Here is a 144179-nt window from a genome sequence, read left to right as displayed (position 1 = left end):
CTCATGGGCCACAGGACCTTCTCTGGTCAGTGAAATGTGAGTGGAAGTGGCCTGGAGGCGATGGGCGTCTGACCTCCCATGGTCATCTAACAGGAGTGAGGAAAGAAACTGTTGTTATTAGAAAGATCCCAGATCATTACAATTAGACTAACCTGAGAAGCCAGGTCCTCTAGGAGATTTCAAGAAATTGTGGGGATGTTCTGTGCCCTCAGGTGGCTTACAGTCTAATTGAGGAGATTATTGTCTCTGTCCAGTGCCAGGTACGTGGTAAAAACAGCAAAAGCTACATACAAACTTCCAAGAAGGAAGGACGGAGTATGAGCTGAGGGAGGATTCAGGGAAAGCTTTAGGGAAAAATAGGGTTTTATTCCCATCTGGCCAGTGGCTTCGGGATTAAATCATACTGGACAAAGCTCAGAAGCATCATCTACCTGGTGAAGGACAGGCCTGATGTGAACTCAGTCCACACACGGAGGAATTAGGAACTTGGGGCATTCCTCTTCTGGGGTGATCAAATGAGAGTTCATTCCCGCCAGCCAGTGTCATGCCAGGCCCTGGATGGCTTCTGTACAGATGACTTGCTAATGATGAAATTAATGACATCAATGATAAAGATACGTGGGGAAGGATGTGTCCTCTTCAGTATCTCTTGAATCAAACTGGGGGAGTGACCATCTATGGCACAGTGTAAAACCAGTGTGGATTGGGGTCTGGTCCCCCACAGGTAGCCAGAGAGGTCCTCAACAGTTTAAGCCTCTGCTGCCCCTTCCTCTCCGTTCACCTCCTTGGCGGTATTGAGTTCAATCAATTCTCTCAACAGCTTCATAAAGGAGGTGCTGTTATCCCCATTTCACAGATCTAATCACTAAGTCTTAGAAAGATTAAATATCTTGCCCAGGGTCATGCAGTCAGGAAGTGGCCAAGCCAGGACTGGAACCCTGTCCCGTGTGAACCCAAGGCTTTGCCGTCACCATCCTCTGCTGCCTGGAATCATGCAGGCTCTGCACCATTGCCCCCTGAGAAAGCCCATGCAGACAGTCGGGGAGGGGATCGGCTGGGGAGCCAGTGGGCAAGGTCTGCAGCTTGGCTACAAGGCTGACTCCCAATGGAGCTGCAGAATGGGGCAGAGGTTAAGGATTTCTATAGGAATTATAAAGAATAAAAAAGAGCAAGGATGGGAAGGAGGAGGAAAGGAAAGGAGATGGAGAGAGGAAGGGGAGGGTTAGGCTAGGAGGACAGGCAGCCTGCAAGGTGCCTGCGGTCCCTTGAATACTTGCCCTGTGCCTCTAATTTCTCACGTGGTGTCTGGGTGCATACTGTTACAGTTCAAGTGTGTCAGCGGTTTCATTAGAACCCAGGTTTTGATTTATAACCCTCCCTGTCAAAATGTGCTCCTGGCTGAAAGCTGGCGTTGAGGTCTTGGGCCAAGAGAGCCATTTCTGTAGAAGACTCACAAGGCACGGTCCAGGAGGGAGGGCTCTTTCTTAAGTCTGGCTTTCCAGCCTGCAAAAAAGAGAAGGGCTAGGGGACTTGTTTTGCATCTTAAGGAATCCGCTTAAATTCCAGAAGGAGTGCTCCAAGGGTCAATTTCTTCATCATGGGCACATGTAGATTTGGGGGAAAGTCTTTAAAAACTGTTCACAGACACAGTGCTTCAGAGTAGTTCCATCTAGCAAATGGCATTATGAATAATAATTAATAATGACGAAAATAATAATCGTGATGCTAATATTCCCTTGTGCGATGAGGCTTTAATCTCCTCACACAGCTCCCACATACGTGGCCTCACTGAACTGGCAGCCCTGAGAGTCAGAAGAAATGATCCCCGTTTTGTAAATGACAAAACTGAGACCCCAAAGGCGGAATGCTACCCCGAGAGGCGCCAAACTCAGTCCAGCGTGGCTCCCACGTCAGCTGAACCAGGGCTTCAATGAACAAAAAAGCCAAGTTGGTCTGTGTGCCAGCTGTGCATTTTGATTTTTTTTTCCAGTTTTATTTCAGAAGAAAACACATCAGTGGAAACAGGTCCCATTTTAAGTCACATGAGGCTTGAGAAAAATAAATGTGAAAATAAAAGTGCTATTTAATACAAGCATCGTTATTACTATTATTATTGCAAACAGCCTATTTGGAACTGCCTAAAACCCTAAAAACTGATTAATATTTTTAGAGCATCAGAAGGTACGTTTTTATTCAAATATAAATTCCTGTCTCCCAAATGGCGGAATAATCATCATCATTACCGTCATCATCATCATCCCTTTGTTAATTTATTGCTTAGTACATCATTTCCCACGAATTAGCACATTTGCTGCGCAAATATCCCCATTTAACAGATGAAGAGATGGAGGCTTGAGAACATATTACAAAGTAAAAGAAGATTTGAGATTGAAACGTAGATGTTTATCACTCCCGCCCTTACACCACCCTGCCTCTCATGGCAAATGCTTTGCAACCCAAGATTGCACTGGATCAGAAATGAGGAAATATTTCATCAGGGATGGAGTGAATGCAGCAAAGCCAGTCGCTGTCGGGACAGATGTTTCAGTGACAGGTCCCTCCCTGTCTCACCAGCACATCCACTGCGCATGGCTTCGGAGGCCCTCCTGCTGGAGGCCTGTCCCATAAAGACCTGCCCCAGGGGCTGGGGGGCAGGCGGAGCTGCATCCCTCCCACTGAGCAAGACTTGGACTGTCATTGTGCTGTTATTTATGAGTCCCCCTTGCCCAATGAGTGGCCTTGAAGGGGCCCAGCCTGGGCCTGCTGTCTGGACACACTTGTCACACGTCATTAGATGTTTGGTTGCCGCTGACCCCTCTGCCATCTGGCTGAGTGGCCTCGGGGTGAGGGGAGGCAGGCAGTAGCTTCTTATGCAGCCCCCAGTCTCTGTGGTGTTCAGGAAATGGAAGGGTTTCGGAGCTGTGTGCTACGCCGCCGAGAGCCGGGAAACAATCTCTCAGGGACAGGGGGCCTCTTTAGGGCTTTCCCAACTTTGGCACTATTGTCATTTGGGGCCACGTCATTCTTTGTTGTGGGGACTGTCCCTTTGTAGGCTGCTCGGTAGCATCCCTGGCCTCTACTCTCCAGACACCAGTGACACACCGCTTAACCCACACCGATTCCAGACAATACTAAATGATCTCCCGTCTGCATGTGTCGGGTGGCGGGGGAAGGAGAGCAACATCACTCCCTTTGAGAGCTGCCGGCTAGCTCTAATTGTGAGAATAATTGGGCAGTGGGTAACTTAAGCGATGACGACAGCCGACCTGCAAGTCCCCCAAACAATAACCATTTATTGAGCAGCATAGATAGATGGCAGCTGTTTCATGAGGAACGTTTTGCTCACTCCTCAAGATGATCCATTGTGTGGTTGGAATTCCTGACCCCACTTTGCAGATAAGGAGACTGTAGTTCAGAGGGAGGAAGTGATTTGCTTGAGGTCTCTCAGCTGGGAAGTGACAGAGCTGAGTTTGAAATCCGTTTGTCTGATGTCCGGCTTGGGGTCCTGCGGCAGCTATATGGCCTGTTTCTGAGGAAGGGCTGGGCAAATCTAGCATGTTGGCCCCTGCATGTTTTAGGATTGCACACCTGGATTGGGGCAAAGGATGCTTATCCATGTCCTCCCACTGTTTCCACTGCCCCACGCATGGTTCCTCATCCACGTAGCCCACCTTCCCAGGGCTCCCTCTCCACTCTGACACACAGGCCCCACATGGGGTGGGAGGGCCTCAGTACCCCTCCTAGGGAAGTTGATGTTGTACAAAGATCCCTACAGAGGGAACCCCCCAACAATGCCACTCTGAATGTGACATTTCAGCCATTTACCAGGTTGGCATAGAACTCTCGGGCAGGGTATTTTAGAGCCCCTTAAATCACAGTATACAACCTACAGGATTCAGTCTCAGTAAAAAGTGAAAATTTTATATTAATAAAAAGAAACTTGGTTAAGTGGTTGCCATTTTAATAATTTGTATGTAAAGTCTTTAATTATAAGTCACCTCAATTATAAGTCCCCCTGTACTGCAGAATCACACAGGCCACAGCCGTCACGGAAGCACAGGTAGAGCCAGAAAGAGACAGACATTTGCGCTGGTGTGATGCAAAGAAATGCTGGAAGCTGGAAGCTCCACAGCTTTCCCCAAGCCACACTATTCAAGGAAGGCTTCTTTTTTTTTAAATTCAGAGTTGACGCGAAAATTATTCACATTATGTTCAGGAGTAGGGCCAAATGCACTTTCCAAAGCCAAATAGAAAGGACTATCGAGTTATTCCCAGGATTGTGGGGGCTGGGGAAGCAGGGCAGGATGCCAGGAGGAGTGGGGGGCGGGGTGAGGTGTGCTTACAAAGGTGGAGGGGAGAATAGGTGTGTTCGGGGTGGGGGTGGCCACAGGTACTAATGGGGAGTAGAAGAGCAGGGCAGTTCTTATGGCATCTGGCTGGTAGATTTGAGTCCTGCTCACGGTGAGGCACTGTGAACTCTGTATTCCTGACAGGAAAGGCAAAAGCCAAAGCTTTGGAGAACCAGAAAGTTCCTTCAGCCCCTCCCCTTCCCGTGCCTCTGTTTACCAGAAGAACTCCAGATGTGACAACAAACTGAGGGGCTTCCTGAGTCATCAGATAAACATGTGACATAACCAAGAAGCGTTCCATGATACCAAATTGTAATACTTTTAAAGCACGGATACTAGTAACACCGTCTTCTTGTATGTGTTTATACAATTCAACACATGTCCATCGATTCATTTATTTGGAGCACAGCCTTGTGAACTGGGAAGGGATGTATGAGTGTGTGGATGGGGCAGGGAGCGGGGGTGGGCTGGGTACCTGAGGTCCAGAGAGGTGACACCACCTACCTAAGACCACAAGGAGTGTCACTTGTGGGTCTCTGGGACCTGCAGTAGTTGTCTGTTACCAGAATGCTGAGCGTAGGAGGAGAGCCCCAGGCTTTGCTGGGAAGAAGAATCCCGGAAGTTTCAGGCCCTGGAAACCGCCGCCATCTGCACCCTTCAGTCTAGCTTTCCTGCAAAACAGAAAGCTGGGGGCACCCATAGCACTCCGGCTCTGGCATGGGGCCGGGGGCAGGAACAGGCGGTGGCTGCTCAGGGCTGAAACCCCATCAGCAGGAGCGGGCTATAAAAGGGAGCCAGGGCTGCCAATTTCCATTTTCATTGGAGTGGATGGTGCTTAGTAATCCAAAAGCTTTATTTAAGGGCTGACCTCCGACTGGGCCTGTCACTCCAATGGCGGGTGCCTGATAACCACTGGAAATCAATAGCCGGCATGAAGGTCACTTCCTAGAAAAACTGGGGCTATCAACGTGTCAGTTCAAATGAAAGATTATAACCAACCAGCAGAGAAGTTTATCTGTGGCTGAGAGCTCATCTTAGCCGGGCTTGTTGTGGGCTGTGTGTGTGCATGTGTGACTTATGTATGTGTGAGAGGGCATGTGTGTGTACATGTGTGCATTTGTAAAACACAGCATGCGGTGCATGAGAAAATGTGTGTATATGTGCTTTTGTGTGTCTATAAATGGGCACATGGGTGCATATGAGTGCATGTGTGTGTGCACTGGTGTGCAAGTGTGTGTAAGAGCACGTGACAGTGTTGTCGGGGATTGTGTAGCTGTGCCTTTGTGTACATATGCATGTTCATGTCTGTTTATGTGTGTATACATAGCGTGTGGCTGTGTTAAGCTCATGTATGCATGGGTGAGTGTGTGAATACCCACATGTTCAGGTATATGAGTAACGGTGTATTTGATTACCATGCACGCATCTTACCTGGCCTGGAAGGCCGGAAATAACCTGGACCCTGTCTACCCCTCCAATCCCAACTTCAGTCCCTCCTCTCCCCTCCCTACTCCACCCTGGACCCTCACTAGCCTCCTTGCACGTCCGTGAGGCTGCCGACCAGTTTCTTCCTCAAGGTGCTGGCACGTGCTGTTCCCGGAGGAGTTTCCTCATCTCACCCTTCCCACATCTGGCTCTTTCCCACCATTTGGTTCTCAATTTAAACACTAGCTCCTTAGAGATATAGCCCCGGCCACCCTACAGGTGTGCTTCCTTGGGATTCCTCCATGGCAGCTATAACAACAGGTGAGGGTTTCCGCTCTCTGTTTGCCGTCTGCCTCCTCCCAGACCCCCTCTGCAGCTCTGAGTGGCTGAGGCCTCTCTGAGGTCTCCAGGGTACCCAGTAAATGTCTCTGTTCAGAGAAGGAGAATTCCACCTGCTGAGGAATTCCACCCTGGCCCTGTGACCATCACCTTCTGGTCCTCAGTTTCCCCAGCCGTAAAATGGCAATATTCATCCTATCTACTCTGAAGGATCACATGAAATAAATATGGTAAAAACCTCTTGAAAAGCACAAGCTGCCAGGAATATGTAACATATTTTTGTTTGATTCGGGGCTCTTCTTACTCAGAAAGAGATCTACAGAATAGGGGCAGCAAAGATAAGCCAAGGAATTCCAAACCGAGATTCTAGAATGCTTTTCCCCAAGTCATTAATCAATTTTCGATACACTCTTAAATCCAGAGGCCTCCCAGGCCTCCGTCAGCCAGGGTCTGTCTCCATTGCTTGCCTGGATACCTGTTTTCTGGAAGGTGTCCTAGTCTCTTCCTTTCATAAATGAATCCATTTGAGGAGAGTAAGAGTGTATGCCAATACATTTCCCCTTAAAGATAAAAAAAGCAATATATAGAATGAGTTCAATGCCACCCAAAGAGGATGGTTTGTTCCACATGGTTGCCATGGAAACCTGGAGTGGGTACCAGGCTTGCTTGTGCTCCACTATTGTTACGCAGCCCTGGACTCTGATTTGGGAGCTGGAATCTTATCTCCACCCATCGCTGCTGAGCTGTGGACATTATACCATCATCACCACACTCCTGGGTCTCAATTTCCTCAAAAATGTAACATTAAGGAATCTAAAACATGATAGGGGACTGCTGGTCACCTCCTGCTTTGCATATGTAAAATTCTAAGTCACATCGCTTCTCTGGGCCTCAGTTTTTCTATCTGTTAAGTGGGAATTGCCTCCTCTAAATGGTTGAAGAGATGGAGTGGGAAGTGAGAGCCCAGGTTAGATGTCAGTCCCAATCTCAGAACGGTATCTCTTTGTTCTTAAGACAGAGCCTTATGATATCAATTCTAATAGGTGCAAAGTTCATTCTCTTGTTCATTCATTCAACGAACCTGCAATCAGTAACCATAGCCTCACAGTGCCAGGCATGATGGAAGGAGCTGAAGGTTTGGAGGTGACAAAAACAGTCTCTGCTTTCAAAAACTTTGCAGTCTCCTACAGGAAACAGACAGGGAGGGAGCTGATTTCAGACCAGGGATGAATTGGCTGTAACGGAGGTCAGTACTGTGTGAGTGACAGCGTCTTTGAGTCTCTCCTTCAGGGCCATCTCAGTGCAGGATGAAGAGGCGACCTGCCCTTCTGCCCCCAGTGCCATCCTATTTGTGTCTGATTCTTTATAAGGGCCTTGTGAAGACCCTTACCTTTGAGATGAGCTTAATACTAGTGCTAACTTATGGAATCAGAGAGTTAACGCTGGAGGAACCTGCAGATTTCCAGAGTGGGAAAAAGACCTGCCCAAAGTTGCTTAGCCCAGAGCTCCTGGCCAATGAGCCATCGCTGATTTGACTCACACTGGATTTTGAGGCTGGATTCCAAACTAATTCCCCATTCCCAGTTCCACTGGATGAGGAGCCAACACTCCTGGTTGTCTCTGTGACCTGAAACCATAGGCTGAAGTCCGCTCATAGTCATAAAGAGAAGTTAGTGGAAGTGTGCTTTGTTAAAAGTCAGAATTCTCTCCATCCTCTGGGTTCAGGCCTCTGAATGCCCTCAGGACCCTCAACACAGCCTGCCTTCCTCACGTGATTGTCCCCGAGTCCAAAATTAGTCCTTCTATCATTTATCCCCACCCCCATTAACCAAAATCCCTTCTCCAGGTGCCTGGGTCCTGGGCAGCTGTCAGGGAGGAAATCCTTCATATTAAGTCACAGTGAGACAGGAATGAGCAACAACCAGCTCTCCAATTGGACTTGTCTTGTCAAAGAGTGTGCCCAGAGGTAGGAAACACACATAATTCCTTTGATTCGTTTGACAATTGTATTTTACTGTAGTTTTAGACGTTTGGCTCAAATCTGGGTTTAGACACTTAGGAGCTTAGACCTTATCAAAGGTATTTGACCTTTCCGAACCTTAGTTACGTGACTGGGAAAGTAAGGATCATAAGTAGACCCCAAAATATCAAGTGAGAATTAACTGAGCCTGCAGTATAGCCTCTGACTGACTATAGGTGCTGAAAAATAAATGTTAGTCCCTTCCGAAAGATGGGAATTGCCACCCATGCAGATTTCAGAACTTGCACAAGAGCACTGCCTGGTGGGAGTCAGGCCGGAGGCAGGAGCAGAGCAGCCGCTTCTGGCAGAGCTGCAAAGTCCCTCTTTACAGGACAGTGGCCTAGACCTCATCCAGTGCCACATGCCTGGGGCGGGCAGTTGGGTCCTGGGACTACAGGCCATGGGAGGAGGGTGGTTATGGCCACAAGGTCCTGGTCACAGAAAATCACTGCTCTGGGGTCTTCCAGAAGTAATAGCCTCTCCTCACTGTGGCCAGGTTGGGAAATTAGGGGGTCAGTGCAGTGGGTGGGGAGGGTTGTGACCTTGTCGATGAGCCATGTCAGCTTCTACAGGGTTTCTTGCTATTGACCCCTCCTGGGGGAGGTGAGGGCCAGGCTTTCTGGGGAATGAGCTGGACCATCCATCACTCGTTTGTGCAGTCAGGTTCAGATCACTGGGCTCTTGTCGTGAGGGCAGCCAAGGGCCCCAGTCCCCGCTGCCAGGCTCCAAACCTAGGGGGTTGGAGGGGAAAGCTGGCTCACTCTTGGGGAGGAAGCACCTCCTTCTAAGCCAAGGAAGGGGTACTGACTTCCTTGCATCAGCTACAAGGATCTCTTTTCTCTGTCATGTCTTTAAGAGGGCTGGCCCTTCAAAGCAGCACTGCTGGGAATTCTGCCGCAAAGCAGAGACTCCTTTCATTGACTCAAAGTTTACCTTTGCTTTTATCTACTAGGTCTGCTGAAAAGGGGATGCATTGTTTTTCTTATGGAAACCCTGGCTGAGGACTCATAGCAGGAAAAAAAAAGAATTTTTCTTCCTCAAGAAAGTAAAACATGTCCATTTCAAAGGACACAGAAAATATGGGAAAGGAGAAATGTTAAAATCATTAACTGTGTCATCGTCTCCAAACCCTGCTAACATTGTATGTATTTCCTTCTACCATTTTTTCTATATCCATTTTTGCAGGTGTAATTTTAGATTGGTTGATAAATTTTTTCCCCTGCATGCATAAACATTCCCCATATTATTATAATCTGTTTATACGTTTTCTTCATCTGTTATTTTTCCCTATTTTATTATGAAAAATTTCAAACATACAGCAAAGATGAACAAATTTTATAGGCAACACCATATAGACTCGGCCATCTAGACTCGCTCATTATCACCTCTTCTCTCTATCGATATTTATCAAGGGCTCCTTGTTAAACATAGGGATTCAGGGATGGATAAAATAGACTCCCTGCCATTGGTAATCATAGTACCGTGTTTCCCCAAATATAAGACCTAGCCGGACAATCAGCTCTAATGCGTCTTTTGGAGCAAAAATTAATATAAGACCTGGTATTATGTTATTACATTGCATTATATTATATATTATATTATATCACATTATATTATATTGACCTGGTCTTATATTATAGTAAAATAAGACCACATCTTATACTAATGTTTTTCCAAAAGATGCATCAGAGCTGATTGTCCGGCTCTTATTTTCAGGGAAACACGGTATCTAATGGAGAGGCAGACAGATAGCCCATGTACTCTTTATTGAGGTAGAACAATACACAGAGTGGGTGTGGCCTGGGAGAAGGGCCCTTTCAGGTGTTCACGGTGAGGCATGGACACCTTTTGGCTGGCAGGTAAGTTTTCTCTCTCCCTCTATTAAAATGACACTGTAAATAGCATCTTCATGATACATGGTCTTGATTCTGCATTATTTCTTTAATTTAGAGTCCCGAAATTCTGTTAAAACTCTTAAAAGCCATGACCCATACTGTTTGCCAGCCTAATTTCCAAAACATGATTGGGCTGAAACTGGTCTTTTAGCTGAAGGGTGATTGAAGGAGTTCCATACCTCTCTTTAGGATTCCTGCAACCAGGGGCTCTGTGCTGGGGCCGGATTGCCTGGGCTGGAATCTGAGTTCTCCTGCCTGTCACTTGGGCAATGTTAAGCAATAATCTTCAAGGCCAAAAGTTCTTCTGAAGAAAAGGTTTTACTGAGCTACATGCTAGCCAGAAAAAGGACCGGGTCCTGGCATTTTCTACTCTCCTCCTCCTCCGCTGGTCACAACCAGTAAATTGAGTTTACAACCTGCAGTTTGACAGAGAGAACAGGTGCAGCCAGGAAGGAATGGCGTACTCTGCAATGCATTGTGTGAGCTGCAGAGAGCTCAGAGAAAAGAGCGACTGGAGAGAGCTGAAGCAAGCCAGGAAGGCTTCCCACCAAAGAAGCAACTAGAGCTAGGCCTGGAACGGTGAATGGTTCTGTTCAGTTGAATAAACTTTTCTAGATCTACTGTGTGCCAGGCTCTGCACTTGGCCCTGAGGTACCCCCAGGAGAGGGAGGAAATGGACATCCAAACCTGGGTGCACGAGTAAAGGTGTAGAGACGGGGATGTTGTGACATCTGGAGGGCAGATAGGGGCACTCATCATGGAGAAGGCAGTCACTAAGGCTCCTTTCAAGTAATAATCACACCTGTTGTTTGCACTGACCCACAGCATTTTAGGCACACGCACATAATAACACCATTTCATTTGCCACTCACAGCAGAATGGTGAGGGTATGAGGTTTATTGTTATCTCTACTGCATAGGAAGCAAGGTGTGGCCTAGGGACCTGGTGACTTGGCCCAAGGTACCCCACTGAGAAGCGGCAGAGCAGGCTGGCAGGTTACAACTGGCTCCGCGCTCTGTGTTCTTCCCAGCCTGAGATTTAGACTACCTGGATTGAATCCTCCCTGCCCCTTGACAAGTTATTTAACTTCCCTGGGCCTCCAGTTCCTCATTTGTAAAATAGGTGTAATAATAGGACTCGTCAGATAAAGTCCAAGTGAGGTTTCATGAGCAAAACATGTAAATCACATAGAATATTGCCTGTCATGTAGGCAGTACTATTTAAACATGAGTTCTTGTTATTGAACGAGTATTTATTGAGGGCCAAATACAGACAGATTGGGGGTGGAAGTAGGGAAAGAGAGACATTGAACACATAATTACACAAGTAATTTAATTAGAAGTGTGGTAAGTCATAAAGAGCATAATATGAAATAGCATAACAAGAGGCCCTAACGTAATCTCGGCGATCCGAGAAGGCTTCCTGGAAGAAGTGACATTTAAGCTGATGTCTAAAGGATGAGTAGGAGTGAGCCAGACCCAAAAGAAGGGCACAAGCTTTCTGAGCAGTGGGACCAGCATATTCAGAAACCTGTTTCAGGAGATTTGCAGCCATCAGAGAACAGTTTACCTCCTTTCTGCTAGAGCAGCCGAATCAAAATGCCAGAAAATCTTGTCTTCTTACCCTCATGTCTCTATTACCTAGCTGGTGCTCAGACAGTGTTTGCTGAATCCATCACTTTCCAGACATGGGTACAGATTCCCTGTGGCTCACATATATCCGTGGGACACCCAGCAACAGGGCATGTTTGTAAAGACAGGGGTGGATAAAGCTGGTGAGATGTCTAAGTATTGTCATCAGAAGAGCCGGGTCTGAAGGTGTGCCACTAGCACAGCGCTCCTCCATTGTCACTTACCTGGGGGGGGGGGGGGGGAAGGGTGACCGTGCCATCTAGTTTGCTCCAGGCAGTCCCAGTTCACTCCTGTAGCCCCAGCGTGATTCTTCATGTGCTTCCTTTCACTTCCCAAAATGTCCCAGTTTGATGATAAGTTGTATGTCCATCTTCACTCCAGGGCACATAGAAATATCCCGGTAGCGTGACAGATGGATCTAAAGGTGCCTATTTGTAAATTGATATTCTATTTAAAGAGTTCCCAGTTCCTTGGGGTTTGCAGCTTCTCAGTCATTGCCATCAAGGCCCCTCCTTTTCCAGAGTTATTCTTGTGTCTTTAAGGGCAACACACATTTATTTCCACCTTGGGACACCTCAGCCTAGCCACAGCCACAGGGCATTATTTCCCAGTGCCCCCCTTGGGTAGCAAGGTAGGGTGGGAAGAGAACCAAAGGGTGCCGTGGTGAGCTGAGTAACGGTTAGCCCTAGTTCCACCATAACTGGCTCATTTACTGTAGGCACCTCCCTTCAAATGTCTAAACTTGGGACTTCCCTTTGTTGAATGGGGACAATAAACACTTCACCTCTTCCTCTAGGTTATGAGGGTGGAGTGCAGCATACAAGGAAGAAACACTGGATGCCCCAGAGTGGGACCCCTGGCTATTATTTGGAGATAATGGTAATGGGATAGGTAACTTACTAATCAGGAGAATAGTAATAATGTTTTGAAACACCAAGACTGCCCCCTTGGTGGCTATTCTCTGAGCAGGAGCCTGCACCTTGCTGCCATCCTGATGGTGACTTCCACAGCCAGCATTAAGTGAACTGTCAGCAAAGAAGGAGGAGGATAAACATCTGTGTGTAGATGGGACGGGGACTGTGTGGGCAGGGGCCGTAGAGCGTGACTCTAGCCACTGCAGAAAGCAGCAAGGGCCCAGACTCCTGGTTGCCTCTGACACTTTTTTTTTCTTTTTGGAAGCTAGAGATCCTGTACCAGGCCCTCAAAGCAGCCGCGACTTTCCGTGCAATAAAGCAGCAGTGAGAAAGGCTCAGAGTAATTAAGTGGCTGACGCACAGAAGAAACCGTTACAAAGAATTGACTAAATTGCCCATTCATTAGCAGCTCGGCATGGAAGGAGAATTACAAATAGACGGCGGAGCCCGCAGTAATTCAATCTAACCTTGTACTTACAGAAAACAATGAGATAATGAACAGAAAAATTACCAGGCACATATTGTATTTTGTTAAAGGGGCCGGGGGAGGTGGGGGGGCGGGGGAGCACAGGGACGGACTGGCACATGCAATGCTAATGGCCTCGCTCAAGCTGAGCAAACGTTTCTCCAACACAATCATAGTTCTCAGTCTAAGGGCCTCTGGGGAGCTGAGATGAGGCAAGATCGCGAACAAAAAAATGTAATTTATAAGGCGTCTGTGGACTGGAATTTATCATCGGATCCGCTCGCCACCGCTCAATTGATATGTAGTTGATTTCAAACAACACCCCCCGGGCGCCCAGAGGGAACATTTTTTAGATTTTACGCTTGGATATATCTGTTTAACTCGCCATTTACCAAAACAACGGCTGATGACAGCACAAACCAGTCACTCTGGAGAAAACACGCACACGCTCTCATACACACGCGCCCGCGCGCACACACACACACACACACACACACACACACACACACACAAGCATCCAAGAGCAGCGGCAGCCATAATAACAGCAGACAAACCTGCTCAGCCCAAAGAAGACTGCTGTGAATCTAGAAAGGGAGAAAGGAGAAAGAAAACAAAAATCCAAAAGATCTAGCTTTTCTCTGTGGCTTAGCAGGACTAAGTGCTTATAGTTGATGTTTATAGCTCACGTGTTGGTTTTCACGCCTAACACTTCCCACCCTTCTTGGTTGACCAACTTAGAAAGGCTCGACGCCATAGAACTCATCTCTTCCAGATCTCAGGCACTTCCAGTCCACGTCTGGCACCAGATTTGGCTTTACCGGGGACCTACAAGACGCTGGACCTCAGTAGCTGGGAAAGAGTGTGGTCTTCACAGCGGGGTGTGGGGAGGGGCTAAATGGGTTGCAGACTGAAGCACTGAAGGCCTCTCCCTGGGGCTGTGGGACCTCTAGATGTGATGTCAGCAAAGGGCAGTTTTAGAAGAACGGGGATAAACTACCCATCACTCCGAGGGATGAGAGTTCATAGGCTGGGGCAACAAGCCATCCAGTTTTGAGGACACCAACGTACCTATCTGTTGGTGCCCAGGTTGGGTACAGAGGGAACATCAAGTGCATTGCTGGTATTAAAAAAAATAATAATAATTCACTACACACTTGTCAGACACGGCAAGACAAATTTTATTTAAGACTATTGCAATAAAGGAGAGAGAGTAAACTTAACTATGGGCCCAACAGAGACAAGTTGAAATTCTACAGCCAGGGGGCAGGGTGAAGAAGCAAAGCGAAAATGGCTAAAGAGGAACTTGGTTAGATACCAAGGATAAAGGAAGAGGAGCTTGATCTGCTCTCAAGGGTGGGGCATTCTAGATAAATGGGTTTAACAGGAATCTGCTAAAACTGGGTTCTGCAGGCCAAGGGCAAGGGTTAGTGGAGAAGAGGGCTCAGAGGAGCTTGACTGAAGTTTGGCCAAGGGAATGCTTGTCACTGGGTCCGTGGAAGCCATGTGGGTGAGAAGCCAGCAGCAGACTGCGGACTTTGCCTCCCTGCACAGTGCCTGCGCCTTAATCAAAGCACCTACTTTCATTCTTATGACAGAAGAGGGATGGATGGGACAGTTCACACCTGCAGAATCTGATGAACACGGTGGCCGCAAAAGTGGGAACTCATTCCTTGACTACATACCTTCCATCAAAACAGATACCTCACAGCACCAACTGCCAGAAGATGCTTGCAACACTGAACTAGGAGGGCAGCCTTGCAACTTGTCACCAGCCTGAGCTCTGGGGGCTAGTGGCCATGACTAACGGGACAGTAGGGGGCAGTCCAGCCCAATGTGAAGAACCTGAAATGGATGTCCAGAAAAATTATTCCCATTAGGTTACTGACTCACTGTGAGGCCCTCAGCACGTTATCACCTCCAGTCTCTGGGCCTTATTCTGTGCAATTTAAAAATATTCCTAATATAGCCTGAGCTTATGTCCATCTCACAGAGGCACTATGAAATATCTGGGACATAATCCAGCGAGGAAAAGGCTACATAAATACTAAGTGCATCAAAGAATTAGACCAGTCGTTCTAGACCCGTAGCTCTCAAAGTAGAGTCTGGGACCAGCAGCAGCATCACTTGGGAACCTAGAAGTGCAACTTCTCAGGACACACCCCAGACCTACCGAATCAGAGACTCTGAGGAGACACCAGCGACCTGTCTGAAGCTCTCCAGATTCTGATGCACGCTCAAGTTTGAGAACCACTGACCTAGCGAATACAGACTTTGTAACTTGCTGAGAGTACACAGGGCAACTGAAAAATAATCTGGGGGACTGGTAAATCTTTTGTAGTTAATCAAGAACCTACTCCAAAGATTGAGACTCATGCAATTAATAATATATTAATGTTTGCATTTAAATAGTGTGTACTTTTCAAAGCACTTTCAAATATCCAATTGCAATTGATTCTTGACTTCATTTCTGTGAGGCACACAGCATTGTCCCCAGAAGCATAATGATTAAACAAGTGACTGGTAACAATTGGGGACATCGCGATGACGAGGCGAAAGAAGTAGGACTTCGCGACATCCCACACTGCCTTTTAATCACAGCGCCATAGATCTTTAAATCTAGAAGGAATCTTACAATTGATAGATACATCTTCATATAGGAAATGTTCTCATTTTCCTCCTTTCTTAAGCATGCCCCCATTTATTGCCATATTTCAGCTCACTGTCAGGTATCTCTGTGATTCCTTGACTCATACGGGACTCCAGAGAGCTGGGGAAAGCAAGCGGACTTTGTCCTTAACATCAAGAGGACCGTGAACCCAGCAATCTAGAAAACACTAACGGTACCACTGCTCTGTCCATTTTAAAGAGAAGCAAGCCAAGAATCAGGTGGGGAAGAGATGTGTTTAAGGGTGACATGGCTACTTAGAGATAGAACTGGGACCAGAAGCCAGGAATCCAGACGCTTGGGTGAAACTACCTATAGGGAGGTGGAAAGCAGGCTGGAAATTGATGCTTTCAAAAGTCAATTATTAAATAACAGCCACATGTGGGACGAGGTGGCCGAGTGGCTAAGGCGATGGATTGCTAAATAACAGCCACCAAAGGTCCAGAGGTCTTTGGGTATAGACTCAATCCTTAGCTATCCACTTTTCTCCCTCTCAGATACATGCCCATATGCATGCTTGTGGTTTACTGCAGTTATAGTCTTAGAGATCATGCAGCTCATGGAAAATCTTCCTGGTGGGTCATCCCATCTCTTCTTAAATATCTGCTGCGATGGGGATCTCGTTGCAGCACGAGGCACTGGGGAGGTGCTGTACCAAGTCATCGTGTGTCCCTCAGAAAAAGCTTTGGGGGACCTCTGCCAATTACTCCCATCCCTCTCTTCTGCTCTGATGGTTTCCTTCCTCCAGCAGCTCATGTGAGTTTGCAGAGTCTTTGGGAAGTGCCAACTTATGTCATCCTTGATTGAATACCTGCCCACACTTCATGAGAGAACCCCATGTCTGGAATTAGTAAATGGGCAGCAGGAGCCCTCTGTGGACAGACTCTTGGTCAGAGTCACTGGAACCTTCCCAGGACTTTCAGCTCACACATCCCAAGTCAACAGCTCTCTGCACACCTCTGCTGGAACTCCTGCTCCCGTCTCTGTGGCTGTCAATGAGGACAATGGTTTCGGGAACCTTAGAGAGTCAGTGATGGGTGAATCACTTGATAGCGTGGAGGGCACAGGTGCCCATCCTGAATAAGTGCTTTCATTGTCTTAGTCTTTCAGTCACCTTTATAACCTCTATTTGCCAGCCTTCGCAATGGGAGCACACACAGACTCCATATAACAACTCACCCTGGGCAAGGGGCCAACAATTAATGGGACGGTCAGTGAGTAACCATTCCTAAGATCACCTTGCCCGTGAAAAGCGCAAATCAGCCCAGTTCTGACTCAGAAAAGCATACACTCAGAATTAATTGGATTTTATTTTTAATGAAGCTCTCATCCCATGCAAGGATTAATGAGTTACCCTTGATACAGAGCTAAAGACACTTTTTATTAAGAGAGGATAAATGATCTCCCTCTGACCCCTCACCAGGCGCTTCCTTGCACTTCTTCCATTTCCCACCACAGGTCCCCTTAGGCTGCAGAGGCCAGGGGACAAAGAGGAAGTGAGTTTCTGAGCCACGTACCTTGTGTGGTCTGAGCCCCTGATAGGCACGCTTGGGTCACAGAGAGACAACGTTGGGACAGCTGTATATACCAGCCAGCATCATTTTCCAGACTGAAGGTCCCTGCAGAGCACCTGTTCCTTAAACAAAGGGGACCATCACCAAAACCACCACGAGGACCATCACGACTCACCACCACAATCCCACAATCCCAGGACTGGATGTGAATTAGAGTTCAGTCATTTATTAGCTCTCTGACCTTCTGAAATTGATTTAAAGTAGCTGAGTCTCAGTGTCCTAATAATAATAGCTCTTAGAGCTGTGTAGGTTAGAAGCAATATACGTGCAATAGCATAGGATAGCTACCACATGTAAGGTCGCTACTATTAGGAGGGTGCATTTGTCAAGAGAAGACTAAATTAATCGCTCAACAGTTAATCATTGTGTGGAAAAAAGGAAAATTCTCACCCCAGAGTTTTGGGGCTCTTGGCCAGCTTGAGAAAAGAATGGAAAGTCAATGTCCGGTGGGGTCTGGATTTTGGCCCTGCCCTGTCCTGCCAGAGTGTGACAACTGTTTTCTTTTCTCTCTCAGTTCTGTTTCCTCCAGCCCTAGAGACACACTGTTAGGGAAATGGTGAATTTGCTGGAGGAGATGCATCTATTCTTCTTGCGTCACTTGCAGTAACAAATATTCACTCGATGACAGCCAGATCTACCCTGCCAAATTCCGGGAGCCCTGGGCCTTTTGAAGAGAGAGATGCCAGACGTTAGAGTCCCGACCAGCTTCCTCTAACTTTGCACCATCTCGGGAACTTGCTAATTGATACTGACCTGGGAGTGACCAGGTCAGTCAAACACTACTGCTGGGTAGCATTCTGCCTGTGTTTCCTCCCTTTTCCCCTCTTTCCCTTTCTCCTTCTTTCCTTCCTTCCTTCCTTCCTTCCTTCCTTCCTTCCTTCCTTCCTTCCTTCCTCCCTCCCTCCCTCCCTCCCTCCCTCCCTCACATTCCTTGTCATTAGTCCACAAACCACTGCTGTGTCCTCAATGGCCCTGTACCTGAGGGTGCCCTCCCTACCCACATGCTCCTTCTCACTCTGAGGCCTGGATCGTGGCCCCTCTGCCCCTCTGCCCTCTGGGAGGGCACAGCTCTTGGCAGACGATCAGTTGTGACCTGCCAGAGGCACCACTCTGCATGTATGCCAAACACCATCTCCTCTCCCTCCCGGCATGCCAGGCTCCTCTGACAAGGAAGGGTAAAGACCCTCCAGGGTTCTCAAGAACATCAATATGTTTTGTATTTAATGTGCTGGCTCTGGTACAGCAAATTAAAGCGAGGGGGCTTGGTAGAAGGGAACACAGCCCGCCATTCGTTCCTCCGTCCCTTGTCGAGCAGAAGGCTCTGGAAACGACACTCCAGTGTGGGGAAGGAGTACACATTACACCCCCCTGCAGGAACAGAGCAGACATTAGACAAAGCCCGAGTCTTAATGGGACGCATCCGGCAAACATCTGAGCTTGGGCCTTCAATCACAAACGCTGCAGGATTTAAAAATGAATAAACTTCACATTGTGTTTCTCTTATTTATCCTTTATGCAAATTGTCCCTGGGAGGACCCATTACGGCGCCCGGCATGGGGACAGCGGAGGCTGGCTTGAGGCTTGGAGGACCACTTGCAAGCTATTCCTGGAATGCCAGGCCCGTCCTGGTGCTTTACAGAGGGAGAGAAAGTGATCATAAAAGGGAAATAAACAGATTCTGAGTGGTTGGCTCATGCAGAAAGCACAGGCGCGTGCGCACGCACACACACACACACACACACGCCATCCACGAACCACATATGGACCACATTCAAGCAGCCACTGCTGACACGAACAAGGGCCTCTGGGTGGACAGTGTATGCTATTCCCCCAGTTATTCTCTCCCACAGCTAATAGGATGAAGAGGGGCCACTTGTGAGACCCAGTGAAGAGATGGACAGGATGGTGAGGTGCATTCACCGTGGGCTTCCTGCTTAGGAAGCATGAGCTAGGCGTCTTCTAGTGATGCTCACAGCCCCCGCCATGGCCCTGCTCTTGGTTCACTGGGAGCTTCTTGGCTGAGGTGGAGCCAGGGAGCAGTGGGTCCGGGAGTTGGCCCCGTGAGCCCATATGGAGGCAGCCAAGAGTAACTGAAGTCGGGCCAGGCAGCCCTGGCCTGCAAAGTGGGTGGCCAAGTCCAGGGAGCCCTGTGGGGCTCTAAGAGCAGGGCAGAACCATGGGAAACGAAGCAAATGAAGAACACTGAGAGCAAAGTGGATGATGCCTGCCCCTCCCTGTTCTAACAGATGCTGCTGTCCCCTGCTCAGTGCAGGACCCACTTTCAGGCACCTTTAAATACAAAGAGCTCGCCTGCTGCCAGCTCCCGATGAAGGAACGACAGAAGCCCGTGCCTGCCCCAGGGGCAGCCCTGTGGCCTGTGGGTCTAGATGGCCTGGCAGCAAGGCCTTTGCCCCAGTACAGTCCTGGGCATGTGCTAGGTGTATGATAGATGCTCGTTGATTGAATGAACATTAGGTGAGCACCGGGGTCTGTAATGGCTTAAGCCAGCTGAGGAAGCTGGCTTTGGAAACAGTCTCTGGCCTGGCATAGCAAGAGACTCAGTGTGCTCACGGCACACAGTTCTGAAAACAGAAAGAGACAACACCAACTGAACTTGGTCGTCTGCTGCATTGGGACCTGACTAGCTGCTCTTTACATCCTCTGGGAGCGTGTGACTCTCAGGCTGTTTCTGTTCTTTCTTCCCTCCTCCTCCATCTGTTTATAGGCTGGCTGGGCATTTTCTCATCTTTAAAGAACATCGTGTGTAGATGGGCAGAACTCCCTCTGTTCCTCACCCTCACTCTCATCTCCAGGCTGTTACCATCCACTCTGCCATAGGGTCAGAGGAGCCACCACACATCCAGGCTCTGAGACGGGAAAGCCCAAAGGGCTCCAGGGGCTCAGACTTCACCTCCGCCATCCTCACCTCCATTGCCACTGCCAGCCCCACACTGCCCACTTGGTCTGTGCACAGCCTGGCCCTGGTGTCCCCCTCGGCTCAGCTCACGCCCAGCAGAACTCCCTCCGTGAGGCAATGTTTCATCACACGTCCTTCCCCTCAGAGTGCACCTCGGCCCCTGGGCTTAGCACGTCCAGACAGAGCCTCTGCCTGATTCTTGAGGGTCTTCATAATCCCCTCTCACAGTTTACTTAGACCAGACCTAATATTAACCACCTACTTAATAAATCAAATTCCTTTCTTCAATCATTCACTCAGTAAACAATTATTGAGCACCTACTATGTGCCAAGCCCTGTGCTTATCTGAAGAGGGGCATAGATGAAGACAGCATACTCTGTCTTCAAGACAAGCGCAGTCTTTGAGGGACACAGACTGGAAAACCAACTATTAAGACATAACGCGATCTTTTAACCTCTCAAGATTGGCTGTGTGACCGTTGCAAAATGACATAACAACCTCTCTGTCCTTCCATTCCCTCATCTGTTACATGGGAATAACAATTGTTCTTAAGTCTTAGGGTTGTTGTGAGGGTCACATGAGTTATAAGTCACACACACAGAATAGTGCCAGGTTCACACCAGGTGTTATTACTGTTCTAAGTGCTGCAGATGTCTGAGTTTATTTAATCCTCACAGCAACATTTTCAGGTAGATATATTATATACCCATTCCACAAATGGGGAAACTGAGGGAAAGAGAGGTTAATTAGTCTTTCCAAGGTCACACAATTGATAAAAAGGAGGAACGATGCAGAACCCAGGCAGTCTCCCTTCAAAAGCCACTTGTAAGTTCCCATCTAGGCAGGGGACAGCTGTAGAAGTACCAAAGGTGGTGCCCAGGACATGGGCACCACCAAGCTAAGAAGCCCCCTGGCTTAATCTTTGTCATATAAAGGCTTTCTTTAAAAACAATAAAAATGAAATTAAAATAGAGGTATTTATTGAAAGAGTTTTGGAAGTGCTTCTACAAAGGATTTGGAAATGACTGATCTCAGTTTATCTCACATTTCGGGAATGAAGAAATAGAGGCTGAGTGACGGGGAGGAATCCACTCCAGACTCAGTGCATGAGAATGGTCCCGGTCTCCTGCAGTCACCTCTGGCCTTTCCTCAGAGACTTCTCTACCCCTGATGGCTTCAGCACTCAGACAGATTAAAAATCTCCCTGAGGTCCAGGATGTCCAGTAGCACCTCTACTAGAGGTGGACGGTGGCTCAGTTGGTTAGAGCGTGAGTTCTGAGCAATGGGCTGCCAGTTCCATTCCCACATGGGCCAGTGAGCTGCACCCTCCGCAACTAGATTGAAGTCAATAAGCTGCCGCTGAGGCCAGATGGCTCAGCTGGTTGGAGCGCATCCTCTCAACCACAAGGTTGCCGGTTCGACTCCCACAAGGGATGGTGGGCTGTGCCCCCTGCAACTAACAACGGTGATTGGACCTGGAGCTGAGCTGCACCCTCCACAACTAAGATTGAAAGGACAACTTGACTTGGATGGAGCTGATGGGTCCTGGGAAATACACACTGTTACCCCAATAAAGTCCTGTTCCCATTCCCCAATAATAATAAAAAAACAACAGCAACAGAAAAACACAGGTGCTGCTTGTGGGAACCAGGCCTCCCCCGGGGGAGTGAAGAAGGCCAATGGACCTGGGATGGAAGCAGGGCTGCAGAGGTGCCACAGTGGCTGGGCCTCCACCTGCTTGTCGATGCAAATTCAGGGGAGCAATTTGCATAGGGAAAATGTAATTACCCACACTGGAACAGGGCCAGGACCTCCAGGCCTGGACTGAGCAAGTGCTGAGGGATTCTTCAGAATATAAAAGCAGCCTCCTTTTTCTTTTCCCACCCCCAACCCTCCCTGGGCCAGGTCACAGCAACCTCTGAAATGAAAACATTCCTACTGAGACCCCTGCCAAAAGTGATCCTCGCTGCCCCTTCTGATAGCCACAGGGCTGGGAGGGCAGGAGCCCAGGCGTCACGCCTGCACAGTGAGCGGAGCTTGGAGTCCTATGTCCTCACATTCCTGCCTGGGTTATTTGACACTGACAGTACTTGAGCTCTCAAGTGTTTGTTTTGTTTTATACAAGGTCTGACAATTAAGTTCAAGAACTCGTTCTAGAAAAAGTGCTGCACACCTCATTGCTGAATATCACTATGGTCACCTTCGAAGTACTCCCCTTGGGAAGCTATGCACCAATGCCAGCACCTAGTCCACCTTTCAAAGCAATTTTGGAACTCTTTCTGAAATGGCCATCAGAGCTGTCATTGTATTACCTTTGATGTTCTGAATGTCATTAAAATGTCTTCCTTTCAATATTTCCTTCATCTTCGGGTAAAGAAAGAAGTCATTGGGGGCCAGATCAGGTGAGTAGGGAGGGTGTTACAATATAGTTATTTATTTACTGGCTAAAAACTCCCTCACAGACAGTGCCGTGTGAGCTGGTGCATTGTCGTGATGCAAGAGCCATGAATTGTTGGTGAAAAGTTCAGGTTGTCTAACTTTTTCATGCAGCCTTTTCAGCACTTCCAAATAGTAAGCTTGGTTAACTGTTTTGTCCAGTTGATACAAATTCATAATGAATAATCCCTCTGATATCAAAAAAGGTTAGCAGCATCACTGCAACAAGTTCACAAACTTAATTGTCAGACCTCCTAAGTTGACATTAAACCTCTGACTGTCTGCTGCCCTCATTGGGAAGAACTTCAGCAGAGGTTATACATTAACAAACCCCAGTCCTGGAAGGCAGGCAGCCTTACCAGTGAAAGGAATCTCTGGGAGAGGAATCGCAAACCACCTTGGACACGTCCCTTCACCTTGATGTTTCCATTCACAAACTAAGGGAGTTGAAAGATCCCCACGCTCCAGCCCTGCTCTAACATTCCGCTCTTCCACGACCTCCTAAGCATCCCATGGGACTCAGAAACAGATGACCTCCACAACCAGCCATAGGGCACCTGGTGAAGACTATGTCAGCCACCACTCCCCCAGCAGAAGATGAACTGGACATTCCAAGGAGCCTGTACTATTCCGATCACTCAGTGGCAACAGACAGGCGTTAATGCATCTCTCTGTCCATCTGTCCACTCAGTCTTCCATTCATCCCATCCCTCAAGTAGGAAAGTCAGTGAGCATACATTTGACTCAGTGGGGACTTGGTGGGGAGGTATTGGACAGGAGCTACGAATACAAAGGTAATTAAGAACCACCTCTCCCTGGGCGTTCCCCTTGAGTGGGGCCAAGGGGGTTTCCTACAGCTGCCATTAGCATAACATTCCTTCAGGTGTAGTGCTGGGGTAACCCAGCCCATCGGTATCCCTTTGCCTGTGTGGGATTGTTTTGTTTAAGGGCTCCTATTTGATTTCCAAAGGCAGCACAGGCTCTTATGGGAAACAGTGGGGAACTGTGGCTCGCATGGAGAAGTGCCTTTGCTCAGGGCAAAATCTGCTGTTTGGTGAACTGCTCTGCCTTCCCTTTGTGTCAGTATGATTTGAGGGAACCATTAAGCTTTAACAATGCAGAAAATAAATCCCCATTAAAATATACGCACCTTAAGAGAGCCAAGTTCCAACCCTACCTGCCCTCCCTATCCCTGCGTGCCTTTAACCTGAGTGTACTTCAAAGCCATGTCAGGAGACTTCTTATTCCAAGAAGCCTCCCCCATGCTTCCCAGCTGGGCGTGATCTCTCAACCGCCCACAGCCATTTATTGATCAAACCCCTCAGGTAGAATTTCACTTGGCTCATAACCAGATGAATGACAATGTGAGCTCCACAAGAATGGCTCTCCAATGGCCTTCAGCTTTGTATTCCCATTTTATGTTCTCCCACCCCATTCATAGACTGAGTAGGGGCTCCTTAAATGTTTGTTGAATGAATGAATGAATGAATGAATGCACTTGGCTTCAGAATCAGACACCCCCTCTCCCAGCCCCACTAACTGAAATCCACAGCATTCAAGACCTCTAGTGATGGCAGCCCCCACTGAGCCCCAAGGAAAACGTGGCTGTGCTCAGCTCCAGCCCACCCTACTCGTCGAAGGTCCCAGCCCTCGTAAGTCCCTCTCTGGACTCTGATCACAGGTGGCTGGGACTCCCATTTGACCCCTGCCTCTGTCTTTTTGACCTCTGATGTCATTTACCTCCTTCTCTGCCACACGAGTTTCATCTGGTTATAATCTGTCTCTCTAGCTGGGACACGAAGTCACTAAAGGCCAGGACTTGATCTCACTCTCCTCTTTAGAGACTAGAAGTACTTGATACATATTGCCAATGGATGCACCTTCCCAGGCTCATAATTTCGTCTAAACATTTAAACAACACATAGGAAAAAACTAATATTTTGGAGCTGAGACATTATTCACTTCCCACAGAGAAGGGGTCTGGGACCAGGAAGGCTTTGGGGAGAAATGCAGAGAGACCTGGCCACAAAGCTCTTTGCTGTATAGAGGATCCCTTTCTCCGGGTCAGCCTGTCATGGCAAAGCCTGGTCATGGCTCTGGTCCCAGCCACCTTTAACAAGCCATGGCTCCTTGGGCAAGTTCTTACCTCACATGCCCTATTTTCTCATCTGTCATCCGTTTTTTCCCATTAAGTGCCACGCCAGGTCCTTTTGTTTCTTAGGGAAACAGAAATAAATCAGAGACAATCCCAGCCCTAGTGAATAAATTTCTAGTTAATGGGAGAGAAAGGTATGAAATCCGATAAATTGTAGTGCAGTTTGGTGCTGCAAAGAGATATGCAAAAAAACGATACAATATGAAAACCCCTGGGGACTATGGACTCCTTCTGCCTGTAGGAATTTAAGAAATTTTCCAGAAGAGATGACATTAAATTGGACAAAGCAATTGAGGAAAAGGCCTTCCAGGCAGAGAGTACGGTGAGCATGTTAGTTTTCTATTACTGTCGTAACAAATTATTACACATTTAGTGGCCGATAACAACAGCACATTTATTATCGTTTAGTTCTATAGGTCAGAAGTCTGACATGGGTCTCATTGGGCTAAAACCAAGGCATTGGGAGGGCTGCATTCCTTTCTGGAGGCTGCAGAGGAGGATTTCTAGAAGCTGCCAGAATTCCTTGGCTCGTGGCCCCTACCCCCGTCTGCAAAGCCAGCAGCAGCTGATTGAGTCCTTCTAATATTGCATCACTCTGACCTCCACCTCTGCCTCCCTCTACCAATTTAAAGGACACTTGTGATAACATCGGGCCCACACAGATAACCCCAAATGATTTCCTTATTGTGTGGTCAGCTGATTGGCAACCTTACTTCTCCTTTGCCAAGTAAAGCGACATACTCACAGGTTCCAGGGATTAGAACGTAACCATCACTGGGGGACCATTACCCTGCCTGCCACGGCAACGGCAAAGGCCCAGAGACGTGGGAGGGCCTGTTCTGTCTGGGAGCAGAGAATGGTTCAGAGCTCAGTGAGGAATGGCTGACCGGAAAAGAACCAGGTTATAAAGGTCCTTATATACCAAGCACAGTATTCATTTATTCGTTTTATCCACTGTGACTTTTAAGCAGGGAGTGACCTTGTCTCTCTCCTATTTTCTGAACAATCATTTTAACAACAGGGAGGAAAGGCGCTAGAGAGAAGGAAGGCAGGGGCCTGGTTAGAAACCACGAGAGCGGTCCACACAGGAGGAAACTAAACTAAAGCAGGTGCATGAGGATGGACAGACGCGTGTGGGTTTGAAGCTTCTCTGGAGGAGTGATTCCCCGGATTTGAAGCTTGCAAGGATGTGGCCTGTAGGGAAGGGGTTAGGGATTGCTCAGGTTTCTAGCTCAGGTGCCTGAGTGAATGGTGGTTCAGTGAAGTGAAATGGAGTTTATGAAAAAGGACACACTGGGCATTGGTGATAATGTAGTGTTAGCTAATGTAGAGTGTCGAATGGAGATCCTGTAGGCAGGTCCTGAGCTTGGGGGATAGGGAACTTCCCCACCCACTTCACAAGGTCATTGTACAGACTGACTAAGGAACCCTTCCCACCAATGCAAGAATACAGGTAAGCGTATTGTCACTCATCAGTTCGTCACATGCAAGGACACATATGGTCTCCTCCTCTGAAGATACCATTTGCAATTAATTCACAAACGTTTTACTGGCCCCTTCTCTGTGTGCATCAGCCTAGGTTCTACAGGGAACCAGGTGCTCCAGCCCTTGAGAGGTGGCGAGTATCACTGGCAAGCCAGGACACATAAGTCCAGAGAAATGTAATAGCAAGTGCTCACAGGGAGGCCAGTTTGGGCCCAAGCCCAAAACCTGAATGTGTTGTAGATGTCTCCTCACTCATAACCTTCATATCCAAAGATCATCACGCCCTTTTGATTTTACCTTCTAAACACTTCTCGAGTCTGCGTCCCCTCCTGCTTTAAGGTAAAAGCCTTTTATATTCCTAATTTGAATTAGTATAAAAAGCCTCCGAACTGGGCCTCTTGCCTTTTGTCTTGTTCCCCTCCCAGCTGTTCTTTAAATGACAGCCAGAGAATAATTTTCCTAATTTTAATCCAATATTAACACTACTCAACTTGAAATAATTCAATACAATATAGTGCAAAAAACTTAAATATAAGAATGGGAAAAGCCTTCCTAAACAGGACGTAAAATGGGCAATCCATAAAAGAAAAGAATGATAAATATGAATACACAAAATTAAAATTTTCTGCTTGCAAAAAAAAAATGCCATAAACAAAGTCAAAAGACAAACAAATTAAGAGAAAAGAAATATTTGCAATAGAAATGGCAAGGCACTGATAGCCTACTATATAAATGGTGTCTACGAATCAAAAAGAGGAAAACCTAACATTCTAATACAAAAATTGGCAAGGGAACGTGAACAGAAAATGAAATAGAGATGGCCTTTCAACATATGATAAAAAGCTTACAATCACAGTAAGAAAAATGCCAGTTTCTCTAAAATTGACACCATCAAGTTGGCCACATCCAAAAGTTTGATATTACACTACATTGATAAGTTTGAGGGAGCAGCCACTCTCAAATACTATTGGTGGGAAAGTATTAGCATTTGAAAAACTGTAAAATATCTATCAATTCTTAAAATGTATATATTCTTTGTGATTATACATCTATACAATTATTCTGCTCAGATATAGTTATATGTTATAGTTATATACATAGTTACACATATAACTACATATATATAGTTACATATATATAGTTTTATACACACACGCACGCACACACACACACACACACACACCAGGTTATGTATAAGAATATTCACTAAGAATACCCTACATGTCTCCAACAAGGGATTGTTTCAATACACCATGATGTGTGCATAAGATAGAATGCTACACAGCTATGAGAAGAATGAGGGGGAGAACAAAGCAGGGCTACATCGTTCGTACAGCCCTGTGAATCTATTGAGAGCTCTCAGCTACTCGGCCTCTTGGTCACCACTTTTGAGTTCCGGTCTTCTCTGTTCTCCCAAATCTTGGCCTTGGATTCCTCAGGACGTTGAAAACACTCTTCAAAGAGGTTTTTTTTTGTTGTTGTTGTCGTCCTTTTTTTTTTTAATATTTTATTTGGCTTTTCTAGTTATTCTCAGAGGAGGGTTAGTTGTAAACAACTCTATCTACCTGATACATTTTTAAGTGGAATAAAAAAGAAACCATAGGTGGGATCCAATCAGGAAAAGGTCCCAGACCAAACAGCTTAGTAGAGAAAATTTAATATAGGAACGTCGTTTTGAATGTATTGGATGAGCTGAAAGAGCACATGAGGGACGATGAGGTGGTGTGGAGATGGAGAACGTAAGAGCCGGAGGAAGAGAGGAAGAAATAAATGACCAGAACTCAGGAGCCAGGACCACCCGTCCAGAGCTGGGACAGTGGCCTGCCCCGCAGAAGCTGGTACCACAGAGTCACAGAGTGCTGGACGCTGCTCAACGTGAAGGAGGGAGAAGAGAATCACAGTTCCTGATTCTCTGCTCTTTCTGTCCTCCCATAGCTTCCAGTACCTCCTAGTCACCAAACTTCACAAAACGCAGTGGCCAAAGCAGCCAGGAAAAGCAGAGCAAAGTAGGGAGTATATCTGAGATCAAGTAGGCAAATGACTGGACACCAAGCACACTTGAAAAGACGCCTCAGAGACGAGTAACAGCGGTTGATTTTAGGATGGGAGGAGGATGGAGGATTGGTGAGCAGGAGGGCTGGAGTTGAAAGAGACCACGTGCATGTGTTATACTCATATATTAGCAATAAACACCTACCAACACAAGGGCAAATTATACCCTTCAGTGGCTCTCATCTGCCACAGCAGCATTTCTCAAACTTCAAGGTGCATTAAAATCACCCATCATATTGGAGAAAATGCAGAGCCTGTGAGTCAGTGTTTCTGGGGTGTGTCTCAGGGACCTGCTTTTTAACAACTGTTTCATATGATTCTGGCGTGGTTGGTCCACACGGAACACATTTAAGAAATGGCAGACAGCAGGGCGGAAGTCAAGCTCCTTCGGAGTGACCACAAGTCCTTTTGCGACGCGCATGCCCAATTCCTGCCTCCCTGTCACTAAGGGCAGAGGTTGGTGCTCGCTCCTCTCCTGCCTCTGCTCCTTCTCCACAATGTCATCCGAATTCTCGTCACATTTGGTTCTAATAATTGTTTGTGTGTCAGCTTTCCTCATTAGCACCTGAGGGCAGAGGACTTTTCTTGTTCCTATTAAATCCCAGAAATGCCTAGCATCGTACTTAGGAGGTGCCCAATAAATGCTGGTTAAATGGACTGACTGGTGGTTTTCAGAGAAAGGAGGAACCAGAGTCCGCCAAGGTGCCTAGGAAGGACTTCCCAAAAGAGAAGTTGCCTTAGACAAACAGAGTGGAAGGGAAATGCATTCCAGACGGGGGAGAGGGAATACACTGCGGTTCCAAAGGCAGGCAGGCTCATTTCTATTAGTGAGCAGCCCTGGCAATGAATATAAAGTGCTTTGGTGTTTTATTTTTTTTTTTAAGACAAATTCCCTAAAACCACACTCGGTAGGTCGCGTACCCCCCTATCTGGAGCCATAACTCCCCCAGATGTTAATGAGTACTTCCAGCATTGATCAAGGGGAGGGAGACCCCTACGGGTTTATAAAACATGCAGATGACTGGTTCTTAACGAATGCAAAATGTCAAACAAAAGCAGCATCACAGCCCAGTTACTCATGCAGAGTAAAGTTCCCAGGGAAAAAGGAGCAAATAAATAGGGAAAAAATACCTTGGCTGGAACCGTTCCTAATAGGCAATGGACAATTGGGAACAGCAGGGGTGTGTGGGGACACGGGAGCAAATAGCAAATACATTTGGAAGATATCAGTGAAAATGCGATCAAGGCAGTACACAAATGCCCTTCCAGCTTTTGTTTCTACGAGGGTATGGCGCCTGTGTGAAGCCCTCCCTGATGTAAATGTACAGGGAAAAACGTCTGTGTGCTTGTTAGGTGAGTGGCTGGGTGGGAGGAGATGATGAAAGAGGACGAGTCGGACATATATGTATAGTAAGAAGGAGGCAATGCCAGAAACAGTGGCGTGTAAATGGGACTTTCATGTGTCCTATTTTCAACTGGAAGCAACTGGCTTGGCCTTCGTTGTATACGGGTGGGACTTGACTTGACCCAGACCTTGTATTCTCACACAGACTAAATTTAGGCTTTTCACAATATTTCCAAATGTGGCCATATGGATATGAAGTCACAGTATTTGTATAAGGAAGTGAGTGTATTAAAGGGAATAATTTACTGCATGTTAACATGTTTGTTACTTTTCGTATGCCTTCACCTTTTAATATGCCCAGAACTTCAAACCCTGAATGTAGCCCGGGCCTTGTCTGCTGGACCAGCTTTCTGCTTGGGTGGTGCTGATGGCGTGATCTCAGAAGCACTAGGATCGCCCCACAATCCTCACACACCTGCTTAATGATGCTTAGAATCCCTTTGTCGGGGAGCACTGTCTCTCTTTCCATACTGGGAAATGAGCCTTAAGTTGCAAACTCTCCAGGGAGAGGAGCTCCAAGGCCTCAGCTTTGCGTGGCGGTGTCAGTGGGTCTCCGAGTCCTTTTGGGGAGGTTTCCTTAGGGCACAGCTCCTTACATGTTTCACCAAGTGCCACTCGTGTCAGCGACTGGGAAGGGTGAACCTGTTCAGCGGGATCTACAGGCTTCTGTAGAGAGGATATAATACGTGGGAAATGTCTGTGGAATCTCGTGTTTTATCTTAACATTTCCTACAAACATTGGACTCTACCTCATCATACATCCATGTTTGTTTTAATATGAAATGGGGTTTGTGGTGAACACTTTGATGCTTCCCCCAGATTCTCTTGACAGGGCACACATTCATTGGCCAGCTGTCAGGAATAGCAGCTGCGGACAGCTCACAGTGTGTCTCACTGGGTGACGTGATATCCACCATTGCACTGATGCCTCCCTCACACTTAGGGTCTCAGGAGAGTGTTCCTTGAGACCAGCTGATAGAAGAGGAAAAAAGGCAGCTCCTGCTTTCCAGGAGGCCCTGAAAGACAGTGGTGGGGGCAACCCTCCCAATGGGTGGAGCTTCAGGAGGTGCACATGGTCAGCACTTTGTGTGGAAAAGAGGTGAACTAAGGTTAAAAAAAGTATGCATTGCCACTCAGCTTCAAGTTGTTGTCCTTTCAGTCTTAGTTGTGGAGGGCACAGCTCAGCTCCAGGTCCAGTTGCCATTGCTGGTTGCAGGGGGCACAGCCCACCATCCCTTGCGGGAGTCGAACCTTGTGGTTGAGAGGACGCGCTCCAACCAACTGAGCCATCCGGGAGCTCAGCGGCAGCTCAGCTCAAGATGCTGTGTTCAATTTTAGTTGCAGGGGGCGGAGCCCACCATCCCTTGCGGGACTCGAGGAATCGAACTGGCAACCTTGTGGTTGAGAGCCCACTGGCCCATGTGGGAATCAAACCAGCAGCCTTCGGAGTTAGGAGCACGGAGTTCCAACCACCTGAGCCACCGGGCCGGCCCCCAGGGAGGAAGATTTTCATACCCCATGTTAATGCCCATCAGAGAACATTCCCCATGCAAGAGGCTTTGAACAGCCAAGTACACAGAATTATTCTGCCAATTGACAACAGCCAGTCTCTGTCATCAGCTACCTCAGGGCTTACCCCAGTACATCATGAACTCATGAATGGAATAACTATGGTGGCAGGGAAGAAAGGCTAGGCGTGGAGCCAGCACTATGGGTTCCCACTCAACCAGGCTAATCTAGCTACTGCCACTGTTCAATGTTCCAGCAAGAGATTACACAGGACATTCCTGATACTGAATCATCTATTGAGACCAACCAGTCACGTGGTGGAAAGTTATTATCTTGGGTCGCTTTCACTCTGGAAGGACAAGGATTCACCTTGACTGTGACTGACACATTTCCCGCCTACAAGTCCTTGGCCAGGCTTGATCCACAAACCCAAGGTCCCACGTTACCCAGCCTCGAACCCAAAGACCCATTTTACAGCACAGGAAGTGTACCTATGGGCACATGCCTATCGCACAAGCATCTACTGACACAAACATCAACCAAAGCCAGTGGTCTGATGGAGGGATGGAGTGGCCTCTTAGAGATAAACATCTGGCACCAACTTGGAGGTGATAGCCTGCAAGGATGGGGTGCCATCCCCAGGAGGAATATATATCCTAAATCATATGATTCTATGTCCCCAGAAGGCAGAGTACATGAATCCAGGAATTAAGAGGTAGAAACAGGAGTGGCTCTGCTTACCATCACTACCAGAGATCCACTTGGGGAATTCATGCATCCTGTCCCTAACTTTGGGCTCTGTGAACCTGGACATGCTGGTTCTTAGAAGAGGCTACTTCTACCAGAGAATTGAATTGAATTGAATTTTAAGCTACAGCTGACACCTGGTCACTTTTGATACCAATGGACCAGAAAGGAAACGAAGGATTCATGATCCTGAAATGAGTAATTTTTTGTAACCATCAAGAGGAGGAAGGACTGCCATTGCACAGTAGAGGTAGGGAAAAATGCATATCGCACCCATATGACCCAATGGAGCATCTCTTAATATTCTTCTGCCCAACTTTGATGGTGAATGGACAGGTGCATCAAGCCATGGCCTGAGAAACAGAACCAACTCAGCACTGACCACTGCTCAGGACTCAGATCTGGATGAAGGGCTGGATCACCTCACCAGGTAAGATGCCTAGATTAGCAGAGGTGCTAGACAAGGGTCAGGAGACACTAGAATGGACAGTGAAGGAGAGAGATGATGAACACCAGTTGTAACTTTGAGACGGCCTTCAGTTTGCCCCACTTTGTCCTGTTTGTCTTCCCTTCTAAGTTTCCCCAGGAAACAAGGCGAGGTGGGATAAACTTACTATAAGAAACAAGTGTACCTGTATGTACCTGCATGTAATAGATGTTGGTGCTTCATTCCGATCTCTTCTTCAGGACCTTCACACCTATTCCCCAGCTGCTGGGTGTATCAGTTTCTGAGGACTCACAGCCGTGTACCTCACTGGGCATTGCTCTTGGCTAGTGCAGGAAATTACATTGTCAAGGTTACATCCCCTCCCAGAGCTCAGCCTGTGTTACAAATGCCCAGCCGCCTTGCCTTAATGTGAAACAACTTTATAGGGCCATCCAAACTCCACGACTCCCCCATGTCATCAGCTGAGAGCTCATTTGCAGCCATATAGCAGATCATCTCCCCAATCCTGCCTTCCCTACTATCCTTACAGGGACACTTCCTGAGAGCCTTCTCGCCCCACCCCCAAACCTCTCTTTGTCTGTGTTGATTCTCAGGGAACCAATAGAAGACAGTGTTCAGATCACTTACTTAAATATTTTACATCTTCCCCCTCCGTATAGCTTGCCATTGTCTCAGTCAGGATCCTGCAGTAAGCAGAGGAGTCATTCAGCTGGGATTCTGAGGATAATTTAGTGAAGAGGCGATTCACATATGGCAAGGGTTAAAGCAACCACCAAGGCATGGCAAGGCAACGAGAGACTAGCAATATCGGGAAACCATGATCACCTTTAGGTCTTCAGGGGCACGGGGTAGAACTGGTTTCACTGGAGCCCAGTGAGGTGGGGACTGCTGTGAAGAAGGGCATTTCCACGGGCTGTAGTCATAGAGGCCTGAAGCCACTGACAAAATATGACCTTGGGGTACATAAGGAGCAGAGGGGTGATGCCTCCCATCGTCCAAACCCAACTGGAAACTGGGCAATGCTCTGTGTCAAGGACAGCCCAGCAGGACACAGAAGAGCAGAAAGTGGATGGAGACTTTGAGGGGAGGAGACACAAGGAAAATGTTAATACCAACTCCAAGGAGACACACCATGTTTATCAGTGACCTCACATACCCTCGGGTCCGTACCCTAAAGCATACCCCAATGAGCTGATAAGGAGAAGGACACTGAGCATCTTGAGGCCACATGTGTGTGAGTCAGGGGGCAGCCATGAAGCTTAGGCCGTGCTTACCAAGGAAGGGGGTGACGGGGTTACAGGAAAGGCTTGGATGGGTTGGCTTGGACCCTAGTTGCGAAGGTAACATTCTCCTGAGTAGAGAAATTGCTGCTGCACCTATGCGTCCATAGTTTCTCTTCCTTCTTTTGTTAGGCCAAGAGAGAAACAGAGGCCAGAAGGGCTGAGGCAGACAAGCTACCTGGGAAGAAAGCAGTGTCTATCCAGCATGAGGATGTTTGTTCTGGAGCAGCTGGATTAACAGGAGGAGACCAAGTGAGGTCAGCGGTCAGGTAATTAGAGAAGGCAAGGTGTTAAAGGGTTTTGAAGCCAAAAGCGGGGTGAGGCAAGCACACCAAAGGAGCATTTTTCACTCAGAATTGTTATAAGCTGGTCCAGGCGTATAGAGCCATTTCTGGGTTGGGCCTGACCGTGTAGCTATTATAAGCTCTGGGTTCCTGACGTTGATCGGTCCATTGATGTTTATTAAGCACTGTACTCCACGCACTAAGCACTTTATTGCCCTTGCGTAGGTCCCTGCCTCCTAGAGGGCTCTGCTTTGTTTTGCAAGGGAGGCCATCCTTCCCTTGGACATTCCTTCCATGTCAGGGAGTTGAAGACAGGAGGGAAATAGGCCAAGCATCTAGTACCTGCAGCTGGTCTGGTCTTGCCGGAGGCTGGGGTCTGCCCCGGGTCGGCTAACCAGGTCACATCCCACTCTGCTGCTTCAAGGTGTCTGTTCCCAGTCTCCGTCAGTCACCTCATTCATTTCTTAGCAGCATAAAAGCTCCAGATGCGATTGGCAGACAGCAGCTGAGCAGTGTGAGTGAGGAAGCAGAGGAAAGTGGGGCCAGGCCCTGGCTGTCACCAATGTCCATATTCTCCTTGTCATCCTGGGCCGAGACCATGTTTTCTAGTCTCCAGTAGAGTTGGGGGGTGGCCATGAGCTGGTCCTGACTAATGGAATGTGGCAGAGGCATAAGTTCCACTCCTAGGATGGGCCCCAGTAGTCACCCTCACACGACTCACACTCTATTTCCTCTTCAGGAGGCTGAAGAGAGGTGACAGATGACTTGGAAGAGTAAAGAGTCACAAGGTAGAGGGAGCAGTCCCAGAGGGCTGTGCAGGGCCGGCAAATGTCCCCTTCCCAACACCACCACCTGTTGACCCCACGACGCAAACAAAAAATCTTTTACTGTCTTAAGCCACTAACTTTGGTGCTTATAAGAGCAGTGAGTTTATCCCAATAAGTTATAAAGCTAGAGATGGAAGGAGGTGAGGCCAGTGTGTCTAAGAGGCTGAAATAAATGATTAAGGACTTTGGTATTTTCCTATAAGAAAAATGGGCGTTCGAGGCTTTCAAGCCAAAGAGGGGCCTATGTCCCAACAAAAGCACATCCTGGGCAGAGGGGATTTAAAGGAGCAAGGCTGGAGGCAAGAGGGGCTGGTGTTGGCAGAAGCTGCTATAGTCACGTAGAAGGAGGCATGAACCGTATCAGGGATACACCAGGAGACGTGGGCTTGGAAGGCAGGATAGCAAAGAGGGAGAGCGGGGAGGAGCCACAGAACACAGCATCTGACAGGGTCAGCAGAGGAGCAGGACAAGCACGGGGGGCCATGGAGAGAACTGGGGGTCTTGGAGGGGAAGCCAGTTTGGGAGAAAGAGGATTACTTCATGTTTGAACATATGAGCTAGAGCCGGTCAGAATTACGGGAAGGAGATGTCCAGCTACGCCTGAGAATGTCACCATGGAGCTGCAGAGAGGGTCAGAGTTAGAAGTGATGCTATCTAGAACAGAGGCCTCTCCAAGACCCCTCAGGAGGAGATGCACCCCAAATACTCTGATCCCAGGTCCTCGCCCACATTCCAGTGTAAATTCCATTTCATCTTAGTTCAACAAACACCATCAGCGATAGAAATGGGCGAAAAGACAGAGTTGGTTTTCCTGGGAAGATATTTGATGAGGACTGAGGAGGCGGCTCTCATCCAACATTGAACCAAACCTGGTCTCCACGTTCACACCTTTGACAAGAAGGACGGGCTGAAGAAGACACACATTCCAGCACGGGCTGGCGCAGGGTGGAGAGCAGCAATTCAACAACAAAGACAGGAAGAAGATCTTACCCCTGAGGAGAAGAGTGGTGGATAGTCCTCCACTCTGGGTGAAGAAAGAAACGAAAGAGAAACCATGTATACATGTCATGAGTGCTTTCAAGTGATTAAAAAAAAAAAAAGAAGAAGAACTTTTAAAATAAATGAGGTGCTACTAAATAAATGAATCATTTGAAAATGTTCATGGGGGATAGCTGAGATAAATTAAAAAACAGATTAAAGTAACATCTGTATATTAACAGCATTATAAAATGGAATGGTAATGGGGGGAGCGTGCAAGGTATCATAAAACAATAATCAGAAACATTATGTCAATTATTGAAAACGACATCACTGATTGAGATGTTTCTGCAGCACGTTTTCCCCGCCAACTGGTTCTATAGGAAGGGCCTATTCAATTCCTGATAAACACCCTTAAATTATATCACCATACAATCCATCTCATGTACACCATGTGTTTACTTGATTCTTATTGTCACCAGTAATAACAGATCACATGACCTGAGAGCTGAATCCTTTCTCCCTGCCACAGAATGGTTAAATGCTGATGTTCAATATGGCCACAACCGCGAGGAGATAACATTTGATGCCTTATAGTATTAATAACAAAACAGCAGTCACCAACTTTTAACCCATTTCCGCATCTGTTCATCATGGGACACCTGTGAAGCTGTGTCCCCATTTGAAGGATGAGGAGACTCAGCCCAGAGGGTCACATCACTTGCCCAAAGTCACCCAGCAAGATTTTGGGAGGTTCTGCACAAGAACCTAGGTCTCCCCCCCCTCACTGCACAACTCCCCACCCCTGGCACTTCTTTCCCTTCTCCCTTCCCAGCCCCTCCCAGCCCAGCCTCTGCTCTGCCTCACGGATTGCCCCAGGCCTCACGGATTGCCCCAGGCCTCAACCGTCAACTTCACGCACTTCACAGATTCCATGCACTGGCCTCAGCTCTTCCCTCAGGGCTAGTCAGCACCTTCTTTTTAAGCGATCCACTTAGATACCCATCCCAGGCCCATTTTCCCCTGGGCACCAATTCAGCCCCTGCTCCCCATCCTCTCTAGAATATCCGCTTCACTAAGTAAGGGAAGACATAAGCCATCAGAGAGGAGGACTCTCAGACCTTCACCTCAGGTCTTCTCAGGGTCATTTTCCCATCCTCCCCACCTTCCCTCCAGTCTCGGACGAGCGCATCCCAGCCCCTCGCAAGCCCTCTGTTTACACAGATCCAGATCAATGCCCTCCTTTCACTGCATTTCTCTCTGCCCCTTGATGGCTCCTTCTTCCACTCCCATATGTCTTCCTTTTCCTGCAAAACCACTTATTTCAGCCTTATTTGTGTCCTTCCTCGGGTTGCTGCCCCCTCCTTCTACAGCTGCTCAGGAGAAAACGTCTCTAAAGAGAAGGCAATGCCAGTGGTTACAGCTGAATCACAGGGGGAGCTTGTTAAGAAACACAGATTCCTAGTTCCCACTTAAGAATCAGAACTTCCTTTTCTACAAGAAAGCACTTGAAATAAAACACCATAAATAGGTTAAAGACAAAAGTATGCAGAAATCTGCACCATGTAAATACTAATCAAAAGAAAGATGAACTCTTTCCTTGTATATTAGCATCACACAATGAAGACTTCAGAATAAGTAAAATTACTGGGAATAAAGAGGAACATTACAGAATTAAGAAAGGGCCATGTCAAGAAGAAATAACAGTCCTAAATGTATACATACCTACCAGCAGAAATTCAAACTACGTGAAGCAAAGATTGACAGAACTGAAAAACAAGTAGACAAACCCACAAGTATACCTGGAGACTTTAATATTCCTCTCACAGTAATCCATAGAACAAATCCATAGAAAATCACCAAGGATATAGAACTAAAGAACTCTGTCAACCAACTTGGCCTAATTGATATAAATGGAACAGTCCATCGAAAAACAAAACAATGCACATTCTTTTCAAATGCACATGGAACAGTCACCAAGATGGATCATACCCTGAATAATGAACGAAGCTTTAATACACGTAAAATAATTGAAATCATACAAAGTATGTTTTTTGACCATAACGGAATTAAACTAGAAATCAGTCACAGAAAAATATCTGGAAAATCCCTACATATTTAAAAATTAAACAGCACATTTTGCAATAACTCATGGGTTGAAGAGGAAGGGTCAAGGGAAATTAGAAAATACACATCATACAATTTGTGGAATGCAGTTAAACAGTGCTTAGAGGAAAATTTATAACATTAAATGCTTAGAAAAAAAGAAAGATTTCAAATCAATATTCTAAGCCAGAGTTGGGCCGATATTCTAAGGCAGTATAGTCTGTGGGCCCCATCTGACTTGCCATCTCTTTTTACAAATAAAGTTTTCTTAGAACACAGCCATATCCATTTGTTTACATATAGTCTATGGCTGCTTTCCTCTTAAGAGGCCAGCATTATCCTAACACCAAAACCAGACAAAGACATTATAAGATAAGAAAACTGCAGACCAATATCTCTCATGAACACAGAGATACCAAAATTCTGAACACAAATTTATCAAATCAAATCCAGCAATATATTAAAAGAGTAACACATCATGAATAAGTGGTGTTTATCCCTGGCACGCAAAGCTGAGTCAAACTTTGAAATCAATGATTGTAATTCACCATATTAACTGAGGAAAGAAGAAAAAGCACATGATCATCTTAATAGGTACAGAAAAAACATCTGGCAAAATTCAACATCCACTCATGATAAAAACAAAAAACTCTCAGCAAACTAGGGACAGAAGGAAACTACCGTAACCTGTTAAAGGGCTTCTACACAAGCTGGCATACCGATTAGTATGGCTGAAATCAAGCAAATGTACAATAACTACGTGCTTGTGAGGTTGTGGACCACTTGGAACTCCCAAACATTACTAGTGGGAATGCAAAATGATACATCCACTTTGATAAACAGTTCAGTGATGTTTCAAAAAACAGTTAACCACACACTTACCATATGACCCAAGAATCCCACCTTAGTTATTTAGCCAAGAGAAATGAGAACTCTGGTTCACAGAAAGACCTTTATATGAATGTGTATAGTTGATAATATCCAAACCTGGAAACAAACCATCAGATGTCCTTTAGGGAATGGATAAGCAAACTGTGAAACATCTATATAATGGAATACTACTCAGCAATAAAAAGGATAAATTATTGATATGGGACTCAACATGGATGAATAATGCCAAGTAAGGGAAGAAAGATTCAAAAATCTACATATTCTATGATTCCATTTATAGACATTCTAGAGAAAACAAACTATAGAGACAGAGAAGATCAGTGGTCTCCAGCTGGGGGTGGAGAGGGAGGGGTGGGCTCTAAAAGGAATTTAGGGAGCTGTCATGCCCATGTTCTGTATCTTAATCGGTAAGGTTACCTAACTCGAGGCGTCTGTAAAAACTCATAGAACTATACAACAAAAAAACTGAATTTCACTTTACGTAAAGAAAAAATAAATACAAATTAAAATAATACATGCAACTAGAATAACATCTAACATTATGAAAATGTACCAAATTAAAAAGCAAAAAACAACCCAAAATATCAACCACGTGGAAAGTCAGTGTTCAAATGTAAACGGTCACTTGGAAAAGTTATATTTTAACTTGTTGGTAGCCATTAACTCATGACTAGTTCATCATATTATTAGAAAGAAGAGGAGGTCTTTAAGGAAAGGGGACATTGTATAGATAAGATTCGTTGGGGGCAGAGTAAAGGTAAGGCAGTCTGGAATAGGATGCACTTCTAGTTAGCGTAGACCCTGAATATTTTCAAGGCTCCTGAAGATCTAGTATTTCATCTATTATTCCCCTCTAGACCCTAGGTTCACTCTTTTTCTTTTAAAGGATTTGTTAAAAGCAAAAAACCCTGTCATGCAGGGTCTCTGGTCCTGCTCCCCGCATAAGAACACAGGACATGGTAAGGCCAAAAAGGAACACCCACGGAGCCATAGATAGGGGAGTCATACCACTATATTCTTGATGGTGGCTGGTCCAGACACAAAAGCAAACATCCGCCAGTACCCCAACATGGGGTCTCTCTGCACCCCCGTTTCGCTGGCGGCGGGTCGAGACACAGGAAGTCGGATCAACATGACCCGCAATCCACAATCCACTTGCTAGCCGCAATCCGCCATCTGCTTCTCTGCCAACCAACCAACCAACCAACCTTGCTAGCTACAATCCGTGCTTCTCTTCTCTCCCAACAACCAACCCCACTTGCTAGCTGCAATCCGCACTTGCTAGCTTAGCCACGGCAGTTATATCAGTGGCTAATGGCTAACTGGTAACAGCTGATGGCCAACTAGTCACAGCTGATGGCCATCTACTACCCGAGCCAGCACCTTTCCACGTAAGGCCAAGAGCCTGGAAACTGCTCTTTGGGACTCTGTCCCCACAAACCGCAATTCACATTTGTCGTTGATTCAAATAACATTCCCACAATGCAGGTATTATTCTTCCCACTTCACAGATGGGAAAACTGAGTCCAGAAAGACTAAGTGACATATTCAAGCCCTCAGAGCGAGTAAGGGCTAACCTTTGATAAGAACTTAGTCTGCTAATGTCAAAGTCTACGCAGCTGGAACAGTTAGGAGCAATTCCAACAGTCAGGAAGAGTTCTTTCGTTTGCTTGCTTGCTTGTTGATCAGGAGAGCTGCATGAGCAGATTTGAACTGCTGGATTCAGCAGGGAGCTGGCTATAGACTGTAGGAGGAGGAACTGGAGACAGAGAGACCATTTTGGCTTTCCCAGAGTTGTAGAGAATCATTCAGCCTTGGGCACGCAGAGGGGAGATGTGAAGGACTGATGAAACACAGGGACAATTCACTCTCACCATCGTATTGTGCCTGTTCCCCCTTCCCAGTGCCCTTTCTTCCTACGAAGATGCACAGGAGGGTTAATGAAAATGGCAAAATTTTCATCTCTGCGATTGATGAGCAGAGATATCATATGACATCTCTAAAACAAACCATAGCAGTTAGAAGCATCCAGAACACAGGTAAACAGTCTCTGAAGGCCCCAAGTGGGTTGCACCTGACACGCCTCTCAGACCCCCTCATTCACTCACTCATTTATTTACTCAGTCAATGTTTCAATTGATCTACTAGCAAATGTATTAAGTGCCCACTATGTGCCGGACTCAGCCCAGTGGACCACAAAAACCAGGCTTCGTGATTACTGTGGGAGGGGATCCACCAGCGGTGACTCTGGGCAGGAAAAGCCAGTAACTCAACGGTTTATCACCGACCTCCTCGGTTATTAATAAACTGAGTATTTCTTGAGAAGGAATTCTAATTCTTACCTACCTCACAGAGATGCCAGAAGGATCAACTAGCAGCTGTTTATCTAAGATAGAACAAAGACAAAAATGGAAAACGCAAAGCTCTGTAAATGAGCCTTTCCTGTTATTATTATTATTGTTGTTCTCACCATCCTCCTCCTCCTCCTCATCATCATCATCATTTCTACTGAGTTACTGCTTCAGCAAACGATTCCTCCATTTTCAATCACGGGAGAATAAGCCTGAATGGAGCCTGGAGATTAAGGAATTCGAAGAGACACACAGCTACGTGTAGGAGAGAGCTTTTCTCGGTGAACCATCTAATCTCCCCTTACACTTTACTGCCGGTGAGTTTGCTTTACACTGAGGGAGGCCTAGCAGGAAAGTGATATTTGAGATAAAGGATCCTCCTTTCTTGTAGTCCAGTCCCCACTTCACTCCCAAATTGCCAAACACCTACACTCATGCATGCTGTCTGTTCTCTCGTGATTTTATATTCCCTCTATTGCAGTCATTCATGGGATTTGCCATCGAAGGACCATCTACAGAGGCTGCAGCTGAAATGGTCAAGGATTAAGTGAGAGAACCTGTGGCACTCTGCCTTGTTGCCACAACAGGTGGCAGAGGGCACCGAAGGCCTGGCCCAGGAAGACGCTGAGGGAGAGAGGCGACCCAGGGTGCAGGGATGGCAATGCGGGTTCCCTGAGAGTTGGGAGAGCTGTCCGAGGTACAGGGGTCCAACTGGGAAAGTGTGCTGCGTGGTGAAGCTGGGAAGGCTGTGAAAGGATGGCCCTCAGGAGGGAGGACACTGCACAGAAAGTTTGCCTCCTTCCTCCTTTTGCCTGGACTAGTGGCATCCCATGACATTCACAGTCACAATGTGTCATGATAGGCCCTTAGTGAGCACAAACGCCAATCCTGGTGTTAGAAGGTTAAGTGAAGAGGTTGGGTGAATGATTGCCCAAGGACACACAGGCCAGGACGCGGACAGTGCTCCCAAACCTCTCCTCTTCCCAAACCCCCCACGGCCTGATTTCTCTTCTTCACATCTGTAATCACTTATTCAGAGACTATCTTCCCCTCAATTCAGTAAGCTTCATGAGGGCAGGTTTGATGTCTATTGCTTTAGCATACATCCCAAGTACCTAAGGTAGGGGGTGATTCTGCGTGTACGTGCATGTGTGTGGAAGCTTGTGTGTGTGAATGGGTGTGAACTGGTGCATGTACGTCATCTACTGTCACATGTCCAGGCCTTGTGGCACCTCTTAGAAAACACAGAGCCTGTCTTCTACCTCTTTCCCCCACTCTCCTCAGCAGAGTATTGTGTTCAGAGCGAGCCTTTGCTCTACATTTGATGACAATTTGTTGATTCCAAAAGAACTTGCTACAAAGCATTGATAATTATACCTGCATTGGTCTGGCTCTATTTACTTTTAAATGCCTTTGCATGAGTGAAAATTAATTGTTCATTTTTAGCACATTGAACATTTCAAAGCTCTTTTCAATGCACATTAGTTAGTACACAAATTAAGTTGGTAGGCATTTTTGTCTCTTGTAGGGGATTGGGAGATGATGCACTCAGTAGAGAGGGGCTTTTTTTTTGGTCAGGTTCAACTTAAAGAGGTCCATGCCTCCTCCTTCTGATGGGGTACAAGAGAAAGACACAGCAAAGATGTGCTTCAAACACTGTCACCCACTGACTGGCTCCCTGAACAAGTTTTATAAATTCTCTCTGTCTCAAATTCCTCCTCTATAAAAGCAGCATGATAAGACCTCGTTCTCAGGGCTGGTCATGAGAATCAGGGAGATAGTTGGGATTGTACCCAGCACATAGAAGGTGTTCAGTAAATATCAATTCTCTTCTCCTCGTTTCTCAGTTGGGGAAAGCTTCCTGGAAAAGCCAAGATTTAAAACTCTTCCCAGTGATGAGAGAGGACCAGACATTGGCTAGTGCTCATTCCCCTGATTTCCAGCATCCCTGTCTCCTACCTTCTACCTGTGAGAGAATTAAAAACCACCTAAGCCACCTTCCTATAGTCTTTCTCTGATACAGTCTTATTTCCCCTCCCTCCCCCCGCCCCATTTCTCCCATTTGAAAGTCTTGAAAGAGAATCACTCCACCTGTCTCTACGTATGTTAGTTTTTTCAAAACACCTCTTGTGAAATGCAAAATTTTAATACCAGGGAAAGGATCACGTGGTGGATTACAGAGCAGGAAAAGCGAGGTGGGAAGCTGTACAGACACCAACGTACCAGGACCACTTGATGTTTACAGTGAGGAAATGAAATACTTAATAAGCCAAAAAAAAAATTGCAGGAAACGTGAATCAGGTTTCCCTCTCCCTTCCTTCTCCGGCAGAAATTAAACAACTTTTACACACCACATCGTCTTCAGTAGAGGATGCTAATGGCGTCCCCGATGCCCTCTTCATCTGATCACACTTTATTGTCTGTCAGGATGCCAATTAAGGCAAGACTCTCCTATCGCACAAACTTCCCAAGCCACTGTAAAGGTTAATTGAATCATGTACAGGCGACGGTCTGGTGGCCAGGAGGCTTTAGAATTCCTTTCAGACAGTGGGTTGGTTGGGAGGACAAATTAAAAAATCGTGTGATTGTTGTGCTGTCAAAGTGGTGGCTCCTGGTAGAGGAGAAGTGACCAGAGCCCAGCTTTCCTGCCTCAGCTCATTCTGCCCCTTGTGTTCAGCTTTTTTGTGCCACTTTCAAGTTCTTGCCAGCCTCCTCCATTTCTGCTCCACTCTATGCAACACTGTTTGCTGAGAAAGACAGATGTTGCCTGAGGCAGACCTTGGGGGCTGGGACTGACCCAGAGAGCCAGCCGTAGCCTGGCCCCCAAAGCAAGCCTTTCACCAAAGACCTGCTGCTTCTAAAGCACTTCTTTAGACAACATCATACTGTTCAGAGGGTCCTCTCCAAGAGAACACAGGTATATGATTCTGGGCCTCCTTCAGGCTACAGATTATGACCCAGACCCAGAATAAACTGCAGTTTTCAGGATTTGCTGAATGAATAACTAGATCATAGACTCGTGAACTGTTGGAGCTGAGAAACTCCCCAGAGAGCCTTTCACTAGGTCCTCTTAGACGGTAGGTGAGGACCTGGGGTCAGAGAGGAAGCGTGATTTTCCTAACGGCACAGGGACACGGAGTAGAAGAAACTGGTATAGAGTCCTGGTCTCCTGAGTGAGGGAAATCCCACAGGCAGCACTGGAGTTGTCTAGGCCTGTTATGAATATGCTCTGTGCTCAACCACCTCGGGGACCTCGATCTGTGTACAAGCACTGAATGTACTACAACAGACTTTATGAATTAATTAAATCAGATCCCTGGGGGTCTCCACTCAATGGCATCCTTAGAACTAGTATGTCTTTAAAATCTACTTGTTTTTCTGGACTTTGTTTAGACTGTTGTTTCCCACAATTCATTCAAGTGGATAAAGCCCTGGTTTAACAGAACTAATTTCTTTTAATTTAGATGAGCCTTAGATTATAGCTTCTTTCAAGAAGACAGCCCGCACTAGACTTTTCTGGAGGGTGTGCTGAGGATTGTGATAGGGTGTCCTGATGTGGAGGCCACTTTATAGGCTCAGATCAGACCTTATAGGATCTCAGGGATGGATGGTCCTTAAATGCCACCTTACCCGACGAACAGTTAGCACTGTTCCTGGTCCTCGATAAATAACTGGTAAATGCATGCAAACAAGAATGGATGGAAGGAGGGATGGAGGGATGGGTGAATGGAGGGATGGATGGATGGTCCTTACCGCACTAACAGCCAGCACAGTCCCTGGTCCTCAATAAATAACTGGCGAATACATGCAAACGAGAATGGATGGAGGGAGGGATGGGTGGATAGATGGGTAGATGGACGGATGGCAGGATGGAGGGATAGAGGGATAGTTGGATGGGTGGATGGGTGGATGGGTGGATGGGTGGATGGATGGATGGATGAGTTTCCCAACCGCACACTCCAGGGATCAAAATGTGATCCTTTATACCTTCAAGGTGGTGAGAACACCACCTGGTGAGCTGGCCTGGACCACTTCAGTCAGCTCTGATTGTTAGGATGCAAACGTTTAACCTCCCCCGCCCAACCTGCACCCAATTGTCTTTTCTACAGAAGTCAGATCCTAAAAGAGATTATCATTGATACCTGCCTGATCTATTTTGAAAAGCAGAGATGTATAACTTGGGTGAGCTTAGCTGGAGGGCAGGCTGGGACCCTAGCAATGGGTGGTGGGCTTCATCAAAGCATCACTGCAACACCGCGTGTCTGACAGTAGAGATTCTTAAAGCCGATTCTGTTTCTGTTACCATTGGCCCACATGCCTTCAGGGTGGTTGGGGAAGGGAAGTGGTTTGGGTATTTGTCATAGGCATAGGTTTGTGGCCTGTAGCAGCCTTCAAAATAACATGGTAACTAAGACATAGCCTTCAATGTCAGGCTGCTAAAATCGACTTCTGCCTCTAAAACTTACTGCCTATGTGACTTGGACCTAATTGCTCTGTGCCTCACTTTCTTCATCTGTCAAATGGGAATAAAAATAGAGTGTGTGAAGATTAACTAAGATCATTTGAAGCCTTCCGTGTCTGGCTTCTTTCACTCAGCACAATGTTTTTGAGACACATCCACGTTATCGTACATGACAGTCATTCATTCCTTTTTATTGCTGAGTAGTACTCCCATGTACGATTATATCACAAATTGTTTACCTTACCTCCTGTTGATAGACATTTGGATTATTTCTAATTTGGGCCTATTATTTATAAAACTACTATAAACTTTCACATGTAGGCCTTGTGTGGACATAAGCTTTCCTTTCTCTGTGTCGTATAGTAAGTGTATGTTTAATTACATGAGAAATTGCCAAACTGTTTTCCAAAGAGGCTGGGTCATTTTTCTTTTCCACCAGCAATGTATGAGAGTTCTAGTTACTCCATATTCTTACCAACACCGGATATTATCAGTCTTTTTAATTTAGCCATCGATTGGGTTTGTTGTGGTAACTCATTATAGTTTTCATTTTCATTTCTACATGACTGCTAACTCTTTTGGAAAAATTATCCACCTTAAAAGATAAGAAAACAACAGGTATTTGATGACCTGTGCCCAAATTCTGATGGGAATTCCCAAAGAAGATTCCAGTTATGCTCAATAACGCCCACATAGTGGGAACATACACATAGCCTTCCAACGAGCCGCACTGAAGAACTATGTCCATTTAAACCGTCATATTTTGGATTGATTTTTAAAAAAAAAAACAGTCCTGTTACCTCATAGCGGACTCCTTGGCAGTAGGGCATGGTAACTAATAGCAGACTCTGGGGTCGGTCGGCTTCGGTTCATGCCACTCTTGGACCTCATTTTCCTCCCCTGTAAAGATTAAAGGAGTTAATCCATGTAAAACAGAAAATGCTTGGCACACAGTCAATGATTAAGAAAAGTTAGTTTTCATTGTATTTCTTTGGCATTTTTTTCTCTTTGCCATGAATACTCTGTGTGCCATTTTGCTCTTAGCAATTCTAAACTTCCCAGCCTATTCTGACCCTAGTGCTTCATGGAATTTGAGCAGTGATTTTGCAGCAATTCAATCTAATGGGTCAGGTACTCTGGTCCTGTCACAGAATGGAGGGATGTCTGAACCTTCCACTGAACAGAGATAGGGTAAGAAGGATATTGAGAGAGAGGGGAGGGGCAATTGCTTCCTATTTCTAAGGACCTGAAACCAAAAAGGGGACTAACATGAAGAGAGTACATTGAGTACTTACAACATGTAGGGAGACACTACCATTTATCCTCCAAATCAGAACACCTTTGAAATTGAAACAGGCCCTATTAAGACAGCAGGTGTAAATCAAGATTGTCCCAGATAAACCAGAATGGGTAATCTCCCTAAAAATGTGCCAGGCATTGTGCTAGGTTCTTAAAATATTTTAATTACTGAACTGACCACATGGACGTAAGAGTAAATATCATTAATTCTTATTTTGCACCTGAGAAAATTAGGTGCGTGAGAGGTTAATTAACTTGCCCCTCAAATCACACCACAGTTGGTGAGCAGGGGAGCTGGGATTCAAACGCAGAGCTCTTATTCTGAGGCTCTCCCAGTCGCCTCTGACCTTTCTGCTGTCAAGCCCTCAGGACTTCTCCCCGGGTGAATCTCCTTCGTGCCTCTGCTTCTCTTTCCTTTAAAAAAATTAATAAAAAATTCCAGGCATACAAAGTGTTATAGAGATCATGAAGGCCCATCTATCACCACCCTGCTTGAGAAATCAAACACGATAAATCCACTGGCAGTTCTCTGTGTATCCCTTTCCAGTCCCATTTGCCTCCTTTCCCCAGAGAACCAGGAACTGTCCTTAACTTGGCTTCATAATTTCTATAAAAAGCTCGATACTATTAAGGCATGTGTGGATGTGCCCACAGAGGGCACAGAGTCCGGTTTTGCAGGCTTTTAAACGCGTATCAATGGTGATACGCTGCGCCTCGTCTCCTGCGACTCTCTTCCCTCATTCAACAGCATGAAGCGCCAAGCTTGCCCATGGTTGGTGCTGTGTAGTGTTCTGTCGCGTGAATGAATTACACAACATTGCATTAATTTGTTCCCGCCCATTAGAACTGCTAGAATAGTTCTGATCATTCACGGTTACAAGCAGTGCTTCTGTGAAGCTTCTTGTACGTTTGCCCTCACGCACAATCGGCAATAGGGTCTGTAGAATTTAGACCCAGAGTGAGGTTGTTGGGTGTAAGTATCTGCGTAGCTTCAGCTTTCCTCAGTATTGCCAGATTGCGCTCCAGTGTGGCTTTGGCTATTTACCCTCTCAGTCGTGGAGTGCATGAGTCAGGATGGCTTCACATCCTCCCCAAACATTAGTGTGATCACACGTCTTTCTTTTTGTAATAATACCATGAATAAATGTCAAATAATATTATACTGTGGTTCTGCTTTGCATTTCCAGCATTTCTGAGTGGTCTGATGACTAGAGAAACTGGCCTTCTTTTCATAGGTTTCCTGGCTGTTTGGGTTTCCTTCTCTATGTAGGAGCCGTACTTTCCTTTCTTCTCACTCCTCCTCGGTCCCCCAGTCTTGAGAAGGCAGCCTTTGCAAGAGAACGTCGTTTTTCTTTCTCACCGTCCTGCTGCAAGAGTCAAGTCTCCTGTGGCTTAAGGGTTGTGCTGCCAATTGCTCTGGAGAAAGTGCCAAGAGACAATATAAATAACAGAGGGATGTTATGAATGTCCCACAATCTGACAGAATTTTTACTTTCAAAATCTGCACTTCTAGAGAAGGGTTCTCATCCTGAGGTCTTTGGACCAGGACCGTGGATTTATTCTTATGAGGTTCTGAAGTTTTCAGGAGAAAAATTTTAATTCACGTTTTCCTTTTGGTCAAGTTAAAGGGGAAGAAGCCAGGTGGGGCAGTGAGAGTGCTCACCAGAAGGAAAAGGGGAAGCGCTTCCCTTAGCCTTTTCTTTATACTCAAACTGGTCACGAGGCCGCTCCTCACTGGCAAGAAAGCTAGAAAAGCAAATAGCTGGCATCTTTAACCTCTGTGGAGGAAGGCAAGTTCTGCCAGCTTGAAAGAAAGAGAATGGCTTCTGGGTAAGTCAATTATGCATTTGTGCTGAGTTCAAGTTACGTGCTATCAACACATACTGTAAAACTGATAGTGTCATAGTGTAATAAGTAGAGAAAACTGAAAGACATCCAGCCATCATCTGGACATGTTGTCACCAGCAAGCCCAACTCAAAACATTGGGCATACGTTCGATGAAGCAGCATCGCTTTTTTCTCTGTCCTCTCCACCCCCAAACACCCACAGACCCACCCTTTGTAGCATAGGAGACCCTGGTATGCTTATGTGGTCCAAGTCTGTGCCTCAGTTACTTTAAAGAAACACACTGTTTCTGCTTCCTTCCTCCTGTCTTTCCTGAGTATCCTCAACTTAATTGCCGGGCCTCTCTGTCTGGGTTCAAACCTGGCTCTTACCTGGCTTTCAGTTGCTGTTAAGGTATTTCTTCCTGAGGATTTCACATATGACCTGTCCCAGAGAGAATGAATTTCATTACAAGATAGGATTGCACAGGAGAAAGAGCATAAACTTTAGAGTCAGGCAAAATGTGTTAAAATCCTGGCTCCAATATTATAGACATCAATACAATAATAAAATGTTAAGAGTAGCTTAATGGCAATAAATTCAACAACTTAGATGAAATGGGCAAATTGTTTGAAAGACACACGTGACAAATATTGACCAAGAATAAATAGAACATCTAAAAAGTCTTATATTTATTAAAGAGATTGGATTGGTAATAATAATAACAGTAATAATAAGTTTCTCACAAAAAATATTAGGAGGAAATAATACCAATCCTCCAAAAACTCATTCAGATAATAAGGAGAAAAAATTGCTTCCCAAATCATTTTATGAGGACAGCATTACCTTGACACCAAAACCAGACATTACAAGAGAACTGTAGGCTATCCCGCATAAATATAGTCATAAAAATCCTTAACAAATTATTAATAAATTGGATGCAACAACTTAAAGAAAGGGTAATACACTATGGCCAGTGGGATTTATACTAGAAATGTAAGGCTGGTTTAACATTCGAAAATCAGTTAGTATAGTTTATCATATTAACAGCATAAAAAAAGAAATGTCATATGCTTATCTAAACAGATACAGAAAATACTTTTGACGAAATTCAATACCAATTCATGATAAAAAACGACCAACTCCCCACAAACTAGAAATAAAAAATTCCTTAATCTGCTAAAGAGTACCTATGAAAAATTTATAGTTAACATCATCATTAATAGTGAAATATTGAATACTTTTCTCCTATTAATAATAATATTGGAAATATTACAAGTACATCCATTTTCATCACCTCTATTTAACATTGTATTGGGGTTCTTAGCTAGTGGAATAAAGTAAGAAAAAGAAGTAAAAGGTTTATAGATTACAAAAAAAATAAGTAAAAGTATCTTTATTTGCAGAGAACATAGCCAGGTACTTAGAAAATCCTAAGAAAACTATGAAAAAAACTACATATTTCCACCTGAAAACCTGTATACAGTGTTCAAAATAGCTATTTTCATAATTGCCCTAAATTGGGAAAAATGTAAATGTCCACCAACAGGATGGATAAACAAATATTCAACAATAAAAAGAACGACCAAGTGATACATGCAAAAACATGAATAAAATTTTTAAAACATGCTGATTGAAAAAAGCCAGATACAAAAGGGTATATAGAGAATGGTTTCACTTTTGCAAAATGATAAGAAAAATCTAACTAATGGTGAAAAATGCAGATTAGTGTTTGCCTGGAAATGGAGTGGGAATTGATTGGAAGGTAACCTTATAGAGTCATGGAAATGTTCCGTATCTTGATTATGATAGTATTTATGTGGCTCTACACATTGGTCAAAACTCATCACACAGACACTTAAAATGTGTGCATTTTATTGTTTCCAAATTATACCTCAGTAAAGTTCATTTCTGAAAATATTCTACCCTCATAATTTACAGAGTGGTTTAGGCCAGCTTATTTCTCTCTTGGAGCCTCCATTTCATTTCATAAAATGGCAATGATATTTACTTTGCAGATTTGCTTTGCAGATGACCATGTAAGTATTATGGTCATCTAATACGGTACTTGGGACAGAGTGAGTGAACATGAATAAAAACTAACTTAATGTTCATGTTATACCTGAAGACTCAAAGAGATGAATCTGTAATGGCAGAATTTCAGATACGATAAAAAGTGTGGACGATACTTTAAGGCAGATACTCTTAATGCTCCTCAAAATGACCATCTCTCCTTATTCCGCCAAGCTAACCCTAGGTCTGGAATTTAAATTATATGATTTTATATTTTAAAGCAACTTTATTTCACTTGACTCACAAAGCCATTTTGGAAGTAGATAGATCATGAACCACATGACTCTTTAGCGTGAAGAGAAGTAAAGGGACGTGCCCAAGGTCACACAGCTCAACCAAGCCTAAAACCCCATGACTGAGAGGAGCCTAATACATTGTTCAGAGAAGGTCAGGAGGATAACAGGGAGAGGACTTCCCATTGTTGCAGAACATCAGAGCAATCATGCCATTTGAAACACTTTACTTTGGAGATGAAATGTCATGCCCAAGGTCAGAGAGAAAATGAGTGGCAGAATGAGACATCTCCTGAATCTCAGCCTGGGATGCTCTTCCTGCATTCCCTGCCTCCCGCTCTTCCTTGGAATGGTAATGGACCTGGTATTTGCTTTTGACGGCGGCCAACAGGGCTTCACAGCGCACAATGCCCTCCTTTTGTGTCTTTTTCCCTTGTCTTTTCTGGCAGTGTGATCCTCTGTCTCCCCTGCGTACTCCTGCAGGATAAACAGCTAGGGATGATGAAGGTCAGTGGCCTGTCGCCCAGCTGTTCTGGCCAGGGAGGATGCCCCACGCCTGGCTGGCAGGGAGCGGGAGGGGAGGAGTAATTAATTTCTATGCATCTCATTGCCAGGATCACTTACTGATCCAAGGAGGCAGATTAGAGATGTCACCCTATAAATTGAGTCAGAGCCTTCACCTCGGTGCTCGGCTGGCAATTTTACGCAGTGCCTGACACAGTAACAAACACAGGGTACAAAAAGGCAGCCACTCCCCTGGGTGATGGACGGGGGGAATTGGCCCAATAAATTGTTCCCTGTAAAAAGCCATGTTTCCCTCATTAAAAGGCAGTGAATTCTCTATTGCTTTTCATTAGCTCTGGCCTTGCTAGACATGAGGTGTAATTGACAGTGTGGTTACGGGAGGTGGCCCCCGAGGTGAGAAAGACAAAGAAGCTGAAAAGAGATTCTTATTTATTAAGGTGGAGGTGACAGGCGGATGCTGAGTAAGTTTTGGACGTGGGGGCTGAGAGGTGGGAGAGTTGTGGATCCCCTGAGGGTTGCTCCAAGGGCATTACAGCCAGGAGAGTAAAGAGCAGGACTGACTCAGGGGAGAAGACAGAGCACTGGGCGGGTGGAGGTCACTCGTGGTTGTCACCTCCACCCAGCCTGGGGCAGTCATGAGTGCTGGACTGACATCAAAAGATGTGGCGTCTGGTCCTGGATTTATCACTGACTAGATCACTGAACAATCTTAGAAACATTGTGACATCTTTCTGGGTTTCAGTTTCTCCATCTGAAAAATGAGGATGGGATCAAGTGAGAGTTCTCCTCTATGAAAACACTTGGGAGAGGTTTACAACGTTACAGACACACTGCCACTTCCTATAACCCGTTTTCTTTTCGTAGTATAAGCATGGACCTAAGAATTCTTTTTTAATTCCATGGGTTATAATTCATTCCTTTCACGATTCATTGCCATGTTCACATTGGCCCAGATTTGGCCACTAGGGAGCTTTCAAGCCGGCTCCTGTGTTTTCTCACCTGTCTCCTTCATTCTGAGAGCCTTCCTTACCTTCCAACACAACCAGATGCTCCAGGCTGATCTTACACTTCTTACTCTTTCCATACCCTGGCCCAGGTTCCCTTTAGCGGGCGGAAAAGCAAACCAAATAGGAATTATTCCCCCACATTGAAAAGTGAGGTGCAGACCACCTATGCTGTACTTGGCCCCACACACTTCAAGGATGTTTCAGGGATGAAGTCAAAGTGATGAGGGACTTTTTTTTTTTTTTTTTTTTTGCAGAGAGCGAGATGTGGGTGCTCTGAGTCCCCCATCTCATGGGAGAGGCAGGAGACGGCCACCACTTCACCTCAAGTCTAATAAGAGGGTTTTCAAGGGGGATACCTGGAGAATGCACTGTTTCCACTGGGGCCAGGGTAGGGGGCAGGGGGAGACACAGAAGGAGCTGACTATAACTCACTGACTTCCAGCCCCCACCCATCCAGGCTGCCAGAGCAACCTGGGCTATGGGAGGGAAAGAGATGTGGAGTACTGGAACATTCTTTTACTGGACATTTTAATTACTAATATGAGATTATTCTTCTGACAGGACAGGAACTGAAGACCACGTATTATTATCTGAGAGCCAGCAGATCAGCTCTGGGCCCCCAAGAGTTCACACAGTAGAGTCTCGAATCCCAAGGAGCAGGTTTATACCTGTAATGGGGTGAAGGTGGAGTAGAGAATATAATTAGTTCCTAATGGTACCCTAGTGAATTAGTTTGCTGGGCAGCTGTAACAAGTACCACAGACTGCGTGGCTTACAACAACAGAAAGGTATTATCTCACAGTTCTGGAGGCTACAAGTCCAAAATCAAGGTGTAGGCAGGGCCTGCTGCCTCTGAAGACACTAGGGAGGGACGTGTTTCAGGCCTCCCTCCTGCCTTCCGGTAGCCACAGGAATTCCTTGGCTTGTAAATGGCCATCCTCTTCCTGTATCTCTTCCCACTGTCTTCCCACTGCGTGTGTCTGTTTCTGTGTCCAAATTTGTCCTTTTCATAAGGATACCAATCATTTTGGATTAGGGGCCACCCTAAGGACCTCATTTTAATTTAATCATCTGCAAAGACCCTATTTCCAAGTGAGGTCACATTCACTAGCTAGGACTTCAACATCTTTTTAGGGGATACAATTCAACTCAACAATTCGTATTCCTGCTTGTTTGGCAAATCCTTCCTTCCCGAGTACCTACTATGTGTCAGATACTGTGCTGGGCACTGGGAATCCTAGTGTGTGACCTGGAAAGACCCATGGTTGTGAGGAGCCCAGGTGAGCAGTGACGGCACTGGCACAGCAGACGTCTCCTGCACCTGGGAGGGGATATCTCTTTGGAGGAAGTGACTCTTGAGTTGAATCTTGACTTTCAAGCTGGCAGTAGCTTGTCAGAGACTTGGGGTGGGTAGGCCAAGCTGGGGGAGGGTTAGGGTAACCGACTGTCCTGCTTTGCCCAGGACCAAAAGGGACCCTGGGATATGGGACTTTCAGTGCTACAATTGGGAAAGTCCCCGGCAAACCAGGGAGAGTTGGTCACCCTAGACAGGGAAGACATGTGACTTCAATACGCAGAGGCCGTTGATCAGACAGAGTAAAACCAAAGATGAGATACAGTAAAGATCTTGCGAAGACTCTGCACGGTTATAGAGTAGAGAGAACCCTGTTGGCTGGAGTGTCTTGGGGAGACTTCCAGGGGGCGGTGGAGCTTAAGTTGGGCCTCTGAGGATGGGAGGACTGGACATGGGGGAGAGCACTCTTCAAGGAGAAGGCACAGAAGGAGCCATATGCACAGCAGAGTCACACATCTGTAGGGGCTTCAGATGAAAAAGGAGGTGCAGTTCCCCGGAGTTTAGAACTTTGTGGAAGAAAGACAGACTCATGCCCATGTGCAGAGACGCTCTTAGGAAGGCAGCTCATTAAGCAGGCCAGCCAGCAGGGTCCCCAGGAAGCCAGTCATCCCCAGGAAGCCAGTCATCCACAGGAAAATGCTGCAAATAGCACATCACTGGGGAGAATGGTCCAAACTCTCCCAGACTCCCCCTGGGGAAAGCTCTGCTCGGCTCCTGTAGAATCCCAGGAGCCAGGTTCCCGGATTCTGATGTGGCTGGGCTCCCAAGGGCTGAGAATCCCTCGGCGGCTGAAGAAGGCCGGTTTCTTCCCTTCCTCCCCATTGCCTTCGTTCAGCCTTCCTTCCTTCCATCCATCCAATAGTTACTAAGCGCCCATTTCATTCCAGGCCGGGTACTGGCGGCCAGGAGCACAACAGTGAGTCCAAAGAGAAAAGGCCTCGACACCCATGGAAGGCACAGTTCAGAGGAAGGAGACAGATATTACATTAACTATTGACATCACAACTAGGAGCAGTGCCATGAAAACGTGAGCCAAGGGCCTCAGGAGAGTGTAATGACTGGGCTAAGGTTTGATCTGGGAAGCCTGAAGCAGGGCCTGGTCTGCCTGTTCACCAGGACGCCCCAGCATGGCACAGAGGACGCGCTCAGTCAACGGAAAGGACTGAAGGATGAAACTGGTGAGGAGTTAGGAGAAGGTGCCGGGTCGTAAAATTCCCAGTTTTGCCTATTCAGGAAAATAAAAATTTTATCAGGCACAACCTGAGGACTTTTGAAACAGGATACCCCATAATTCACCAGATTTTTTCCTAATAAATTTGACCTGCCCCCCTGTGGCTACCCAGATAATTGGAGGAACCTAAGAAATGGGATCAAAGGCCGTTTCCCCATAGAAAAGAGCACGGTTCTCTCCACCAACATTCCTCCCTGAGATGTTCCTTCTCCTCCTCTCCCTCCTCTCCCTCCTCCTCGGGGAAGCTCAAGGAGGACCCGCTGAGATGCTGGCACTCCATGCCTTGTTGTCCTCAGAAGAAATACTGGCAAAATGGGAGCCCTAAAATTAAATAGCATGGAGTGTCCAATAATGAATTTGATTTTACACCCATTGTTTATTTAATACAACTTTAAAACTACATTAAGAAGGCAGAACTGCGCAGCGTAGCATGAAAATGAGCTGGAAGCTTTCCAAGTGGAGGCCAGGAATTAGCAAATTGGTCAGATGTGCAGGATGGTGCCAAGTAAGATGCAATCAAGAAGCCACACTTCTGATGCTACATCCGCAAGGATACTACCCCGAAGCATTCGGTTTCCTGATGCTTGGACTACAGAACAGTCTGGGGCCACCTAACCAGCCAGAGTGCAGTGCACTCAGCTATAGATCTCCACGGAGGCGGCTGGGCATCCCCACGCCACAGGCAGGGGGTAGCATCTGTGCTGCTCCCTCCATGATGGTTATATGACGTGTCAACTTGACTGGGCCACGGGTGCCCAGATGCCTGGTTAAACATTGTTGTGGGTGTGTCTGTCAGAGAGCTTCCAGTAGAGATTAGCATTTGAATCAGAACTGAGTGAAGTGGACTGCCCTCCCTGATATGGGTGAGCCTCATCCACTCCCTCCCTCGGTCCCTCAAGGGCCCGAACAAAAATGTAGAGGAAGGATGGATTCAGTCTGGCTCTGTCTGAGAGGCTCAGTCAGACTCAGACTGGAGTCTACACCTCCAGCTGTCTGGCTTTCAAGCCTTTGAACTTAACCACTGGCTTTCCTGGGTCTCCAGTTTGCAGAAGGCGGATGGTGGGACCATAATTGCATGAGACAATTCCTTATAATAAATCTTTCTATTAGTTCTGTTTCTCTGGAGAAGTCTGACAAACACCCCCCCGTCCAGATGCCATTTGCTCCAGATTACTTGCTGCTATCTGGAAGGAGGACCTTAAAAGTCCCTCTGGGCCTGGTTTTTGTTCCTCCAAAGGTAAATTGGGAGCTCTGGGCATGAGGCAGAGATGCCTCAGTTAGCAAGGGCTTGGTGCCTGTGTCCAAGCGCCTGCACCCTCATGCCTATACCCAGCCTATTGTCTGTCGCTTGCCCACCCATTTGGTTTCTGTGGCTTCCCTGGGTTTGACCATCCTCTGAGTTTCCTGACCACCTTCTCACCTGAACCTTAACACAGCGCTTGCTTCCAGGACTTCCTAAGAACCTAACCATAGACCCAGCTCTTCATTCTGTCTTATCCAGTCCCCTTCTGATGGCCAATCACCATCTATGACCCTTCAACACTTGATGCCTCCTGGCCCCTTGGACATGTAGGTTTAGTACCTGGTGTGGTGCCTGGAATCTGAGGCACTGCCCACTCACCTGGGTCAAAGCTCTTAGCACCACCCTGGCCACCAGCATCAGCTTCTCCTAGGCCCCACCTCACCCCCATCTTGACTTCATATTCCGAGCTTTTGGCCTTCCCCTATCTCATTCTTTCCTGGCTTCTCATCTGCTTTCACAACCTGCTGCCCCTTTGCTCAGGGTCTTCCCGAGCAAGCACGTCCCTTTGATCCTTTAGCTGGGCCACTTGACGACACTCCTCCCTTCACTGCTTAAGCCCTCGGTCCTCAGTCAGAAATGCATTAACTAAGGAGTCTCTGGCCCAGATTGGCCTGACTCTGGGTCCCCTATGACCCTGTGGTTGAACCACACCTTCTTCCGGAGGTTGTGTCCCACTCAGTGCCCCATTTCTGGTAACTGGGCCCCTTCTTGTTCTTCCCAGTCTCTGTCCTGATAACTAGCCAGAACCTTAGCTTTTCTAGTCCTTGGGCCCTGCCTTACTCCTATCAGCCCCACTCTGGGGCTAAGCATTCAAAGTCCTGCCACGGGCCAACAGAGCTTCCAGCCAATGCCTGCTGCAGCATCTCCTATTGCTCAACTCCCAGGAAGCCAGATCCAACATACCAACCCCTCCCGGGGGCAGCCCTGGTGCAGGCTGGCTTTCAGTATGTGCTCTCAACATTGCCTTCTTCCCATTGGCTGCAACAGATGTCAATCCCTGACCCCAGTCCCTCCTCAGAGGGGTGTATGCTTCAATGTCCCCAGGCTCCACCCAGTCTAGACTATCATGTGGACAGTAATAGTCAAAGTCTTTTCTAATGACTAATTTTTACACTATAAATTAATAAGGCCATAGTTTTGAACTAAACTGGTAGAAAATGTCAGAGCAAATACTTGGTTAATTGATTTTTCCACCTGTATTACAATTAGAGAACATTAGAAGGCCACACGTTATCAAAGGCCAGTTGATATGTTAAGGACTCTAATTGCAAAAGAGTTAGGAGAAGGAAGGGAGGAGTCAGTGAGGGCTTTGAATCAGACAGAGGTGGTTTCAGAGCTCCTTCAGGGTTTCACTTGTACTTGCTGTGCAATCAGAGACAGGGCGCTTAGTCTATATGTTTTCACACCTAAACTAGGACTAACATCATTGACCCCTACAAGGAGGTAAAACTAAAAGAATTTTCACACAAATTTATTTATTAATTCATCAATCATTTAAACATGTATTGAGTACTTTCTATGTCTCGGGCAAGGTATTAGGTACTAGAGATATAAAGATGAATAAGACACAGTTGCTGAAAAAACTCACAATTTAGAGGGGGCAATAGACACTTAAATAGAGAGTTATTTGTGTCCACTGTGATGATAAAGATATGCAAACGGTACTACAGGAGCAATAGGAGTGGGAGAACGGGAGAGTGGGGAACAGAGATGAGACAGGAAGGCTTTCCAGAGATGAGGGTCATGAGCCAAAAGAATAACTGTGGCTTAGTTCAGACAAATGGGGGTAGAAGAGCTTTCCAGCGAGAAGGAGCAGCATGAAGCAAGTCACATGGTAGAGGAACCATGTGGGGAGTGTGTGTGTGTGTGTGTGTGTGCGCGCGTGTTCAGGGACATAGGAGAATTAGAAACCGATTAGGGTTCTTAGAGCACAAGGTTCAAGGTAGAAAATAAGGCGAGATGAGCCCAGAGATCTGTAGAAGCCTAAACACCATATTAAGAAGCTAGGGATTTACTTACCCACTGGAAATGGGAAATCACTCGATATTTTCAGCAGAGAAATGATATGGTCCGCTTTGGTGTTAGAAAGCTCACGAGGCCCAGAGGGTAGAGGACGAGGTTAAAAAGAGCAAGGCTAGAAGCAGGAAGATTCATGAAGTGAAGAGGGAAGAAGAGCACGAGGGTTTAGTTCACAGGGATCCAAATGAGGGGTCATGAGTTCTTGAAGTAGGTAATAAGGTTCTGAGGGCCTGGTTTTAGGTCAGACGATAAAATGGAAACGCAAAAGGATGGAAGAGACAGAGAAGAACACAGGAGCCACTTGGGACTCAGTGACAAAATTAACTTCACTGGAACGAGAGTACCAGAGCAGAGAATAATCTCCAACACAGCAAGAGAACAAAGGGAACTATTACCATCAAAGAGCAAGAGTAAAACTTAACAGCTGACTCAGAGCCAACTTCGCGACAGAAATCACAGAAGCCAGAATGATATATTCAAAGTCCTAAAGAAAACAACTGCCAACATAAAATTCCTACCATGACTATCCTTCAAATATGGAAAGGTTTTCTGCTTCCTGGTGGGATGCAGTAGCTAGAGGCAGACCAGCATTCCTGCCAGGAACAAGTAGATTGGCCAGATAGATAGAGAAATCATTCATTCGAAGGCATTGGAGATCTGCTGAGAAAACAAGAATTGGGGGGGCTAAGCTTCTGGATAGGAAGGAATTTTAGAGCGGTGAGCTGACTTCTGCAGCCAGCAGAGTCTGAGAATGGGGCTTTGCACCAATGAAAGGCTGCTGGTAGGGACCAGAGATACCAGCGGAGCTTTGGGCGGAAATTTGGGGGCTCCTGATCTCATCACCTGTCTTTCTCTCAGGTCAACACCCCTAACCAAAGCTCCCTGTTACAATGGTGCTGCAAGACAGATGGGGTGTGGCCTTGGCTCCCTCACTCTTGTCCTGCACCCTGTCAGACACTGCAGCCCAGGTAAGATGGGGCTGGACCCTGTCCTGTGGCTTTCCATGGAGCTCAGGTGGGTGGCATTAGTCTTGAAAAGCCTTAGACGTAACAGAGCTCTTCTGGGTGAATGAGACAGTGAAAGTCAGTGTCAGGGTTGGGAGCACAGGAGAAGAGTTGAGTGCAGAAATAGGCCATGCCTTGGCCAGGTCTTGGAGTCCATGAAGGGAAATCCAGAGATCTGAAACCCTGTCTCATGCCCAGAGCACAACTCATGGCTTCTCTCATAGGCATGAGAGTTTCCACTCTGCTTTTTTGCTTGTGATTCTGCCCTTTCTGCCTGGGATATCCTTCCAGAACACTCTACTCACCTCTAGCTACCCATCATTTCTCTTACAGGCCCTATCACAGGGCCACCTACATCCCCCAGAGAGTCTTCTCTCCTCAGCACCACTTAACAATGGTCATAAGCTCCCTGGTATAGCTAGCTGGTACTCAAACCCTCCATGGACAGCTCCCAACTACTCTACTAGACTGTAAGCTCCTGGAGGGCAAGGGCCAGCCCAACTTAAGTCTCTGCACAGAACACATGACACATGATGCTTTGAGTGGCAAGAGCAATAGTAACCAGAGTATACTTCAGATGCAAAGTATCTCGGCCCCCAAGGTCAGAGCAAACCTAGATCCTTAGTTCTTGAAGGCACAGGCCTTGTCTTCTCTTTCATCTCCCTGCTTCCGACTTCCTCACTCCCGAGAGCCTGCTAACAGAAAGTAAATGCTGAATGAACGAATGAATGAAGGAAGGTACATTTTCCAGGTATCTTTATAACTGACCTGTTTAGGGCTTTTTGTTTCTCCTGCTTTTTCTTTCTTTCTTTTTTTTTAACACCAGCCTCAGAGAGGATCTGGACTTGATCTTTTGGGTTGTGGATTGCTTTCAGAATCTCATGAACTGTATAAACCCTCGCTTTGAAAACAGACCTCCCGATATACCAAAACGCTTGCACACAATTTGTGAAGGTTTATAGACTACTCCATTCCCCAAATTATATCACCCATGCAGTGACTCTTAATAATTTATGTCTTATGCAGTGGTGTGGGGATTATCACCAAGGATTGGCTCCTATCCATGAGGGCACCTGAGCCCACAGACACTCCCCTCCAAGGAGCATTCAGAGGGATATGATCATTTCCAGCCCATTCAGGTGATTTAAGAATTGACCATACATTTATCATTTTGGACGAGTCACTGGAACTCAGGTTGCAAATTGCAAAATTGAAAAATAATTCGACAGTCAAGAAATTTCCACTTGATTCTATGATGATTAATTCAAGTCACTAAGATCAATGCCATATCTTTTGTCCCCATAGAGAAATCCCAACATTGGGCTCATCCCCTCTCCAGCCTTAGGATCTCTGTGGCCCAGGACCTGGCAGAGCCACCTCCTTCTTGTGAGGGTGGCTGAATAATGGCCCCCAAGACATCCAGGTCCTAAACCCTGGAGCCTATGAATGTTACCTGACTTGGCAAAATGGACTTTGCAGAAGTGGTTGAGGGTGATTACCTTACGGGTGATTGAGATGTGATTACCACAAACCTAATATATATCAAACAGCACAAATAGATTTCCTTACAGTTCTATAGGTCACAAGTTCAATACGAGTCTTCCTGGGTAAGATAAAGGTATTGGCAGGGCTGAATTCCTTCTGAAGGCTCATCTTTCCCAGCTTCCAAACGCCACCTGCTCTCCTTGGCTCATGGCTCCACCTGTCAAAGTCAGCAATATTGGGCTGAGTCTTTCTCATGCTGCCGTCTTTCTGAGTCTCCCTTCCAGACGCCTCTTCCACGTTCAAGGACCCTTGTGATTACACGGGGCCCGAAGTGATAACGCAGATAATCTGCCTATTTTAAGATCAGCTGCTCAGCGCCCTCATTCCCCTTTGCCGCATAACCCAACACAGTCACAGGTCCTGGGAGTAGGACGCAGACACCTTTGTAGGGGAGGACCTCATTCTGCCTACCACAGAAGGAGGACGTAGTAACGTCTCAGGTCTGATGAGAACGTATAAGCCAATGCCTGAAAAAGAAACGTATGATGTAGGCGGGGGTGAGGGACAGTGAGGGGATTCATAAGCAAAGAAAGGAGACTTGTTTGGAGCCAGAGGGTGGGCAAACACCTTCAAATGCCAAAACGGTGAAGAGTTTTGCTGTATAAACAAGAGGGAAGCACCGGGTGCCTGGATGGGAGCGTGGTTTGTGACTTGGTTGTCGTGAAAGGCGGGACCACAAACAGCCTTTGGCATTCATTCCTTTGCCCTTATTTCCATCATGGCCCTGGGAAGTGAAAGGGTGATCCTGGGCATAACATGGGCATCGGTGGTATAAATGTAGACCAAAACAGCAGGACTCTGAAAACGAAAAGAAGGTGGGAAAAGAGGAGGCAGAGAGAGGGTGTTGAACAGGGCAGAGTTTAACCCATTCATAACCTGCTCCCTCCTTTTAATTCCCATTGAATAGGCCTGATTCCGTTTTGATAGAAAACATGCCCCGCACATGGTTCAGAAGGCTATAGAATTGAGAGCTATTAAATACTAAAAAGACAAGGTGAGAAACAATTTGCAAAATCTCCTCTTTTTATAGACTGCAGCGATTGAGAAAAATTGAGTAAATTCCCCAGCTGCCTCAACTGCAGTCTGTTTCAAGATTCCATCAATTTTTTACGGTACAATCAATATTTATGAATCCCCAAAGAAATGTAGCAGAGAGAAACCCAGCACAACATTTTCTCAGTGGTTTGCAGAGATGTAACAGGGGGACCTAAATAACTTTTAAAATAATCTCAATGACAATCAAAGACTCTTCCATAGCCAATATGGTTTAATGTCAGTGTTTATATTAGCACTGTTCTGCCCGTGGTGGGGGTGGGGAAGGGAAAATGCTTGGAGTTTAATCTGTCCAAAAGATGACACTTGGCTATAATAAGTAGGCTGTAATATGGTACTTAAAAATTCAAAGGAAGTGCTATATTAAAAAGTCCCTGGATTTTTTTTTAATTCATTAAAATATCCTCCATTGGTTAAGCAATGGATTTTTTCAGTCAGCTGGAAAAAAAAGATTTCTGGGGGAAAAAAACAGACAAACAAATCCACATTGCTTTAATGGCTACTTTAGGTTTAATATCTAAACTTATTTAAATAACTCTGAGCCCTCCTGCTGAGAAATATTGAAACTAATGGATTCCTTTGTGCGTAATCTCCATTTAAATGTAGAGTTTAATTTCCCTTTCGGCTAAACCTGTGTGAAACTAGTCTTGAAATGTCCCTCTTAAAAAAAAGAAAACCCCATATAGAATATTTAGGGGGATTCCTTTATTTTATTTAAAATTGGTTTTGGGCATTAAAACTAAATAGCCAGCCAACAGTGAGCCCACAGACCCCCTTAGTTTATACCTGGAGCCCGAAGTAGGGGCTGGGGATGTCTGCAGGTACCCACAGGTGCAGACACCCAGGTGTGTGATGGGAGCGCCTAGGCCTTGATCGGGCACCACCGTGGGGTGTGCTTCCCAAGGCACCTGGCAGAGCTCGCTGTCTACGTCCAACACTATCCCCATCTTCCCCATAATGAGAACACTGGAAATTCTACTGCTGGAGCTTCATCTCTGAGGCTTCTGCCTCTGATTTCTGTTCCATGCAAATCGCCTCAGGCAGGGTCATACTTCCCGTGTGGCTGAGGACCATTTTGTGTGCATGAATATGCATAGAGTCCTATGATATCAGAATGGGAACCAAGACCTAGCAATTGATGGATGCTGCCCTTTTATCTGGCAGGTAATGAAACCAAGGCCCAGAGAGGGCTGTCACTGGTCAGTGGCAAAGGTGGGACGAGCGCTTAGGTGTCCTGGTTCTCAGGCCACGATGCTCCCTTTCCCAGGCTATGCATATTCTACACCGACAGACTCCTAGTGCCTCTGTCGTTTACATCCAGGGGTTAAGTCATGTGCGTTTTCATTCTTGCCATGTAACCCAGAAGTTAAACCGCACATGAGAATATACCTACAACTGAGTGTACGGGTTCAAGTACAATGTGTTTCTTATAACCACCCGGACTCTACAGGCGTGAGAACAGCAGGGACGTCACCAAAGGATTCTTTAGCTGCCTTCTTTCAGTTGTGCGGCTACAATTCAGGTTATAAAGATGCGATTTGTGTATAGCTCTTTTCGTGACACCCCACTGCATAAAACCTGGCTGTGCCTGCCTGATGATAAGTGCCTACGCTGGCCAGGGTAATGCATGGGCAATGGTGCATAATGAGGGTTAAAGCTGAGAGTGAGAGTGAGAGAAGGGCTTTCACACAATGTCTCTGTGACAGACAAGAGCCCTGTGATACAGGTGGGAGTTCTGGGTTCTGGTCCCAGTTCCTTCTCTTAACAGCTGTGATCACGGGGCAAGTCCTGCATTCTCCTCTGAGCGTCACTTGTCCCATCTTAAAAATGGAGATGATGCTAATAATAACTTAGTGGATCAAAGGCAGGCCCCCCGGATGGATCATTTGGGAGTTTCTTCTTCAGGCTATTGGATTTGATTGTACTACATTATAATAGGATGGCAAGCTGAAGACAAAGATAGAATACTTGAGGTCCAGGTTTAGCATGAGTGCACACACACACACACACACACACACACACACACACACACCAGCTCTGAAATCAAGATCCATTTCGGTCTTGCCTATCGGTGACTTAGAAAACATGAGGTTCAAACATGAATCACAGCCCAACGTGATCCTGCTGTTACAAAGCTGTGTGCTTGTCTTGTCTCTCAGCCTCTCCAAGACTACCTGTAGAACAGCCTCCTATGCCAAGTGGCTGCACAATGTGATTTGAGAGACACCGTGAACTCCATGCTCGAAAAATGTTATCCCCAGCAGCCCGTCTCGGGGATCACCATGTCCAGTTACTCCCATGGATGAGAACATTGGAAACTTCCGTTCAAGTGCAGAATTCATGCCAGGGGAGTCACTGCCGCTATTAGCCATTAACACTTTAGCTAGAATCAATGCTTCTATCATCAAACAGGGCCTTGAAAATCGCAGAAAGCCACACTAGAAGAGGGAGAGGCATAGAACAGATCTCAGTTGCCATCTAGGAAAGGAAGGGTTGGTCTGGATGACACCTGGGGTCAGTGGAAGCCTGCGCAGTGGGGAGGTTTCTCAAGAGGACAGAGGAGCAGCCTGAAAACAAGCTGCTTACTTCACAAGGTTCTGAGGGCTAGCACGAGCACTGCCATTGCCCAGGGGCCATGCCCAGCTGCTGTGCTGTGCTCCGGGCTGTGAAGGCTTCTGAGAAACAGAAAAAATGCTTCCTGCTTTCAAAGAGCTCCTAGTCGTTAGGGAGACCAGAGAGTACTGAATGCAATACTAAACTAGAAAGGCGTAGATACTCAGAGCAGCATGGAGGCTTAAAGGAGTCACCAGGATGATTGGTCAGGTGGAAAAGGCTTCAGAGGGAAGGGGCCAGATGGAAAAGCCCATCAAAGACTGGTCATACAAAGGTGGGCAGAGGGAAAAGCAAGGGGAACAGGGAGAGGACACAGAGCTCATAGGCACCGTTCCAGAATGTCACACTAGTCACAGGGCCTCATTTTGAGACGCTAACATCTCATTGGCCAAAACTATGTGGCTGAGCCCAGTGTTGAGTGATGGGGCAATTCACTTGTCCATGATGAGAGAGCACTACAAATTATAGAGGAAACAGTGTGGCTACAGGGAACCGGGAGCATTGGGAACTTCATTGCAATCTACCACTCTTGGCTTATTTCCCTCCAATACATTATGTGTTGCTCAAGGACCGGTGCTGTATCTCATTCATCTCTGGACCCTGACACAGTGCCTGGCACAGAGGAAGAGTGTTGCGGGATTGCGTAATGTGTGTGCTCAACATAAATGACCCAACCCCACTGTGTAGGCAGAGCAAGACTGAGTTTCTATGTGTTTCAGCCTTCTCGTGGAGCCAACTTACTATGGGCAATGAGTAATCAAAGGCAGTGGCCCTCGAGGGGGGGGTGGAATTAACTTAAATAAATTTAGATAAGTTTAACTATGGCATCTTCCCATGCTGTGCCCCTCTAGCCTTCTGGTGGTGCTGTTTGATCTTCTCATGCAGGATATTCCCGTCGTACCTTATCTAGGAAAATTCCCCCCACTGCAATGTCCTGCTGTAGCCCATTCCTAGCCAGACCTCTTGGATCCAAACTGACCCATTTCCTTACTCCAGAACTGCCAATCTCTCAGTGCTAGATGTTAGGAAAGCAATCTGATTAAACAGCATTTATACATGACCTCAAAATCAATTTTGTCTTGGCAACTGTATGTCGGCCCTCTCACCACTCTCCCTACCCGACCACACACACACATCCGTGCATACTCAGGCACAGCATGTATCTTCCTGCTTCGTTCCCCTGCACCAGCCATTCCTGACCCCTTGTAGGTAGACTTTCCTATTCCTGCTTAGCTGGTAAAAGAGAAAGGTTACATCTTAGACTCCCAACGACTTGCCTTTCCCAGGGGAGGGGGCTGGACATTGTCCAGGATGGGCTAAAGGAGGGGCTTTTGCCCACTACATACGAAGTTACCTTCAAGGAAGGCGTCCCTCCAGCCAGTTCTTTCTCAAAAAACAGGGTGCTAGAAGAACTCCTGCAGCACACTTTGGTGGTTAAATCACCCTGGCTACCATCGCCATAGCAAATCTGATCCAGGTCCAGCGTACGACCTGACGCAACCACCAATGGCCCAGGCATCAGCGTCTCCCTCAGGGAGTCTGGCTTTCGTCCTGTCAGGCAGAGGCACTTCCCACGCAATGCTGCACACTGGCCCACTCAAATCCCCTTTAGGAAGACTGAATATTGGCTGAACAAAGAGAAGACAGATCATAAAAGTTGTTTTCCTTAGTGATACTGAACCCTTTTTTCATTTCTATATAAAATTGATGCCCATCTTAGTCTTAGAAGACCTGTGTCTTGGGAGAAATTAATGGCTAATGAGGACATATCTTTTTTTGAAATTAAATGCATTGAGGTGACAACGGTTAATAAAATGACATAGGTTTCAACTGTACAATTCTGTATTACATCATCTACATATCGCATTGTGTGCTCACCACCCAGAGTCAGTTTTCCTTCCATCACCATATATTTGACCCCCTTTACCTTCTTCTACCAGCAACTCCACATTTCAGTGTGTCCTTCCACATACCTGCAACACCAAAAGCACACACCTCTTCCCTAGTAGGACTCTGGAACCTGATGGTAAAGAGATGGGAGGGTCACATAATGTTTCCAGCCTAGACTTATGCCCACCCACAGGTGATTCCATAAATGCTTGTTTTGACTATGCTTTTTTAAAAAATAATTTATTATATTGATGTCACTGACTAGCTTACCATTGGTTCTCAATTACTTGCTGTTCAATAAAAGTATCATCAGTTAACTTAGATTGTGTTTTATGTAATTACAACACCAGACTCCTCTCTTTCATTTCCAGTCTATTGGCCACAGGGCCTTGTCACCACCCATAACCCCATACATGCAGAGGGCACTTAGGATGAGGGCGAGTGGCTCATTATCCTCGTCCACCTGGCCCAGAGTTAGAATCCCTGCTGGTGATATTACTTTCCAATATATGGGGCCTGTGTGCACGCGGTTGCCATGTCTCTTAATTAAGAATCTTTTTTTGTCTTATGCATAAATTAATCAAGGTAATTATTGTAGCATTATTATTATTACATTGTACTTATACAGCACTTACCTCCGAGGTGCTCAAAGTAGTTTATAGATTTTTTAAAAATCTAATGAACTCTAGTAGCCTCTAGGCAAGATGAAGAGCAGAGCAGGGATTATTAGAGCCACGTCATAGTTGGAGAAAATGGGTCAGGCCAGACGCAGGGGTGGCTGCGGTGGCTGCAAAATAGCTCACTCAGACTGGCTTATATACTCGTCCGCGTGCTCTCTGCTGTCCGTGGAGGGCTGAGGGCAGGAGAAGGGCTGCCCTTGGGTGTGGTGAGATGTGTTCCTGCTCCGTCTCCGAAAGCTATATTGACATAGCACCTTTGGAGCCCAAAGAACCCCTCTGGTAGGGTTTGGAGTTAGAAAATATACCAGAAATATCAGTGTCTCCTCCCTTTCTTCCCATTTTCTCCACCTGCCCTTACATCTAACCAAGTGCCTGAGCCAGCTGCTACCTTGTGGAACCGGAAACAAAGGGTGTAAAGAGAGAGAAGAAAACTGCCTCAGCATTTGGCATCAGCACCCCTCAGTTTACTCTGACCCTGACTCACGCTGTCATGATTTCCTACGTCTCCTTCCGATGCTCTAAATTCCTCAGGAGCAGCAGAGCACAGGGGCGGGCACAGAGCAGGCTCCACAGTGGTCTAGGGCAAGGCCAAGTGCTGGCAGAGACGGGGAGGGGAGTTTCCAGCCTGCTCTAAGTAGATCGGGGGCAACGGGAGGCAGCATGTGAGAACCTGGAGCTCGAGGTCCCTGTATTTCGTCCTGATAATAAGAGTAAACGATTTCGAGGTGACAATCATAAAGGTTTCTTTCCAGGTACAGATAATAGGCTTTCTCTCTGACAAGATTGCTGGTCTCTGTTTGGCTATCAGCATCCCCATTGCGATAATTCAGCAGACTCTAGTGGTCACTCCCCAGCATATGAGCAAATCATGGTGCTTGCAGGGCCAACAAGTGGTAACTGGCTGTGAGAGGAGAAAATACACTGCGTAATGGTGGGGTCTCTGCCTCCAGGAGACACGTATCCATTTCATTAAGCAAATCCAATTCATAGCAATCCACGTGTTCCCTCCATGTGGAAAATCTCCTCCCTCCCCTCTCCCTCTCTGCCTAGCTTAGTCTGATAGGTTGGTGCAAAAGTAATTGTGGTTTTTGCAATTATTTTTAACCTATAAAACCGTAATGATTTTTGCACCAACCTAATAACTCGTCCTGTAAGACACAGCTCAGACATCATTCATTCATTTCACAATGATTTTTTACAATAATGCCTGCACCTGAAGGCACAGGGGTAGAGCACTAACAAATCAGGTTTTTAAAAAAATCTTTGCCCTCACAGGGTGGGGAAGAGGCGAGGACAGATAATAAAGAAATAGCAAATTGTCCAGTAATTTAGAAAGCTGCAAGTGCCGTGGATAAACATTAAAGCACGGAAAGGGTGACAGGGCACTCTGAGAGGAGAGGTGCAATTTTAATAGTGTTCTTAGTGAAGGCTTTTGACTGAGGCCTTAAAACAGATGGGAGAACAAATCCTGCAGATCGGTAGGAGAAGAATATTCCAAGTAAAGGGAACGGAAAGTGCAAGGTACCAAAACCAGTAGTTGGTGGAGCCCTTTAAGGAAAAACAAGAAGCACAGTAATTGTCAAAACACAAAACATTAAGTATTGGCAAGCACATGGAGAAACTGGAACTCTTGTGCCCTGTTGGTGGGAATGTCATGTGGTGCAGCTGTTTGCTAGAAAAAACAGTTGGGCAATTCCTCCAAAAGTTAAACCTAAAATGACTATAGGACCTAGCCATTCTACTCCTAGGATGTACGCAAAGGAATTGAAAGCAGGGACTCAAACAAATACCTGTAAGACAATGTTTAGAGCAGCATTCCTCGCAATAACCAAATACCCATCAATAGATGAATGTACAAACCAAATGTGGTCCGTCCATACAATGGGATATTACTTAGCAGACCACCGTAATGACTGGGGCTTGGACTCTGGGATGGGTGTCATGGGTGGAAGGGAATGGAGCTGGGGAGTGACATGATCTGGCCGTCTTTTAATAGGCTTCCACGTTAAGAGCCACTAAAACGAGGTCAAGGATGGAAGCAGAGAGACCATTGAAGAAGAGGCTATTGCAATATTATTGGCAAGACATGACAATGGCCTGGTGGTGTCACTAGAGGTGATAACGAGAGATCATGTTTAGATGTAATTTTCAGGTAAAGATAAGCGTAGTTGCTGAATGTAGGGTATGAGAGAAAGAGAAGCATTAAGGATAATTAAAAACTTTTTGACCTGAGCAACTAGACGCTGTTAGTTACCATTCACTGAATAAACAGGGAGATGGCAGGTTTGGGGATTAGGAGATGAATACCTTGTATGTGACACTGAATGTCTGACATGCTTATTAAACATCCAAGTAGGGATGTTCTAGAAGGTAGCTGAATATATGACTCTTGAATGGGGAGAGCAGTTTAGACTAGAGTTAAAATTTTTTGAGTCCTCAGCATATAGTTGAAACTGGATGAGCCCGCCGAAGGAGTGAGTATAGATTGAGGAGAGATCATGAATGTAGCCCTGGAGGGCCAACGTCGAGAGGCCAAATTGACCAGAAGGCTGAGAAGCAGCAGCCAATATAAGAGAAACAGGAGTGTGGGTGCCCTGAGGCCAAGCGAAGAAAGTATGTTTAGGAGACAGAATGATGAACTGTGCTCAGTGCTTCTGAAAGTTTGAATAAACGAGGACTGAGAACTGGCTATTTCTACATCTAGAGACATGGTGATTTGACAAGAACAGTCTCCATGGAGAAGAGAGGGCAAAAGCCTAAACAAGGTAAGTTCAGGGGAAAATGGAAGGAGAGAAATTGGAGAGAAACCTTCTGAAGAGTTTTGCTAAAAAGAGGAACAAAGAGATGGGTAGATGGAGGGGGAAGTGGAAGGGGTTGGAGGCTAAGAAAGCTCCTTTATCTCTTCTGGTTAGATGCCCCTCCTCTCGGGTCACACGCCTACCTCTGTGTGTCTACCTCCCCAAATAGGCTGGGGGCTCCTTGAAGGCAGGACGTGTATCTCAGCATCTCTGAGTCAGGGTTCCAGCAGTGTGTCTCATCCATAATAGCTCTCAGCCAATGTTTGCCAAACTGAACTGAGTGTAGACGTGAGCGTAGTCAAACTGATTTACAGAGGAGTGAAAATTCATGGCGGGAGGAGGAAGGAGTATTCAGCAAGTTGTCTGATTGGAATTCAAAGTAAGCCCTGAACTCTGGGACCTGCTTTGGATCTCGGAGGGGAGACCTCATGCCTGTAGCAAACAAAATGTAGCTGTCAAGTTCATTTCCCTTCAGGTAAAACTCGTCTCTCTGCCATGGTCAAGTGTAGACCAGGATAGCCTGTAAAACCAGTGCTACTAGCAGGAATACACCACGTGTTAACATAATACAGCTCTGGAGACCATGTATGATGTCATCAAAGGCTCAATTCATTTACAAAATTCAGTTGTCTTGAATTTGAATTTGAATTCAAATCAATGACAGAGGGCTGCTGGTTCTACTTGTTTCTTGACTTTCTGTCACTTGTATGGAGCTCTTTAGACCGTGGATATTTTGGATTGAGATCAATTTGCACTTCCTTTTTCCCTTGTAGTGAAAAGGGTACCATATTCTGCATAGAAAAATGAAAGCTGTAACTACTCTCCTCACAGTTAAGTGGCAGCTTGACTGCTAACACTTAACTCTGTGTCAAGCACTATATTACAGCCTTTTACTTGTATTAAGTCATTTAACCCTCTCAATGCCATTATGAAATCAATTCTATTACTGGCCCCATTTTCCAGATGAGAAAATTAAAGCACATAACAGATAGATTCATTGTAAGGAAATGTAGTTTATGAGGGGCCGTCTGGCTCCAGTGTCCATGCTTTGAACCCCATATTGATGCTGCCTCCTCCTTCTCTGAAAGAGTCTTAGACTCTTAGGAAAAGGCAGCAAAACTTGCTTTTACTTCCACCTGGTGTGTTGGTGTTCCCTCTGTAAGGGCCCAGTTAGTTGGAAGGAAAGAACCAGAGTTTGGTGATGCCTCATTTCCTGCCTCTCCGGGAAGGTGCTTCTCCATCAGGTGTCATCCCAAATGAGTGCCAACACCTGCTTGGTTCTACTTATCAAATGGAAATATTCCTAAAGCACTTTAGGCTTCCCTGCCTTCTTTATAGACGAAACTGAATATGAGTTTGGCTTTTTATTTAGGGGCACCTGGCAATAGACTCAGGGAATATAGAATGCCCAGCATGAGCTTTCCATGTGAATGCTCAATAAATATTTGCACAACAATAGAGACAGAAACCCCTAGATTTTACCCAACATAGTGCCCATTTTCCTCTCTGTTGGCACCTGTTTGGCACTTAAATGTTCTTTGAAGGAAAGAACGAATAAATGAATTGGTACTGAACTGTAATACACGAATTCCCTCAAAAGCTAAGAAAGTATGTAGGGCTGTTTGCCCCTCTCTTCATAACCCCGAGGACCATACATCTCTGAGTTCATGTCTATTGTCTAAGGGTTCTGTCCCTTCCCCCCTTTGGGGCCTCCCCTGGCATGTTTGACTTTGGTCGGTGCCTACCTGTGGCAACAACTTCTTTTTTCACTTTACCAATTCAAATCTATGGAGCATCCAGAAATCAGAAAACCCATCTTCCTTCAGTACAAAAAGTAAAGGTACCCAGGCTCTAAGACAGGGCCAAAGGGGCTCTTGTGTTGATAAAGGGCTTGCATTTATGTGTATCCACCGGCACAACCTACTTTGGCTGGGACTTACCATTGACTCATTCATTAATTCCATATATACTTGGTGCCAAACATTGGGGACCACTAGGTCACTGGGTTTCCAGGAAAAGTGAAATGTCACTCTAAAAGTAAAATAGGAGCTAGACTAATCCATGAAAACCAGTTCTACCTGACATACTTGGTATGATATAAATGGATTTTAAAGGGCCCTCCCGATACAGGTGTTGGTCATTTTGTCATCTCTAAAACCCAAATGCAGAGAGGGGGCAAAAAGGATGCACATTTTTCAGCCCCCAAACTGTATTTTATTAAAGTTTTTGTTTAGTCCTTGTGGTTTCTTAATGCCAATTGCTTCTGAGGAACAAATTGAACCTGCTTTTGAATTTTACTCACTTGGTGCGTCAGGGCAGGACGGAGGCTTAATTAACATTTGTTAGTATTGACACGTCTGATGTAGGCACACCACATTACTCAGCGTGCATTCTCCGTAGAAGAGTTGCTAACAAGGCCTTGGTTCGAGGCATTTCTTCCGAGGGTCTTCCAGCATAGCCTACTGATGGCATGTGTATGTCCCTAAGTACTGAAGAAGCTGAAGAAGACAGTCGCATTACTTTAGAGTCAGCTGTCCTCTGCTTCAGTGCCTACTGGTCCACTGCGACTGCTGTAGCGTCACACTCTGATGTCTAAATATATAAATGTGCAAAGACAGTTAACTAGGACTTATTTGTGCCTTGGGAATTAAAAAAAAAGTAATTAACTGGTATTTTTAACGCATTTTCTCTTTACAGGGTGATCTAGTTAAATGGTTCAGTTATAAGATCAGGGAATTTGGTACCTTTTGAAATAGCCCATCTTAAGTGGTTCCAAAGTTATCCTAATGGGCTGGTAGCTTGTGCTTTGTCACCTGGAGAAGCTGAAGGAGAGGGCAGAGTTGATGTGAGGAGCAGGTAGAGAAAGACCCCAGTCCACAGGGCACAAAAGGGTCACAGTCAGCATGCACCGTGATCAAGCCAGAAGTAAGCGATTCACTCCCTGGGCTCAAGAACGTATTTAAAATATTATTTCACATTTGGAAGATTTATTTTTTCTTCCAACCACCAAAGCAATTAAAATACCAACTATGCAATATTTAAGAAATGCAAATATCTCTCATTTCTTTAGACATCAAGCTCCAGATTCTACATTTGGAACAACTGGTCAGTACACACTGTTAGCTCAGGGGCCAGAAAATTTGAGTTCTTGGTAAGGTGTGCTGCCTACTAGTATTTGCTATGTATAAAATATGCACAATAACACCACCCTGGCTAAAAAGATAAAACACATGTGGTAGCCAGTCTCCAAGATGGTCCCAATGACCCCACCTCCCGGTAGTCACAGCCTTGGGGAGTCCCTCCTATATTATACTGGGGTTGGTCTATGTGACCAATAGAATATGGCAGAAGTGATGGAATGGCATCTCTCTCTCTCGCTCGCTCTCTCTCATCGCTTGCTCTAGGGGAGGTCCCATGTGGTGAGGAACTAAAGCCCCTGCCTACAGCCATGTGAACAACCTTAGAGGTGGACCTTCCAGCCCAGTCAGGCCTTCACATGATGGCAGCCCTGGCCGACATCCTGACTGTAACCATATGACAGACTGAACTAGAACCACCCAACTGAGCTGCTGCTATATTCCTGACCCTCAGAAACTGTGTGCTATCAGAAATGCTTGTTATTTGTAAGCCACTATGTTTTGGGGTGTTGCCTTACACAGTAATGTGTCGTTCAGAATATGAAAATATGTCAATTCTGAATTAGAACACAAACGTGTAGACGTGTGATTCGGTACCATTGGATGGTCACCGTGGGTCATTTCTGCCCTCTCAGATCCCAGGGTGATAACACCCTCAGACCTCTACTTCCCTCATCTCCCTGAATATTCTGCTCAGGACATGGGCTTCCAGGACACTTGTCAAAGCTAGTTCTTTGCTTTTCGGTAGCTTTATATTTGAGGGCCCAAACTTTTTGGCAGCTTTGGGCTTGGTGCTTTAGGATATCAGCTCTCTGGACAAAAGAGACTCTCTTTTGGGCTCTCTCACTTCCTAGCACATGGTGGCTGCTGGGCCTTCCATTGTGTGTGTGCACACCTCCGAGGAATTTTAACTGGTTGGGCCAACATGAGACAGAAGCCCTATACTAAAGAAGCAGTTGTAACCAAGTTCCCAACCCCACGCCCTGCCATCTCCTGCTGCTATTTCAAGTTCAATATGGTGGTTCTGACATGTGCCAGCTGTTAAGGTCAAAGAGTGAAGCAACAACACCCCCATGGGTGGGGAGGGGGGGGTAGTCCTCTGAAAAGGACAAGCATTTCCTGGAGTAGATACCGGAAGACAAATGAGAGACCTCAGCTAGGAAAGCAGGCTTTAACCAAGTAAACCAGAGTATCAGCCAGAGTTCATGCAGGAAACAAAAATGACTCTATTTATATTAAGCAGAAAATGATTTCACGTAAGAAATTAGTGCTTATAGAATTGGTGGAAGGGCCGAAGTGTGCTGCAGCCTGGCTCTCCAGGAATGACACCCTAAGCCTCCAAACTGAAGGGTGGGAGCTCCTGGGAATCATGAGCCCCCAGTGGACCTACTGAAGTCAGGGCAAAGCATAAAAAGGGAAACAGGATGGTGGCAGCAGTGATTCTAGTGAAAGTTTCTCGAAGGGCAGTGAACCTCGCTGCAAGAGTCACGCGCATTCTCTGTAGAGACCTTTCCTCTATCCTGGTGGGGCTCCTGGCAGCGGGAGTCAGACTCCACGCCTCACCCCCATTCAGGTGTACAAAATTAAGCAAATCTCTTAACATGTCTGGGCCCTAGCTGCCTTATACCCAAAGGTCGTGGGCTGGACAAGAGTTGCTCTCAGGTTCCTCCCACCTCTGAGATCCATGAGTCCAGGCTTTAGGCTTATGTTAGTGGGATAACCAGTAAGGGGCAGAGGGCACAGATGCCTCTGTCACACCCCTTGGGGCTGTTGAAGGGCCAGGGACAAGACTAGGGCGAGATGAGGAAGGCACCTAGCATACAAATCTAAGGAGGAACTCACTCGCAGGGTCCTGCAAATGCCATCCTTGCACTTTCTTATATTGTGCACCCTACGTGCCTCACACACCTCACCCTAGTCCCAACCTGTGAATATATAATAGGACACACAGGGCTGCTACCTGAATAAATAAAACAAGATACTAGAAAACAGGGTATGAGACAGGCCCTCCTGTCCAAGCACCTCTCCCCCTACCCCCCAAACTCTGGCAGGGAAGCTGGTCACCACTTAAGTTTGATTTGTTTGGCTAATACAAGCTTTTGAATCTTTAGCTCCCTGTGAAAATGTGGACCCCCTTCGGACTGGCCTTTGGCAGCCACCAGTTGGCACTTCATGGAGAGCAATCAATTGAGGGCTTTGAGTAGCAGGGTACAGTCTTGGGCTCCTAAGCGGGGTCCCGTGGCGTAAGGGAAATTCTGAAAGGGAGAGGTATTGTAAAGCCCCAATCATGGACCAGTTTTGGGGTCCATGTCAATGGTCACCTCCCCTCAACACAGCTTTCCCAAAGGAAATGTGTGATCTAGGAAGAGACCACTGAAGAAGACAGATCTTCTGGGAGGAAATAGTCACTGGGAGAACTCCTATCCCAACACCACACGCCGAGGCCAGTGGCCCCCAGAACAGCCATTTTTCAGGATTGAGTTCACCCTGCCAAACCCAGGGGAGGGTGAGCTCTCCAGGGGCAGGCAGTCACTTTACTCCTTCCGAGCGACGACCCCATGGACTAACTCAGTCCTCTGCACTCAGGACATTAGCGAGCAAACCCCAGATTCCTTCTCTGCAAACACATCAAGTTAAGATGGGGAAGGGAGAAGGGGAGAAAAGTTAATTTCAGGGGAAAATTATCTCTGTTCTCTGCTAATGGAACCTGTAAATTAGGGCATTTAATTACCAAAGACAATTTGTTCATTTTGGATGCTAATATTTACATTAGCAACTGCTTTGAAAGCATGAAATCTGATGAATTGGCAAAACACTTTTACTCCTTTTCCCCAAATTAATCAAACGAGCTGTGATCAGGCTATTTATAAGTCTAGTTAAGTATATCTCCCTAGTGAGGGATTTTTTTTCTCCCATCTCCTTCACATTTTGTGAGCTCTCACAGATATTCAGCTTTTCACCTAGATATCTTGGTACCAGAGAATCTCAGTGGGAAGGTGTTTGATCTATTTCTATATTTAATGACACATTTCATCATAGCAGAAAAGAGCATTGTGCCATCTTTGTTGAAATTATATTTCAGTGATAATCCCTTCCATTTGTACAACCCCTGGTGACTTCCAAGGGGCTCTTATGGAGATGAGCTCACCTCCAAAGCCCACCGGCTGGTGGAAGCCCCAGCTTCAGACTCTGCTGCAGACGGCTGACAGGTTTTGTGGGCCCTCTCCATAGAAGATCGGCAAGAAAGCATTATCCTGGGAGGGGAAGGGGCCAATGGATAGACCCAGTCTGCCTGGGACCATCTTCAGAGCCAGGACTCTCTAGAACCCATGACCTACTCTGATGCTGTCCATTCTGGTTTCAGATAAGCCTCTTGCCCTGGGTCTTGACCTTGATGCTAACCTCCCCTCTTACGGCTTTTGACCTTGATGCTAATTTCCTTATTCTGACTGCTATTCTTGCTCACGTGATCCGGAGATCTCTCCTCCTCAGCTCAGTGACATCAAAGGAGGTGGCAGAGATTATCAGCCCCCCGCCCTCACCCCCACTAGTTATCCCACTACTATGAGCACCGAGCCTGGACGCATGGACCTTAGAACTGGGAGGAGCCGAGAATGATCACGTGGCCCGGCCCACGACATTTGATGATGAGGCAGCCAGGGCCCAAGGCATTAAGGCTGGGTGAGGACCTAGATGGGGTGTCATGGAGGGATGTTAAGACACTTAAGGATGGCTTGGTGGTTGGGCTCTTTGGCCTGTCATTTCTCTTCCCCCAGCCCTGAGAAGACCCACTGAGAGGCAAGTCTGCTCACTGTTCTCCCCAGGCCCCAGCTCCTTTAAAGGACAAGGAGCATCAATGGTGCCTTGCGAAGAGACTGGATATTAAGGTGGGTGAGGAGGGGTTGAAACAGGGTCACCAGAGCCCTGGCCTGGCCACATGGGGTCTCCATAAAATGTCCTAATTGATTTAAAAAAGAAAAATCCAGGATCAACAGACTCAACAGGTATTCATGTACTGTGAGCCTGTCATGTGCCTAGACTTTCCTAGGCGCGGGTAAGGGGGTGGGGAGAGCAGACAAGTCTAAGACATGTGGCTTGCCCTCAACTCACTGACAGTCCTGTGAAGGAGAAAGAGAGAAGTGTGGCCAGGGAGCTCACTGTGTCGGGCCGCACACGCCAGGAGGTACATAGTAAGTTCTGGGCAAGAGGGTTGGGGACAGGGAGAGATTCTTTGGGGGCACGTGAGCAGGTGTGCCAGTCAGCACAGGCTACATTACGCTGGGGTAACAAATGACCCCGAACTATTCATGGCTCACAACAACAGTAGTTTATACCTGATTTATTTCTGACTTGCTTTACGTGGGCCAGCGGCACTCTGCTCCACGTGGTCTTCACTCTGGAACCCAGGCAGATACAGAGGTCTCTATCTAGGACACTTCTGTTTGTCCTGGTAGCCAGAAAAGAGAGCCAGCTGGTCAAATGCCTGCCTGGCTGTGACGCTTGTCATTTCCAATCACATGTCATTGAGTGAGTTCCACGAGGAGTGTCATTCCACTCATGCTATGCCCAAAGCCAGCCACATGACCAAGCCCACTGTCAAATGGAACAGGGAAATATAATCCTCCCTGAGGAAGGATAGAAAATATTTGTGAATAATAACAATCTCCTACAGCAGGGAAAGTTTCCCAGGGAAGAAATGATGTGATGTGGGCCTTGAAAGACAAATACAATGTAAGGAGGAAAGAAAAGAAATTAATGCAGAGAGGAAGCACATTCTAAAAGTTAGAAGAGCAGGCTCTGGAGGCGGACTGCCCTGGATGAAGCTGTCTGTACCCCAGCTTCTGCATCTGTTGTATGGAACCCTAATAAAACATACCAGATAGAGTTGCTGTGAAGCTACAAGAGTTCATACAAATAATTTTTTTTTTGGAATGGTGCCTGAAACATAGTAAATAAATACCAGCTCTTATGTTTTCAGATTTTGTGTAAGCCCAAAGGAATAAAGATTCAAGGTGCGTTTGGAGGCCAATGCAGTAGGAAACATTTTTATAGAAGTCAAGGAGTTACGATACACGAGACTAGCAGACAAGCCTAAAAAATGGGTGGAATTGAGCCTGATTATGGAGAACCCTGGACGCCAAGCTGGGCGACTCAGACTTGATTCCAACCCATGAATGTAGGGATGAAAGGACCCCTTCTCAGTCGTCACTTAGAGGGTGACTGATGGTTCCCATTAAGGTCCGACCAACCCTTCTCTCGCCATAGGGAAATGGCAGTCCCAAGTCACAGTGGCACAGTGCAATGCTGTGTTCTAGGTCTTTCTCAACCAGTCTGGGTGACCCTGAACAGGTTCCTTCACCTCTCTGCGTCCTGAATCTCCTCACCTGTGAAAGGAGAGGAGGACTTGTAGGTCTGTGGGACCCTTCCCGCTCCGTCACCCCTCCGTTCTTTCTTCTAATCCACATTGAGCCTGGAGTTTTTAAAAGCTCCCTGACACCCCACCCTACCAACCTCAACTACTCCCGCCCACCCCCCTCCCCAACAACTCATACTTCTTGTTTCCCAGGAAACCCTATTTTGCCAATGGCTCCCAGAGCACAAAAATGCAACCCAAGCAGTCCAAGCGAGCCGTGGCTTCCCTCCCACCCAGTGGAGCACAGAGCAGGCCGGTATTTAATTAGTTTGCAATGTTACATATCTTTGAAATCTTTTAATCCTTTTAATAAAAAGAAAGTTAAAAGACATACACACAACTAACCAACTAACAATGGCCCCAATTTGTGTTTTGTCTGACGGGGAGTAATATTCATGTCTACATGAGGATGGCATGTAATTAACATGTCATAATCAAAATGACTAAGTTTGACACATTATAATCACTGCATGGAGATTATAGCATAGCCAGGGGCGATCCACACAGCCTATCTTAATATCATTTGCATAATGAAAGCATGGTGGCAGTAATAGCTTTTTTCTCTTGTTATCATAATTTCACCCAGGGCTGCAAGGGGCTCCCGCACTGTCAGATGTTGCCTGTTAAAAGTCATTGTGACTTGGAGAAGGCAGCAAAAGTGACCCAGAGCCTACCCCTTGGAACAATAGCACAATGGCTGGCCCCTGATGACTAGAGTGGGGCAATACAGGGCATGAGCCCCAGAAAAATCGCCTACGAACACATACCCAGCAGACATTTGGTCACTGCTGTCCCCAGGCCACTTATTTGTAGCGGAGGTAAGATTACCTTCTGATCCATCGTAAGTGCTGACTTTCTTAGACCCCACACAAAAACTCGGCCAGATAAGGCCCAAAAGCAGACCGCTTTCCGCTTGACAGTTGCCTGAATAGGGCACCTGGTCATCTAGGACCCTGATACCAACCACGAGGTCAAAGTCAAGGGTCTCAGAGCCACACTGGCCAACCAGCCTCCCTCTTTCATGGCCACAGACTGTGTCCGTAACCAGTGTGAGTGCCTGATACAACCAACCAGGCAGGAGAGTGTAGGAAAACACCCATTTACATAACGTCCTCTCTTTCCCTGATTCGCCACAGGTCCCATTTAAACCCGCCCTTCTTACAGTTCCCTGCTTAGCCTCCAGCCCAGCCAGGCACACTTGCTCTATACCAACCACTCCCCCTGCCCTCCGAGTTCTTCTCCCCACCTCCTGCTGCCCTAGCTGCGCCTGAACTTCCTGAAACCTCAGGCTATTTCTATTCAGCCTGCTGCCACCACCTAAGACCCATCCCATAACAAAGCACTTTGTACAATGATTACATTTCAACCACAGAGAACCACGTTCCTTAGGACAGGAGAAAACGTTTAGCTTAGGATCTGGATTTACAAATCATATCCTCGAACACATTTAAAGCACAAAAAATACTCGCACTCACCTCTAACAAATGAGATGGGGAAAATAGTAACAATACAATGGAGAAACCTGGCAAACGTCACCCTAACCAAGGGCTGAAGGTTGACGTCACCAGTGATACCCCACACTGCTATCATGTATCCCACTTCACATCTATGGTATTCTCCCCCAAATCCAAAACCCCAGCTTAACCATGAGAAAACATCAGACAAGTCCAAATGGAGGGACCAAAACATGTGACCAGAACTATTCCAAAGTGTCAAGGTCAAGGAGGGAAAAGAAGGACAGACAGGAACTGTCACAGACCAGAGGACACTAGGGGACAGGGTGACAACACGTACTGTGGTATCCTGGTTGGATCCTAGAACTGAGAAAGATCATTTGTGGAAAAGTGAGCGGAATCCAAACAAAGCGTGTAGTTTAGTTACCGGTATTACACACATGTTAATGTCTTAGTTTTGATAAATGTGCCATAGTGAGGTCAGATGTAGATGTCAGGTGACATTGGGGGAAGGTATAAGGGACTCTCTGTGTACTCGCTTTGCAACATTTTCGATTACTTAGACTTTATTACACTAAAAAGGTTTAAGGAGGCATTTTCAAAATTTCACAAAGAAATTCCTGAAACTGCAGAAATCTCACAAGCTTTTAGCAAACTGTCAGAAGCCAGTCTGAGTAGAAGTTTTCCTTCTCAAGTACAGTGGCTGATGGTTTGGCAAATTCTGCCCACCTGGCTGAGAAGACACCTGAGACTCCAGGCTCGGAGTACAGGTTGGTTGTGGATGACAGGGTGGGAAGGCGAGTCTGGATCTACGCCCACAAACCACCCCAAAAAGTGGAGGTGTCTCAGTCCATGGAAGCCTGTCAACCAAACAGCAAAGGGTCTTGTTTCCCACCTCTTCTGTGCTGTCTCAAAGACACAGAGGAAGATGAATCAACAGTGTTTAAAATGCATCAGAAGAAAGAGTCTCCAACAAGGTATCACAGTGGAGCTGGGAGAGACCTTCGCGCTCCTGGGGCTGACTGACCCTCCATTTTTCTTTGAGGACCCCGAGGCTTGGAGAGCACAGGCATTTCCCTGGCATCTCACAGCAGGTCCGCACGGAGCTGGGACTGGGCCTCAGCTCTTCAAGTTCCCAGCCCAGGGATCAGAGCAAAACCACAGTTGCTCATGTCCAGAGGGAGCTTCGGGGGAGGGGGGCATCCCGGCCATCCACCTGCCTTCTGAGAGACAGGTCACTGGCAATCCAAGCCAGGAAGCCGTCTGGACACCTCTCCTTGTCCCTCTTCCTCGTGCCCTATGTGAGCCCCTCTCTGCACTGAGGACATTTCCCACTGGCTCGACTTTCTTTGGAACCTGTAAACAGTTCACTTGTACCACCCCCGCCCCAAGATGCCCTTGCTGGATGCTTTATGGATGCCCTTGCTGGATGCAGCTACATGCGACTCACGCGGCTCCCAGAGCTGAGAGCTTTGTTGCCAAGCCAGGGCTGTTTTCTCCCCTGTCAATCCCCCTCCCTTATTTTAGGAGCTTTCCATTCAGAGCTGCCTGCCAGTCATTGTCGTCTGGATACTGGGAAGGAAATGAGCACGAGGAACTCAGGCACAGAGCCCCCCACTGCGAGGGAAATGTTGGCTCACAGCCAATGCATTTTAACACAGGAAAACTCCGGGGAAAGCCAGAGGGCTCTGCCCGGGGTCCTGGGAGCACTGCTTTCCATTCTTCTGCAGGCCTGGAATTAATGCCATCATTCCCTCCTGGGTCGGGAAACCGCAGGAACTTCACCACCACCGAGGGCAGCCCTCCTGCCAACCAAGGGACCATTGCTCCACTGCTCAAATTTCACAAGCATCTCCTGACTCAGGAACGACCTTAACGTTGGCAATATTATTTGAAAAGCAATAAATAGGGCCCCTCCTCTCAAAAATACCCCTTTCCTACTGCCTGGAATACCTCCATTTTATGTGGATTCTTTTGAGTTCAGAAGAGTTTTTGTTTTTTCATCTTCTCTCTAGGGTTGGTTGCAAGGGACAGAATCCTTTCAAACACCCCCAAGCAAAATGGTGTGACAGAAATCTCTGGAGCAGGGGACCGTAAGAGCTGCCTGTCCCCTAAGGACCACCACTTCCTCTGTAAGCTTTGCCAACCCGAAGCCTAAGTTGGGGCCTCCTTTATTCTCTCCAAGCTCTATTAACTTTCCTGCACAACCCTTAGCACAGATAATTCTACACTGATTCTTTTCTCTCTTCCCAGGAGAATGTGGGGGGTCGGGGGCTGTGTGTGCTTTTTCCCATCCTCATACCCCTGGTACGGTGCCCGACACAGGGAAGCCCAATGGCTATTACAGAAAGAAGGAATGAACGAACAAGGGGTCGGCCTGGCTCTAACAGAGACAGCAGCCCAGGAAGGAGGCAGTGGATGTGGCCAGGACTTCCCCACACACACACACACCCCATCTCCTCCCAGGACACAAACAGCTAACATGACACCAGGCCACACCACCCAGTATGGCCATCTGCCCTGTTCTCTAGGATCAGCTCCAAAAGGTCACTCCATTCCTAGCCTGTGAGATTAAAAAAAAAAAGAAAAAAGAAAAAAAATCAACGTACCTGAAAAGCAAATTGAATTCTTCCATATTAGAATTCTGTTTTCAGCTTGAATCATCACAGAGCTCAACTTCCCCACAATGAAATCCTTCCTGCAATTAACGTTTGCCGTTTGCAAAGGCAAATTGAACAGCAGATAAGCACATAGAGCTCCCCCCCCCCCCCGCCCCATTCCAAGAGCCCAGGTGCCCTGAGCAGCTATGGAAGCAGTCAAATGGAATCTAAGTTTTGATGGTATGGAGTAATTTAAGGGGTTCTATTTTTGTGCTGTCTTTCCCTAAGACCTCTAACGCCACCCATGAAAGCAAAAACCATGGGCTTCAGTCCACCCTCCAGTAACTTAATACCTGTTTAATATGGCTTAAATTCCCTGCATTTATCTCACAAGTCGCGAAGAGCAACTGCCTAACTATACCATGCGTGACAACTGCAATGGATACTGTTTAAAAACTCCTCTTTACAACAAAATTATTTTCAGCAATACATTTCAAATTGGCATATCTTATTACATATTTTTTTAATGAACGTCATATTTGGCACAGAAGTTAATTCAGAGCAATTTCAGCAAGTTCCTCACAGTCAGAATCATCTTGTTTTGCCTCGAGCGCCATCCGTGCCCCCAAGCCTCGTACATATCCCTGGGTTTAAACAGTAGATGCAAAACACACAATGACAGCCCAATGATTGTGAAAGGAGAGGATCTGAACTTGAGTTCCTTCAATTCTGTCATCCTATGGGACCACTCAGAGTTTCTAATAGTGTGTTTAAAATCTGAAGAATGAAACAGAATGGCTGGAGTAATCATTTAAAAACCATGCCTGGGTTAGCTCAGTTGGTTAGAGCATGGAGCGCGTAACAACAAAGTTGCTGGTTCGATCCCCACATGGGCCACTGTAAGCTGCGCCCTCCACAACTAGATTGAAACAACTAATTGACTTGGCGCTGATGGGTCCTGGAAAAACACACTTAAAATAAATAAAAGTTTTAAAAAAAATGCCTAAATGAATCTGAATCTAGGGGAAACCTTTCTCGTTTACTCTTGAAACAAATTAATGTAATTCAGTCCATATGTGCTTGTAGGTGACCAACTGTAACCTACATCCATGTTATTAAAACTCCACAGCAACCAGAGCAATTGTTCAGAAGTTAGACTAAAATAGATTTATTTGGGGCAGGAATATTTTATCGCAGGCATGGTTTAGCACTGCTGGCACAAAAAACAGTCTGACTTTCCATTGATTTTATCATTGTTTTAAATTATCTGCAGGCAATGCAGCCCCTTCTTGCCTGCATGCTGTCCGGATGCCTTCCACCCTTGGGAAGCCACAAGTCAGGAGAATTTGGTCCAGGGCTCAGCAATGGAGTCAGAGACCGCAGGTCTGTCCACATTTTCTCTCCATCAGCCTTGGCCACTGGTTTGTATCCTCAGCTTCTCCTCTCGGTCACTAAGTGACAGCTGCACCTCCAACCATTACGTCTACGTTCCAGCCAGGACAAGAGGGAATGGCAAAGGGACACAGGCAAAGGACAGTAATAGCCAAATCAGTCCCTTTTGGTAATTTACTTGTTTTTACTTGCAAAGAGAAAAATGCACTTTTATTATTGGTGATGTACAGTTTTGCGAGTTTTGACAAATGCATAGTATTGTGCAACCATCGCCACAATCAGGGTACAGACTAGTTCATGCACCCCAAAATTCCCCTGTGCTGCCCCTGGGTAGTCAAACCTTCCCCCAGCCGTAAGCCCTGGCAGCTACAGATTTGTTCTCCTTCCCTGTAGTCTTCCCCTTTCCTGAGCGTCATGTAAGTGGACTGACAGTGGGTACCCTTCCGAGTCTGGCTCCCGTCACTGAGCACAATGCCTCTGAGATTCATTCAAGTGGTTGCACATATTAGTGCACCAGTTCTGTTCATGCCCAAGGGTAATATTCCATCGTATGACGGTGCCACAGCTTGTTCATTCATGCACCTGTTGAAGGACATTCAGGTTGTTTCCAGTTTGGGGCAACCATGAATAACTCTGCTGTAAACACTCACACACAGATTTTCATGTGAACCAAATGTTCATTTCTCTAGGATGGAATTGCTAGGTCGTAGGATTAGAGGATGTCTAACTTAATAAGCAAATGCCACACTGTTTTCTCGTAAGTCCTTCTGCTTCTACGTGGCCTTGTCCATGACCTTGTGCAGCCTTGAATGGCAGTGAGCAAAGAGCTTGGGGCTTTAGCTCATGAGACCCAGGGAGCCCGCAATCCTCTGCTCTACTCCATCCCTAGCCCAGGGCCAGCGAGCAAGTTTGCCGTCAGCTACACGAGTAGTGGCCGATATTGGAGCCCATTTCTGACACACCTCCAGTTGTAGAGTTGTAGGTGTGTGCGTCTTTTAAACTGTTGGTGTGCTGTTTAATTTAATTGAGAGGACAGGAGCAGAGTGTGTGTATGTGTGAGTGGAGAGAGAGAGAGACAGAGAGACAGAGGGGGAGAGAAAGAGATGATGCTGATTAAAGGTTTACGAGAAGCAAGAAAATCTGATAGGATTTGGGCAGAATCCGACCAGTTTTAAGTTTTCCACCCCTAAGCCGCTAAGTCTTCACAAGCCGTTATTCCTCTCATGGACGTAGAAGGGAAACTAAGTTGGGAATGTAAATGGCAAGGCCCAGAGTTTCTGAGACGATTATCAGATTTGTGTAAGATTGACTCTGCTCTTTAAAAAAGACCACTCGTGCACACACACACACATGCATACACCAGTTCTCTGCAAGCCCAGCACACAGACTGCACCAGCAAATTCGACTTGTGAATGAGAATCGTGAGCAGCGGTGCCGGTAGAACCCCACCCTTGGGCAGATGAACCCAGTGCTCAGAGAACAAGCTTCCAGGAGCTTCCCAGACCTCATGGGCAGCCCACCCTTAGGAAGCTCAACGGGTCCATCCTCCAAAGAAAATTCTTCCAGTTCTCCTGAAGTTTTAACACTAGGGATTCATTCCTTTGTGTCTGGGGTCTCTAAAGCTCCCTGAAAGGCAACCCCCCATGCGGGGTATATTTCTAAGGACTAGGAGAGGGCCCGAAAGCCAGGTGGCAATAGTAGCTGCTACACTTTTGCACTTAGTTTGGGCCAGCTGCCAAACGCTCTCTTCTGCCATTCAGCCCCTCTCGCTATACAGCCCCAGGGTGGTCAGTTCCCTTTCCCAGCAAACTCGCAGACGCGTTGGCTTGTGGTCACGACCACCACCCGCTCACCTCACAATCTCTCCACATTCCACTCCACTATGGCATCAGTTCCACATCACCAAAACCAAAACTTGTGTCACCCAAAGCGTCAAGGGTCATTTTTCTCTTTTGGGCTTAACCTGCCTCCTAGAAGCATTAGGCTCTCTGGGCTTCCATGGTAACCCGTCCAGGATCTCCTCCTACTGGCCATTCCTGCCCACAAGCCCATGCACTCCCCTGTCCCCTCAACTGCACTGTTAAGTGGGGGTGTAGCCCACAGCTCAGACTTGGGCCTCAGTGTTTTCTACATCTATGAGTCTTCTGAGATCAAGTTATACAGTCCCATGGTTTCCATACCACCCATTTCTTGATGCCCTCACTTATTTCTCCTATCCTAGCTCCTCCCAGGAGCTCCATCCAGTTTCATGCATCCAGCTACCTGCCTGGCCTCCCCCCTTGGGCATATTGCAGACCTCGGTGACTGCCCCAGGTCACATAGCTAGAAAATGGACAAGGCAGGACATGAACTTGAGTAGATCTGATCTCAGGGCCTGCATTCTTAAACGCTCCTGGACCAGAATCCAAGCAGGTGGCTATAAACTCTCCGAAGGAAGGGCACGTCCATTTCAAAGATGTACACACACAATTGGTACTTCACATGGTTGTCCATATATAAGTAACATGAAATAAAAATAATTTAAGTAACTTTGAGAGGGGGACGATTAGGAATTATTTTTTCTCTTTAAAGGTTTATCTATGATTTAAGTTTGAGAATGACCGGGCTACAAGCTGAAATTTCTACGCCGTGACATGAACACCGGCTTCCATCACCTGGGCCCTGCTTGACTATCTGTCTACACTCTTCCCTGGCTCCCTCCTACATACCAACTCGACGCACCCACGCTTCTGCAGTTCCCCAAACACAACAGGTCTTCCCATTCAGACTTGGGAGTTGGGGGAGGCAAGTGAGGCACTCACGTCAGGCACAAACTGTAAGGGAGCACCAAAAAGCCTAGTAATCAAGATAAGTAATATTTTAATGCAATATTTTTAAAACTCAAAATTAATTTAAAAATAAATCCATTGATGAAGCAAATATCAAAATATTAAACAAAGATAGGCTCAGGACCTCTGCGTTGAGTTTTGTGCATAATCTTGCCACTTAGAATTCTCTCTCCCACCTTATGAGCCTGATAAAATACCCGATTTTATTATTTACTGCAAGTGGTCTTAGGAAAGACACTTTACTTCTTTGATTCTTATTTTCCCCATCTGTAGATGAGGATAAGAATCTCAGATATGGTTCTGAGGATGAAATGAGATAATGAGTGTAAAATGGTTAACACAGGCCACACAGTGGGACAGCCATTGGCAGAACGGTTACTGTTTTGATTCTCTCAGCACTGCTTTTCTTATGACCTCATTCCTAAGAGCCCTGACTTTCCCAGGAAATTTTAAGAGAGCTTTTTCCCAATGTTCCCATTGTATATTGCATACATCTCAATCATAGAAAAAAATTGTATTGTATTATATCATTTATTATAATTGCTTCCATATTTTTTACCCACTAGACTACAAACAATTTAAAGTATATTTTCATTTTTGTTGACTTCTCACATAGAGTACATGTAGAATACATATTTATTGAATAAAGGAATGAATAAAACGAGATCTAGTCCAAGAAGGAACGAACCTACCAAACAGCATCTTGTGCAAGGACAAACCCGTATCTACTGAGAGATTTGACAAATACTTGTTAAGCACCAACAACAATCCAAGGATCCTGTTAGGAGCTGGAGCTACAACAGTGAATAAAATAAATGCAGCCCTATCCCCATGGCATTACAGGTTCCCCGAGGAGATGGACAATTAAAAGCAATTACAAGACAGTGTTAAAGCGTGTTCGGGGAGCTGGAAGAAGCTCCATCTAGTTGGAACATCAAGTGCGAGGCAGACAGCAGTGAGGGATGATGCTGGAAAGAAAAATGAAGCCAGATGACAGAGGACCTCGTAAGCCTTGCTAAGGAATCTGGACTTTATCCCAGTGGCAATGGATGATCACCGGATGTGTATCAATAACAAATGGGGAAAATCCCAACCCCATTGGCTTAAGCAAAAAGAGAATTTTGGGCACCTGCAATTGAAGCCACAGGGGTTGAGCTGGTTTTATGAAGAGCCAGCATCAGGGGCTCAGACCAGCCATGAGCACCTGGCTTTGCCATCTCTCAGCTCAGCTCTGCTCTCCTGCACCCACAGTTGGTTTCTGCCTTGGCCTCTACGTGGAGACCACAGCTGCTCCGGCCTCACATCCTCCCTGGTTCAGGACCAGCAAATCCTGTTCCAGGTGATTCAAGCTAAAGCCCTGGCCTGGTTTGGCTTAAGTGACCCATCCCTGGATAACCACTGTGACCAAGGGAGTGAAATGGGATGATCTGTTTATAGTGAGATGAAATGCGTCCACTCACCCCTCAGATGTGGGCCGAGATGGAGGCTGGTGGGGGTGAGGGGGGAAACACTCCCTAAAGGAAAATCAGAGGTGTGTTGTTATTAGAATGATAAATAGATAGATACTAGGTGGCAAAAAATCAAAACAGAAATCCATGACAGAAAGATTTTTGGCAAGGAGTGACTTTGTTATGAGATTTATAGTTAACGACAAACCATGAAACAACCGCACACTGTGGTGGCAATGTGGAGAATGGGTGGGTGGGGCGATACTGCCAGCAAACCCAGGCTTTCCATTGGTAAGCACAATGTATTAAAGCTTCAGACACTGCTTCTCCATCATTTCTATCATACAAGTTTCCAAAGCAACTGGAAGGAGAGCACACTTAGCCCTCCTCGAGTCCACATTCAGCCTTGAGTTTATTATGCCATCGAACACCAGCCTACGTGGGTTATGCTATGTGAGGAGCAGGATTCTGACATTTGATACTCCTGGATTTGAACCCTAGCTCTACTACTTACTGGCTGAGTTATCTTGGGCAAGTTATTTAATCTCTCTGAGCCTCAGCTCTTCCATCTGTAAAAGGATGATATTAATAGTACCTACCTGATAAGGTCGTTGAGAGAATAAACTGAGATAGAGCAGGAAATTATTAGTACAGTGTTTAGGACACAGTAGTATTCAATAAACAGAAGCTGTCATTGTTACCAGAGGTGTCTTGGTCAGAGGTGTCTGATCCAGGTATAGTTATTTTTTAATCCACGGTGTTTTGTTCATGCCTTGTATGCACAAAGCGTTGGCCAGGAAATATTGAATATCAGGGAATCTGTACATTCACATGCTCTGAGATGTCTGGCATCCCTACCTCCCCAAATTCCTGCTCAGGTAGAAGAGTAAATCCTTCCTCCACAGGCTGGGGAATGGAGACCCCTTCAAAGAACCCAGAGCTAGAAACTGTCAACTTGGGTTCTAGACCAGGCACTGGCCAACTATGGCCCAGGAGCCAAATCCCTCTAACCACCCAGTTCTGTAAATAAAGTTCCATTGGAACACGGCCACACTCATTCACTTACAAAGACTTGTCTATGGGTGCTTTCAGGGTACAAGGGCAGAGCTGAATAGTTGCTACAGAGACTGTATGGCCACAGAGCCTAAACCATTTACTATCTGGCCCTTCACAGAAAAAGTTTGTCAACTCCTGCTCTAGACCCTCCTTCTGAGCCATCGTTTCACATTTCTTGTGGCAGGCCCCTGCCTATGGTCTTCTGGTACAGAAGGGCTGAGACGGGTTGTTGCCTTCTATTTAAAGATGTAATGTAGTGGTGACAATACAGATTTATTTGTTTCTCCACCATCTGCTCCATTTCTTGAATAGACTAGTTAGACTTATATGACTGACCAGCGAAGGTGACCTCTTAGCTGACCTTCTCAATGGCTGTCTTGGACCTCCTTCATTAGAATCACCTGGGAAGCTTATTATAAATGCAGACTCCTGGACCCATCCCAGACTTTCAGAATCTGAACCCCTGAAAGGGGGCCCAGGAAACTCCATTAAATAAAAACAATGATAATACTCTCCCAGGTGGATCTTAAATCCATTAAGGTTTGCAAATCTTTGTTCTTGAATTCTAGGTCGTATCTTATTTGGAGATTTACTTTCCGCCAACCAACATCATCCACCACGTACCGTTTGTTAAACTGAATGTTGTTAGTTTCACATTTTGTTTGTATTTTGTTGGTAAATGTGTTAAGTTTACACTAGCACACAATTGGTACTTCACATGGTTGTCCATATACAAGTAACATGAAATAAAAATAATTTAAGTAACTTTGAGAGGGGGACGATTAGGAATTATTTTTTCTTTTTAAAGGTTTATCCACGATTTAAGTTTGAGAATGACCGGGCTACAAGCTGAAATTTCTACGCCGTGACATGAACACCGGCTTCCATCACCTGGGCCCTGCTTGACTATCTGTCTACACTCTTCCCTGGCTCCCTCCTACATACCAACTCGACGCACCCACGCTTCTGCAGTTCCCCAAACACAACAGGTCTTCCCATTCAGACTTGGGATTTGGGGGAGGCAAGTGAGGCACTCACGTCAGGCACAAACTGTAAGGGAGCACCAAAAAGCCCAGTAATCAAGATAAGTAATATTTTAATGCAATATTTTTAAAACTCAAAATTAATTTAAAAAAAATCCATGATGAACCAAATATCAAAATATTAAACAAAGATAGGCTCAGGACCTCTGCGTTGAGTTTTGTGCATAATCTTGCCACTTAGAATTCTCTCTCCCACCTTATCAGCCTGATAAAATACCCGATTTTATTATTTACTGCAAGTGGTCTTAGGAAAGACACTTTACTTCTTTGATTCTTATTTTCCCCATCTGTAGATGAGGATAAGAATCTCAGATATGGTTCTGAGGATGAAATGAGATAATGAGTGTAAAATAGTTAACACAGGCCACACAGTAGGACAGCCATTGGCAGAACGGTTACTGTTTTGATTCTCTCAGCACTGCTTTTCTTATGACCTCATTCCTAAGAGCCCTGACTTTCCCAGGAAATTTTAAGAGAACTTTTTCCCATGTTCCCATTGTATATTTATTGCACACATCTCAATCATAGAAAAAAAATTGTATTGTATTATATTATTTATTATAATTGCTTCCGTATTTTTTACCCACTAGACTACAAACAATTTAAAGTATATTTTTCATTTTTGTTGACTTCTCACATAGAGTAGATGAAGACTAAATATTTATTGAATAAAGGAATGAATAAAATGAGATCTAGTCCAAGAACGAACGAACCTACCAAACAATATCTTGTGCAAGGACAAACTTGTATCTACTGAGAGATTTGACAAATACTTGTTAAGCACCAACAACAATCCAAGGATCCTGGTAGGAGCTGGAGCTACAACAGTGAATAAAATAAATGCAGCCCTATCCCCATGGCATTACAGGTTCCCCGAGGAGATGGACAATTAAAAGCAATTACAAGACAGTGTTAAAGTGTGTTCGGGGAGCTGGAAGAAGCTCCATCTAGTTGGAACATCAAGTGCGAGGCAGACAGCAGTGAGGGATGATGCTGGAAAGAAAATGAAGCCAGATGACAGAGGACCTCGTAAGCCTTGCTAAGGAATCTGGACTTTATCCCAGTGGCAATGGATGATCACCGAATGTGTATCAATAACAAATGGGGAAAATCCCAACCCCATTGGCTTAAGCAAAAAGAGAATTTTGGGCACCTGCAATTGAAACCACAGGGGTTGAGCTGGTTTTATGAAGAGCCAGCATCAGGGGCTCAGACCAGCCATGAGCACCTGGCTTTGCCATCTCTCAGCTCAGCTCTGCTCTCCTGCACCCACAGTTGGTTTCTGCCTTGGCCTCTACGTGGAGACCACAGCTGCTCCAGCCTCACATCCTCCCTGGTTCAGGACCAGCAAATCCTATTCCAGGTGATTCAAGCTAAAGCCCTGGCCTGGTTTGGCTTAAGAGACCCATCCCTGGATAACCACTGTGACCAAGGGAGTGAAATGGGATGATCTGTTTATAGTGAGATGAAATGCGTCCACTCACCCCTCAGATGTGGGCCGAGATGGAGGCTGGTGGGGGTGAGGGGGGAAACACTCCCTAAAGGAAAATCAGAGGTGTGTTGTTATTAGAATGATAAATAGATAGATACTAGGTGGCAAAAAATCAAAACAGAAATCCATGACAGAAAGATTTTTGGCAAGGAGTGACTTTGTTATGAGATTTATAGTTAACGACAAACCATGAAACAACCGCACACTGTGGTGGCAATGTGGAGAATGGGTGGGTGGGGCGATACTGCCAGCAAGAAGGAAAGCGAGAGGCCACTGCAATGAACCAGATGAGAAACGATGGCTGCCAGAGGAGGGTAGGGACCGTAGGATAGAGAGAAGTGATACTTGGAGGTAGAACTAATAGAGCACAGACACAAATGAGGAAGCTTACAGGAGCAGCGCCAGTCTAGGGGAGGAGAGAAGAGTTTGCTTTGGATAATGTGGAATTTCAGAAGCTCAAGAAATCTGCTTACGGAAAGATCCAAAAATTGGTTGTCTAAATGAGTCTGGAGCTCAGGAGAGGGCCATGAGCTAAAGATACAGATTTGGGCGTCACCAGGACAAAAAAGGCAACTAAAGCCACAGGTGTGCATGGGATCTCCAAGGTAGAGGATGTGGAGAACAGAGGAAAGGGCTGACTCAGAACCATGGTGAGGACCATCGGCTAAGGAGGGAGCCGAGGAAGAGGAGACAACGCGAAAGAGAGGCCTGCGCGATAGGAAACCAAGAGAAAATGAAGTCATGGAAGCCAAGGGATGGGAGAGCTGCAGGAAGGGGGTGAGGACAGCAAGACCAGGTGCTCCCAGGAGGTGAAGTAAGACGTACTGAAAATGGGCCCATCGGACCTATCCACAAGGAGGTCACCATATGCTTGGGAAGAGCAGTTCCGGTGAGGTGGTAGGTAAGTTGACGAGTGAGTGGGAAGTGGGAGTGCTTTTTTGGGAAGTTGGGTTCTGAAGAGAAGAGAAACAAGACAGACTGGTAAGGCAAGTCGGTGGCATGGTGTTTAAGGTGGGAGCCCGGGCGTTGACGAGGGACGCATTTCTCCTTTGCACAACTGAGAAGCACCGGAGGCTTCTGAGCCACACCCCAGACTTATATTCAACATCATCTCCTTCTTCTCCCTTTACTCTTATGGAAGGAAAAGAAGAGCAAAGCAGAAAAAAAATATAAACTGTTTAGAGGTCATTCTAATCCAATGCTTTGCTTCTACAGATAAGAAAACCGGGTCCAGAATGATTAAAGAACTTGTACAGGGTTTTATAACAAATGAGTTGTAGAGCCCAGGACTTCTGACTTCGAGGCCAGAGCTTGCCCATTCTCTCCCCTTCCCTGTGCGCCCACGACCCCCGGATCAGGACTCCCCAACACCCACCTGCCCAGCGGGGCCTCTGGCTTGGACAATCCTGCTCTAGTTGGAGCCCTCGAGACTGTCGTTCTACATCTTGCTCCTTCAATTCCCTCCTCGCTACAAAATGAGTGCCTGCCAGTAGATCCCAGTCTGTCTGCATCCTAACGGCACCTCCAGCAGTTTAACCAGTAAACTGAGGAAGTCCTCGAAGGGTGGGCACTCCAGCCATGGGTGAAGCCGACATTTGGGGAAAAGTCAGGCACTTCAGTGCTTCTTGAATCCTGTTGGGAGGGGTGTGTGTGTGTGTGTGTGTGTGTGTGTGTGTGTGTGTGTGTGTGTGTGCTGGAAAGAACAGGGTGTGCAAAGCCATGTCTCAAACTGGAGTGTGGCTTTCCTCCTTCGGAGGGCTTCCTACCTCCTGTGGAATGCTCAAGCACTTACCACACCAGCTTTCCAAGCAGATGGGTATTTACTGCGCACAAATGTTACGCTGACTTTGGAATGTTCTCACATGTGCTCTTGTGGATTAATGAGCTCCTAATATTGTGATAATAATCATTTTCCATAAATACGCGTAGTCAGCTTTTAAAAGTGTCACATGGGGTAATTATTAGCTGTCTGGGTGCTAATCGCTTGGGGAAAATATTTACTTGCATGTGAAATGGAACCTGTGTTTGTTTTGTTAAATGCACGGCCTTGCAGCAAGCCCAGAGCAATTACCAGTCTGGTTTAAAGAAACTTGGATACCAGGGAACCAGGACTGAGCGATGGGTTTCTGCCTGTTTTCTGGGGCCTTATCCAGTTTCAAAACCTCACTCCCAGGGTCTTGTGAAATGTTTGGTGGGATTTGGTTTAATAAAAGTATTCTGAGAACCTGTTATGTGTAAGGTGTTCTGGAAAGATCAACATCTTTGAAACTAGATGGAGGAAGATTAGATCCTGGTACTGTCTGACTTTAGGTAAGTTACTGAACTTCTCTGTACCTCAGTTTTCTCCTCTGGAGAATGGGATGATATCCACAACCTAAGATTGTTAGAAGGATTAAATAATATACATAAAACATCTAGCACTGAGCCTGACATATGTTAGGACTTCAGCACATATTAGGTCCTCTTCTCATAGGCATACTGTGGGGGATACATGAATAATGAACACATAGCCCCCACTTTCCTGGATACTGAATCCAAGGAAAGCCTGATGAAAGATGGTCTACTAATTGGAGGACGATGCAGAGGTAGAAATGATACCACCTACTTAGGGGGATAATTGGGTTCAAACCCGCAAAGGGACCTGGCCTTACCCACGGACAGAGGGCATGACCTGGTTCGCGGAGGCACCTACATTGGCATTTTCGCCCTCACTGGTGCCTGAAGTTTTCTCATCAACTCATTTATGTGACACATTATACTTCCCTTGCATACCCCCCAGGGTGGTGAGACAATAAACCCCTAATACTTCAGGGTGAATAAATGTTTCCCAGTTATAGGGAAACAGAATAAAGGGGAGGAGGATTGAAGAAAGGGGAATTTGAAAAGGTATTAAAAGGGAAGATGAGGGGAAGGACGGCCATCTTTTTACCTTAGGCTGCCTTTACTTTTCGTTTCCCTTCTTTCCTGGACTAAAGTGGGAAGTCTCTGTCCTACAGACTACAGCAAACTTGTGGCCTCTTCCTGTCTTGCTAACCTGGAGGCTGAACAAATAGGCTAACATAACACATGTCCACACCCACCCCTTGGAAATCTGTGATTGACAGTTAGTGATCAGATACCCTAAGCTCAACCATACTCAGGAAATGGTACAAGTCAGGATTGTGTGCAATAGGTTTAAATTGACCCCCTAAAAATGAAGTACTTCAAACACATTGAAAGTCTTCATTTACCTGCAAATAATGCATAGTCATTCCAAATTATTCTGTTTTTTAGAAGTTTACATGATAGAAAATATCTGAACACTTTTAGTTTAGTTGAACTAATGTGTACTTGAAAATAGTCCTACTGCATTTTCTTCAAACTTATTTTCTAATTCAAATTTTCCCTTATCCAGACCATGTCTTCCACTTGCCATGAACCCCAACCCCAAGAGATCAGGATTTCAGATAGAAAGTAGAGGTGTGACCTCAATACTTTAACCCCTTGGGCTTGTTTTCTCATCATTGTAAAGCAAGGGCTTTGGTGCATTACTTAGGCTCTTTTGATTGCAAGAAATAAACCCACTCATTACCTCACATTAAAAAAAAAATACATTTTACTTCTGATTCAAGATGGCAGCCTGAGCACATATATTCATTTCTTTGCCCTCTTGGAATCTCACTAAAATTAAAGTGTAAAAAAATAAAAAGAAATAAACCTATAAGAGTCAAGAAACTGATAGTGGGGTAAGGGCAGAGTGACAAATAAATGAGAAAGTTTGATAGATTTCTAGAAGGCAGAGTGGATATTGCTGGACAAAAGAAGCCAAGAAAACTACAGGCCACAATGCACCGCAGAGAGTCTGCAGAAGAAGATTCCAATTCACCTGGGAAAATATCTTCTTTGCCTCTCCGTGTCCCTCTGACTGATGGTGACAGCAAGAGCAAGAATTGAGATTAAAAACAAGGGGATTAATGAAAGGCCTCAATCTAGAACAACATACCATTTGGTACCCCAGCTCCCCATATTTTCTACCCACCTCCACCTCACTTCATGTGTGTGGGTGCCCAGCAAGTATCTCTGTGCTAAAATAACGTAGTGGTTCTTCCCTATAGTCATTGAATGAACTGACTAAGGTTTCAGGTATGCCTGTGGGTGAGACCATTCTGCCATTATGTGCATGTATTGGGGATGGGATGGTTTGATTGATGTGTTCCAGTGCATTTTATATTAAAATATGCCAGCCGAGCAGACACACCAAGAAGCTCCAAGTCACATGTTGCACTTAAGGGAGACAGTTGGGGGATGAGGAGAGAAGACCTACTCTCCGCAGAGGAAAATTCATACCATCCTTCCTTGTATATGAACAGAGTGCCCAGGGGCACCAGGCCCTGAGGACAACCAGCAGTGCGGAGGAGGAAAACACGCAGAAACACTGATTCCCTGAGAAAATCAAGATGATTCTGACAACTTTTAACTTTTTAAAATTGAAAACTCATCAGAGATTGGACAGCACATTTTATCCATTTAACAAGAACAGACTGCTATGAAAAAGGAAGGACAGTTTTACGTCACAAAGGAGCTCTTAGAAATGTAAATACCATCATTTCTGTTTTTTAAAAAATAGAAAGACACACAAAAAATTATGTTGAGGAAATTACTCAGAATGTAGACCCTCCACCCTCAAACAAGTTAGAGATTCAAAATTTTTAAAATGACTGAAATGATAAGAGACTTAGAGGACTAATCCAGGAGGTACAATATTTGACTGGTAGGTGTCCCAGAAAGAAAGCACAGTGAATATGGAGGAGAGGAAATTATCAGAGAAATAATACAAAGGCAATTTCCCAGCGCTGAAGCGGGACCCCAGTGTTCAGACCACAGGCTCTGAACAATGAATGAAGAGACTCCCAACTAGACACGCCCTTGTAGAATTCCAGAAGACCAAAACCAGAAAAAGACCCTGAAAGCTTACAGAAAAGAACAAAGGAAGAAGGCTCAGACACCATTGTGACAACAGAGACAATGCGGCAAAGTTCTGAAGGAAAATTCATCAGAATCTAGTTTTACACCCAAACAACAATCAATCCACAGTGAGGGTAGAACAAAGACATTTTCAGATAAGGACTCAGAAAGCCTGCTTCTCCAATACTTTTTCTAAAGAGGTTACTTGAAATCTGGAAAGTAGGCATGGGGTGAGAACAGATTGCAATAGATTGTGAAATTAAGAATATTTTTGAAAAGTTGAGGATATGATAAAGCTATATTTTGCAAGAAAAATTAGATAGTAATTAGAAACTTCAGGGGGTCAGAGGGAAGCTGTACAAGAAAGCAATGCTCCAAATGAGAAGCTAAGTTAATATGAAGTACAATCTTTATGCACTGATGGAGAATTCATGGGACCGCAAAGCCAGCCAGGAGAAATGCAATCCTGGTCCTTCTCTGGCCCTGGTCCTTCTCAGTACAGTACATGGTCATAACGACGTAAATGCTGTTTTCTACATAAGTGCCAGTTTTCAGTCACATGAATGGCTTGGTTGGGTCTACAGCGCAGGACGAAAACGTTAAGACCCCTGATGTTGTGTGTTAGTCAGGATAGCGTAACCATTTTATTAAACAAGGCCGGCCTGGTAGCTCACTGCTCTCCCATCTGTCTCCACGTGACCAGGTGAGCTCCCCCACCTGATCTTGACACGAAAAGGTCTTTGACATGAAAGACTTAAGGAGATGAAAGTTGACTTCTTCTCTGGCATTCAACAGCCAGCATTGCTAACTTCTAGAAAATAGAGGAGCCCCAGGGAAATCTAATAACAGCCCTACTTAAGAGCACACGACAATTATTACCTCCAACTGTGAGGGAGGCTGAGTAATTAAAAAGGGTTCTTTATTTTGATTAAAAAGATTCCTTTTAGTGTTTCTGAGTCTTTAGTGAAAGCCCAGAACTCTATTTTTAGACACAAAACAAGATACGTGGCCAGGGGCAGGGGTGTAATTTAACACATGGAATGAGCATTTGTAACCTGAAAAATGAGCACACGCCCCCAGTGGCCCCCAGATCAGGCCCGTCCCCACCCATGGCTTTCAGAAGGCACGGCAGCATGGCAGCCCCAACCCTGCTGCCTGGATTAATAGGAGGCCCAAATTAATTGGTTTTAATCACTATAAATTTCCTTCCCAATAAAATTTCAAGAATTTCCAATCATGCTGATTTATATGTGTAATTAGAAATCCATTCACAGATGTCACACTGCTAGGTGGTGGGTAGTATAAGCCCTGGCTTAACTCCAGTGTGAGGCCTGAGCAATGAAAAAATGACAAAGGGGGACTTGGCAGGAAGCTGGGACCGGGAGCATGCCCCCACCCTAGGAAACTCAACACCCAAGGTCACGTGGGGCTACTGACCACCACACACAGATTTTGCCCTCTGCATATCCCACCCTTTCCCTGCCCAAACACCCCCAGCCCAGATAGGCGCAGACTGAGGGGCTTTGCTGGGATCGCCTCACTGAGATAACTACGCTGGCTGAAACTGCACTGAGGCCTCCAGGCCTCCCTGTGTCCAGAGTAGCAAGGAGCATAATAACCGTGGAAGGACAGAAGGAAGTCAGCCTCCCAGCTCCCCATCCCCACCACGCAGGTTAGTGCCTTTGCAAACTGTCCACATTTCAGATTGTCCCAACGCACGCTTGTCTACACAAGAGGCCAACGTGCTGGCTGGACGTCCAACTCCTGCTCACTGTCTTTCCTCCTCTGTTCCTATACTCCCTCTAGCAAGGGCCCACTGTCTCAGTGTGAAGTGGGGGCAGAAAAAAAAAGGACAACAAAGGTTGAATTTCAGCCCCTAAAAAGATTGCAAATCAGCAACAGAAGGAATCACCCTTTCGCTGCAGTGACAAACAACAGGCAAGTCTATAGAGGAAGAAGCTGCACCAAGAGTTTTACAGCAGGACGTTAACCGTATCAGGATTGGGCAAGTGGGAAGAAGAAAGGAAAGGAGATGGAGGCCCAGCGGACTGGCAGGCGGCACCAGGTGTGTGGCCCTCAGGTCTCCAGAACCTGCAGAAAGAAGCAGGCAGAGTCAGGTCTCAGTGGAAAGGATTCATTCCAACAGGCTGGGCAGCAAGAATGAGAGAGCGCTCTAGGCTGAGTGGCAACGCGGTGAAGAAACCAGAGTCAGGAGGCCCAGCCAAGGAGTGTGGGCATCCAGCCGAAAGAAAATGTGGAGCTTGGCGCTCTCGGGGCCGGGCCACCCATGGGTCCTTTCTGGGACCTCCTAGCTAGCGACAGGATTGGAACCAAAGGTGAAAGAATACAATGTGACCAAGGTATCGGAGGTTGAACCCCAGTTCCAGCCCCATTGGCCCTGTGGCCTTGGATGAGTCACCCGGCCTCACCTGTGTATCACAGCTCACGGGGATTCTGCCCTTCCATCTTCACATCCATCACCTTTAGTGTGAACTTCACTTTATCTCATTAATGCCAATTTACAGTGATGGAAACTGAGGCACAGAGTGGCTATGTCACTTTTTAAGGTCACTCAGCAAAGAGAGATGAAGGGAAGGAAATGGATGTCTACTAAGCCCCCACGGGCTTTCTGTGGATTATCTTCACTATAATACAAAAAGGACCAAAAAAAAAATCGAGGCTCAGATAAGTTAAATATTAAATCCCTCGCTCCTGGCCACACAGCAGGTTGGAGGTAGAACCATGGATACTCACCCAGAACAGGCCCAGCTCCTGCCTCCCTTCCCCCCAGCTGCAGGAAAGTCAGTGGAGGTGGGCAGGACACTGAAAGAGAGTTTGTAAATGTGGAGGCAACGTAAGTTACTGTTCAGGTTGCAGAAGTCTGGCTCTCCGGGTCTGCATCTTGTGCTGCCCTTCTCCCTGTCCCTTGCCCAGGACAGGCCTGAACCTGGAGTCACTTTGTCAGCTGAACTCCAAGCTTAGGGTCCAGGGAAGGGGTGACAAAGGGCTGGGGTTTGTGGGTATGAAAATATTTGTGGCATTAGAAAGTGCTCAGTGGATACGACGCAAAGACCACTCTGTGGGGAGCTAGAGGGTGTTAGACCCTAAGAAGATATATTAGGGTCAGGGAATCAGTAAGAAACACCTTCTTCTTCTGCTCAATTTCTGCATCAACTGAGAAATAAGCTAAGAGTCAGAGGGAGCCAAAATAATAGCATTCTGGGTAAAACTGGTTTGTAAATATGACTTGAGCCACCAGCTCCCTGATACTTGACTGCTGAATTAGACATGTATCCTCTCATTCCAGGTACAGCAGCGGGTGTCCCCCCAGACCAAGCTGGAGCTGCCTGTATAAACTGAGCACAGAGAGGAGATGAGACTACGCCCATCAGGGGGGTGGCAGAGCCGAAGAGAGCACGGACCCACACCTTCCATCAGTAGAAACCACTCTCTCTCTCTAGTACTTCCAAATGGAGGGTGCGCCTATTCTATGCGCCCAGGCGGGACCTCTGGAATGGCTCCCCCTACGAGGTGGACAGCACGTGGACAAAAGGGAAGAAGGCATTGGTGGCACCGAGTTCAAACCTCACCTCCTGCCCGTACCTAACTCTGTCTGCTCCCCAGGAAGACCTCCCAGCCTCTCTGTAGGCTGCAGAAGCAGCGACCTGGACATCAGAACACTAGCTTGATAATACCCTCCACCCCCAACTCCACTCCACACACACAGGCACACTCAGAATTATTTTCCATCAAGCTCTGTCCTCCAAAGTGATGGGTTGGTGGCCCTCTCAGCCCACCTCCCCGGGAAGAGAGAAGATCGTCTTTGCTTCGGCCTGATCCTTTAATGCGCCTGAAAGCTGTTGCTCTGTTCTAAAGCAGACCCCAGGCCCCGAGCTGGGACTAGGTGGAGAGGTCTTAATGGGGAGATTAGTGTCTGCCTGGGCCATGCCAGAGCGGGGTCCTAAGAGGAGATTTTAGAGGTTGGGCAATTTTTAAGGGCTTAAATGTTTGATAATGCAGGCTCAGTTATGTTTATGTATGTTGGGGCCTCAGCGGCAATGTACCGTCCAGGGCATAATGGATGTTGTAAGATTTGATTTTAGTAGCTTAAAAATATCCAAGTAGTCTGCAGGCTAATGGCCATTGGACAGACTCATTAGTATATCGATAATCATTCGGCATTCTGGAATCCTTTTAATGCTCTGGAACAGCAAGGAGTGGGGCTAAAGGAGGGGAAGAGGTCAGATGTGAGCTTGTGGGGTCAGTTAAACCAGTGAAGACAACGAATGGCCTGGGTTTGTTCTCTGCCACCACCTGCAGCCCGGTTTAAACAGTGTGTCTGGTGGGGCCTGATCAGGGAAGGGAGATTTCAGAAAAAGCTTAAACAAAGCCTCAGGCAGCCCCTTATAGACCAGCAACTGAAATAGATTTTGCTAAATTTTGGCCTAGCCAACCCATTCTCCACAGCGTCATGGCTTATACATTCTCTCCTCCTCACCTTGGCTCACGACCTTACCTGGTGGAGTCATTGCCTCCAAATAGCCAACTTCCTATCATTCAAGTTCCCACCTATGCCCAAGCCTTTCCCTACTCCCCACATCTAAGAGGCATCACTCCCACAGAACGGTGAGTTCCTGGTGAGTCATCATACCTGCCTTATGGTAGGCGCTCTACGAGGCTTCAGACAACAGCTCTCAAGCTCCCTGTTGTTGCTTTGGCCACTGAAAGCCTGTGAATATTGGGCAAAGCTCTGGACCACCACCCAGGTGCACAGAAGCCCACAGATAATATCGCACACAGGTTCAGGGACACATCCATCCTTGGTCCCTTCCCAGATGCCTAGGGATCAAGCTCTGGAAGAAGGAAGAAGCCTTTGCAGCCTGGGTGGTTAATTGTACGGTTCTGCCACTTAAAGAGGAGACAGCGGCGATTTCCTGCAGCTAATAAGCCACACCCCTGAGGAGTAGTACATGCAAACAGTTTCTGATTTTGCACCTTAAATGTCTAAGGAATGGCCTTAGGAAGGAAGGAGCTTTGGATAGCCTTGCAAACGGAGTATTCAACTGTCAAAGATGCTCTTAAATTCCTTTTGGAGCAATGTCCCCTCTCCATGGAGCACAAAGGGGTATGGACCACCAAGGTCTAGGCCATGGCTAGAGAAATCTGCCTCCACCCTCTCCATCCTACTTATTGACACCCAGCGTGGCAGCCTAGTTGGGATCGTGGCTCTCAGAGGACCTGGGTGGGACATGGAGGAGAGGAGATCCCGGGGTGAGCAGAGGCTGCCCTAGAAAGATTCCCACCCACCTACAGAAGCCTCTGAGCACTACTGTGTTTCCCCGAAAATAAGATCTAGCCGGACCATCAGCTCCAATGCGTCTTTCGGAGCAAAAATTAATATAAGACCCAGTCTTATTTTACTATAAGACCAGGTATAATATAATATAATATAATATAATATAATATAATATAATATAATATGACATAATACAATGTAATATAATATAATATAATATAATATAATATAATATAATATAATATACGACCAGGTCTTATATTAATTTTTGCTCCAAAAGATGCAGTAGAGCTGATTGGCCGGCTTGGTCTTATTTTCGGGGAAACAGGGTAGCGAGCATTGTCAGTCTGGCCCACCACGCTGTCTGTTGGGTCATCACTGTGGCTGGAAGGACAACTTTCAAGACAGCTGCTCATACATCTCATGGCCACTCCAGACCGCTGGCCATGCTCCCTACTTCCACTCTACAGCGACCTTGCTGGGCATGGACCAGGTCTGAGAGCTCCCACTTTGCAGGTTGGGGAAACTGAGGCACTGGCCAAGAACAGAAAGCAGTCCAAAAGCAAATTTGAATTCAACATTATTGCTCTAAGGGAAAATGGTTACCTGGATTGCCCGATTTCTCCCTCTTCTAATCCTTGTCCTGTTCCTCCCTTAAAACCTGACCAAAACTTCCTCCTACAAGAAACAGTCCCTGGTGAGTTCTACCCAGCCATCACCACGCATGCACCCATCCATGCGTCCATTCACCCACTCATTCAGTCCGTCTCGGGCACCTCTACGTCCTCTCAGCCCCTGTCCTCACTACATTTTCATGAACACTAGTCCATCTGCTGCTCATCTAAGGTTTGCTCCCATCGTTTCTGGGGGTGTTCTGGCCCCTTTTAGATTATAAACTCATTGGTAGGCAGTCCCACCTCCGGGCATTTTTGCATTTCTCTTTTATTCGATAAATCTTGAGCCCCTACCATGTTACAAAGAGAGAGAAGACAAAGGCCCCTCCCTCCTTCGAACACAGTCTGGTGAGGTGACAATACGTGGCCCATGAGGGGACTTCAGAGACAGGGGAATTGCTGGGAAGGAATCCACAGAGGCAGGGGGTCTTGGGAAGGATTTCTGGAGGAGGGGACATCTGAGCTAATTCTCAAAGGATGGACTGCAATTCCCCAGGCATAAGGAATCGATGCGGGCAGAGCAGCAGAAGCTTTTCCAGGCAAAGGAAGCGATCCAGGAGCTAGGCCAGGAAGAGGAAAACCACCACCAGTGGTTGGGGGTCCACTGGCTGGAGCTTGGCCTTCTAGGCAGAGTGGTAAGAGCTGAGCTTGAGGTAGAATGCAGGGGTCAGGTCCTTTCTTCATGCAATTGTCACTTAGTCTACAAATATAGACTGAGTCAGGCCTCCTGCTAGGCGCTGGGGATAGAGCAGCGCCCCCAAAAAATAATGCCTGCCTTCCTGGAACCTTCATTCTAGTGGATGGAGAAAATCCTTTAAGAAAAACACACACACACACACACACACACACACACACACACACACACACACGTAAATACATAGCACCTACATAAAGGGCCAACACATCTTAGAGTTGTCAGTGGGAAGCCTCGTAGAGGAGCGTTTTCGTTAGATCACTACAGAGTGTAATCCCCTGTCCTCACTAAACTATTGAGCTGGTAAGATGAGGACAGACCCAGCTATCCCCAACCCTACACTCAGAAGATGTCCTTGAATTTGGGAGGCTTCTTTGGGGGGGATGCTTGCTACCTCCTTTTTTTCCAGCTGACATCTACACCTTTCTCTGAGCAGCTCCTACTGCAGGAAAACTAATAAGGCAGCATTTTATGATTCCACCTACCTCCAATGACAAGAGGCAATCTGAAGTCAGTAAAAGGTGTGCTGCACCCAGGGTGTTTTATGGCTCATCAAACCATCAAACCCCAGGGCCACGTGACCAAAGTGCCAGAAAGGGGCCATGGAGTAGACTCCTCAGCCCTCCGTCCAGGAGGGTTTCTGGGTTAGGATGCTGGGTGACCCATTACAGGAGGAGGGGCAGTTTTAGGAAGGAGGCCCCCGGAGCATGCTGGCTGCTGGGCCCAAGCTTTGAAAGGCCCCCACAACAGACAGAGCCCTCTAGATATGATTACTAGAGCCCCCACATAGTCCTGCCCTGGGGATGTTTAAAATCCTTTCCCATAGGCCCTGCTTTCCAAACACCTTGAGGCCTGTGGCCTAATGCAGTGGCTGCCTTTTAATCTGAAACTCATTCCCACCGCCCACTGACCCTATGACCAGGAACTAATCTCTCATCTCCTGCAACTAAGTTTCTCCTTTTTAGAGCAGGGATAATGATGGCGACATGACCGGCTTGTTTAGAGGGGCTGGCACTGAGAAAGTGTCCAAGACTTGGAATGTGGTCGGGGAGTGGAGGCACAATTTCCCCTGAGAGAGAAACAACTCACGACGTTACTTCCACACCCAATGTCACCAACAGCCCTCAGGACACTTTCTGAGAACGTCCATTCATCTACCTATCCATCACCTGTCCATCCATCCACCCATTCAGCAATGTCCATTGGGCACCCTCTCTATGCCAGGCACTGGTCAGGGGCACGATGTTGAGCCAATACTAAGCCCCTGTCTGACAGAGGTTGCGTTCTAGTGAACAGAAAGAGGTAATCTATATATATTTTAAAAAGTGGGAATAAGGGCTATAAAGAAAGATAGAACAGAGTCCGAATAGTAAAATGAGGACACCCTGCTTTCAAGGGACTTGCGTGCTAATGACAGGAAATGGACAGTAAACCATTAGCAGATCAAATATGTGTGGATGTGAGTGTGTGTGTGTGTGTGTGTGTGTGTCTATAAATAGGGTGCCTTGACAGAGAATAATGGGAATGCTACTTAGATGGCAGTGACATTTAGGCTGTGGACTGAATATTGAGAAGGAGCCAGGTGTGCAAATAGTCAAAGGAGAGATGGTCTAAGCAATGACAGCCCCCCTGGGGGGAGAGCTCTCCAGGACAGAGACACTGGAGAGGGTCCCTGATGTCTGGAGATGATGGGGAGTGGTCTGAGGAGATAGAGCCGAGGTGGGAGGGAACCTGGTTGCCAGGGTGACTACCGGTGCCCAGTCAGCACTCTGTTCTCATTCTCACCTGATCTTTGCAACTGTAGTAATTGCCTGTTGCTGCTGCAAGAAATTACCATGAACTTAGTGGTTTAATAGAACACTAATTTATTCTTTACAGTTCTGGAGACCAGAAGTCCAAAATGAGTCTTCAGGGGCTAAAACCAAAGTCTTAAGAGACTGGTTGTGGGGACAGAGCCCCAGAAAGCAGTTTCCAGGCTCTCGGCCTCACATAGAAAGGTGCTGGCTCAGGTAGTAAATGGCCATCAACTGTGATTGCATGGCCATCAGCTGTGGCTAGTTGGCCATCAGCTGTAACCAGTGAGCCATTGGCCACTAATATAACTGCTGTGGCTACGCTAGCAAAAATGGGGGCTAGCAAGAAGATGGTGGCTGAGCTAGCAAGAGCGGATTGCAGAGAGGCGGATGCCGCCAGCGAGAATATAGTGATATGACTCCCCTACCTATGGCTCCGTGGGTGTTCCTTTTTGGCCTTACCATGTCCTGCGTTCTTACGTCGGGAGTGGGAGCAGAGACCCTGCTGGACGTCCCGCATGACACTGGTTCCTTCTGGAAGCTCCAGGGAGAATTTCTTCCAGCTTCTCATGTCTGCGGTCTCCCTTGGCTCCTGGTCACATCCCTCCGATCCCTGCTTCCTCCATCATTTGTTCTCTAACCCTGGTCCTTCTGCCTCTGATAGGGACCCCTGTGATGACAAGGGCTGCTCCTTGATAATCCAGAATAATTTCCCCTCCAAAGAGCCTTAACTTAATCATCCCAGCACAGTCCCTGTTGTCTCTGTAAGGTGACACATGCACAGGCTCTGGGGATCACGACACGGACATCTTTGGAGGCCATTATTCTTTCTACCCCAGTGGTATCTTGTGGCCCATGTGTGGCCAGCAGGGGCTGAGAAGCACCTGCAGATTCCAGGACCCAAAGTTATAGCTTCTTACTCCAAGCTACCTGTCAGTTCCACCTGCTTTCAGATCCCTGCTCAGCTGTGGAGCAATGAATGCTCCTGCCTGAACCTGCTGCATCCCCCACCCCACAGCACCCCTTCCACCACCACAGCCCAGCCATCTCCTCCCATGTGGTCCCCACCTCTACCTCGTGACCAGCACCAGCAGCTCCCAGGAGAGGGAGTCTTCCTCAGGCTGTCTGACCTGCCTGCTCCCTGAGTCTGGCCTGTAGGAGATGCCCGCTTCCTGACTCCCCAGGGAATGTGTGTGGCCCTGGCCAGCCTGCCACCACGGCCCCCCTGAGCCACATCACCCTCCACTCCTCACTCAGGTCTCACTTCCTCTGGGCACCCTTCCTCACCATTGAGTCACTGAGTCAATAAAGATGTGCAGGGACCCAGGGCACAAAGCCAAGGACCTTCCATCACAGGTGGGTATCGGGCAATTCTTCAGGAAAGGTTGCGGGGGTGTATGTGGGAGTTTAGAGGAGGTACACACAGCTGGACCAGGGCTGAACCAGGGCTGCTCCTCCCAGAGAACCAGTTGTGAACGTTTCTCAGCGCACCGGGGACATTTCAGGGGACGAGGCAGCCTGGGTAAGTCTGGAAGTGGCCTGACGCCAGCCCCCAGTGACCCTCCCCGCTGAGCACACAGCCTGAACCTGAGGCGACGTCATCCTGCGCTTGCTCTCATCAGTCCGTGCAGGTGGGCATTTGAAGAAGGGGGTCCGGGTATCACGTCTACCACACAAGGCACAGTGAAGAGCAAGTACCTACGCAACCTCAGCACCTGCCTGCTCAGAGCCAGAAAGGTCTGGAAAGATGGATGCAGAGTCAGAGAGGCGGTGGGCAAGGGGCCAGCCAGGCCTCTCCCTTGGCTCCCCCTGGCGAAATCGGACCCACCTCCCGCTCTGTTCTCATTGATTTTGTAATCACCAGTGCCCCTGGCTCCTTCTTATCCCACCTACGTAAGCTGGGGCCAGCAGGCCTGGGCAGTTGGTCCATCAGGCATTAGGTACAGGCATTAGCCAGCCTGCGCCTCCATGGGGAATGCTAATGCACCTGTTCTTTCCGGAAGCCAGTTCCCCGTGGCCCTCCTCTACCACCTCCCCAACTCCACCCCATGCCAGGGCCCTGTGCCCTCAGCCAGGGAGTGAATTTCCTAAAATGATGGGCCGTTCCATTTCTCCTGCTCCCCAGCTTGTAAAGGCTAGGACCCAAGTCCATGCAGCTGCCCCAACCTTCCCCAGGGGTGGGTCAGAATCAGCAGTGGGCTGGTAAACATGTAACCTCCAGCTCTCCTGGAGGTAAAGCCCTGGTTTGTGGTGTTTGCCAATTCCATGGTGTAAATAGCTTCACGGTGGCAGATTTCAAGTTTCCAACAGACTGATCACAGAGTTGGGAAGAGATGCATCCCTTAAGAGCCAGGTCCAGCACACCCTCGTCAGACAGTGTTGAAGTGACCCACCGGCCCCCATAGCTGGCACTTTCTCTCCTGTAGAGTCACTCTGTCCTTGAAAGCAGGGTCCTCACCCAAACCAGGGTGAGGGGTATAACCTTTTGTGTCAATGTGATCCAGGGTGAAGTCTCAGCTCTGCCTAAGGTGATGGATTCGGGCAAATTGCTTCACCTTGTCAGACCTCAGTTTCCTTGTCAGTAAATAAGATTAGTCGCACTCATATCCCAGACACGTGAGGATTACATGAGCTCCTGTATGTAAGTCGCTCAGCATAGTGCTTGCATGGTAAGCACTCAATAAATGTGCCCGGTAGCGGGGCGTGGAGCATGCTGTTTGAGGATTCTACGAGTAAATGCTGACGGAAACCCAGCACCTGGCACAGTCCCTGCCTGGCATAGCGACCTCTTGAGAATTCAGCTGAGATTGGTTCTTTGTCTTAAGATCATAAAGATATGATTGCTATGTCCAGTTTCAAACAAAGAAAGATCAGCCCTCCATATCAACTGAGCGTCCTACATTTTGTGATTTCAAGGGCACCAAGAAGACCTCCTGTCCCAAATAATACCTTTCACACCACTGGATGAAAGTCCCCCCGGCAGCTGCGTTCTAACACTGCATTGGTAGCATGCACTATTCCTCGGGGCACCAAGATAATAGCACTAGATGAAAGAGCCTGAGGTCAAATGAGCAGCTGGCCAAAGAAGGACACTGTGTGTAGGGGACAGTGGGCAGAGAAAGGTGAGATAGGGGGGCCTCTAGACCAACACGACAATGTCCCAGTTTTGCTCACACAAGCCCCAGTCCAGAGTGAAGGGGATGGCAGCAGCTCCCAGAGCCTTTGTTACTTAGAGGTGCTCTCAGTCAGGAGCAGTAAAGGACAGTGGCTCAAGGGCAGTGCCCCCACCCAGCTGAGAGCCGGCCCAAGGCCAGCACCGGCTGCGCAGGGGTCCAGGGTGGCATGCTCTCTAGGGTCCAGAGAGGCTGAGAATTTGCTAAGAATACAAAAGTGTCGTTTGAATTCCTTAAACCCAGTCCATCACTTCCAAGATCCTTTTAGTGACATCTGTGAGGCAAGGGCAAGACAAGACAAGGGGAAGCAATGACTGGAAATGAAAACATTGCTTAAGGAAATTGGTTTGAAATAAAAATCTTACCCACACAACACATGGACCAGGTGGGGCTGGGCATGCCAAGAGAGAGGCTTTGAATTAGAGAAAATACAAGACAGAAGAAGGAAGACAGGAAGGGAGGGAGACATCCAGGGAGGGAGGGAGGGAGGGAGGGGAAAGAGAAAAAAGGAGGATAAAGGAAGTAATAGAATAAAAGAGAGGCAGGGGAAGGCAGGAAGAGGCAGCAGAGGAGGCACAGAGTCTGAGAGAGGAGGAGGAGGGTGGCATCAAGTAGAGGAAGGAAGGAGAGCTGGGAGCGCGAGGAACTGCTTGCAGGAGGAAGAGAAGGAGAGAGAAGACAGAAGACCTTGAGAGTCTTACATCTTGATCAAGGCATGACGGATAACGTTCCAGCGGACCATCTTTCAGCCCCCTTGTTTGATGACAAAGCTCATCCCCCATCCGCCATCCATTATCAGCTCTCCCTCCCTGAGGCGAGAGCATCAATAATGCTCCCTCTTCGAGATGCTGTGCCTCCCCCATGCTGCACTGCAGGCCCGGCCATCGCTGGGGGGCATTCCCAGCCGCACATCATTACCACCCTCCAATCCTCCCCCCACCTGCCGGGCAGCTGACCACCCTCCCCCGGCCCCACTCCTGCCGCGAGCCCCACTTCCAAGGGCTGGACCAACCCCCACCAGGCGGCCGGTCTCCACTACTTGTGGTGGATCCCTGACATCTTGGTACCGGGGCCTGATTTTTAAAAATGATTGTTTAGTTTTGTTTTGTTTTAATTAAGAGGGAGACCGAACTTCCCCATTCTGGTTGGCTCTTCCAAGAGACCTAACAGTTTGAATTTGAATGCAAACATCTTCAAACATCTGTTGCTGTAATTTGGTTGGATTAACTGTTTAGTTTGCTGGGCCATCTGCTGTTCTCCCCAAATCCCATCACTGCCTCTTCCACTGGCTGGGCCGGCTAGCTCACCTGGCAGGAGAGGAGGCGCAGTGGTTACCCCACTGCACATGGTAAAAGGGCCCCAGTAGGTTAGCCCAGGTCAAAGCCACAGGACTTCTTCCAGAAAAACTTGAAGACAGGCTGGCCATGACTCACTGGACACCATATGCTAACAAGCAGAACCTGAGGAGAAAGGGTTGTGCCCGGACAGCGGATGGGATTGCCCCTCAGAGATGCATGCCCTGAAAGAGGCATTTCCTCCTAGACTAACTGAGCCCTGCTCTGCCTGGCAGGGCTGCTATGCAAGGATACTAGGATTGCACCCCGAATGCCTCCAGAGGCGCTGTGCTACATGAAATGTATCTCTGGAGTTGTACAGTAGACAACCTGTGCAGCTGTACGGGCCAACCCTGAGCCCAGTCTCGGCAGGACGATCCCTCCCTTTGCTGGTCACTCTTCTACAGGACAGAGTCAAGGAAAACCCAGATTTTTTCTCTGGTCTCAGTGTCAAGACAACGTCACAAGTACCTCCACATGACAGAGGCTCTCCCAGCTCCTGCCTGGACACACCCACTCTGCCATGGAGACGTCTTCCCAGGCAGAGCTGACAGCAGGCTCCCGCAGCAACCAAGCCCTGCTCTGGCTCACAGGGCCGAGCCAGAAGGCCAGTGTTCCCTTCAAACGGGATTGCAAAGGCACCAATGTGGAGAGGCCATGCTGGGGTACTACGTGCACTCCCTCGGGTCACCCCATGGCTCATTCCAGTGGGGCCCCAGCCGGAATCCATTGCCCGGCCATGCTGAGATAGGGGGAGGCAGCAAAAGAAGCAGAAGAATGCTGGGATTCAGATCTTTGCATTAGCTCTCCCCCCAAAGCCCCCCACTGTACCTGTCTTCCTCTCCCTCCCCCACTTGTCCCTTCACCCAGATCACCGTCTCCTCATGTCCCCTAGGCTGGGTCCACCCCTTGGCTCTGCTGTTTTCTGACTCCACATGCTTCACTCCATCTCTGTCCATCTTCCAAGATCCAGCTCAGGTGCCTCCTCCTCTAGGGAGCCCCCCAGAAACAACCCTCCTGCTTCAAACTCCTATAACATATGTTGGTGTCACACAGGTGACAATTATTTACTTCCTTGTGCTACTTAATTATCTGTTTCAGCAGCACACAGTATTTGTAAGCATACATGGCTGATGAAGGAATGAATGGATGAATGAATGAATGATGGATGAAAACTATCTGACATCAGCATTATCGCTAAGGCCCCAGGACCGCTGCAAAAAACATGTGCATATTTAACCTACAGATGTAAGACTTACAACCCCTGAAACATTTGTCACTGATTCCAGGGTGTGCGGGTATTGGTGGATGCCACTAGGAAAGCTGTCCTTTTCACTAGTAGCTGCAAACAAAGTCTGCCAGTTAATAGAAACCTATTTCTAATTGCTTCACATATAATAGATACACCTCCAACCAGCTGAGACCACCAGATCCCATTCAAAGCCCTGCTTCCTGGCTTACACCTAAGCCTTTCAGGTTTTATTAGAGCTCTGCACATTTCATTTCCTTTTATGTGGGGAAGGAAGTGGACCCTTGGTTCTAGGAGACATTCACAGGTGTACTTTTACTTGTCGAAGGGTAGCTTTGTAGAAAGCAAACCCCTTGCCTCAGGTTTGTGAACTCGGGTTCAGCAAAGGTACAGAAAACCAGGTCCCTTTCTATCCCCCAATGTTATCCGGGGGCATAAAGATTCCAACCCCATGCAGCCCGGGGTCCGACCCTGTGTGAACAGAATGGTGCAATCCTCCTCCCCAGGCTTGTTCATGTCTTCCCTAAAAGCATAGCAGCACCCCAACATATCCCAAGTTAGTAGCTGTGGCTAGTATCTCAGCAGGGTGGGAACATCAGCAAATTTAGTCACAAACCAGGGCTCTGATGGCACCCCGGCCGCCCCCAGCCGCCTCCAGCCTGGACGTTGAGCCCACCCACAGCTACGCTTGAGCCCATCAGCTGCAGAGGCCTGGAACTCCTCACCCTGTCGTGGGCCCCAAGGTCGCAGGATTCCCCGCCTATGCCTGTGCTCCTCCAGTCAGAGCTGCGTGATGGGCTTACGCCCCCTGCTTCCCACCACGTCCTCCCATTTCTGTCCGACTGGAGCCCAGCTGTGGCGTCCAGTATCCCAGGCCCAGCGTCTGCCCTGCCTCCCACACCCACACCCCTAGTCGCAAAGTACACCATCCAGGTGCCTGCCTTCTCACTGGACTGGGGTCCTCAGAGAACCACTGGGACACTGCAGCGCCCTCTGTGTGGCTCTCTGTAGGACAGCCACAGCCCTCCGGCTCCCCGCGTCCTGTGCTGGCCAAGCACTTGATTAAGTGTCCGCATGTTGGCAGCAGTGACACCGTGTAAGCTCTATGAAACCACTGAGTGTGCTCTAGGTTCTGCCTTTTGTCATATCATCTACATCAGTTTCAAGACCCTCTAAAGCTCACCCTTGAGCTTCCTGCACAGTCAGCCAATCCCAATCACACGGCTGCCACGTGGCCAAGGGGAGACTGGAAGCCCGGTCCCCGGACTCTTTCCACACTGCCATGTTGCCTCAAATACAAGGACGCAGGACCTGAAAGGACTAGCTCCAGATGCTATGAGACAGGATGAAGCAATGACCTTCCTGGTCGAACAGAGTTGTGTTTCCATCAAGGGTAAAGGAAGGGCTGGGCTTATCTGGGAGAGCCTCCAAAAATAACAACTGCAGCTAAAGCATTGTAGAGAGACGGGACAACGACTAAGTGTGGAACCGGACCCAGAACAAGGACACCAGCTCCCCTGGTTCCGTGTCTAGACAGGGAGAAGCAGGAGTGAGTAAGGTGCTTTCTCCCTCTTGCTTCAGCCAGAGTGAGCTTGCAGGAGGTAAAGGTGATCCCATCCTGTGCCTGCTTAAAACCTTCAGTGGACAGAAGCACAGGGCTCTTAGGAGAAAGCCCTAAATCCCTGTTCGGCCTGGTCGTTTCCCCTCCAGCCTCCTCATGCACCAGGGACCCTTCACTCGGTTCATCCCAGCCCTACCCAGTGTCCTTAGCTCCACCCACCCTAGCTCTGCCCTGCCCCCCTCACCCCTGCGCTCTGTCCCCCAGGCAGCCCCTTAACTTTCCTCCTTCACACTGCAGCTCTGTTCTGTGTGCCTGGGGGAAGCCTTCTCTGTGCCCCAGAATAGATCCGGTCCCTCCTCTGTACACTGTCATAGCCTTCTGCTTCTCCCTTGTAACCGTCACAACCTTTATAATCTGACCTTACTTGGTTGACGATTTGGTGAACTCTGCCTTCATGGGGACAAGCACGATGTGTGTTTCATTCCTGTCATTCTCGGGATCCATCATGATGCCAGATACTTGACAAATGCTCAAATTCTGTTGTATGAATGAATAAATCCAAGAATGCTTTATTAAAAAGTGAAGGTTTAGGAACTAGTGAAATAATGGAATGGGATAGACACTGCCTGGCAAACTAGAGGGCAGGGGCATGCCACAGTTCTGAAAATGTGGACCCCATGCTCCAAATCTCTGATTTATTCCAACTGGGATCTAATTCTTCTCTGTAAATATTCCTACTCACATCTGACAAAGAACTTTCATGTATAACCCACCCCCAGTCCTACGGAGGCAGACAGTATCAAATAGTCCCATTTTTCAGATGAGAAAATCACCAATATATGAGAAAACTCTAAGTGTCCATTGACAGATGAACAGGCAAAAAATGTGGTACATACACAATGGTCTATTATTTAGCTATAAAAAAGAAGGAATCTTGCCATTTCAAAAACAAGGATAGACCTTGGGGGCATTCTGCTAAGTGAAATAAGTCAGAGAGAGAAACACAAATACCACGTGATCTCATTTACATTGGAATCTAAGGTCAGTAAGTACAAATCAACATCCTCAAGAAGCTTCGGATTTAGTCATAACTAGAAGAAACATATAGCGATGGCTCAAGTACAGAGTAGTGTGTTGTACGATTCTACAAGGGACAAAAATACTTGCTAGGAGAGTTCAGAGGACAGAGGAGTCCTTCTAAGAAGAGGGTCCTGTCCTGGAAAGGTGGGAGACTTAAGGGAAACCTTTAAAAATGGAATTGATTTTGCTGAGTAAAGCTGAGAGGGACATTCTACATAACCGCAGAAGCATTACATTGGGGAATCTTTGGGGAATGGCCAGATGGGCTGGGCAGACAGGCTGAGCCTGGATCTCTGACACTTAAATGCCAAGCCAAGGATGAGGGCCGGCCCCTGGGGGGCTGAGTGGGAGCAGAAGCATGCTAGAAGGTTTCTGCTGTGGGATGACATCATGCAAACCGTGCTTTAGGGCATGGACCAAGCAGCAGTTGTTACTGATGTCTTCAAGTTTGTTGAAAGAACCAGTAGAAACAGCTGTCTTATGTGTTACTGACATACTCCTCCACCTTGCCCTTGAAGTAACCCGGCACCAAGTCCACTCAAACGTTTGTTTCCAGACAATTCTTGCCCTGGCGCTAAGGAAGCGAGCTGGCGAAAGGTTGGGCGGGGTCCAGGGCTCTGTGGATCCCTGGGGTCTGGGGCCCCACTGGAGATCACTCAGAACGCAGAGAAAATAGCTCTGTGTCACTGCGAAAATGGGATTCCAGTGACCAAAGTGCAATTTGTCCCTCGCTTTTATCTAGCACATGGCTCCAGGGGAGCCTAAATGATCGGCTTTGGAGGACACTGTCCTTCCAGCCTCCAGGACAAATCCTGGACAGCCCAGGGACCCTCTCATTTGGCCTTTGCACAAGTTCAGCACTGGTGTTTAACTTTTTTCTTCTTTTTTTTCCTTCCTGCCTGTTATTTAAATGGTTTTAAACATGAAACTAGGCCAGGAAAAGGGGGTAGCATTGTTTTAATAATTAGCAATTATGATCGCTGCAATATTAATTGCATATTTCCATAGCAAACACTTCCCCAGAGGGCCAAAGGGAGTGGTGGTTAGAGACTACCAGAGCCTAAAACTGGAATTCCTGAGAACAGAAAAAGGAGAGAAAATCAACTTCTTCCATTTAAGCAAATTACCACGGGGACTGCAAGGCCCTCTAATTAGCCCAGCTCGCAGTAGCTGGTGAGCAGGCTGGTGTGAAGTCTCACTTCGTACTGCTGGGCCTACCTGGACCGGCCTTTTCCCCATATTTCTTTTATTTTTGTCATTTGGGTAAGACATCAGCTTATTTCCAGGGGGCTGGGCTGGAAAATAACACTCCAGATCTTGGTGCCCTGGGCTCCCAAGGTGGGGCCTGGGGTTCATTTGTGTAGATCCTGACCACAGAAGGGCAAAATGGGACAGGACCGCAGGCAATTCTGCATGGCAGCGCTTGGGGGAGGCCGCGGAGGGAGAGGCCACAGAGCTTGCCTTCCCAATTCTGTGACACAGTTCAGGGTGGAATTGGTGGGGGTGGGGTGGGTGGGGAAGTACAGGAAGGAAAGGGGAGGGGAGAAAGAAGGGGAAATCTAAGAGAAGGTAGTGGCGTAGAAGGAGGAAGCATCAAATGAGGACAAGCAAGGGAGAAGGTAGGAACTGAACTAGAAGGCAAAGGAAAGAATTGAGGAGAAGAGGGTAAGGATTAAAAAGAAAGGCCAATGGTGCCATCAAGGCAAAGGTGCAATCAATCAAAGAAGACTTCCTGGAAGTGAGGGCCTTCCTGATTGCTTTGCCCTCACTGCAGGAAAGACTTTTACAAGAAAGAGGCATTCCTGCCGCAGCCCCCAGTTTCTAGAATGATAATTGGCTTATGCAGAAATCTCCAGATTAGGCTGGAGAAACAGGACAGTAGCCAAACCAACTAACCTTTGCCTGGGTGCTCTATGTCAGGGTTGGGAAGAGATAAAAAAACCAATGAGCCCAGAGCCCACAAAGTACCTTGTGTTTGCAGATCTCATGCATGGCACATATGATATCTCATTTCATCTTTAAAACAACAATTAAGGCAGGAATTACTATTGCCATTTTACAGATGGCAAGACTGGGGAAACCTGCCGAAGATCACACACTTGGGCAAAGAGACAGAGGCTGAGCTTCTCTCTGACATATCGCACCATCTCCCCAGCATCACCGTTTTTAGCCTCTCATTCCTTAAAAACAAATGATTTAACAGAAAGCTTGCCCTGTCTGGCTGCATCCATAGCCAGGACCAGCTCACAGGACTTAGAACAGTCTCATCATCCACCCTGCCCCGATGCGCTTTGTCCAGGATGCACGGTCTCTGTTTTAAAGGAACTTGCTAAGCAAAACTCCAAATTCACGAAAAGAGACATTACAGGGCAATAATTCTCGTTGTAAAAGGGTTCCCCCTAAGGTGCCTTTAAATGGGGGAGCTCCCCTGTGCATGGAAGCGTTTGTTTACAGATCATCGACTCCTTGATGGAGAAGCTGGGAGGCTTGACAGAGAAACTTACAAACAAAATGTCTAGCTGCTTCCAGTGGAAAAAGATAAACAATGAAAAGAAAGCGAATGTGCTTCGAGAGAAGGGAATCCAATTGTGCAGCAATAATGATGACAATAATACCTTATGCGCACAAGCGCCTGTCCTGTCTCTGTACCTCCCGTTCCCCGCCCCAGCCCCCTTATCAGGACCGCGGTGATGCCATCACCTTGTATGTTGCCCATCTCATATGGAAGCACAGCAATGATTATTATCCCCAATGGCCAGGTGAGGAAAATGAGGCCCAGGACGTTTTAGTGCCCATCAGAGGTCACACAGATTTGTGTACAGACTCTGAACCTCTCCCCCCCACTTGGTGTCTCTGAGGCTGCTTGAATTCCCTTCTGCTCCCCCTCAACCCTCCATTAAAGAGAGAGGCAGTCCTGCCCTGGGGTTACAGGATGGCTGAACACACAACACCTAATACTGGACCGGTGAGATGGCCGGCAGTTTCTTAGTCATATATTCTCAATGCCCAGGGGAGGAAGGTGGCGCAGGCCACACAGAGCCACAAGGCGGAAGCACTCGGGAACAGGGTGAAGAGCCAGGGGCTGCGGGAGGCAGGCCTTGTAGACACAAGACAGTAAGAGGACCTCTGGTTCCCACGGGAAGATGCAATTGGCTTGTTTGAATAATTCTGGGAGCTGAGACTGGTTCCTCAGGGATAAGCAGGAGCTGTGCCTGGTCCCATCTCTAAGGCAGGTCGTTTGGTTGGGAACCTTATCTGTGGGAGCAGAGTGGGGGAGGGAACATGCAGGGAAAGACCACTGGGGCCCTCTCAGTTTCACCAGATGTCAAGGCAGCACCTAATACCAGACCTTAATCTCAGGCCTTACACCACAGAGGTCCCCTTGGTGATAAGGCCCAGCTTCCCGCAGCACCCCAGCGAGTCCATGTTCACTAACCAGCCAACCCCAAACCAGGCCAGGAAACAATGTGTCCTGGAGAAGGTCCAGGACCAGTTCCACCCTGGAGCAGCTCCCCCAGCATCCCCCACCCCCACCCAGGCTGGGATTGTGGGTTATTCTAGCCTCAGGCGATAAAATGCACTCTCCTCCCCATGTTCCCCTGTTAAAGAGTCTGGCAGGCTTTGCTCGCTCTGTGTGTGTACAAATATTACCCGGTGTATTTCTGATCTTACTTATCCCTGAGAATCTGTCTCAAAGCCGCCTTTGGAAACTCCTAAGTAGGATGTAATGCGTGGATTTCAGCCTCTGCTCAATAGTTTGCAATGTAGTTATTCCCCAAGCCTTAGCATGCGGGAACAAACAACAGAAGCAGAAATATGTTTAACCAAACAGTAGCTTGTGGGGGAGAGACTGGGGAGGAAGGGAGGGAGAGAGGGAGGCATAGAGGAGGAAACCCAGTGCAGACCCTGTGCCTGCTTCTTTCAAGAGTTCTATCCACACATCCCCAGTAGGAGCTGCACTCCCAACCCCCATTAACTTCACTTACCTTGTCCAGAGATGCCAGTCATCGTTGGGGAAAGAAGTATGGAGGTAAGTCCAGAGGCAACCATAGTGAAACAATGCAGAAAAATGCTCTTGTCATTACCTTTGAAGGGCATTTCAAAGTTTGAAGAGAAGAATGTCAATAAATACCCTCAATCTGAGATGTGGAAAAAGGAAAAACTTCATTCAAGTGAACAGTTTGCAAACCAGGGAAACAGCCTCCAGAGGAAACTGCAAGTACGCTCCCCTGACATAAAGGGTAGGCAGCCTTTTATAGAGAAACTTCCCGCTCTGGTTCCTGATTGGTCCATTTTTATGCAAATGAGAAATCCAAATTACACAGTTCTGATTGGTCCAAATAGCATGGTCCCGCTTGATTAAAATCATGCATTCAGATTGGTCATTATGGAGCCACTCCAATTGGTCAGTATAGATGTAAATGAGGATATAGTTTGCACAGTTCCAATTGGACAAGGCAGGTCTCAGTCCATTGGCTGAAAGAAGATTCCAGGAATTCCTTTATAAGGGTCAGCTCAGATGGCAGGAGCACAGGGTGTGTAAGGAGTCCTTCTTGGCAGATAGATTCCTTCTCAGGGTCCACAAGAACATAAAATATGATTCCACTGTAGTTATAACTATAAAAGGTAAGAATGAATAGAATAAAAATTAAATGACAACCTGGAAAAATGAAAGCACTTAGTAATAATTGTGTGGTGAAACTATTTGATTGTTTTCCTTTTGAAAAATCCTTTATTATAATAATAGTGTTTGGATAATTTCAATTATTTTTGGTGTCATTATGAATAGTTTTGGAGTAACTGGTAAGAATCTGGGAGAAAAAAAGGATGTGGTATCATATCCTTGAGAACTAATTATCCAGCTGAAGATACAACTTGGAGCCATTAAGTTCGCGAACTTATTACAACGATGTTGCTACACCTATATTTGATATCAGATATCAGAGGGATTATCAATCTATACCAACTGGACAAACAGTTCACCAAGTTTTCTAATTGGAAGTGCTGAAAAGGCTTCGTGAAAAAGTTAAACAACCTAAACTTTTCGCCAACCATTCATGGCTCCTGCATCACGACAATGCACCAGCTCACATGGCCTGTCTGAAGGGAGTTTTTAGCCAATAAACAAATAACTGTAGTGGAACACCCTCCCTACTCACCTGATCTGGCCCCCAATGACTTCTTTCTTTACCCGAAGATAAAGGAAATACTGAAAGGAAGACATTTGGATGACATTCAGGACATCAAGGGTAATACAACCACAGCTCTGATGGCCATTCCAGAAAAAGTTCCAAAATTGCTTTGTGAACAAAGGGTGAACTAAGCACTGGCATCGGTGCATAGCTTCCCAAGGGGAGCACTTCAAAGGTGACCATAGTGATATTCAGCAATGAGGGATGTAGCACTTTTTCTAGGATGAGCTCGTGAACTTCATTGTCAGACCTCGTATTATTATATTCTCCAATATTCTTATTATTATCATCTCTAATATCATGTCCACCATTATCTCTAATATTAGTACATTCTCCAATATCATCATCATCATATTCATCATCTCCAACGAATAGGGTATTCATCATTATAAAAGTAGATATTGGGGTGAGTATGGGCCACAAAGGACAAGTCCATGCCTAAGGGGACAAGCACATTTAGAATGACAAGGCCAAAGGTCAAGGAAGGTCAGAGCTGGGTTAGGACCTGAGAAGTGGTAAGCTGGGGGCGGGAACTTGATAACAGCAATGGGGCTTGAAAAGTACAGGGCTCAGCGTTTCCCTGCTGCGCAGAAACACGTTGCAGGGACCAGCAAAAGCATACGAGCAGGCCTGGGTGAGAGAACCGCTGAACAGCAGCGGCTCTCATTTCCACTTTCGCCAGCTGCAGGGCCCACTGTGAACACAAAGACGCTGTGTACCACAGACGGGAAGAATGTTGGAGATGGACAACAGGCTCAAATTGTTTTGAGAATGAGGAGAGATGAAAAAAATAAAAATAAATAAATAAATAAGTAGGCTAACTACAAGGTAAATTTTGACTGAAATATCAGAGGTGGGCGGGAATATTAAAGATTATTCTGGTTGAGCCTCCAAGTCCACAGACGAGGATCTCAAGCCTGTGGAGCTGCAGGATTTCCCCAAAGTTAGTAACAGACCCAGGATTCAACCCAAGGTCTGCTAATCCCCAATCCAGTGTCTGTCAATCCCCCTTGTTGCCCCTGGTGTGGCCCAAGGTCCGACAGATGAAATTGTTTGCCATTCATCTCCTACAGAAAGACGAGCCCCGTAAGAACAGGCATTGTCGGTTTTGTCTCTCAGTACTTAGAGCCAGAGCACTGCCTGGCGCATAGCAGGTGCTCGTCCAATGGAATGGAACCCACTGGGTGGAATGAAATGGAAGAGAATGGATCAAATGGGTGGGGTAGAGGGAATGGAATGGAGTGAATGGAATGGAACAGAGTACAGTTAGCAGCACTGAGACTAGGATTCTGGTGTCTTCGTTCCCATTCAATCGTACAGGCAAAAGAGAACCCCAAACTGCCTCTCCCCTGCCCTCTCATCTGTGGGACGCACCAGCTTTCCACTTCCCATGTCTTCAGCCAACTAACCTCTCACCCCAAGCAAGGGAAGACAGGTCTCCAGCACAGGTTGGGGTGCTGGGAAGCCGGAACCAGCCCCGCTGCCTTGGGAATGGCGGACAGAGAACTGAGGTCCACCTCCTCTGTGAGAGCAGCTTTGGGAAGGGAGGGGCGGTTGGTTAGCCACAGGTGGAGAGGCAGACCCTAATTCAAGTTGACTCCTTTAGGCGGAGTAGCCAAACAAACAGAAGGCAGGCACGGGTGGTGGACCTCAGGGCCATTCCCTGAGCTCATGCTACAAAGACTTTCATAGGGGATCCCAGGCAAGCTGTAAGTGCAGAGAGACCTGCAAGAGTCCTGGGTGCCACCTCTCCTGTTCACTCACTTCTCTTCCCAGACACACGTCGGGATCATGGCCAATCCACCAATCCCACAGTATTTACTAGATGGCCTTGAAGAAACTGGATTCTCGGACTTCAGAAAAGTTTGCGCTATGGGTAGGGGCGTTTTACGGCAACCATAGTAATAACCCCTTGTAATTCCCTTGCCTTGGTGAGGCAAGACACATTCCATAGGAATCATATGATGGCCCCCTCTATTCTCCCTGACATGGGGTGGGAGGAGGGTCTGGATCTCTGTCCACTTCCATTCCAGGCCCGTTACAACCTGCCCTGACTCTAATCCCAACTTCACGAGCTGTTAACTATTTATTGTCTTAAATCTGCTCCCACTTGCAGAGCCCAGGTTAGCCATGTTCTCAAAATGACACTTGCCAGTCACAGGATTCAGGCAGAGCCTCTGAGGCTGTGAGGGACATGCGTGCATTGCCTAGTCTCCCTGTCACTGCTACCTTAGGACGGCTGTGGGGTGCCTACCTGCCTGGTTTGGGAGCCACGCCCTGCCTTTAGGAATCTGTATGCTCCCTGCTTTACTTTATTTTTATATCATGTACCTTGCCTCATAGTGTCCTCAAATCTCTGTCCCATTCATCTCTCCCTGATGTCCACCTCAACCAGTACCCACCAGGCCCATATCACTAAATGCCCACGACTACCACGTCACCCCCGAGAAACCCTGCCATCTCCCATTGCGATATGTCCCCCGAGCCCAGCAACCCTCCCTGGCTTCAGAGCACCTGCCTGTGTCTTGCCTGCTGGCTTCTGGGTCCTTGTCCCTCTAGCCTTCCTCCCAGCCTTGCCTCAACTCCATCAGCTCTGACACCCCACCCGGTTGCCCACATAGGCCACCATCCAACATGGCACCCCTCTGCCACCCATGCCTCACCTAGCCTGGGAACCAGAAACTTCATGCCATCCCCCACTGTTTGGGCATGGGCCGGGGTAAAGGGGAAACAGTCAGCAGAAAAATCGATGCTAGACTTTCTCGTCCCACCTCTGGCTATTTAAACAGAAGACAGGCTTTGCTCACAATGTGTGTGTACACATATTAGCCACACAATCACCTGTCCTGCTTATCCTCAGGAATTTGCTTCAAAGCCACCTTTTGGAAACTCCTAAGTAGGATGTAATTCGGTGGATTTTATGTTCTGCTCACTGCCTGGCAAAGTAGTTTATTCCATAACCCCTTGGCGTATCAGAGAGAAAGACGCTGCATGAAAAACGGGGTTGCTCTAGGTCCACACACCCCGAAGCCGTCCCAGCCGACCTGAGGAAGGCACCTCCTCGACAGACAGAGTCTGTGTGAAGTTTCTTAACGTCTGAACTTTTACATTCTCAATTTCAATAACTTGGGTTGTTAGTATGAAAGAAGCAGTCTGTAAATGGCATTTAAAAGCAAATTGGATTTTCTTCCCTCAGCTGATACAGCCCTCGGTTCTGCTTGCCAGAGGACGCAGTTTACTTCTCATCTGAAGCAGCCATTTGTCATGTGTCAGAGGATCTGAAATAAAATTCCTTTGTGTACGCTGTCTAATAAAGAGGTTCTTAACGTTAATAATTTACTCTCAATGCCATTCACACATTGTTCCTCTCATAACTTCAATCTAAGGTATCAAAGTTGAAAGGTGTACGAGGATTTCTGAAGATCCTAAACGTGTGTTCTGGAATAACATTTACCCCATACATCTGCCTTCTTTATATGCGAAGCCAGTGGCTCTGCTCGGAGGAGTTAACGTGTATCAGAAAAGCCATCTGCTCGGCAGGGACGAAGCTTAAATCCGTGGGACCCAGGAAAGGACAGGGCCCGAAGACAGATTTGCAAAGGCAGAAGGAAGAAAAAAGGACACGAGCGCTCAGACACGCAACATTCAACTATATTTGTTGAGGGACTTAATGTGCCAGGCTCTCTGCATGGCAATAGGGTCACAGGCACAAACCCAAACACTTGTCACCTTCAAGACCTTTCTGGAACAAAGTGGGGCATAAATCAATAAATGAACTGATAAACATAGACAGACACATTCAACTTTATCAACAAGGTTTATGCGTTGCCTGCCCTGGCCCTTCCCATCCCCAGGGGATGTGGGTGCCCTTCCCCTCACTTCCTTTGCCCGTCAAGCACATTTTCTTTAAAACCCTCATCACTGTCACTTATGTGGTGTCTTAGTGGAGGCAGCTGTAACAAATTCCCATAGACTGGGTAATAGATAGCCAACACTTATTTCTCACAGTTCTGGAGGTTGGGAAGTCCAAAATCAAAGTGCTGGCAGATCTGGTGTCCGGTGAGGGCCCACTTCCTGGTTCATAGATGGCTGTCTTTTCATTATCTCCTCACGTGGTAAGAGCAGAGGGATTGAGAGCCAGCTGTGATGTCTCTCCTTGGGACAGCACTGATCTCAGTCCTGAGGACTCCATCTCCATGACCTAATCACCTCCCAAAGGTCCCACCTCCTAATACCCTTGCAAGTCAACATGTGAATTTTGGAGACACACAAACATTCCGTCCATCACAGACTGACAATTCAAGGTCAAGGGCTGATCTTTTCATCTTTGCATCCCCAGGATCTAGCACAGCATGGAGAGCACCGAGGCAGTTGTTGGATAAAGGGAAGACCAGTCCCTGCTCCCAGGTCTAGTGCAGGAGACGGAAACATGGAGGAGCTCAGTGTGGGAGTTGTGTGCTCTGTCAGTCAGCCCAGGCTGAGGATGCTGCAGTGACAAGTGAGCCCAGACCTCAGTGACTCCAAACAGTAAAGTGTACTTCTTACCTCCATGCGTGAGCATCAGAAGTTGGCTTTGACCTTCTGCTCCACACCTCTTCACTACAGGACCAAGGGAAGGAACAGCCACCATACCAGGCGTGCAGGTCCTGTGGCAGGAGGAAAAGAGAAATAATAGAACAACATGAAAGTTCTAGAAGCATCTGCTCCAAAGAGTCACACGTCACGTCCACCCACATTTCACTATCCAAAGCACATAGCACAGGCCAGCCTGCCCTCAGGCAGCCAGGACCCATCCTCCTCCCACCGGATGGCCTGATCAGGCGGGGTAGCAAACTATGAACACCAGTGTAGATGACCCCAAACACTGTCATAGGAGAAGCTGCGAGCCTCAGTGATCAGGTAGGGACACAGCACTTCAACTAAGTGAAGCATGAAGGGTGACTTGTTTCAGAGACCAAAAATGAGATCTTAAGTGACAGCTGCCCGTGCTGGGTCCTAACCACAGGGTGTCACCCCCTCAGCTCTTGTGGAAGCCTGTGCATTTTCCCTGTTTCTAAGGATGGAAGAAGCGGCAGCTGTACCCAGAGCTTCTGGAAACACTGCCTGAACACATTAGATGCTCAGGAGTCATTGGCTCCATCCCATGCCAAGGATGCCCAGTTTCAGAGGATGTGGCAGGCTTTGGGGCACCCTCATTGCCTCCTGATACGGTAGTCACATTCTGAGTGGTTCAGAGTTCACTGTCTCTCTCCCAGAAGTCGGGAGCGACTCAGAGACACAGACCCTCTGAATGACCTGCCAGGGAGACTGCGGTCACACCCCCTGGCAAATGTGTCAGCACATCCTAGAGACGGTAAGTCACAGCCAGACACCTCCATGCCCCTTCCAAGGAAATGGCCTTGCTGCCCACATTGCATGCTCGATGCCTGGATCCCTCGTCTCCCTCGACTGAACCAGAGGTGGGCACCCAGCCCAAGGGCAGACATACCTTGGGAGGGACAGTGACGTATTCAGGCCTGATGTGAAAAGATGAGATGAACCCTCTCTTACAGTCTTGAGTCAGAGACTAGTGAGAGACTGGGCCTGTCGGGCAGAAATTAGAGTAAGTCAGAACCACATAAAGCTGGCAGGATAAGGGAACATACATAACGAGGAAGACTGTTGGTAGAGGAAGAACCCTGGAGAGGACAGAGAGAGAGAGAGAGAGAGAGAGAGAGAGAGAGAGAGAGGCACTTTGGTTGGCTTCTGCCTGGTCCCTGATAGATTTCTTTTTCCAACAAGTCAAAAGTGACTTGACAGAGACCTTTGCTCCTGAGTCAGTCTCTGTCCCTTACAATCAAAAGAGTCTAGCTTGAATACACCCACCAAACATCCATGGTGTGAGGCACCCCCCTTGGGAAGTGGCACAGAGCAGAAGAGGCCCAACATAAGAGGTGCCTGTTGACATGTGACATTTCCAGAATGGATGAAACCATGGGGGCAGGGGGAGTCTTTAGAAGAATGAATGCTTTGAAATACATACAAAACACAATGACGTCTTTGATACAGAAGTAACAAACATTAAAGTAGATTTACATTTTACTAATAAAGTCAATACTTTATTAATGGATTTATAGTAGACTTGTAGACATGAAAAGCCAAGGGTGGAAGTAGAAATTTTAATGTGAGTATCTTTTCCCAAATCATAATTTATTTTTCCATTTTCTTTTTGTTGTAATTAGGTCCATTTTTAGTTCCTACTGGTCATTTATATCAATGTTGTTTTTAATCAGTATTGGCAAAGGATTGTCTATTACAGTAGCCTTTAAAAACACAAAATACACTTTTGGTTTTATGAATTAACTCTGCTTTTTGTTTTCTATTTAATTCATTGGAGCTTTCATTTTTACTAATTATTTTTGTTTATTGTCTTTGGATTATTGTTGCTCCGTATCTAATTCATTGAGTTGACATCTCAAGTTATTTATTTTTAGACTTGGTATTTTCTAATTAATGGATCTAAGGATTTTACTTTCTGAATACCCACACTCCATCTGTTTTGATACATTGTGTTCTTGCATTTATTCTAATAATGTGTAATTTCCATTGTGATTGACTTTAACCCAATAATTAGAGGACTATGTTATTTAAATGACAGGTGCACAGATTTCATTTTTGCTATCATTTTCTTGATGATGTTTCATTTTATTGCATTATGTGAGTGAATGTGACATGAGGTATGATAGTCACATTTGAAAATGTATTGATATTTTATTTGTGACCAAACATACAGGCGATTGTGTTGATGTTCCATATGTGTTTGAGAGGGATTTGTAGTCTCTGTTTGTTCAGTATTATCGTATATTTTATAGTTCATCACCCTTGTTAATCATGCTATTTGTATCCTCTATATCTTTACTTGGTTGCCTTATTGCTCTGTCTTGTTGACCTTTTGAGAAGTAAGTTAAGGTCTCTATGATGTTGTATTTATCTATTTCTCCCACTAGGACTACTATCAATGTTTGCTTTATATATTTTCAAGTCTTTTGTTGTGTGCGTAATAGTTTGTGATTGTTATATGTCATCTTAACAGGGAGTTCCTTTCATCAACATAAAGTATTTCTCTACACTTTATTTGCTGTTATTGCTATACCTGTTTCCATTTTATTAGCCTTAACTGATACACATGTTTACATTTTTCCTTTTGCTTTCAATTTTTGTATCAGCTTTAGAAGTGCATCTTGCTAGAAAACTTCATGAAACTGGATTTTTTAAAATCCAATTTGAGAAGTATTTAACTCATTCAGAGTAGTGCTGATACGTTTAGAGTTATTCTAACAATGTCACATGTGCATGTCTCTGTGTGTATTCTATTTATCGTGCTTTGATTTGATTTTTACCCATTTTTCTGCCTTTTAGAAATTTTTTTGAGCTGTCTTCATTTGATTCCATTTTTTCTAATGTTTTGAAAGTTGTACCCTTTATTTCTATTTTTCTAGTGTTTACCTTTAAAATTTTAAAATCCCTTACATTTCTAGAATACCTACTAATGTTCAGAATCTATATTTACCCATAGCTCAAACTAAGAAAAAACTAACTGTCTATCATTCCCTCCTTCCCTCACCACCTCCATCCTGTTATCTCCCATGTTTGGTAGTATCTGAAATTTTTGTTCTGGTTTTTACTTTTTAAGTATTTTTACAATATAGCATTTACAAAATACTTTGCAAGTGTCACTAATTTCTTTTCATTTTAGTATGTCTTCCTTATAGATTCATTATTTTGTATTTGGTGAGATAGTTGTATGGGGAACGTCTCAATTTTATTCAGATATAATTTGAGAGGAAAGAATTACATGCTTTTATCCTACGTGTATTTAGAGTTATTTAAAAGTGTTTTAAAAGTGGTTTCATGAAGAAAGACATGTTACTTTTCCCCCCTATTATCACTTAGGAGTAAGTTTGGCTTTGTTTAACAAAAAGCTCACAAAATAGTAACTTAAAAACATCAAAATGTATTTTTCTCTCAAGCAAAAGAAAGCCCAGAGGGAATCAGCCCAGGTCTAGTGTGGTTACTGCACGGTCTCAGGAACTCAGACTTCTATCTTGTTACTTCACAGAACATGGCTTCTGCTCCCAAAGCACCTCATGGTTCAATATAGCTGCTGGGACTCCAGCCATTGCATCTCCATTGAGGCAGCAGGAAGGAAGAAACATAAAAAGAACAGGGTACCCCATCCTTTTAAGGAGACTTCCCAGAGCATAATAATTCTACTTGTGTTTATAAACTATACCCAGCTGCAAAGGAGGCTAAGAAATGAGTTCTTTTAACTGAATGGCTATGTGCTTACATTAGAGCACATCATAGTAAAATTTAAGAAGCGTAAGAATCAATAGAAGATCTTAAAAGCTTCCAGAGAGTGGAAAAGGATCACATTAAAAATAAAAGGTCACATTTAAATGATTCAGAATCAGAATATCTACAGCAAGACTGGAAGCTAAAAGACATAGGAACAATGCCTTGAAAATTCTGTGGGAAAAGGTTCTTGAACTGGGAATTCTATATCCAACCACACTCTTCCAGTGAGAGGGTTTTCCTCTTTCACTGGAGGCTACGGAATGATGCAATTTACCAAAAATGAAGAAGTAAACCAAGAAAAAGAAAGACATGGGATCCAGGAAACAAGAAGGGGGGTGCAAAAATTCCCAGGGTACCAGCTGATGGAATAGTTAACACATTTGAACTTATATTGAGAAGAAATTTTCATGTTTGCAGGAGAATTTGGGAATGGATTAGCAATTATGTACTAACAGGCATATAAACTAAGCAAACAAAAATGAAAACAAGTATTAATCCAGAGGGAACAAAAAAGGATTATAATTATAACACACTACATAATTTAGCTGTGAATAACATTTATATGCTCATACTGATATAAGCACCCAATAGTGATTTTAACCACAACTCATGATGAAGCTATTTTGGAGGATGAGGGAAGAATAAGTGTATGTGTTTGGTGAGGGAGAAAATGGGCAGCGAGAGCTAAAATCTAATTTTCCATAGTTGAAAGTCAATAGATAATTCTTAAAACTGAGAAATCAAGAAATAGCTCCACATACAAGAAATTGAGACATATAGAAGCAACTAACAGAAGAAATAGCTAAAACAGTTGAGCATTGCTGCTTTGGGGAGGAAAAATTCAGAATGCAGGAAGCCAGGGTAGCAAAATGCTCTCTCACATTATATTCCTAATAATACTTTTTGTCGAATAAATGTAGCAGTTTGTTAACAATATAAATCAAATAGATTTAAAGAAAAATATATTAATGCCAGACAATTTGGGATTACTTTTTCTTTGTTGGCAGGGGAGGTGATGGGGAAAGAAAGGAAGGCATCTTCCACACCAGCCAAATACAATAATTCTTCCAAAGAAGAATTGGAAAGCTGGTAAATGTTCTGAGTCCGTACTTGTCTGATAGGGCTTCATTTTGCCCTCACACTTGAATGATAATTTATGTTCAAAGCCATTTCCCCTTGGAGCTTTGAAAATATTGCTTCATTATTTTCTTGTATCCAATTTTGCTGATGAGGAGTATTGTATCAATCCAATTCTTGGCTAGGGGGTCGAATAGTGTCCCCCAAATATGTCCGTCCTAACTCCCAGCACCTCTGAGAGTGACGTTATTTGTGAAGAGGGTGTGTGTAGGTATAATTAAGTATCTTGAGATGCGATTTCTTTGGGTTGGGCTGTAAATCCGAAGACTAGTGTCCTTACAAGAAGAGAGAACATGGAGATCCGTGCCAAATGAAGACGCAGGCAGAGACTAGAGCGAAGGCCAATAGTTGCCAGGTGCCACCAGAGCCAGGAGACAGGCATGGAAGGAAAGATTCACCCTGCCAACACCTTGATTTTAGACTTCTGGCTTCCAGAATTGTGATCATTCCATTCCTGTTGTTCTAAGCCACTCAGTTTGTGGTACTTTGTTTTCTACCAGCCCTAGGAAACTCACACATGTGTCTGTCATGCTTTTTCTCTCTCTGAAGGTTTATAGGATTTCTCCCTGCATGTTTGGTGTTCTTAAATCTCACTGTGACCTGTCTATGTTTGGAGGGGGGGAGGGGTGTGAATACTGCTGGTCATGCACGAGCCCTTTTGAATCTGAGGACTTAAATCTTTCGTTGGTTCTGGAAACTTCTATCCATTCTTGAAGTATTGCCTCTCGTCCCTTATGCCTGTTTTCCCCTCTTGGTATTCTTTACTTATGAATCCTCTGTGCTCATTAGCTTTTCTTTCATGCTTCCTATCTCCTTACCTTTGCACTGTATTCCTGGAGAAATTCTTGCCTGATCTGTCAGCAATTATTCCTCCTCCATCTGTGCTCATTTTGCAATTCAGCCCATCAATTGTGAGATTTTTCTTTTTTTCCAACGAACAAAATTTTAATTTTCATGATTTCTAGCTGATTCTGACTATATGGATCCAAAAGCATCCATACCTTTGAGAGGATATTTTTTGGTTGAAAGAAAGTTATCGTGTGTCCTCAGAATGCCATCATCTGGTACCTTCTTCAGGACTTCATATTCTAATCAGAAGAGGAGTCCAGAACTTATCTTCTGGTCCTGACATTCACAGTTGTTAATTGTACCCTTACAAGGTATCAGGCAATTTACAGCACGTCATGTGCATCGTCTCATTCAATTCTCATAGCAGTCTATAAGGATGGCCATATCAATATCCCCATTTAATAGGTGGGCAAACTAAGGCAGGTAGAGATTACTTGCCTGTGGTCACAGTCGAGGTAGTCAGTAGTAGAGATGGAATTAGAATCTAGGCACAGCTGACTCCAGAATCTGGGCACTTGGCCACTCCGTAATTTTGCCTTACATTATGCTGCGTATTTCGCATCCCATTTCTAACTATCAGCGCGCATACTTGTTAAAGGATATTAGTGGAGAGCACTGGTTCTGAACCGGAAGTGACTCTGTTTCCTAGGGGACATTTGATAATGTCTGGAGACATTGTCACAATGGGGGAGAGAGGGAGGTGCTACTGGCATCTTATGTACAAAGGCCAGCGGTGCTGCGAAACGGGCTACAATGCACAGAACAGCCCCACAACACAGAGACCTGGCCCCAAGTGTCAGCGGTGCCAAGGGGTCCGGGACGCCCTGGCGCAGAGCATCTAAAACCTCTTCCAGTCCTGCGAGCCCGTGCATGACTGGTCAGTAATGTCACTGGTAAGTGCAGGAGTGCGTCCTAAAAAGACCTGAGTGGGTCCAGGCTCACCACCATCATGAGAGAATAAACTTGAAAGGTGACGAGGTAATGGACTTGTGTCCCTCCCATGCCAGAGAGCTGCAGTGGCACACCCATCTGTCCCAAGAGTCCCCAGCCTGGCGGACCTCAGACTCCATACAAGCCCTTAACACCAAGTTAACGTTCACTGGGTGAAGCCGTGAGACAGGATGTGTAGGCTGACCTACGAACATTGGCTTTTTCCCTTTGTTTCTTCTTTCTCTCCATTCCAAACAGGAAGCCGTGACCTGCTCAGCTTCTTAGCCCCCAGGACTCCTGCAGGGTGGAGAGCAGAAAGAGACCCAGGGAGAGGCGGCCAGGAATGGCAGTACCTAAGGGAGGCGGCCAGATCTGGGGCCAGCCGGCTGTGTGGTGTAGCTGCGGAGGCCAGCCCCTAGGCCTGCGGCATCCAGCCTTCACAAAGAACACGTGACCCCAACAGGCCTCCACAGCAGGGCAGCAGGGCATGCTCCAGGCAACCACCACAGCAACCTGGAGCAGGATGCACTGGATGCATGGCCCCGGGTCCCTGGGATGCTAGGGGTTCCACCCAGCTGTGTTCAGGCTAAGAGCCTGAAGCCCCATTCTACCCTGTCTGAACCACTACGCCAAGCAGTCACTTGGGAAAGAGCGAAGAAAAGAAGGAAGCTTTAGCAGAATGAGAAGGTGTCTGAGTCTGGCTCCTCACTCTATTGTTGGAGCCACTGTGGCCAATGCAATTCCAGAGCTGCTGGACACCTGGGGCCACCTGGGGCCCATTGCGGAAGCATCTTGCAGCCATCCCTGGCCCTGTGGCACCCATGGACTTATGAAAACTACCTGCCTGCATCCCCGTCCAGCCCCACCAGAGAGACTTCACCTTGTCAAAAAGAATGGACACAGATGAGGGGTGGGAAGCAGGGACAGTCCCCTTGGAGCATGTCCTGGGCACAGTTTCACTGGCTGCAGAGTGGTGGTGAGGTGAACCACCCCAACTTTCTCCTCCATTCTCCACCAAGGTCAGGAGGAGACACCAAGCCTGACTGGTTCCCAGTCCCAGCCTCACCCGAGTCCCTGGAGTGTGACAACCTCCCAGCAGCCAGCCTTCATCCAGGTAAGCCTCACTCTGGGCAGGAAAATGGAGGCAAGAAATTCTGGCTTATGAGACCCTGTTTCTGAACTCAAATCCCATTTCCCTATTGACCCACAGGAACCTTTTGGAGATCGTTAATCTTCATTTCTGATTGATTTTCTGTCAATATTTCCTTGCCTGGCCCCAACCTCAGTCTTTCCATCAAGTAGTTAATGAGCTGTAAACAAACCCTGGGGGCGGGGCGAGAGGGTTCCAAGAAGCCCTTTGAAGAATGAATCAACCTTGGGTGACACAAATTGGACCCTCTGGTTCCACCATGGGTAAGTTTAGTTTTTCTCACTTGAGGTCCACAGGACTGACAAGTGAGTATAGCACGCCCCTCCCCAAGGCAAAGTAAGTAGTAAGCCACTATGAAAGCAGTGCATTGAATAAACCCCAAATCTCTCTCCTCTGCCTCCCACCATCCAGAAGGAGTAACAAGTACAGGAGATGGCCCCACCCAGGAGCACAAAGTGTTATCAGTTTGCCTCCAGGCTGGGCCCGGTTCAGCTGGGATTGAGCCAGGAAGTCTGAAACCTGCCTTCCTGTGGGAGGGAGGGTTGGGGGGGTAGGGGGAGGGTTGTCTCCAGTGCAAGAGGGGACTCAGGGTTTGGAAGCTCCCAAAGATGACAGTGGCTGGAGGAGACAAGTTTGACTGCAAAATCTGGTCTTATGTCAGCCCTACGGACGTCACCCAAGACCTCTCACAGCAGGGGTCTCAGTTTCCTCATCTGTCAGATGGGGTGAATAACGCTTTTCCTGCCTACCTCCTAGGAGCCTTATAAGGATCTGGGCACACACAGGGTTTGGGAAAGTGTAGAGGTGTTACAGATATCAGAGAGGTGACATCCCGCCCTCGCCCAGTCGCTCTGGCCCCAACACCCCCCCCCCCCCACACACACACACACACCCTGGGGGGTCCCCATCTGTCCTCCCTAACTGCCAAGGCCCAGGAGTTTTTCTGCAGCCCGCCTGAATGTTAACACGCAGGGAAAACTTCAAGGAAAACATACAGCTGATAAAAATTTAATGCTATATGTAACAAAGCAGAATGAATATTTAATCCATGCTTTTATGCGAAACCACATAACCAACCGGCCCCACGCGGCGGCGAGGGTGGTGCGGCCCCTCCCTGCTCGACGCGCCCCGCGCCCGGCAGCGAAGCAGTTAAGATGCTGGCAACAAGCAGCTCCTAATAAACACTCGGCTAATTCTGTAGGAAAAGCACTAATTAGAAAAGCAATAATAATCGGTGTAATTGCTCTAAATTACCCTCCTAACAGAGAACGGCGCTCGGATCCGGAACGCAGCTGCCGCCGCCCAGCCCGGAGCCGCGCGCCCGCCGCCCCGCGCTCTGCTGCCCCCTGGTGGCCGCCGCGCGCCGGGCCGGCCTGGCCGCGAGAAGCCGCCGCGCCAACACCGACGCTCGGGCGCCCCCTAGTGTACACGCTGTCACACTGACCTGTGGACCGGCCCGAGGCCCGGAGAACTGAGGACTGCTTCTTCGGACTTTCTCCTCTGCTCTCTGCCTTTCTCCCAGAGGACTGCTGACAAGGAACGAACGTCACATTGGCCGGACCTCAAGGGAGAGAGAACAGGGTCCAAAAATAATGGAATACGTACACCTCTAAAGAGTCCTAGGGATTCGGTGTGGCGTGGATTTGGGGAATTGCTTTGGGAACTCAGTTGTAACAGACAAGCCCAAGTTAGGGGCCTTCCTCTAACATGGGAGCTCAGGATAAACAGGGGAGATGGAGCGCTCTGGGCAGAGGGCCAGGAAGCTTCTGAGAGCTTCTGAGAGCAAGCTTCCAGCCTTGCATGGCCTGAAATGAACAAGGGTGCAGTGTCATCCTGGTGGGTTTATGGAGCATTGACAGGATTTCTCACAGCATCACGCCCATCTCTGCCTAAGGTGCTCCTGTGGTCAGCCATCGTTTTCAGAGTGAGTTGGGGCCCTCAGCCCTTCCTGACCTACCTGTCAGTCCCTGGGGAATGTTTGAATGGGGACAGAACTAGGGCTCCTGCATGCTGCCCCCCTTAAAATAAGCAGCCCCAACCTTCACATTTACAGAGGTCTTTCAGCCTGGAAGCCACAGCCACATGTATAGTCTGGGAACCAGACTGTCTGGGTTCAAATCCTGGCTCTTCCTCTGACTCACTGTGTGACCATGGGCAAGTTTCTTAACTTCTCTGTGACTCCTTTTCCCCATCTGTAAAATGAGGGGGCTAATAATAGTAACCTATCTCAAAGGATTACTAGGAGAACTAATTGAATCAACACATGTAAAGTGCCTGGCGTGTAACATGTAAAGTGTTAGCTATTTATAGTATCTGATTTATATAATGGAATTCCACATACCATGCTTGAACAAAGACCAGAACATGTTTGAAAACCACTGGATTTAATGATCTCCAAGGTCTCTTCTGGCTTTGAAATTCTATGACTTTAAAATTACATCCTTCAGTTCCCTCATTTTCCCACCTCCAAGCCTTTGCACCTGCTGTTCTCTGCCAGATACACCATTTCCTCTTGTGTGTCTAGTGAGTCTCACTGTAACAGTTCCCTCTTCTGGGAAGCTTTCTCTCCTGCTCTAGACGGTGGTGGTCTGGGCCTCCTTCCCACTGGTTTCCAGCATACTTTCAATAGCACAGTCCCTATTCTCGCTTGTCCCAGTCGTCTGTTTCTTTGCCTTTCCCACAGGAAACCTGGGCACCTGGAAAGCACAGGGGGTCTACTCACCTCCTACACCTGGCCTAGAGTAGACCATTCCGTTGATGTATTCATTTTACAGATGAGGAAACTGAGGCACTGAGTCCTGGAGACTGAGACACACTGACTGGAAATAGCCAGTAAACCAAAGCTGGGAGGAGAAACGGGGACCCCGGGCTCCCAGGCCAGCTCTGCTGCCTTTCCTCTCAAGAGGACCTCACCATTTCAATTCCAAGGCATGCTTGGGCACCGCAGGTGGAGGGCATCTCCACTCAGGGATTGCTTAGAAGGGCCTCAGATGAGGGACCACAATCTGCACACAGAGAGGCAGTGTCATTTCTCAGGGGGTCTGTGTGCACCGTCTCACTTCGGAACCGTTGCAGAAGCTTCTCATTGGCCTCTGCTTCCACCTGTGCCCCAGCCGCTACCCCATCCCCCCCATAGCAGCCACAGTGACCTGGTAAACATGAGTCGAATCATGTCACTCTCCGTGCAAAACCTCAATGGTCCATCTCAGTCAGAGGTAAAGCTAAATCCTTCCAACTGCCCCCAAGGCCCTGCATGCCCAGACCCCAGCCTCATCCTCTCCCATCCTCCTCCCCACTCACTTTGTTCCAGCCACACTGGCCCACTTGATATTTACAAACACCCAGCACAGTCCTACCTCAGCCCTCCCTCTGCCTGCAATGCCTTTTCTCCCAGATAGTCACGCGGCTCTGTGTCTGCTTCTCCATTGCTGCTCAAATGCCCCTCCTTAGAGAAGCCTATCCTGACCACTATATCTAAAAGAACACCCTTTACCACCCCCTCACCCATCTTAGGTGCTGTTGTGTTTTTTGTGAGGCTTTTTTTTTGCATAACTTTTTTACTTGACATAATACATATCTATTTCTTTATATTTAGCTCCACCATTGGACTGGAGGCTTCATAAAAGCAGACACTTTGCCTTTCATTCACGCATGTATCTTCACACCTGAAATAGTACCTGCCATATAAGGTGAGTTCAGTAAATGTTTGATAAATGCTAAATTAATTAAACAGTCATAACGTCACCAAGAAATGAATTTCTAAGGGTGGAATTTCAGGCATTGCTATTGGACATGACGCAGGATGGGGCAGACAGTGAGTGCTAGAAACAATTTGTAGCATGATGGGCCTTCTTGATGTCTCTGTAAGTCCCTTCGTCTCCATCTTAAGGCAAGTGGTTAGCTTACCCCCTCACTAGAAAAGCATTCAGTGTACAGTCACCATTTTGTTGTTGGATGGTTTGTTTGGTGGTTTGTTTGACTGATTATCTGGTGATGAGGACCTGGGGGTACTCCCCACTTTTTTCACAGTGTGAGGTTCACTGAGACACACACAGGTGATAACACGCCTCTTCCCAATGTACTGTCCTGACGTTAGGTCCCAAGCCCCAATTGTTTCCGGCCCAGCCAAACGGAAAATTTAATTTCCAACTAATTAGCCCTGAATTTGGTGCCCCTCGTCAAGTTACGGGACTGCCCCACTCCCAAGAGAGGGGGGCTCCCCTCCCACATATGGCCAACATTTGACACTGCCTCTGTGGGGAGACAGACAAAGGCTCCCAGTCCAGCCATTGTCTCTGCTTGGAGTTCATGGGCAGACAGACACAAAAGCCGGATGAATTCTTCATGACCATCTGAAAGGGTGGCTCCTTCAGCCCCGCTGTCGTTGGCCACAGGCGGCCTTTGAACAGGGAGCAGGACATTGTCCTCTCAACCAACCAGTTTCCTTTCTTGACTCTTTGAACAGGGCTCCCTGAATTTCCTGTGCCCAGCCTCCTCCCCTTGGAGATGCTAACCATGCGGTTTAGCTGAAATCAGAACCCCCACCGCCAGGTCAAGGCAAGGTCACCCCAGCATCTAGGAAATTCCTCTCCCTTCCACCCACAGCACCTGCAACTGTGCAAGCCTTCCGGGGATCCCCAGGCTAGACCCTGGTTCTTGACAGGGCTATCCCCTTTCCTGCTCCAGAAAGGGTCTCTAGGGAGAGATCTGCCCCTCCTGCCACGAAGGAAGCACCCTCCCCAAGTTTCCTCTCCATACCCCAGGACTCCCAGGCTGGCCTGGTTCTGACACTGGAAGCGGCCGCACTACGCCACGGCGCCCTCTGCTGGTGGATCCCAGGCGATGTGAGGACTGTAGATTTCACTCCCTGTGCTGACTCCCAGAGCGTCCAAATCAACGTCTTCTGCCCTCAAGTCCCTCCCTCACCAAAGAAGTCTTCCAAGGGAAGAGGCAGCAGTCCTCTCGCCAAGTCCCTTCTGCAGAAATAAATGGAAGGAGAGGAAGGAGGCTGAAGCCTGGGGGAGGGGCTGGATTTGAGTTAATGAGCTATGTACTTTCTTTCTCCTATAATCCACAGCATTTGATGCAGCAGCCAATTTAACTTCGCTGTGGGATAATTTGTCATGAGGTTGTTAGGATAGAGAAACAGGGTGGGATGAGGAAGGGTGGGCAAGGCAGAAACGACAGAACAGGGGCTGTCCCAAGCTCTTCCTAGCAATAGTCCCAGGGGAAGCACATTCCATGCACCAGGAGCCCAAGGAGAGAAGTGCTCAGATAGGGTCAGGGAGGCCGGTAAGGGCACAGCCACTGCCTGTGAGAGTCCTGGGCTGGGCAGAGGAGCTTTAACCTCTCCTTTGAGGGCAGGGCTGTGTGTGTCCCTCTCCAGGACCTGGGACCCAGGGTGCTTCACACAGATTGATTGGATCTGTATAATCCAGGGGTCTATGAATGAACTGACTGATTGGATCCATGGCTAAATGAGTGAGCTCCACTGCAAAACTACTTTGCATTTCAGAATGTGACAGAACCAGGGCATTTTGGCCTCATTTCTATGTGCCTGCCTCCTGCTTTCCTTAGCCAAAAATCAGGGGACATCAGAGTTAGATCACTAGATGGTAACTCATTTACAGATAAGTTGGGTGACCACGGGTCCTGGTTTGCCGGGACAGCTATCCCAGTTTCCAGCTGCTGTCCCAGGGTAATTGCTAATAATATTCCCTTTCAGTAACAAGATCATCCTGGTGTGGACAATAAACTATATGGTTACCCTGCAGAAAAGGAAACAGGCCGCGATGCAGTCACTGCCCTCAGCGAGGCTGTGGTTGTGCTCAGGTCTCCTGATGTCCTGTGTTCTTCCTGCTAAACGGAACCACTGCCAAGCAGCTGGCACTCAAGTCCACAAAACTGGACCCCATCTGCCCACTGGCACATCCCACCTTCCCTCCCTGACCAGGGCAGCCTGCAGGGACCCACCCACATCTAAGCTCTACCATCCCAATCCTGGGCATAGCACTGACCTTGGTTCTCCACCAAAATGTGACCAGGCCAGAGAGGAGAGTATGCATGGAAGAGTGTGGAAGAGGAGGTTAGACAGCTACCAGGGGCCAGCCAGATGGCCGGGGTCTGGAATCAGTCACTACACAGTTCTCTCCTGGGACACGAAACTCAACAGTGTGGTTCCAACTGGGAGATGGGGAACCATACATCTGGATGGGACTGGCACGAAAAGGTCGGTTTGACCATTTGCATTCTGTGGTCCTGAGCTGGTGGAGAAAGGCCAGGCTCTCTCTAGTAAGAACCTTACAGATTACTTTTCTCATAGCCTGTGGCCCTGGCTTGTTTCCATCCTCCCACTGTGGGCTGCAGACCCACTCTCGGTCCCTCTGCCATCTGGTCCATGCATTTTTCTGATGGCCTGCTTTCTAGGAGGCAACATCAGGCACCAGCTGGGGTGGTAGATTCTCTCTCCTCCCTTCTCTTCTCAGGAGGTGTGGAGTCCTGCTCCTTCATCGCCACAGCCTTTTCACTTCTGAAAAAACTATGCTCCTTTCTCAGTGTCAGGAGTTGCCTGTCCAAGCCCACCTCTTGCAGGCTCAAGGGCCAGCTACTGTCCACTCTCTGGAATGTAGCACCACCTAGTGGCAAACTGAAGCCTGACAGCGTCACAGTGAAATTTCAACGAGTCAACAAACCTTTATCAAACATCAAGCAAATACAAGGCATTATGCCAGGCCATCGTGGGTGGACAGAAGGTCAAAAAGAAAAGAAAAGGCAAACAAATAAACAAAAAAAACCTAAAACATGCTCCCTGAACTTGAAGGCACCTGCTTTTGAGCATAAGCTTCTGAGTCAAACCACCTAGCGTTCAAACCCTGGCTCCAGCACTTACCAGCTGTGCTATCCTGGGCACAGCATTTAACCCCTGTAAACTCCAATGTCCCTCTTTTGTAACATGGGAATAGTAAATGTATCCTTCTCAAAGGGATGTTGTGAAGATGAACTGAGCTGAAGGATTAAAACACTTAGCGCCGTGTTTGGCAGACAGTAAATGATTTTTTTTTTAATGGATGCTATTATTATTGCGATAACAAAATGACTAATTCAGGCTACATGTTGTAAGAATTCAGGGAAAGGTCAATCCAATTACGAATTGGGAGTATGACAGAGCACTTAACAGACTAGATAAAGACCTGATGTCTATGCCCATGAACAAGTCGGTAAACCTCTTTGAAGCCCCATCTCTACGTGAGGATAACACAAGTACCTGAAGGTAGAGAACTTGGGCAGACAATCCATGGGGTAACATCTTTCAGTGATTAACATCTACTGCGTACCTGCTATGTGCCAGGCTTTGGGGATTCCGACATGAAAACATATAGTCGCTGACCTCAAAATTGCACTCTGGCTCACGTCACAGAGAGAAGAGGTGGTGGGCTTCCTTGCATTTCCACCCCAGTCCCCACACAAAATGGAGAAGGCAAAGGTGAGGGCCACTGATTAGTACTGTGCTCTCAGCAGGCAGAATCCCCAGGATCGCACCCCCAAAAAGGGCCAGGTATTTGCGGGAAGTGGCAGGCCATCATTAGATCACAGGGCCCATCATTCCTCCCAGGCTGCTCCTCTGCGAGGCCTCAGCCAGCCTTGAACCCTCCAGAACCAACAATACCTGGAATATAACGTTCATGAGAGCAAGGGTCCAGTCCATCTTGTTCACCAATGGGGCCAGCAAAACGTCCAGTGCCTGGATAGAAGAACATTCAAAAATATTTATTGAGAGGATGAATTAATTCACTAAAGTTTTAAGAAGGTAATTCATTGTAGGACCCTTCCTCAGGCCTGCCAACAGCACATGAGACTTTTCACAACAATTCCAGACCTCACTGTCTCCATCTAGAAAGTGTAGTACACTCACAACCGGTACTGCGTATTTTTAATATACCTGACTAAACATTTAATCTGTCTCCTTTTTGTCCCCAAGTTAAATAAGTTCTTTGATGGGCAGAGACTTTCTCATATATGCTTAATTTACAGTTCATGAATTTCCCACCATGGCTGCACCCTGGACTCGTGCTAACCTTATTTTTCAGAGGCCTTCAGACATGAAATGCTTGTGTCAAAAGAGAATAAACTTGGTGGTTCTTTGAGTGAGGGTCCTCTGTCCAGACCTCCTAACATCCTCATAAAATGATGAGATAAGACAAGATTGAAAAAGATCTGGAAATTTTAGAATCATGAGCAGAAACTAATAACATAAATGTAAAATACTGAATATATGTTTAATATATTTCATGGTCACAACACTAATGGTAAAAGCACAAAGGTAGAGAACACAGTTGCCAGTAATTCATGGGGAAAGAAAAGCATGTTTTTATTGTTCAATAAGATACAGACAAGATGTAGAATTTCAGGAAAGAATCAGAAAAAATATTTAAAAATTTTTAAATGAAAATTCTAGAACTGAAAAATAAAATAACCCAAATTAGGAATTTAATGAATGGGTTTAACAACTGATGAGACAAAGGTGAAAAAAAATTTAGTTTAAAAAAAAAAGTCAGGAAAAAATCATCAGAATGAATCATGGAGAGAGAAAGAGGATAGAAAACCCAGAAGAGCATAAGAGAAATAAGGTATAGAATGAGAAAGTCATTACATGCAATTGGAATCCCAGAGAAAAGAGGATGGAGCAAAAGCAATATTTGAAGAGAAAATGGTTGACACTTTTTAAAAATCAATGAAAGATTTAAAACCATATAGTAAAACTGGTGAAAAACAAACAAAAGGATAAAAATCTTTAAAGGGGGCTAAAAGGAAAAGGAAGATTATCTTTAAAGGACCTCTTAATAGAAAAATCAAAGCAGAAGACTATGGGAGAACATCTTCTAACAGTTTGAGGAAATAACTGCCAACCTAGAATTCTGTACCCAGCAGAAAATTTCCTCTAAGAATTAAAGTGAAATAAAAATATATTCACACATATAAAAACTGAGAGAAGTTCATCAAATCAGACCCAATCTAAGGGAAATACTGAAGAGTATTCTTTAGTCAGAAGGAAAAGAATAAAGTGTGAGGAATCACTCTACCCGATGTAAGATTTACTATATTGATTGATACAGTAATCAAAAGAGTGTGTGGTATTTGGAGAGGAATGGACACACAGATCAATGGAACACAACAGAGAACCCAGAAATAGACCCATGCAAAATGACTAATTGGTTTTAACAAAGGTGCCAAATCAATTCAATGGAGAAAGCATGGTCTTTTTAACAAATGATGCTGGAGTAATTGGACATCCATAAGCCACAAGAAAAGAACCTCAAGGAAGGCTCCCATACTCTTTTTGCGTAGCCACTGTCACCCTGATCCCCACATCAGACAAAGATTACAAAAAAAGAAAACTACAGGCCGATATCCCTAATGAACATAGATGCAAAAATCCTCAACAAAATATTAGCAAACAGAATTCAACAATACATTAAAAAAGTCATACACCATGATCAAGTGGGATTCATCCCTAGTATGCAAGGTTGGTTTACTACCTGCAAATCAATTAATGTGATACACCACATTAGCAAAATGAAAAGTAAAAATCATGTGGTCATATCAATAGATGCAGAAAAAGCATTTGACAAAATCCAGCAGCCACTTATGATAAAACTCTCAAGAAAGTGGAAATAGAGGAATCATATCTCAACATAATAAAGGCCATATGTAATAAACCCACAGCTAACATCATACTCAATGTGGAAAAGATAAAACCATTCCCCTTAAGATCAGGAACAAGACAAGGTTGCCCACTTTCTCCACTTTTATTCAACATAGTTCTGGAAATTCTAGCCACAGCAATCAGACAAGAAAAAGAAATAAAAGGCATCCAAATTGGTGAGGAAGTAAAATTGTCATTATATGCAGATGACATGATACAATGTATAGAGAACCCCAAAAACGCCACCAAAAAAAATATTAGAACTGATAAGTGAATTTAGTAAAGTAGAAGGATACAAAATTCAGGAATCAGTTGCATTTGTATATGCCAATAATAAAATATCAGAAGTAGAAATTAAGAAAACAGTCCCATTTACAATTGCTTCGAAGTCTATAAAATACCTAGGAATAAATTTAACAAAGAAGTAAAAGACCTGTACTCAGAAAATTATACGACACTGAAGAGAGAAATTAAAGAAGATACAAATAGATGGAAATACATACCATGCTCGTGGATAGGAAGAATTAATATAGTTAAAATGCCTATACTGCCTAAGGCAATATACAGATTCAACGCAATTCCTATCAAACTAGCAAGGACAGTTTTTCCAGAAATAGAACATATAATCCTAAAATGTATATGGAACCATAAAACACCTCGAATAGCTACAGCAGTCTTGAGAAATAAGAACAAAGTGGGAGGCATCACAATACCTGACATCAAATCATACTATAAGGCTATAGTAATCAAAATAGCATGGTACTGGCATAAAAACAGACACAGATCAATGGAACAGGATAACCCAGAAATAAATCCATGCCTATGTAGTTATTTAATCTACGACAATGAAAGCAAGAAATTACATTGGGTAAAGACAGTCTATTCAATAAATAGTGCTGGGAAACTTGGACAGACACACACAAAAAAATGAAGCTGGACCATCTCCTTACACCATGTACAAGAATAAATTCAAAATGGGTTAAAGACTTAAGTGTAAAATCTGAAACCATAAAACTCCTAGAAGAAAATATAGGAAGAAAATTTGCAGACATTACCCTTAGTAATATTTTTACTGATATATCCCTTCAGGCAAGGGAAGTAAGAGAAAAAATAAACATATGGGATTACATCAAACTAAGGGGTTAATATCCAAAATTTATTAAAAAAACTCATTCAACTCAACACCAAGAAAACAAACAACCCAATTAAAAAATAGGCAGAGGACATGAAGAAACATTTTTCTAAAGAGGATATACAGATGGCAAACAGACATGAAAAAGTGCTCAACCTCACTAATCATTAGAGATATGCAAATAAAAACCACAATGAGATACCTCCTCACCCCAGTCAGAATGGCTATCATCAATAAATCAACAAACAGCATGTGTTGGCGCAGATGTGGAGAAAAGGGATCCCTTGTGCTTTGCTGGTAGGATTGCAGACTGGTGCAGCCACTATGGAAATCAGCATGGAGGTATCTCAAAAAACTGAAAATGGAACTACCTTATGACCTAGCAATTCCACTCCTACATAGGTATCTATCCAGAGAAATCCAAAACACTAATTTGAAAAAATTTATGCACCTCTATGTTTATTGTAGCACTATACACAATAGCCAAGACATAGAAACAACTGAAATGCCCATCGGTAGATGACTGGATTAAGAAACTGTGGTACATTTATACAATGGAGTATTACTTGGCCATAAAGAAGAATGAAATCTGACCATTTGCAAAGATATGGATGGACCTAGAGAACATTATGGTAAATGAAATAGTTAGACGGAGAAAGACAAATACCATATTTTCTCACTTATATGTGGAATCTAAAGAATAGAATAAATGAACAAACTAATCAGAAACAGCCTCAGAGACATAGAGGAAAAACAGCATTGCTAGATAGGAGGGGGGTGGGGATAAGGGGGAAGGTGAGGGGATTAGAAAGCACAATCAGTAACCACAAAATTGCCATGGGGATACGAAAGACAGTTTGGGGAATGTAATCAATAATGTTGTAAAGATTTTGTAGGGTATCTGATGGACACTTGTCTTATTAGGGAGACCACCTCAGGGAAGATATAGATGCCTGATCACTGACTGTACACCTGAAGATGAAGCTGAAGCTGAACAATAATGAATGTCAACTATGTGTGTGTGTGTGTGTGTGTGTGTGTGTGTGTGTATATATATATATATATATACACATATATATATACACACACACATATATATGTATATATATAAAATTTCCCCCCACAGGATGTGGAGTACAGCATAAGGAATAGAGTCAGTGGAACTATAACAACTATATACGATGTCAAAGGGGTAGTAGATTGGGGGAGTGGGGTTATCACTATGTGAGGGGTATAAATGTCTATTACATTGTTTTATACACTTGAAACTAAAAAAAAAAACAAAACAAAAAAAACAAAGAACTTCAACCTAAACCTCATACTTTATACAAAAATTATTTCAAAATTGATCACTGACTTAGATGAAAAATATAAAACTTTTATAAGAAAACATAGGAGAAAATCTTCAGGCCACAGGTCTAGGAGAAATGTTCGTAGACATGACATCAGAAGCGTGAGTCATGAAAGAAAAAATGATAAATTGGACTTCATCAAAATGAAAACCTTTGCTATATGAAAGATTCTGTTAAGAGGCTGAAAATATAAGTAGCAAGCTGAGAGAAAATATTTGCAAACCACATATCTGACAAAAGATGTACAAAAAAACCTCTCAAAATTCAACATTAAAAAACAACCAATCTATAAACATTAAAAACAAACAAACAAACAATCCAATTAGAAATTGACCAAAGACATGAAGGAAATTTCATTGAAGAGAATATATGGATGGCAAATAAGCGCATGAAAAGATGTTCAACATCATTAGGGAAATGCAAATTAAAACCACAACAAGTTATCATCACATACCTATCAGAATGTCTAACATAACAAACTGTGATAGCATCAAATGCTGAAGGACGCAGAGATACTGGATCTCTCATACATTGCTGGTGAAGATGTAAAATGGTACAGCCAGTCTAGAAAATAGTTTGTCGGTTTAATAAACTAAACATGTGACTACCATACAATCCATCAGTAGCATTCCTGGCCATTTATATCAGAGAAATGAATACTGATATTCACAC

The 144179-nt window shown here is 46.4% G+C and overlaps 2 long non-coding RNA genes across 4 annotated transcripts; one reads left to right on the top strand and one right to left on the bottom strand.

Annotated features, from left to right (window-relative positions):
* Positions 1 to 47046: 47046 nt before the first annotated feature.
* LOC109440865 (uncharacterized) lies at positions 47047 to 132870 on the bottom strand. Of its 2 annotated transcripts, XR_012498753.1 has the most exons (6): positions 132765 to 132870; positions 124406 to 124500; positions 123463 to 123563; positions 117712 to 118342; positions 49129 to 49180; positions 47047 to 48327 (listed from the first exon to the last, which is right to left on the bottom strand). It is a non-coding gene; the product is annotated as an uncharacterized LOC109440865 (long non-coding RNA). The 2 variants fall into 2 exon arrangements; XR_012498754.1 differs by lacking the exons at positions 47047 to 48327; positions 49129 to 49180 and adding an exon at positions 113071 to 113182.
* Positions 124961 to 138378, top strand: LOC109440873 (uncharacterized). Of its 2 annotated transcripts, none has more exons than XR_002136612.2 (5): positions 124961 to 125080; positions 130429 to 131284; positions 132586 to 133244; positions 134916 to 135009; positions 136084 to 138378. It is a non-coding gene; the product is annotated as an uncharacterized LOC109440873 (long non-coding RNA). The 2 variants fall into 2 exon arrangements; XR_012498752.1 differs by having other exon boundaries at positions 132586 to 134535.
* Positions 138379 to 144179: the final 5801 nt, after the last annotated feature.

Source organism: Rhinolophus sinicus, linkage group LG09 (assembly GCF_036562045.2).
Source record: "Rhinolophus sinicus isolate RSC01 linkage group LG09, ASM3656204v1, whole genome shotgun sequence".
Taxonomy (NCBI): Eukaryota; Metazoa; Chordata; class Mammalia; order Chiroptera; family Rhinolophidae; genus Rhinolophus; species Rhinolophus sinicus.
This window is presented reverse-complemented; position numbering and strand designations above follow the sequence as displayed.